Here is a 103213-nt window from a genome sequence, read left to right on the forward strand (position 1 = left end):
GATTTCCACAGACCTTATACTAGGAGGCCAGGCGGTAGAAACTGTGGAGCCTCTCACTCAGACATTTGCGTTCACACATGCACCTCCTCCGAAGAAAATACGGAGGAACTTGTCATTATCAGTTTAGTTTTTTATGGCAAAAATGATGTTATCCATTGTTTATTTGTCATATTTTTTTAATAACATGTTTTTATGTCTAAATATCTTTTTTTACACTCACTTTCTTTTTCCCTGTCAAATCTTGATATTTACATTTGAAACAATGCAACTTCACTGCCAACATCTTATTTTTGTGGATTCAAGTGGGTTATGCCTTTAGTAACTAATGTATTTAGTAATAAATTCAGGAACATGATGTCATAGACTGACACATTTCCACTTTCCCCAGAAATGAAGTTAAAATATCCCAGATTTGAATGTCAGTCTCAGCTGTCAATCATTACATTTCACCCCGTTTTTTCCAGTATAAAATAACTATTTAAAACCAAACTTACTGTAAAAATACAGGCTTGAGCAAACATCAGTGTGATAAGAACTACCTAAAATGACAGAAACCATCTTTGTACTCTAACTTTTTAATTTGGTCCCATCCACTAATATGGAGGAGGCAGGGTTTATTACCGATACTGCAGCCAGCCACCGGGAGGCTTCACTTTTGGGGAGTTGTCATGTCCTCCATTTCTAAGTAAGATCTATGGTCCTTAACAATAAGGTTAACCATTTTCTTTTTTATAATATCTCTTTTGTTTGAATAATATCTAAATATCTTTCTTATTCCTTGTCGAGATTTGACTGCTACATTTGACACGATGCAACTTGACCACCAAGTTTGTTTTGGCTAGTAGCAGCTGATGAAGCCCAGAGCCTTTAGCATCAAACTGCCATTAGGTGGGGGCTTTAGTGGTCTGGAAAGCTTTTGTATTTATTCTTTTTTAATTTGCAGAGTTGTAGCCTTCAGACCCAACCGGCCCTGACTCAAGTGGCTTGAGGGGGTTTATCAGACTTTGTCCAGCTCCCTCTATAGCCAGAGAAGAACATAAACTATTCTTTTTTCCCCACATATGCAGTAGTCCCCAAGACCTGTTTACATTGATGTGTAAATTCAATCACTCTAGAAGGTTAAATTAATTATTTTACCTCCGATAGCTGCACTGTTGTTCCACAAAAATACACTATATCAGTGTATCCAGTGTAATGTTTGGATTCAATATCCATACTGGCACAATAATCATATTTTTGGATGATCTTTTGCTAAAGTGAAAACTGTACTATATACAGAAGGATATGTACTATGTATGCTGAACCTCCTTCTATGTTCTACAGTTATTACTGAACGTGTGGCATAAAGACCTTAAATTACTTTTTAACTACTTTTTAAGGTGTCAGTGTTCTCTATGTTCATGGATGTTTGTTGCACTTTGAGAATGGGAACTGGACATTATGAGGAATGGCCAAACGCATGGACCTCCCTGGTTAAGAATTGACTCTACTGCTTATTGCACATGATAAAAGGAAATTAGAAAAGTAAAACAAGTTTACTGCCTCACTAAGCGCTTTTTTTTTTTTTACAATATGCATTGTATTGTAATCTTCAACTTATCATAGACTTTTTCTTTACCTGGCAAGTGAAATTATAGAAATTTAATTGTCATATGATCTTTAAAAAAAGGGATCATACCCAGGGTAAACAAAAAAATGTATATAATGCTTTCCTAACGGAACTTTTAAGTTCATACAATAGGCAGAGAATTTCCATCCAAAATCTTAAAAATATATTTAAAAAAGACGGCAACGTTAAGGTAATGTTTCAAAACTTTAATTCAATTCAATGTAGACATCAACATCACTAATAAGACCTGCATGAAAAACATTCCACAACAACAGATACTCATGCCTAGTGGTTTGCAAGCTTTCAAATCACATGCACTGAATCCAGATGTGATGGATAGTTAAGACCTGGCGTCAATCGAAAAGGACAGACTGAGATGAGATGAGGGCACCACAGAAAGATTTCATCTAGACTCTAACCTTGTTAGTGAGACAAGAGTACACAACCCAGCATTTTACACCTCTCTAACTTAATCAGTAGCAAACAGCAGAAAGCCACTGAAAGTGTTATAGTGGTTGTCGTCATCACAGAGGGAACAGCCTTTGGGCATGTTGACGGCCACCTCGTCTGTAGCATTCAGTTGCAGGACAACAACAATAGTGGCTCCATCCTCTTGGTCTTCCTTATTTACCTCTTTCAAATTGGCCACCACGTTGTTGTTAAAGAGCAGTTCGGCGCAGGTGGCCAGGAGGGCGCCAGCAACCCCAGCGTCACTGTGGATGGTAAGAGCAAAGGTGTAGACACCAGCATGGAGAGCGGTGAAGATACCCGTCTTCACGTCGTAGCTACCGCCCAGGTTAAGGAAGACATGCTTGTAGATGACGGTGATGTCTCCTGGCTTGGGGCCATAGCACCTAAAACTTGAATATTGAAGAGCGACGGAGAAGGCAGTGCGGCTGGCTGCAGATGCAGAGGGAAGAAAAGGAAATACAAAAAGTAGATCAGTGTTATCTCATTATTACTGAGACACGTCTAAGGTGTTTGTGCAAGGGTTTGTGTCTGTCCTGCTTTGTGTAGTGCACATTACTCACCTTCAAACTTGCTGAGCTGTTGCAGTGTTTGTGTGTACTCCTTGTCCAGCTCATTCAGGGTCGAGTTGATGTGCGAGCTCAGGTTGTTCACTTGCTGCAGGATGAGACAGCAGCTACAAGTATATGGCTCCTCACACACTGAGCACAAACACACATAAATACACTTGCAGAAAAGAACATATTAGGAAACCGTGATTATGTACAAAACAATTCCTCACCGTTTTTTGGTTCGTTCCAGTCGAGGGATTGCCAAAAAGACGGCCACTCAGCAAAAGCAGCATGCAGCAGACACAGCAACACAATAGCTGGGGGAAGAAGCACCAAAAAGACCTTTGCATTAGATTCCTGTTCCTGTATTGTTATATATGCAAACCATTGCTGCCCCTCTAAATGTATTTAGGCTCACCTCTCATGATGACGGCCTCTGAGGGATGGAAGGTGTGATAGACTGGATCAAGAGAGGAAGTACCATGGATATTTATTTATCTTAGAGCTCCTCCCTCATTACCTCTCAGTTTTATCCGTCTTCTTATGACATTGCACCTCCTTGTTTTCTTTATTTTTAAAAATTTGCCCTGTGTCAGTGTATAATGGGGATACACACACATACACACACACACACACACACCCTCTGGGGCTTTGTGTCGATGATGCAGGCCAGGTATCATCTATTATCTGAGAAGAAGTGGCTGTTCATTCTCATTAACCAACAAGGATAGAGTTTGATGCGCTCCATTACAGTTTAAAAGCTTTTACATTCAGTGTTAATAATTTTTCTGGACACATATAGGTCAAAAATAGCTCCATTGGTTGCACCTTGATTTTATGTATGTTATATACATTGGTTGCACGCATCATACATCCTGTTGTTGTGTTAAATAATAGATTATATTCAAAGTGGTTGTAGAAAAATAGGGAAATCATGTAGATGCATAATACGTCACATCTTACTTAACCCTGGCAAGATCTTCTTCACTTCATTTTGCAGATGTGTCCTGAGTACAGACTGTGAGAAGTTTTTCTAAAAGTTCACAGTGTATTCAAAATGATGTGTATTTATATATTGCTTATACATATTGCTCTACTCTTGATGATCACCCAAAGCTCTTTACAGTACAGTTTTGTCATTTACACATTCACACACACGTTCATACAGTGCAGAACTTTCTCTAGCACACTCTGCACATCCATCAGAGGCACTTCAGGGTTCAGTATCTTGTCCAAAGACACTTTGGCATGCTGGACGGGGAGAACAGAGATCAAACTGCTGACCTTCTTAGTGGACGACCCGCTCTCCCTCCCATGATCACATAACACCCTGTCCTTCACAAACCTCACTGGCTTCCAGTCACACAGCGGCTCCATTCAACATCCTTCTTCCCCTCCATAGTTTTTAGTTTAGTTTAGTTTACATAAATACAAAATACATAAATGAAATGTTAAACATGTGTGGGGTTTGGTAAACATCACTAATGGCTGGAAAGCACAACCAAATATAACAAAAAATTAAATAGCAAACATACAAAAACTTCAATGTAAGTTATTCATTTGTTCAAAAGAGACAATTTGACATATGTTGGAGGAGAGCATTTTTTTATTCTCTTTTTGTACATGAACAATGACACAGGGGGATCCAGTCAATGTGCTGACTCCCCCAAGACTGCATCGACCTGCCCACCCATCCATAAGACATTACCCAAAACCCACCTCTTCAGAAATGCTTTAATGGGTGATTAATGATGTGTATTTCCTATTTTTAGTTGTTTGCTTTTCTCTGTTTTAAACCCTTTTTTAAGTGTCGGCCAGTATTTTTATATAAATCAAAAGTTTATTATTATTGTTATTATTATGTGGCTGAAAAAAGATTTAACTCATACAAACCGCAGTTAAAAAATGTGACAAGTATTTGTATGTATTCATTTAATTTCAATTCCGTCACGTTTGTATCTTTGTATTTGTCAGGGATGGACATAATTCACAACACCACCAACTATTTCCTTCAAAAGAATGGTTTATTTTTTATGTTACGATTCATACACAGATTTTTTTAATTCATATTTCTATCACAACTTACATGACACTGTTTCAGCAAATGAAAGATCAACAGCTGTTACAAATGTGACAATGACATGAAAAAGGTTAATCAATTTTTTCTGGTTGAATGCAGATAAAATGGATTAAAAACATGGTGTCTCTCAAAAGATGGTAATGGACGGGACGTGTTCTCTGGACAAAATAAGAATGACAGCATTGCGTTACGATGGATGAGACTACATGAAATCAGACAGAGATTATTGGATACATGACTTTCACCATGAAGGTTTTCACCGAGCAGAAGGCCGGAGCAGCTACACATTGCAGACTTAGCTAGTAGCATAGAGCAGGAAGCCAGTGAAGGTGTTATAGTGCTGGCCTTGGCCTTCATTGCAGACCACACATCCGTTGGGCAGAAGGACAGCCACCTCATTCCCAGCCTCCAGTTTCAAGGCTACAACAATGCTGCTGCTGTCTTGACGGTCGTTGCCCTTTTTCTCGCTGAGTAAAGCCACCACCTCTGTGCCATTAACCTGCAGACGAGCGCAGCTGGCCACGTTTGTGCCAGAAGTAGCATTGGCATGGATGGTGACGGTGAGGCAGTAGACACCAGATTGAGGAACGGTGAAGATACCTGTCAGCACGTTGTAGCTGCCTCTCAGGTTGAGGAGGACATTGCCATAGATGATGAGCTGGTCATTACCGGCGGGGACAGAGCAGGACATATTATTGGTCAGTGAGACGGAGAAGGCGCTGCGACCTGATAGAAACACATAGAAGACGAAATAGTCAGGTTAGAGGTACATGACATGGATCATTTTTGTACTTTAAAGGATTGTCTGTTGGTTTTGTGTGACTCATGTGTGTGCCGCTCACCTCTTGTCAGGTTAAGGGCCGTCTTTGATTCTGTCAGGTACCTGTTCATTTCCACAGCGACATGTTCAAAATGTTTCTTCATTCTGGCCATCTGTTTCTGAATCACGCAGCAGCCACACGATGCCGAAAGACACTCTGCGTGCACGCACGCACACACACACACACACACACACACAAACACACGCACACACACACACACAGTCATACATTAGGTTGCAGACAAAAGTATATATTAACAAAAAAGACAGACTTCCTTTACAATCTCTCACCAGTGCCAATCAAGTGTGGGTCGACAGCATAGTCGGCAGTCGGCCAGATGTAACTTGGTTTGTCACAAAAAGCCTCCAGCAGCAGACAAAAAAATACAATAGCTGGGGGAAAAAGAGCAAAAGCTTTTATCAATGAAGTCCTCTGCATTAGATGTTAGGTGCTTTCTCCTTCTTCTAATTTTGAAGTGAAAACAAGCGTATGCCTCAATAAAGACCATCAGAAATTAAACATGCTATTCCTCCCGTGTTCCATCATTTTTTTTATCTTACTTTTAATTTATTATTGATAATGTTTAATTTCAATATTTATGAAAAATCTTTAACCATGTTATCTGACCACATTATAAAAGTTTTTGACACTATAATCCCTAATAAGCAACTTTCAGTCAGGTTACTTCTATTCTGAACTACTTCTTTGATAGTAGATATTATAAATATTATGCCTCTGTAGGTGCAACTTGTGTCCGTTCTCACCTCTCATGTTGATGCTGGTCAACGATAAAAGCTTCACAAGGATGGAAAGTCCGTAGACTTATCACAAGACATGAACTGTGGTTATATATTTTTCTAGGAGCCCCTCCCTTGAAAACTCTCTGTTTAATTCCTCCTCTTTTGACATCGCTCCTCCCAATTTTAATTTATCGCCTGCCCCATTTGCCTTTCTAACTTTATAGCTGGAAATGTATTCATCACTAGGGGCCCTCATTTTCTAAATTTCACTCTCAAGCAGACACACACCCTCCTGGCTTTGTTGTTGATGCCACCCAGGTATCATCTATCACCTGAGATGAGGCGTGGCGTTCAGTGCTCTCATCAGAAACCAAGTATTACAGTTCACAGAGCTGCATTTTGTTTTGTGTTTAGCCATGCACAGTGTCTGATCCACAGGTGCCACTGATAATACTCTTTCCTTGGAATAAAAAGAAGAAACTACAGTAACTCCTTGTTTCAGGCATCATCTATAAGACCTAACAGCGTGAAATACTAGTTAGTTTCTCATTCATTAGTATTAAATTAATTACATGCTGCACTTTTCAATCACAGATTAACACTGTAATGGAATAACCATCAATTTAGGGTTCAGCGTCTTGGCCCAGGACACTTTGGCATAGATAGATAGATAGATGGATAGATAGATAGATGAGATAGATAGATAGATAGATAGATAGATAGATAGGATGGGATGATTGCTGTGTTTGCGATTCAGGGTTCCCCTCTGCCCTGTTTGAGTCACAGTACAGAATCAGTCAGCCACCCATTGTCGCTGTTAAGTAGTGCCTCATATTGAGCAAGATCAAGTGCCAGACTGCTGCTTTGCCTACACCAGTGTTGTATGGCCACTGGTTTCTGCGTTGGTTTTATACTGTTTGTCGGACGTCTCATGCATCACATTGCTGATGGGCTGTTCGACCTTTAAATGTATTGATTGTTTTTTTTAAATATTTTATTGTGACCCTGAACCAACTGAGTCTCACTCTTTTCCTTGTTTTAGGCAGCTGGACGACCTACGTTATTTACATTTACTTATGATCCTCTATCTTTTTTCCTTTCTCAGGTCCTCCATTCTAGTCCTCCCATTTTAAAATAAAGATTGAATGTGAACTGAATGCACGTCTCTGCTCTTCTTGAACCACCAAAATGTGATTGTGTATGCACACTGAGGTCATTGGGGTTTAGTATGACCCTTAGGCTCTTTTAAAGACAAATTTGTCAGTCTTAACACTGTCCGGTCACAGAAAGATAAATAAAAAGTTTGGGATCACAAAAGAATGGAACAAGGATGACTAACAGCGCTCTGTAGCAGTAGGTGGGGGCGGTGTTTCTAACAGGTTCTCTGTGGGCTGAGTTGAGCATGTCTTCTTCTGTGTCCTCGTACGACCCACAGCATCAGGTGTTTTCACTTCCCTTGATGAAAAATGAGGACGATCAGATGACCTACGGGGACAGCACCTCTCTGCAAATGAAATTCAAACTATAAGTTTGCCATACGAATTTATTCCGCTGGCATAATGTCTGTCTGTGTTACTTTCCCCAAGAAGAACGTACTTGCACTAATGTGTACTGTGCTGCTCCTTCAGGCTTCAGCTCAGGATTCCTGTCTCCCTCCTCTGTGCAGTGGTTGCTGCTTTCAATCAGCCATCACCTCATCAGCTCTCCTGGAGGAAGAGTATAAAAACAGGAGCTGCACTCCAGCCACGCTCTCTGCCACTTGCTGTTGCCTGCTTCTGTGCATGCACATGTATTTTGTAAAAGAGCTGTATGACAACAGTGCATTTACGAAAACTGATTCTCCAGTTGAGGATTCTGCGAACTTAGTCGAGCCACTGAACTTTGAACTAGACAGCTCTTTGTGAAGCAGTTGTGGTTGAGTCCAGCAGCAGGTCTTTACTTTCTGCAGTTCAATTACTGCAGGTCACTTTTACAGTTTCAGAATGAAAACTCCACCAGTATTACCACAGGACAAGTAAACAGGAAGGTTTAGAACAGACACTGCACTATAATAATATCATAATACTATCTTTCGCTTTCAGTTAGCTAAGGAAAACAATATCACTTATCTGTATGCTTGTGGGATTAATCTTTTCTTTCAATCAAAGCATGCTGTATATCCTAAAAGCAAAAATGTTATTAGATTTTTTATTTACTTTTGGTTTCACTACGTTAATCAAACCCCATTTGAACAGCCCCAACTATTTTTCCTTCATCCTGTCCATTGAGGAGGAATGACCAATACATTCATCAGGCGGTGGCTACCACACACTTGACCTTTGTGCAGTGCATGTGCAAAAGTCAAGGGTGGGTGTTGCTCACTGCTCACACATGGTCAGGGTCATGCAAAATACTTGAGACTAAGACTGTTCAGCCATTAATCTGCATGTATGCGTTTACAGATTTGTCTACACATTTACAGATATAAATACACTTTCAGGTCTGATTACATATTTGGTTTTCTTTACACATTTTCAAATAGGATTACACACACACACAGATTCTAAATACATATTTGCAGATTTTTTTATACATAGTTCCAAATCCGATTACACACTGATTTTAAATAAAGACTTGAAGATTTTTTTTTTTTGCAGGACCAACATACAGAGACAAGTATTTTTGCCACCTGTCTGATAAATGGAGTCCTAGCAAGTTGTGGCTTAAGACAATGAGTTTGAAATTGAAACAAAGGAAGTGTTGAGTCCTCATCTGTGTTTAAGTTTTAGCTGACACTATCCTAACCGACAAAAATCTCCAACTAAACTGATTGTGGCTGCATTTGCATCGTGGGTAATGTAGGATTCAGGTTTTGTCAAGGAATAAAAATACCTAAAATACCTAAATAATTTAAAAAAGATTTCTTGTTTTGCTGCATTTATTTTTATCCTCTTTTACAACTTTCCACCGACAACCCGACAGTGCTATAGGAGTGCACTGCTAAATCGATAGTCAACTCATTTAAAGGTCCAGTGTGTAAGATTTAGGTGAAAGGGATCTATTGATCTATTTAATATAAAATATTCCTAGTGATATTTTCACGAGTGTGTTTCATCTATATTATACAAATTGTTGTTTTCTTTACCCTAGAATGGTCCTTTATATTGAAATACGTTATATTTACATCAGGGGGGGTCCTATGGAGGCCCCCATGTTTCTTGTAGTAGCTCAGACTGGACAAATTAAACACCCTTTGAGTTTTTATGAAAACTGAAGGTTACCACAGGTTCTCTGTCATGTTTGGAAGGGGAGGATGAGGTGAGGGGTGTTCAGCTGCAACATGCAACTTCACCACTTTATGTCACTAAATTCTACACACTGCAACTTTAACTCTGAAGTGTGCTATTGTCAAGACTAAAAAAGAAAACATCTCACAATGCTGCCGTTTTGTTCAAAATTCATTTTTATTTATTTTCTTGGAATTTAGCAGATCACACGTTTCAATCACAATTTCCATCACACAACATCAGTCGCTGGAAGATTTAAAGTTTTAAGAACAAAGATACTATATGTGCGATGTTGGTCAGGTGTAAGAAAGGTTGGGACATGAACAACAGAAGGAACACAGGCTAAAAACATTTTTTAATTTGATGTCTGATGTTTGTTTCAAAACATATTTAGTTAATAGATAACATTGACAATGGGAATAGTAGCATATGGTGAAATAAAAAGAATCAAAATGAATGTGAGCGCATTATGCTGTGATGGGTAAGAGTGCAAAAGATCAGATAGATTAGGGAATACATGGCACAGCTGTCCCCTCAGGAAGATTCATTCTAGCAGGTTCAAACCATGTCAGTATGGTGACGGCTGGCACTGAAACCCAGAGCAGCTACATTTCCCTAACTCAGTCAGTAGCATAGAGGAGGAAACCAGTGAAGGTGTTGTAGTGGCTGTTGTCGTCGCAGAGGAAACATCCAATGGGCAAGTTGACAGCCACTATGTCCCCAGAGCTCAGGTGTAGAGCCACAACAATAGTGGCACTGTCCTCTTGGTCCTGCATGTTTTGTTCTCTGGGTCCTGCCACCACCTGACCATTGACCTGCAGACTGGCGCATGCGGCGAGGCTGTTGCCAGGCGACCCTGCGTCACTGTAGACAGTGAGGGCAAGGCTGTACACACCAGAGCGGGGAACTTTGAAGATACCAGTGTCCACGCTGTAGCTGTCTCCGAGGTTGATGAAGACGTGCTTGTAGGCGATGAGCTTCTTGTCACGGAAGGGACCCAAGCAGTTCAAACTGACTTGATTGGTAAGTGCGACAGAGAAGGCGCTTCTGCTGTCTGGATGTGCAGTGGGATACAGAAATAGACTTATTATGAAGCTGCAACTGAAAAGTCCAGTTGCATTATGTTGTGTAACACATGCTCTTGCCTCACCTCTGACATTGTTGAGGACAGTCTTTGTTTTTATGAGTTCCTTTTCAAGCGCGTTGAAAGTCAGGTTGAGGAACGTCCCCAGCCTGTGTATCTGCTGCTGCATCAGACAGCAGCCACATGACGCCTGGTCCGTGAGACACACTGTATACAGACACACACACACACACACACACACACACACACACACACACACACATTTGCACCAGTTTGAAGCTTTGTAAATCACATTATGGGCAGACGTTTTCTAACTTGTTTTCTGAAAAATCTCTCACCATTGTCTTCGGTAGGATTGACATTCTCGCCAGGTCCACCCCAGGTAAAACCGTCCTCTTCGGCCATAGCTGTTCCCAGCAGACACAGCAGTACAATAGCTGGGAGGAGAAAAGCAAAGGAATATATAGCAACAGAGAGAAAACCAACATTGCCTCTCAGGAGAGCAGATCATTTTACTCCTAAGCATCTAGTCTCCATCCGTCTCCTTGTTGCATTTATATTTGCAGCTTGTTAACAGTTTCTTCTGATTTCGAGCAGTCTCACCTCTCATGGTTACGCTGGCAGGTGATGTTGGTGTCAGAGGGGCAGAAGGTGTGATAGACTGATGCAGGGTCAAGAGTCACAGCTATATACTTTCCCCATCAATTCAATTCATCTGGCTCCTCCCTGTTTCTTCAGGAGTCCACTCCCTTTTTTCGGCCATTACACACGTCTATACCTGTATACCCTTACTCATTTCTTTATGACTGGGGGCTTCACATGTCAGATGTACACATACACCCGCCAGGTCTTTGTTCTGTAGATGTAGGTCAGGTATCATTTCTACCCTCTGAGGCAGTTTGTCCAAGTGGTTGTGTTTCCATCGACACACATAGATAGTGTCTTTCCTCTGTGTTTATGACATTGTGTAAAGCTTTATTGTGAATCAAAAATAGAATGATCTGTCATCTGGTTTTGTTCACATAAAATACTTTGAAATTCAAGGCAGCTATTATGCACCTAGAGGTCCAGTGTTCGTTAGGTGACATCTTTCTAAGTTTTCAAACTTTTTCAACCATGCTAGGACACAAGTTGTTGAGTATCTTGTGAGTAGGGTTCTTGAGCTAACTAACACATGAGGTTATGCCTCTGAATGTTTGGAATTAATGATTGAAAAAAAAAACTTTCTAACTTTCTTCCAATAGAGGAGGAGCTGAGAACACATACATATGTGATTGAACACAAATGTGGACTTGCCATTGCAAGTTTTTGGATGACAGCTAATCCGTGTCCAGTGAAAAGACTGGAGGGGAAAAAAAGAACAATGCAGGTCAGATGGTTCTTTGCATATCCATGTGGGAATACTGAAGATACTAGAGGTAACTTAAGAATGGAAGGGGGCTTCAAATGATCCAGGTCACTGAGGTGTGGGGTCAAAGATAAGATCAGCAGGTCTTGTTATTCCCTTAGTAACACAGGAAGAAAGGAGCTACTACAGAATTATTCCTAGTCTTTGTGAGTCCTCCTCAAACAATTCTACAATATACTGTCACTTTTTATTGTTTTTGTACTGAGCGAAGTTAGAAAACGTGTTCATCCTACCTGGTTTTCTGCAACAAAGATTTTGTAGTAAATGTTTTTGTAAAATGAAACTGAATTTGCCTTATTAGTGTTCATGTGTGGTCAATTTATAAATTTAAATGATTATTTAACAGGGTTTTTTTTCATACATTGCATATTGTCTACTTCTGTTAAGAAATCAACACAATCTTTAGACCCAAGTTCATAAAGTTTCAAAATAAAAACTCAATAAATCAGCTCGACATAAAGCAACAAAATTAACTATTTTACTTTGAAGACAAATTGCCGAACAGGAAGTGATTCTATGAATGTTGTTTCCATGATGAATAACAGCACCTGTGTTGTGTGTCTGTGTCCCAGTTCAATATGTTGCAATAAAAATAATCCACTAATCAAAATGATCTGGCAGCGATTCTGACCTGTGGTTTGACACAGTTGTCGACCGTTGCTGTAGTTTATCAGCAGACAGGAAGGACATGTTCAACTCCATCCACAGACTGAAGGCACATCGCCTTACTCCCACTGACCCACTATGCAACCCACTACAGAGCGCTGGTTGCCTGTTCATTCAAAGGATTTTTTATATTGAACGTATCACGTGTCCAAAAACACCAAATTTGACACTGCACTTTCCTGGGCCATTAAAATACACATGCCAAGTGTGAAGCTGATAAGTTGAACAGTTCACAAGATATGTGTTCCACATACAGAAAGAAATTTGTGGAATTACTAGGTACTTTTACACAAGTGTGAATGATGATAATATGTGTATATTCCTCCTTTATTCACTTACAAAGACAGTTTTAGAAACTTTACATCAGGCAATGAAAGGTTGGTTCAAAAAAATATTATGAAAACAATTAGTTTCTTATCTAGAATGAGTTAGTGTCATGATTTCAACCAAGGTTGTATCAAAAAAATAAACAACTCAATCCAGTTGGCAGACCGTCGCCGTGGCCCCTACTCGTGCCCAGAATCTGAATCCTGGGTACAGTGGTCCAGTGAAGTGGGTCTGGTGCTGGTGGATGAGGTCAGCCTGGTTGTTGGTGATGCGGTAAAAGGCCAGAGTCCCTGCATGTTGGTCCAGATACACACCAATCCTTTTGGCCTTAGTTGAGCCGAGGAGTTTTTCCTGACCGTCATGCCAGAAGGAGAAACCAGTGCCGGTCCAGTACAAGCTCCAGGACTGGGGATTGTGGCCCAAACGACTTTTGTCATCAGATCCTTTACGTTCAATCTCCTTGTAGGCCACACCAATGGTGATCTGCATGGTGAGACAGGGAAATATTGAAGTATAATGCTTTGTTAAGAGAGAATCTAGTGCACAAACAACAGCTGATATCCTCACTTTCTCTCAGTGAAAACATTAAGACCTCATTATAACCTACAGTGATCTGTGACTTTTCTGGCTGAGGACATGAAATCCAGTTGAAACAGCCCAAACAAAAGTGGATCCAATGCTGATTTAGGGAGCAAAGAATTCTGATATTGATATAATGACCAGTTTTCTAGCTCTGTTTGTTATGGATTGTTGGTCCATTTGTGATCAAGATAATAGGTCATTTTTGTGAATTTCTCAAATAATCAATCTTTAGTAAAAAAATAAATAATTCAGGCATGTGTAGGGTGCTTATATCTATGAACAGGTAACATTTGGTGTGGATCTGGATAATGATCCAGATTTTTAGGCAGATGATGTTTATTCAATTAGAGTAATGTAACAATTATGTCCTTTAACTAAATCAGAGAATGGATGTTTTTGCCTGTGTTTATTGAGAATAGTAGACATTTTTTGTGTACATGGTATCTGATCTCAATGTGCTATAAAGTGGTAAATCATCCTTTGTTGAGTTTTAATTTGGGCAAATGGGATATGTGATTTCCATTCATATATTGTATATGGCATATGTCTGTATCTGAAACCACCCATTCCACGACTGAAATCGAAAGAATCCACCTTTTGGCCGGTCCACTCCACCTCCCAGTAGTAGGGGCTCCCAGCCAGGGGCTCTCTGCAGAGAACCTGTCTCCAGAAGTGGAAGCGCTCAGGGTGGTCTGGAGGGTTCAGGTTTTCAGCCCGCATCGTGGCCTTATGACCTCCATCCAACAACTGGATGTGGCGATACACCGTGTTAGGGTCCATGGTGGGTTCAAAGCGAACTGAAGGGACAGGACGTATTTAAGTGAGAACTTTGACATTGTGGTCTATGCAATCTGTTTCATATTGTGGAGCATGATGGACTCACATTTCAGCAATTCTCCTCTAGACTTTGGTTCTGGGTTCACAAGCCCTGTTGTTGTTGCAGGAGGTGCTAAGAGTTAAAAAAACAAAAAAGTTTATGAAATCAGGAATAACAACTCATCTGCAACACACCTCCTAAATCTGCAAAGTAAAGTAAATAGATTACTATCTGCAGGCAGTTTACAAAGCTTTTGTATTTACCGTGAGGTTGAGGAGGATGGAAGGGTGGAGGTGGGGCCGAAGCTTCATGTCCACAGAAATGAGGAGAGAGGGAAGAAATAAAACATGTAAAGCAAATATTGAACACCTCAACTCCATTACGTTTAATATCATTTGAAACACTTTTTGACGTTGTAGCAGGCCCTCTTATTCTTACCTTCAGGACATGCAGGATGTAGAGCTGGGTAATTGAATGAAGACTCATGCTCTGGGAGAATAAAGTACAATTACACAGAGCAAATATTATCTTAGGGAATTAATTTGTTATTAGAGTTACACATGTACACAGACTGTATATATTAAGTTTCTAAAGTAACTTACCTTGAGGTCTTGGAGGCGGCAAAGGTGGAGCGTCTGTCATCATTTCATACACTACAGAAACGAGAGGATGAGTTGGGAGCAATACATCAGGTGTCCTTTTCTTTAGTACACATATAATAGTCAATACACTGCATGATTTAAAGTTTCTGTACCTGTGTTTTGTGATTTGTCCTGACCACAGTTATCAGTTACTGTTGCACCTGCTACTGCACCACTGGGTGTTGAAGCCACAGGGACATGATTCACTACAAAGACACGATAAGTTTTGACTGTCCGAAGGAGAGGAGAGGAGAGGAGAGGAGAGGAGAGGAGAGGAGGTGCTGACCTAATGTGTTGATCTTGGCCAGACTGGCTTTGCAGAGGTCCTGTATCGATGTCTGTAAATCTTGCATGACTGAGCGGATGGAGGCTACCACCGCTTCCTCCTGACCCAGCACTGACTCTCCCGTGGCACCCATCTTACCCAGTGGCTCCAGGGTTAGGAAATTCTTGAGAACAAATGATATAACCTTTCAACAGCAATTCTTGTCTCTGTTATCTTATGATTGCATACTGTTATCTTATAATACCGCTATGTTATTTATATAACTTTCCCGCTGCTACCTGTTCATTTGCACTATTGGTATGTATTGATTGATGTGTTGTGTGTATTTTATGTACTTTTATTGCATTTTACAAGAAGCCAAAGATAAATTTCCACTATAAGGTGGACAATAAAGTCAATCTCCTGCATTCATTTATTAATCCTGTGAGACTCTGATTTCCAAGATAACCCTGCTTCACACCTTCAAGAAGCAGATGTGGTCCTGCATGCTGGCCAGCTTGCTCAGCTCTTCACTCTTCCAGCCGAGCTGTGCCACCTCCTGCTCTAGTCTGTGGATCTGCACCTCAACCTGGCTGCCTATGGAGGTCTCGTGGGTGCTGAGGAGCTCGCCAGCCTGGGTGCCTGTTAGACTCAGGTTCTTGGCTAGCTCTGTGAATAAAGCTGTGCTCTCTTGCTGTAGAGCCTGGACCAACGCCTGGGAGTAAGAAGAGAGGAAGACAGGGATCACAGATGAGGCATTATGAAAATACAAAAGCAGTAGACATGTATTGTATGTCTTAAACTGATCTACAGGTATGATAGCGGAAACAGAGACGTAACACAAACATGATCAAATACCTTGTGCTGGCGAGCAAGATGTGGGAGCTCCTTAAGTTTCTTTTCAGTCTCCTGAATTCTCCTCTGGGCCTCTGCTTGCATGTGAACAAGCTCTTTCTATACACACACACACAGACACACACGAGATCCATGGCTTAGTAAAGAAAAGAGACCAGAACACTTAAAATTCACCACATGTGACAGGAGTAAACACTAAAGACAGTTGTTTAACAAGAACTTCAAGTTCAGGTACATTTGGAAAATGCTTCACATTCTTCACACACAGAGCATCATGGCAGAAACAAACTATAAAACAGCACTCATTTAAACCTGGTGGTCCTTTTCCATTACGTACCTGCCTCTCCTTCCTCTCTTCCTGTGGTTTGAGCACTCGATGTCCCTTGTGTCCATGCTGGCAACACAACTCACATACACACTCCTTGTCTTCACGGCAGAACAGTACCAGGGGTCGGTTGTGTTGAGGGCAGGATCTGGGGTCCACCGTGGGAAGCTGGGGGTACACACTGCCCTGTCGCGACCCTAAATGTGGTAGGACCTCCAGGTAGATGGGCATGGATGGTGGGGCGGAGGAGGCAGCGGAGAAGCTTTGCTTGAAGCTGTTGGTTCTCAGTTTTTCCATGGCCTCCACAAGGACAGTGCTCTTGGCCAGCGAGGGCCGAGGGCTGAAGACCTGCCGACACTGGGGGCAGCTGTATTCACCCTTACGGTCTCTCTTGTCCCAGTGGCTCTGGATACAAGCCAGGCAGTACGAGTGTCCACAGGGTAAAGTGGCTGGGTCCTTCAGGGTGTCCAAGCACACTGAGCAGACAAAGGTCTCCTCCTCAGTCCACACAGAGGCCATATGGTCCTGGGTTGAAGAAGGCAGTTCACAGAGATCAGAGCTGAATATATACGGACAACCACTCGATTCCCTCTTCAAGTAAGGTGACAGGAACAGAGATGGCAAGTTTGAAATGCCAGTTGACATGAATCACATGCTGCTTAAAACCTGAAGCAACCTCCAGGTTTCAGGCTGGGCTGGTAAAACAGGTGGGGTGAGGAGTTTCTGTCTTGTGTCATAGGTGATTCCAAGGTGGAGAAATCCTACAGATGAGGCCTCATCGACACATGGCAACGTCACGTCACTTGGAAAACAACCAACAAAAGAATCATATTATAGTGTATTAAGAAATTGATCATATTAAGCACTTTAACAACTAAAACAACTGAAGAGCTGTGGTTTTAAGTGACCCAGTGAAATAGGAAATAACTTATAGTGATTCAAAGAGGTTAGACTGGTTCTTCTCTCTGGGGCGTGAATGGTGATGGAAATGTCCAACAATGGCTGTTTTTTCCCTATGAAGTCATCTGTGTTAAAGTCCCCACTGCGCGCGCGCACACACACACACACACACACACACCATCGGTGGCAGCTGAATGGAGAAGCTGTGAAACACGTGTTTGGCGTCAGCGCAGTGAAGGCAGAAGTGACGCGCATGACGCCGCTCCGCGCCATATTGACTTGGGGCAGAACACCGGTTAGCTGAGGCAGAGAGCGGCTGCTCACTTCACTTTGAAGGTGAGTGTTTTCCACGTCCAGACTCCATCTCTGCATGAGGGTCGGTGCCTGGTGTGTCTCCGACCTCCTGGGGGACAGGACGACTCCTCACCATTAACAGCATCGGAGATTTGACGTTAGTTAGTTTTCCACTTTGCTCGTGTTATGCTAATGTTTACTTTAGCTAGTTAGCATGCGCTTAATGACAGCTTTTACAACCCGAAGAAGACACTGACGGCTCTTAAAACAGACTGGGTTAGCTTCGGTGGTTATCAGAGAGTCCAAAAACGCAGTGTGGTGTTTTTTTTCTGTCTCAGACGTCGCTGTCAGAGCTCAAATAAATAAACTAACAGCTGTAGCTAACAGTCAAAGTTTGACACACAGTCTTGATAGCACCAGTACTCGGCTCCAGGTAAGGTCCAGGGCTTGAATGGACAAAGCTCAAACTGGGTCATGCTAACACTTCACACAAGAGCTAATCATTCCTCCTCATTCTGCTGGTAGGGGTATGCTCATGTTTACCTGAGCTAAGTGGTCTAGTTAGCTGATGGGTACAAACTTGAAATGCTGTTTGAACTTGTCTCTGGATGTGTCTGTTTTCTTCACAGGATGTTCAGGGCCCCTCAAATCCTGACATGGTCCTGTCCAACAAGGTCATTGCTGCTGTTGCGAGTATCTCCCCTGGCGGCTCTCCCTGAGCACACTGCTGCTGTGTGCCAGGGTGCAAGGCATGTGAGCGGAAACCGGTGTGAAGGGATTCCCGGAGGAGGCCGACGCGATGAGGGGTTATCATCATTATCCAAAGAGACTGTATCCAATTCAATCCAGCCACATTTATTCAACTGGGAGTGTGCTAATCATCATCTGAGAGAGGTTTCATTTCATAACTCTGTATCCAAAACAATTTTATCCAGTCGTCATCAGACCTCTCAACTTTCTACCTCTGTAAAAACCAAACCAGTTCCTGATTCATGGAAATCCACTGTAGTGAAAGTTTCAGGTCCGAACCCTCAAGCTGTGAGCCCTCACCAGGACTGTTCGACCAACACAACTTGCCTTCTACCCTGGAGGAGGCCTCGGGACTTTTTCCATGTTTCACTCAGTTACACCAACAAGTCTCAGTGTAACCCACATAGCCATTTATATCACAGGCGGCACATAGCCAGCTTATCAGCTCTTACATCACAGATCTTAAACCACTTTCACAGTAGATCCCAAGCCACCAGCCTCTTTCTTCAGCAAAGCAGAGATATTCATCAGGCTTCCCCTCGTTTGGTGGATGACTGGAGAGACTGTCTATCCCCGGAGAATGAAAACAGGTGTCGACAGAGCCTTAGGGCCAACCTGAAGCTCTATGACACAGCAAGATGGAGCAAAGCAGCAAGTCAGAGCCAAGGAGAGAAGCGGTTGAAATACGCATCTGTCCTGGTCTCGCTCTGCGCTGTTGAGGAGCAGCCGGCATTTCTCTTCACCCTACGCTCCATAAAACTGGGCAGGAACAAGGGAGACGTCAGGTTTGTGGCTGGTTTGAAACTGTTAAAATTGTGTTAGACTGCCAGTAGAGTATTTGTCCTTATTTCCATTTGTGTGTAGCTTTGCAGGAGGAAAGAGTGATCCATCAGATAGAGACGTGGTGGCCACAGCGCTGAGGGAAACCTGGGAGGAGCTGGGTGTTAATGTGGCAGAAGACAGGGTCTGGGGTGTCCTGAAGCCAATCAGGGACAATGTGAGTCGGATAATTTTGTTTTTAAGAATTTTGGTCATGTGGTTAAGTGGAGAGCTGTGATTATTCTTCCCCTTTTTATTTTCTGAACTATGTCATACTGTTCATGAATCTATGTTGAGCATGGTAAAATTGTGGTTATGCAAGTGGTAGATGGTTAATGTTGTGCATTTATATGGTGCTGTTCAAGTCTTGATGACTAATCAAAGCACTTTACAGTACAGTTTTGGAATTCACCCTTTACACACACATTCATACAATGCTTCTATGTGCAGCACATTCTCTGTCATGCGTCACTCACAGCCAGACCTGCTTTACCTCCTGAGCCACAGCCGCCTGGCTTTTATTTGTTTCATCAATCTATCCTGATTGCAAATGTATTCTTTATATTTAGTTATCATTCACATAGCTTTTGGGAAAAAATGGAAGAATTAATCTGTCATTTTATTATTACTCTGTAAATATATGTGATAAATGATAAAATAGTCATGAAAATATCGTTAATTCCAAGCGTTCTAGTCGATATTGTGAAGATGCTGGTTTCTTCTGCCCAGCTGTCCAAAACCCCAAAATGTTGAATTTTTGACCATCTTAGAAGCATGGACTTGAAAACCTTTTATAACTTTGATCAGCAGCTGTAACAATTATTATCATGATTGTGGATTATTAAATATAAAATCAACTCACTGACTTAACAAGAAATGTTTCCAGGACTAGCCATAAATCCAGTATCAGGCCTTCAGAAACTATGTCCACTACTGCACGGACACTGCCTTGTCACAGACAAATCTCTCCTCACAACAGAGAAATGGTATATGGTGTCATGTTACTTAAACATTTCATTGCACTTGTCATAGTGTCTCATTCTTCTTTGGTAATATGTTCATATTGAATAGTAAAAAAGCAATGTGTTGAGTTTACTCCTTTTGTCCCTCTCTCCAGACAGGGATGATGATTGTTCCTGTGCTGGCTAACCTCGGGCCTGTAGAGGAGTTGTCGTTCAAACCAAACCCTGCAGAGGTACGGTCGTCCTGTGTGTAGCACTAACCTACATTTTATATCTGCTTGAAATGGGCAGGGTTCCACATGTGTACACCACCAGAGATTTTGTGTTTGGATGTGGCTCTTTTGTATTTACACACCACAGTCACTGTTTACTCTTTGGACCAAATGCTCTTCAGAAACAAGTTGATTCACAATTTCAAATCTGAAATACACTTCATCCCTCTGCTTTTATTGTTGGTTTCGTCTGTGTTATCTTTTCTAACTTTTTAAACTAGCATTGTAAAAAAACTCATTAATAAACAATTATTAAACATAAACACACATATTTTTCTGATTTGTTTCTGCTTTGGACCAAAGATGTAATGTTGCTCTTTTGTCTGTTTCTGACACAGGTGGAGGAAATCTTCACTTTGCCCCTGTCCCACTTGTGCAACCCCCAGAACTGTGGCTACACACACTTCCGCTCCGGTGACAAGTATGGATACACACTCCCAGTGTTTCACAATGAGAAAAAGCGAGTGTGGGGTTTGACTGCCATTGCTTTAGACCAAACCCTGAAAATGATTGTCCCTCCTTAACAGCTCTTTCACTGTTACTTTACAGTTTAGATGTCTATAGCACAAACTATGTGACTCAAAGATGTGATTATGAGAAACGTGCAATCAAACTTTGTGTAGCAGAACCATGTCAGGAATCAATGTGAATACCACCTGTATTTAATTTGAACTATATCAATTATTCTCTTTAAATGAGTGTCTTCTCTACTGTTCAAAAGACTGCCATAGTTTAGCCACTTCAGAAGATAAATCATTTAGGTGCCTCCATATTTAATAACTATAGGCCAATGTCCAATCTACCATTTTTAAGTAAGCTTAGAGAAGCTTTTTGTGTCAGTTAGATTAGGTTTTCGGACCAATCATAGCACTGAAACGGCAACTTACAATCAATTCCTCAAATGGTGACAGTTGCATTACAGCTCCAACCGTTTCTATGTCCAGACCCTACTTTCTGGTCTGCCTGACAAGAACATGTCTCACCTACAACTTTAATACTCTGCTGCTCATGTGTTAAGCAAGAACAATAAGAGAGCAGACATTGCACCAATTCTTAGGTCCCAGCATTGGCTACTTCGTCTGCTTCCCAATTGATTTTTTTTTATTAAATCACTTCACTGGTTTATACATTTCTCAATGCCTTTTACTCTATGTACCTTAATGGCCTTTTTAATTCTACTCAAAGTCAGAACAGAAAACCCATGGGGAAACAACTTTTTATTACTTCAGCCAAAAGACTCAAAAGCAGCAGAGAATGTGGATACTTTTAAAAGCTAGTCTGGCTTTGAATTAATTGTATTCATGTTATTTATTTAATAATACGTCTCTGACCTTTATTCAGTTTTTATTATTTTGTATTTGTTTTCCTTTGAGTAGTGTACTTTTATTTCTAGTTTAACATGATTGAAAATACTTGTTTTTAATCGTGTGTGTGTGTGTGTGTGTGTGTGTGTGTGTGTGTGTGTGTGTGTGTGTGTGTGTGTGTGTGTGTGTGTGTGTGTGTGTGTGTGTGTGTGTGTGTGTGTGTGTGTGTGTGTGTGTGTGTGTGTGTGTGGTCTTGTTTTTATAGCTTTTCTTCTGTAAAACACTTAGTGTTATTTTATGAAAAGTGCTTTACATATTTAAGCATTATTATTTAATAGTATGAGTACTAAGTATGATATTGGTATAATTTATATAAAATATTTTATTGAATAAAAATTTTCAATGCTCATAAATTCTGAATTTGTTCACCTTTTAGATCCTGGTTTCTTCCAGTTACCAATTATGTGTTTTAACTTGAATAACCTTTCCATACAAGTTTCAAATGAGGTTTGCATTCTCATGTCTGCATCTCTCACCATATCAGGTCTGGACTGTTATGAGCACTGAAATGATTGAGGCACATCAAAATGTGCTGTGTTGAAGAACGATGCAATAAAGGTATTGTGTATTCTGTATTCAATCTTCCTTCATTGGCCTCATATGTTTTACATGATTTACTGTACATCACGTCAACGCAATAAATAGTGCAAAAAGATAGTTTCTAACAGTTAGATTTTTCTATCAGTAAATCAAACAAAGACACGATAGACATATCATCAAGGTACATTAAGGTTTTTTTTTTTATAAAATGGCTACTGTGTCACCTTTTTCTCTATGTACCATAAATGCTTTATAGGCAGGAGTGTGCAGTGAGGTTTGCAGTCATGATGCATCTCATTTTTGCAACACACTTGAATGCTGTGGTACAGCTGATCTGAATCCAGAAGAAAAGTTTCCAGTTGTGTAAAAATGCATTTTGGAACATGCAAATTGGTCCTTACACAATGCGGTGAAAGGTTTTTCAGAAAAACTCTACAAGAGCTGAGATGAGCATCAAGGCAGCGAGCACTCCAAAGGGTCCTGTGAGTCGGGCAGGAGGTGGCAGTTGAAGGGCCAGCTGAAGGAGAAGAGTTCCAGGGCCTGGCTGCACTGCTGCTCAGCTAAGGAGCAAACTGAGCGGCAGGGCTGCAGGACGCCACCCTGGGGGCTGCACTGGGGCAGAAACATCCCACAAACCAGCCTCTGCAGGGGCTCAAAGCAGGCCAGCTCCATAAGCACCTGCATGACAACACATGACACTCAAGGCTTTGAAGATCATTCAGCATTCAAAAAGAAAAGAAAGGTGAATTCGATAAGTCATGGATGTAGCTCTTACCCGGTACTGTCGCAGGACTGTGGCAGCTTCTCTCTGGTCAGCAATAGAAAGCCAGATGTTTGGGAACGAGGTGAGGTTGTAGCTGAGGCCCCGACACATCTCCACCTCTATTACCTCACATGATGAAGCTGAGGACATGGAGACAAAAAATCCAGAGAATCATAAGACACCATCTCCAATACAGAGAAAATTAAGTTCTAATTGAAGGTCAACACCCAAACATTTTAATTTATTTTTTGCAAGTGACAAACCAGCTCTATCCTGCATGCTTCTATGTTGATAGCTTGTTCTTTTATTAACGATTTCAACAGCAGAGCTCTAGAGACAGTAAACAGTGTGACTCTGATCGGGGTCAGAGATAACAGGTATACTTACTGAAGGGAGGGTAGGTGGAGTTTCCACATCCCTGTTCATCTGCTCCGTCAGGGCAGTCGTTCCATCCATCACACAGCCACTGCGGCTGGAGGCACTCCCCTGTACTGCAGGCAAACTGGCTGGGAGCACATGTCCCTACAGATTCAGAGAAAATAAAATACATAAGAGAGGCTGAAGACTGGAGAGGAAAGCAAGAAGAATGGAAAAAAGAAAGTAATGGGGAAGAATTTTGGCCCTTAAACAAAGGGTTAGATATAAATGTTTTTTGCTGAATAAATGCAGGCAATGTAGAAATAATAAAGCTGGGAGAAGAACAGAAAGTGTTTAAAAGATAAGATTTATGTTTTTTGTATAAGATTGGAAGGAAAGGCCAAAGAAAGAGAAAAAAAGAGGAGACAGGAAGTGAAATGAAGGAAGAAAAAGGATCAGTTGCAAAGGAAACTAGAAAAACACTCAGAGGAGCTCATACCTCCAGCAGTACCCGTATGAAAGTACATTTAAATCTATTTAAATGTAATTTAAAACATTGGTTTTTTTCATTAAGATCCATGAATTATTCTCTGAGAAATCAATTGAAATGTTGAAAAACTCACAATGTTAAAGAAAGTGAAAAACTATTTCTGGATCTGCCCCCTGATCCGGATCCACCCCAACATTTAATGGGTTCCTACTTTGGTCATGCCCCACCCCTCCACAAAATATAATGGAAACCGGTTGAGTGGTATTGCCGTAATCCTGCACTGTAAAACTCACTGTCCAGTACAGACACAGACTGGTACGTTGCGTTGAAGCCGCTGTCTGCCACTCCCTCATCAGCCACGAACACCACAGTCATGTGGGGGCCCGAGGAGGTCAGGTCAGCTGGGAAGGTGGTGCCACAAAACCTGAGACAAATGCAGAGCAGACAAAGAGAAGCTTCACAGCATTGTGGCCATGTAACGTCCCAAATTTACCATTAATATACAGGATTTTAACAACGAAGAAGGCTACGGTAACTGCGGCGTTCGCTGATAAAATCATGGGTCAGGGCCCCCCCCACAAAATCCTACATAAGATCTGACTTGCAGAGAATAAAAGATCTAAGCTGTGGTGGGTGTCACCTTCCCAGGACTCTTCCAGCTCCGGTGTCGACGCTATCGTGCACCTCCACGTAGTCAAACTCACACACGTCCTGAGTCTCCAGGCTGAAGTTCCTGAAACTCAGTGTGATGACGTGGCCCTCCTCAGCGGATATATACCAAATACACAACTAATGGAAAACAGAGGAATGTGTGGTCAGGTAACAAAAGAGCCAGAGTCAGAGTGTGTTTAGCGGCCTGGGGCAGTTTTGAGTGTACCTGCTGGTGAGGATAAGGTTTTGGGTGGTTTGGACTTGACAGGTGACCGTGAGGACCTGACTGCTGCCCGCCACATTCTGTAAGAAGAGTCAGTGTCCACTGTTCTTATGGCCTTTTTTATTTACATTTCTGTTTTTTTTATCTCAGTTCTCTCACCCTTGTGTTTATGGCTGCAGTTTTCCTCATCTGTTTGGTCGTGGCAGTTTGGATGACCGTCACACACAGACACGGGCAGCAGACAGCGTCCACTGTCACACATAAACTCTTCTCTGGAGCAGCTCTCTGTGAAAACATGTATAAATACATGCACAGATGCACATTAATGCATATAAGCATGTACATGTAACTTCCATGTGCAGACTACTGACTGTGTCCAGGCTGCAGGGCCCTGTACTGAGCCGTGAAGCCGGCCCCGGTGATGCTGCTGTCGGAGCGGAAGGTGACCCACACTGTGCTGCTGTTTGTGTTGACTGTCGGTGGTGCTACGTTACCACAGAACCTGCACGAGAGAAATACAGACCTTTTATTTTAGAATGATCAGTTTTATTCTTCAAATGACAGCTTTAGGGTTTCCACTGGAGTTTAGACTTTGCACTGTGATTTCCTAAAAACATCTGTGAGCTATGTTAGTTATGCAAGATTTCTGCAGTTTTGGGAATCATGTTACAACACTTTCCGAGAATTCAAATAGCCACACAGGTCAAAGTGTTCACTAGGGTAGAAATCTTTCACAGAAACCCTCAGTACCAGTAAGTGCTTTACAATCGTGCAAAGACCTTTAGCGCCATCTATCAACAAATTAATGTAATGACATAAACCCTTATAAAATTTCTTCGGGCAGAACATGTATAAAATTAAATGAGTTGGCCAAATTGGTTGCCAAAAATTATATCAACCTATGTTCATATCAGTAGGTATTTTTACGATTAATGTCACATTGTTATTAGTTTTAAGTTTAATCACAGATTTTGTTCACCTGAACGAAGGTTGTGGTTTTAAACCTTTCTTAATGGGAACTTTACAAATCTGTGGTACATATTATGTGTTAAACCTCCTCACTGTGCAAAGCAATATATCGATTGAACCTTTTTTTTATAGTTATTGATGAAAATTATATTGCGATAATAATTAATATTGTTTTATTGCCCAGCCATCATTTCCATGATCAGCCAATGAAAACTAACACACAGGCTAATCTGAGTTCAATTTCAGGACTGTATGTAATGTTTTAAAACTCAGATGTGATTCAGAAAATACATTTACATTTTATCTCTCTTTTATTGGTGAAATCCTGCAACACTCAGAAATATAACATTAACAGGTCTTTGTGACATCTCTTCTGAGGTCATCAAAATATTAGGTTCCCCAGATTTAAGTTGTGTCATGAGTAGAAACTGGTAAATATGTCCTTGAAGGGTTTGTGTCGCTTGAGACGGACCAACCTGGTGACCACAGAGCTCTGCTCTGTCTGCTCCTGCACCTCCAGCCAGTCAAACAGACAGGGAGAGGGCCCCTCCACGGCCAAAGAGGAAACGTGGATCTGAACCAGAGAGGGGGGCGGGACTCGGATCACCCACACACACAGGGAGTTGGGCGGGTAGGGGCCGGGGTGGTTTGGGGAACTGAAACTGCCCTCTGAGTCTGTCAGTACACCCCCACAACCTGACAGACAGAAACGAAAAAGCTTTTCTCAGAAACAAGAAACGGGCCTCCAGATTAAGACCTGACAACATTTGTACTCAATGAGGTTGGACATAAAACGGACCCGGCTAACACATGACAAAACTAGATATAAGTTGAACTGCCTACGTGTTTCAGACAAGGGGATCCTTGTAGTTTGTGGTTCTGCTGTACTGTCCCATTGACTTCTGTTGAATGGGCTTGTGGGTAAAGTATGGGAATCACCCTCTGCTGTTCTCAATAGGTCTGAAGGGCTGGTGGACGACAGCTGATCCTCCACTGCTTGACCTTTTATCTCTAAAGCAGGGAGAAAATAAAGTCACAGGATGACAGGAAGTCACCTCTCTCTCACCCAACGTGAAAACCCTAAACTTCTATTACATTTATTGTATTTTACTGCAATGAATGGTTCAAGGTGCAACAGCGACTCACGTGTAAGAATGAGTGCCAGCGCCAGTCCGAGGGCGGTCAACAGGAGCAGAGCAGCAGCAGAGACCACCACCACCCCCCAGCCACAACCTGGAGCACGCAGACGCATTACACACACTCCAAGCAGACCCCAGCCCGGGCCTGAAAGTTAGAGCACAATACATGTCCACATTAATTCGATTCTAACTCTCTCTTTTTGCATGGAATTACCAGCTGTGACCTCAACACAACTGTCTAAGATATTGAAAATTTCAAATTTTTTACAGGTGAAGATGGAAGTATTCAAAATGGTTTCTATTGTTTATTTGGATGTTAATTTTCTTTCCCTACTTTCATTGAAATAAATGGAATCATATGTAATATTACAGGAGACCATTGAGAACAATTTCTCAGTCCGTTTAGTGAAAGTTTTTCAATTGAATCAAAATTAAAGTAAAAAATAATCTACTGGGTTTTTATTGGTGTAGAAGAACAAGAGTCATCGTGTAATTTAATTTATTTTTTGTTAGTCTAGAGTGATTTCTCCTATTGACCCTCCACAATGGACTCTGAAAAACTCTGAAAGCACTTGGTCTTATATGTTCCCAGAATTCATTAGACTGGTTGTTTTCTCACCGAAGCTGCTTTTCTACCAGTAAGTGTTAAACTTGGTTGTCATGGATAACCGTGCCTTGGACTAAACCATCCACCAATTTGAAAAGTTTACTGGTTATGGTTTGTTCGACAGACTCCAAGTGATACAGTGACTGATCCAATGCATATGCACACACTGATTGAATGATTGACTCACTAGCTGCTGGTGGTTTGATTGGTTCAGGGGTGGACGAGGACGTCCTGAAGCCCTCCACCCGCTCCTCTCGCTCCCCCTCCAGCTCAAAGGCAGGGTTGCAGAAAACATTCTGTGGAAAGCAGAGCGGGGGAAAAAAAGAACAACATCTAAATATATTTAAAACATAAACACCTCATATGGTAACTCACAAAACATAGATTTTTGGGTAGAACCAACCTTTGAAAGAGAAAGATAATCCTCTTCCTTCCCCTTCCTCTTTCAAATTCAAATTCAAATCAATAAGCACCAATTTGAATGTGCTCAGGGGTTTGACCGCTTCAACTTTACTTAGTTGTGTTTTCTAATTTCACATAGATATTGCTGTATGACAAATGTTACTGTGTGAGTGTGTAACTCTTCATTCTCTCAGTCAGATCAGCATCTTTTTAATGTATGTGGTAAAGTTTCTTTTTTTAGGACAGACCTACCCCACGATGCAAATTTAATTTGGTATATGCACCATGTAAGAACAATATAATAAAAATATATATATATATAAATAAATAATATAAAATACACAACAAATAAACAAATACAGTAAAACAAATTTGCATGAAAGATAAGATGAGAAGATTAGACTATTATAGTGAAGGAAAGTTAATGTTAAAAACAGTAACATGCTAATTTACATACAAACACGTATGTCGCCTACACACGTACACACATATAACCCACATACTGTTATCAACACTCTGCCCATTGCACAACACATGTGCAGTAGAAGTAGGTGGCCTCACCAGTACACTAGTCATACATTAATTAAGAGCAGCATTACAGAGATTTGGCTCTGGCTGACTCAGTCGTTCTTCAACTTGTTTTGATATAGTTCACTCACTGGCTTTCTCTTGGGATTTCAACCACGTCACATGCTCTTCATCACGGAAAGAAGTTATAAATACTACCATATAAAATCATATCAGTCACAAAAAGATCCATCAACTGGAGCTGTAGACCATGTGGTAATGACTGAAAACTCTGGAAAGTACTGTAAGTGAACTGTTACGACCCGGTTTGCTAGTGAAGAGGAGGTATCATAAAAACCAGATGGTTTTAGTAAATAAAGTTGTTAAGTTTATTTATTTATTTTGAAACAACACAGGTACGTGAATTAACAGAAAACATTTTTTTTTTTAAAGATTATAACTGAATTTTTCAACCGAAATCTGACCCATTTAGAAATGACCAAAGTGCTGCTTTTGGAGCCTCTGGGGTTATGACCCTGTGGTAATCCTGTCTCAACTGTGAGGTCTACACAAGTAACACTGCTGTGGAATGGTCTCAGCTATGTGTGGCTTGAAATGAAACTATTTTATATTTGTGGTATCATTTAGCAACAGTCAAGAGAGGGAACCTTCATCTTCAGGTAAAAATGCTTGTAATATCAGTTAGTTTTTTCTTGACCAATGTAGTCTAAACTTTGATGTAAGTTTCTCTACAACCCTGTCATCCTCACACTCACCTTATAAATATCTGAGGAGTCTGAGTATACAGCAACTTGGCTGAGGTCAGACATCTTAATCTGTTGTCCCCTCACAGGGAAATCTAGTGAGTCGCCCTCGTCTCCAAGAGCCTGATGTTGTGACGAAAGCATCCAGGGTGGCAGTGTGAGAGAGACATTTCTCTGTGAGGGAGCGATGATGATGTTTTCCTGGGTTTTCTCAACATTGTCCACTTTCTGCGCTGATTATATGTCTCCACCGCGGTGTAGAAAGCCCACGGCCTTCAATCCTCCAGCATAGCGTCCAATGTGAAACATCTATCAACCCAATCCAGATCGAAAAAATAAAAATAAAAACTCAACACAATTCACACCCAAGAATTGTCAAACTGCAGTTCTAAAAATAATCCATGTTAGCAGTTACTCCTTTTGTCCATTTTGCCCAGTTCAGCATGAGCAGCATCAACCTGTATTTCTCTTGTTTCCTGATGGTGGGTGAGTGGTTACAAAAGAGTTTCAGAAACTCCTTCACAGTGTCGAACAAAGCCGAGTCAGCTGAGAGGACTGAGCACCGAGGAGGAGGAGGAGGGAGGTGACGTGGAATGGGGGAGAAGGGGTGAGGGTGGAGGTCTGGGTCCTGGTTAAATCTTGATAATCCCAGTAATGATCTTTTAAGCTCCTAAAATGTTTTATTCACACAAATGCTTGCACGCACAAACCTGAGCGAGCAGGAACACAAACACAACTCATATGGGACTCAGTAGAGCACATACATCCACCAAGGCCCAACAGTCCCTGATAAATTCAATCGAGCTGCACCAAATTCCACACTCAGAGATATCAGTTCCTTAGATATGCCCGATTTTAATTATTTTCTGGGAAACAGGCGGAAATGTGGAAAAACGTTAACACAATGTTAGAGAAGTGATACAAAGGTCCTGGATCCACACCAAAACTTAATGGTCTTTTCCATGCCCCATACCACATTCTTACACCAAGTTTCTTGGAAATACATTCAGTTGTTTTTGTGTTGTCTGATCATGGAGAGGAGCTATAGCATCAAGATCCCGCCATTGAACATGATGGACTAATCGCAAGTCAGTCTTAGCTGTCAATCGGATTCACCCCGTTTCACCGGATCCTCTCACCAAGTTTCATAGATATTGCGGAATCTTACTTATAAACAAATTAACATACAAACAAGAGGACATGGGTGAAAACAACCTCCTTGGGGAACGTAAAAATGCTAATATATGTGATGTGAGAATTATATGCAACACAACAGAACTGAAGTCTGTAACCTTTTAATAATTGAACTGTTGTGTTAGTGTTATTGTTTTTGCGTATGTGCGTATTGTGGTGTTTTTACCTGTGCTCTACTGCAAGCTGAATTTACCCCAGCGAGACAGTAAAGTACTGAAATGAACTGCACCATGACAACATTGCTGGGATGAGGTTTGGTTTAAGAACTATGAAGAACAATAGCAAGGTGTACTATTGTGAGATTTTAAATTGTGTCAGCTGATGCCAGGCGTATGCAGCTGAGAGTCCTAGTACATGTTTAGGAGCAGCCTTAAAATATAAAAAAGATCAGACTGCAGAGAAGAGAAAAAGTTAAAAATAGCGCAACCAGAAATGAAAGTAAAAGATCTGTGTTCTTTCCTAAATTTCTCAATCCCTTCTTCTCTGTTTGGTGCTGTTGTGTTAATGGATAATCAGTCATCAAATAAAGCAACTCGCTGCACTTTGATACAGACACTCTAACTGTTGTTTTTGTCACTAATAGACACAAACCCAGCCACAGAGTGTGGTCATGTACGTCAAGTCAACAGTGTGGATCCTGCTCTTCATCTCTGTCCAGGAGGGTGAGCATTTCAATGCTGTGTGCATTTGCAGTACATTTTTGTGAGACTATTGATTTGTGCCATACCAGTCTGTGCATTTTACTGTTGGTGCATCAGTGTCCCTGCAGGAGGAAGAGTATGATTTTGATGGTGAAACATACGAGGATCCACAGCCTCTGAGCTGTTCCACCACAGAGAGAATCAAAGGTGGACACGTCACCTACACCCAGGTGAAAAACATTAACTGGACATTAGAGCGGAAATTGTTGTTTGATTAACTGATTAGTTGATTCATTTCAGAGTTAAATCACCAATAATTTTGATAATTGATTATACTATAGTGCAGTGCGTGTTCTAAAGATGTCTGTTTGGATTGGGCTGTTCTCTCGTTCTGTGTTAATACTCTTCAGAATTATCTTTGTCATTAGTGAGTCCTCCTCAAACCGTTCTACAATATACTTTGTCACTTTGTATTGTTTTGTGCTGGATATTATGGAATAAGTAGGCAAATATTTTTTGAAATAGAAAAAAAATCTTTTGTGGATCTCAACTTTTCCAAAATGAGGATTTCCTGTTTTTCTCCAATCTGTCATTTCAAACTGAATATGCTTGTCGTATTTGGATTGTTGTTTAGACCAAATAAGAACAAAACAAAACATCAACATATATTTATTATGGGTATTTTTCAGTTTCCTCAACTATCAATAATCTATTGATTTTAATGGTTCAAAAAAGGTAATGCGATATATTAGAAACAACAATAAAATCATGAAGTAAGACAAAGTATGCTATGAATCGTGCAAGTAAAAGTGAGGAACAACTTAGGAAGGTCATTTTCTGGTCATGTCAGAAAAGGAACGGAATTCTTAACGTAACTCCAAAAGTGATCATGTGTTTCCAACATTCTCCACAGGGGGGGCTGGAGGGCAGTGTGCTGACCTATCACTGTGGCCCTGGAAAATACCCTTTCCCAGTCAGCAGCAGGCTCTGTGGTGCTATTGGGGAATGGTCACTGATGAGATTAGCCAATGGCAGACGAGTGTCACAGGCCACATGCAAAGGTAATATTGTTACTACTGATGCATCAGTGTCGTTTGTACACAAAAGGACTTTGCTGTCTGTTCATAAACTGATATTTCTCCCTGTGATTTCCTCCTCCTGTCCTCCCCCCTTCCTTTCTTCCTTGCATCCTCTGTTCTCTTTTCCATCCTCACTGCTCTTCACCTCTTTTAGATGTGTTGTGTCCGGCTCAGCTCCAGCTGGATCACGGCGACTTCTGGCCCAGAGATCAGTGGTTCCGTGTTGGGACAGTGCAGAGCTTCTCCTGCATGGAAGGGTTCACCCTGTACGGGTCAGCCCAGAGGAACTGCACCCTCTCTGGAGAGTGGACAGGCACCACACCTGTCTGTGACAACCATGGTATATTGTATAATGTTTTTTTATTTGATACAGACAGGGCTCATTGATCATCAGACCATTATTGCGAATGAGCCAGAGTGAGCTGTTTGAGCAAATTTTCATCTGATGTCCCTCACCAGTTTTTACTGAGATAAAATAAAATGATATTTTTATACAAATAGATAGATAATTCATTTGCATTATACATACAATCCAAACTAAGTGTAAAACGAACCTATGAACACTACACCCAAAAAAACAAGCCGATAACCCATGATTAAACTACATTACAAAAAACAAACAATACAATGCAACCCTAAGATACAATAAAAAGCTGCAGATATAAACTAAAGCACATATGATAAAGTGGTATAATTACACATGATCACAAGTTTGGTTTGGTGAGGAAGGAAAGGCTGCAAACGTTGATAAAGTATGAATCACATTCATCATTTCATTAAGTGTAATATATGTTTAATTTGATCATCTTAAATTCATGCCCTGGAGAATAAATGAGAGAATGTCTACTTCCATGTGGCCCTGAGCCCAGTTGGTCAGATGTATTGGAGCATATATAGTCTTAGAGGGAGCATGCACTGGCTAAGCTCACACTAACCGAGCTTTACAATGTAAAGCAGCTTTTCATGATTACACAAAAGATCTCTATGAACAGATTTTAACATGACACAGTACTTTACTGTGACAGAAAAAACAGGTCACTGACCAAACTTTGCATTTATTCTACTTAACTGTATGTTTCAGTGTTTACAATGTGTTTCTGATGGTGTGCATCATTTCACTCAAACTGTTCTACAATATACTGTCACTTGGCGCTTTATTACTGTTCTTGTGCGGTTTGTTTAACTGCTGAATTTTCTTTTTTACACATTGCATTTTGGATGTTTCAGAGGTCTGAAACACAATGTTCAGTACCAAGTTCACAACTTTTCAAAATAAAACTCTGAAATTCAGCTCGATATGAAGCATTGCAGCAACAAAATGAACGGTGTACTTTTACTATGAAGACAAAATGCAAAAAAGGATGTGATTATATGAATGTTATTGCCATGGTGTAGATCGGCACGTTTGCTGTACTCTTGTGTCTGAGTCTGATGTGGTGACATAAAAATAATCAAATTATAAAGTTGACCCAGTGAACAAGAAGCTGCTGTAGTTTACCAGAGGAGGTAGAAGAAGACATGTTCAACTCGGTCCACAGACTGAAGGCACACGGCCCCGTCCCCACTGACTGCTACAGAGTGCTGTTCAATCATTTACTCAAATCTTACAAGTGACAAGTGTGGAGCTGATAAGTTGCACACTTCACAAGATATGTGCTCCACACACAGACAGACAGACTTTTGGAGAATGAATAGGTAGATTCTGAACATTTCTAGAGCCTGTGGCAAAAACACTAGTCCAATTCCAAAATGTTGTTGTTACCTTAAAAAATAAAAATAAGTTTATTGTTGGCTCTCTGTTTTTAAATGCAGCTGAGGACTGTGATGACCCAGGGATCCCGCCGGGGGCCCAAAGGTCAGGGGGCCTCTTTCACACTGGAGAGAAGGCGCACTACCGGTGTCAGGCCGGTCTGAATCTGCTCGGGTCGGCTCTAAGGGTTTGCCTGGAGAATAGGGAGTGGAGCGGCTCATCACCACGCTGCCAAGGTGTTTTAGAAAAAGAACGTGTTTTGATAAACAAAATGTAGCTAATCTGATTAACGTCCAATTGTTGTTATCACAGCAGTACCGAAACAGTACACAGTGCACTATCAATATAAAACATTAATGTGTGCTATCTTTGTGTTTTGCTGCAGGTCCAAACACCTTTGACTCCCCCAGTGCTGTGGCCCAAGCCATGGCGGGCTCACTTGCTGGAGTCATGGACGTAGTCTCACCAGACTCCAAAAAGAAAAGTATCTTGTATCTGTGTCTTGAACCAGTGTTTCAAATGTTGCTGCACAAATAACATGTCATTTTAAGTGTTTGCACAAAAACTTTGTGAGCAAATACTCAGATGAGTTAAAAAAAAAAAACTTTCTGTGTGTTAGCAGCAACAATGTCCTTTGGCCGAACCATCCGTGTGTCTGAAGGCAGTCGCATGAATGTCTACATTTTATTGGACACATCAGGAAGCATCACACAGCAGGACTTTGACATTTCCAGGGATGCCACCATTGCTCTCATCAGAAAGGTCTGAACCGGATGAGCTCAGTTTGATTTGTATACTGGATATGGGGACCACCATTGTCTGTGAGTTTGCACGTAAGTCATCATGGATTAGAGCCGCAGTATCGAGGTCCCGGCAAAACACATGCTTGACCAATCGCGAGACAGTCTCAGCTGTCAATCATGAAGTTTCGACCCATTCTTATAGCGTCCAAGTAGAATGGCACACAGGGATAGCATACCTCCGCCAAGGCCCCCCAGTCCCCTTATGAAACCACATTCAAATTTACTAGATCTGGATATTTATTTGGAACTGCACCAAATTGCACATGCTCATGAACATCAGTCCCAGAAATATGTCTGATTTTTTTCACCAAGCTCCATGAATTACTCACTGACATATCAACAAGAAACGTTGGAAAATGCCCTATCTCACATTGTTCAACGACGTGAAAAAAAAGTATCTGAATCCTCACCAAAATATAATGTGTTCTTTCATGACCCACACTGCATCATTCCCCAAGTTGTCAGGAAATCCGTCCAGTATTTTGTGCAATCCTGTGACAACTAATTAAAACCAAACTTTTCAGGAACTACACAATATTCTTTAATGTCAAGAACATCCCGAATGACAGGAACTACAAACATGTACTCAATGAGTACTTTGACCAGTTTGGTCCATGTCCCATCTGTTAACATGGAAGAGGCGGGGTTTATGACCCATACTGCAGCCAGCCACCAGGGGTTGACCAAGACGCTTTGGTTTCACTTTTAAGGAGCCGTCATGTCGACCATATTAATATAGTCTACATGTGAAACTAACATGTCTTCTTTATTTCTTTTTTAGCTGGACAGTTACGAGGTACAGTTGAAGTTCCACGTGTTGTCATTTGCCAGCGAGGCTAAAGACATCGTAGACATCACAGAAACGGATATAAGCACTAGCATTGAGGACGTCATATGGAATCTGCAGGAGTTCAAATACGACAGTAGGACTCTGCTACAGTCTTTATTTATTCAAGGCCTGAAGTCGAGAACCACGATGAACCAATATGTTTGATAGTTAATTGAATTTCTGGTCCTTTTAAGTTTCCATCATTCAATCTTTTGTCTTTGTTCTATCTGCAGGCCACGGTCATAAGACGGGCACTAACCTCCACGCCGCGCTGCACCGTGTCAGTGAGGTGATAAACTTCTTCAAGCAGAACAGCGTCAAGAACCATTTTAATGAGACTCAGAACATCATCATCATAGAAACAGATGGTGAAGAACTAAAAAAGCTCTAACTTGTGCTCAGAAGCATATTGCATACACTTGAGAAAGAAATCTGAGATAATGACATTATTTTCTATTTTCATTAGAAAAAAATCTAATCTACCCAAAAATGATTTAGTTAATTCATGAAAAATAATCTTATTAATCCAGAAATTTTTTTCCTGATGAAACAGATTATTATCTAATTAATTCCATCTCTTTAATTCAGAGAAAGAACAGAGCAGATTCTTTTTCTCAAGTGATAAGATCAAATAAGAGCTCTTTTCAAACCCTCCCTATTTCTCTTGGGTTGCTCTGCCGACAGGTTTCTCCAACACAGGCAGCAAGCCTCAGATCGCTCTGGCCCAGATCAGGCAACTGCTGGGCTACAGCACCACGGCTCAGGATCACACACATGAGACCATGCTGGGTATCAAGAAGTCACTCAAAAGCAATTAACGAAAACTGTCGAAGATCACTTTTACAAAGCAAAGTTTAATGTGCTGACGTAGTGTGTTTCGACATGCTTGCCTATGTGTTGTACATAAACATATTGAGTGTCTTTGCGTGTGTTTTTTCAGATGTCTATGTATTTGGTATGGGGAACAAGCTGAACAAAGATGAGTTGAACTCTTTAGCCTCACAGAAACGTGGCGAGCAACACGTCTTCATCCTGAAAGACTTCGAAACACTGGGAGAGGTGTTCAACAGCATCATAAGTAAGAGACTGCTCTCACCCCTCACCCTTCACCAACTGCCAGTGTTTTATAACAGCGGATGAGACTTTTGGAGCACAAAAGACACACAAAAATCTGGCAGTCATTTTTTTTCCAACAATACCATAACATACACATTTTTTCCAGATGTTAATTGCTATTAATAGTCAATTCTAACATCTATGTTTCATGACGCAGGTGACGTGAGTGTGACGATGTGTGGGGTTGCTCAGGAAGACGTCTCCGGGGAATTTCTGATGGGTGGGACACCAGTCTACACCAAGCCCTGGCACGTCACTCTGAAATCAGTAAGGGCTTTGCACACTCACTGAAATCATACAGGAGGTTTTTATTTCAAGCTGATCACCACTCACATGTAACACCATCCTCCCTTACAGCCTGTATGGGGGCCTGATAAGTCGTGTTTTGGATCCATCGTGAGCCAGAACTGGGTGCTGACAGCTGCCCACTGTTTTGTCAAAGCGAGCACAGACATAATCAATTACCAAGTGGACATAGAACACGGTCAGTGTCAATGTGGGACAATATTGTTGGAGACTGGGAGAAATTGTTTTAACCTAGTTGTAGTTACTTAGCAGGATTATGCAAAAACAACATACTAAACTCATTTCTAGAGAATAATTCACTGATCTTGATGGAAAAAAAATTACACACATTCCACACATATCATACCGATATTTATGAGTCTGTTTAATTTGGTGCAGATTCAAATACAAATCCTGATCTATTGAATTTAAATGTGATTCCATGGGAGGACTGTTGGGCTTTGGCTGAGGGATGTGTTCCCTGAGTTCCATTCTAGTTTGTGGGCAGGCTTCAGTGTGTGTTTGTAAGCAAGACTACTACTGATCAGATTTCCCAAAAACTTGGTGGAAGGATGTGGTATGGGTTAGGGAAGAATTCATACAATTTTGGTGTGGATCAGGATCAGGACTTTTTTTTTTCACTTTCTTTATCATTGAGAAATAGAGCGTTTACATTTTTTTAACCGTTTCCCCATTCATGGATCTTGATAAGAAAATAAAGTTTTTAGCATGTTATCCATTAAGGAATCAACATGGAGACAGTGCTAGTTGCATCACAATATTACACTGTTAACCATCGTGTTGAATTCACGCCCTTAGCAACAAGTAGCTTCTTTGGTTCCCAGGTAATGGCACAGTGAAGTCCAGCAGAGTGTTAATTCACCCCAAGTATAACATCAACGCACTCAAACACAGAAATGTGTCCCAGTTCTACGACTACGATGTCGCTCTAGTATACGTGAACAAGAGTATCCCTCTTTCCTGGAAGGCCAGGTAAGAAAAGTCTTGAACTATCAGCCAATCGGGATACACCTATAGGTAAACATATATTTAGGTCATGGAGGATGTGTGAGTTGTGTATTCTTGTATTTCCATCCTTGTGCCACCTACAGGTAGACAAGAGAAAAATGTATACACCTAACAGTGTATGTGCCATATTTCAAACAACAGACCTATCTGCTTGCCGTGCACCGTACCAGCCAGCAGAGCCATGAGAATAATCAACTCTACCTGTCAGCAGCACAGTATGTGGCCTTTATACTCATGAGTCTGTTTAGCAGAAGAATTCATATTATGAATACATGACATCAGATAGATTGTATATGATAAGTTTTAATATATAAATCTGGCCTAAATAGGTTCTCCTGTATGCTCAGTTAAATGCCAGTATGTACTGTATACAGGAAATGAACTACTGTCACATGAGGAGACTGCTGCCTTTTTCATCCATAAGAAGTCGGGACGCAAACAAACACACATACACACAAAGAGACAGGTGAGAGCTGCAATCGTCAGACTGTTGGCTGCTTTCATGCTCATGGTCAGATGTAGATGTGGTGGACATAGATCAGTTAAAAAATGTAAACGCTGCTACACTGTGTTGTTTGTCTGTCTGCAGAGGCCTGGCTGTGTGGAGAAGGCCAGGCAGACCTTAAAACAGCCCACCGATGTCACTTTGGAAGAATATGTCCCTGATTCATTCCTCTGCTCTGGAGGCACCTCCGGGTTTCAGGATGCTGTCACCTGCAAAGGTCTTGACTCTGGACACTCACTGTATAGCTGCTTTCAGACATGCACTGAATCCCGGATTTCCTCTGGCCAATCTCCGTAAGGGCTGTATGTGTGAACACAGATGTCCAACTGAGAGCCCAGTCCCCGAGTATAAAGTCCCCTCCTCCAGAAAGTCCGGAGGAGCCGGTGTGAGAACACAGCAGGAGCTCCTCCGCAGGATTCACCACGACCGAGGGGTCATGTTGATGACGGCTCTAACACGCAGCAGACGCACACAAATGACAAAACACGGAATCATACACTCACAGAGATGTAGTGAGAGATTATAGTGAAAAGAGCTGAAGACTGTGTCAATGTAAACAAATCAGGTGATCTCTGCAGCAGAATCAATTCATCACATCCTGTCTCTGCCTGCGGCACCCCCCCTCACCTGAGCGCTCAGGAGATTTCTGTGATGTTGTGAACGAATCTAAACGGAGAATCTTCTGCTGTGTTGTGCAAGTGTGAAAGGCAAACTCAGGAGAAAGTCCAGGCCCAATTCTCCCACATCCTTAGGAGGTCATGTCTGAAAACAGTTGTATGACCCATGGTTTTTGATATGTTCAATATATTCACATGACAGTTACATTTTGCCTCTTTTTGTAAAGGTGACTCTGGTGGATCCCTGTTTCTGCTAAAAAGAAAGCGCTACTTTCAGGTCAGTGTTCTATTTAATAAGAGCCTGATCGTTCAAAGTGGAATCACTATCACATCGACTGCTTTTATCCCCAGGTGGCAGTAGTGAGCTGGGGCACCATAGACGTTTGTGACCTACACAACCCAGCTGTGAGAGGGTTCAGCAGCGACAGGCCGCCTCCTGACGCTCGAGACTTTCACATCGACCTGTTCCACATCGTGCCGTGGCTGAAACATTATCTGGGCAAGCAGATTCAGTTCCTGCCCGATGTCTTGGACCACTTGGAATAATAACCGAGCAATGCAGAATTCAGCAGAGATCATGGGCATTTATAACTACTTACTACACAATATATGGGAATAATCACAACTAAAAATCCAAATCAAATGGACTAACAATGATTTTCCTGACTGTAAGCTTACATGGAAAGAATATTTTTTCTTTTAACAAATCAAACATACTAAATAAAAGTACCATTTAAAAGTGTTTTTTATCCATTTTATTCTTTCTAAACAACACATGTAAAACGTATGCATAATCAGGTCCTGGGACACATACATGAATATATCATACATTCCAGTACAGTTCCTGATTCTGTGCCACAAGTCTAGACTACATCACCTTTCTTACTGTGCAGTTAGACGCCTTCAGTCATACAAGCTGTGTCTCAATTCAGGGGCTGCATCCTTCAGAGGCTGCATTTGGAGACTGAGACCAAACAAGTAAATCCTCTGTAAACCAGACTGTCTCTTTTCGGTTCAGCCTTCGAGTCCACGCGGCCCCTGAATTGAGACATACAGTATTGCGTATAAGGTGGATAGGTCAGTGGGGATCCCAGACAAGATGCAGGTCGGTTGGCTGGTCTTTTAAAAGCCAACTGTCCATTCAGCCCTCAGAAAACTGTCGGAACAGGGTCTCTGATTGGCTGTCTTTGAATTTTGGGACGAAGTGGATCTGGAGGATCTCGGAGAATCCCTCCAAGAGAGCAGGAGCCACAAAGTGTTTCCTGTCCAGAGGGAGACACAGATTTAGAAAAACATTGCACAGCTGACAATAAAGTCTACACTGTTTAGTTATTACTGCCAGGATTCAAGGCCCAATGAGTCAAGCTTACTTGTAGCTGTGGAAAATCATGTCATTGACCTTGGCATGTTTGTTTTCGGACGGAGCCATTTCACGGAACTGAGGACAACAGTATTAAAAAAACATCAACAAACACACACTTTGTGACCAGATGAACCAAACCAAAGTGCAGAGGACAGTCTTACTCTGTTGTTGTGTTTGGCTTGCTGCAGAGAGGCTGAGAAGTGGAAACAGCGACAGGACACTCCTGCTGCTTTGGCCACGTCCACATAGCTAGAAAATGCAGTATTTGGTTACACAAACAGAAAAAAACATATAACCATACCGTATATACATATCTCAGACAGCATGCAAAAAACTTTTATATCATGAAAAAGTTCAATATTTTGCATCATTTAAGAAAGTGAACATTTTACATATTCTAATCTAGACCCATTACTCACAAACATAAAATGTGTCAAGCATTTTTTAAATCCTAATTTCCATGATTGTGGTCTACAGCTCAAAATATATATTATTAAAAATGTATCTCAAAATACTGTGAGTCAGTGCATCAAGGGCCACCACACACGAAGGAAATGGACTACAACTGTTGCATTCCTAGTATCAAGCCACTCTTTAACCAGAGAGCATCAGAAGCTTCTTATCAGGGTTAGGGAAAAAAAGGTTGTCCAAAGTCCTCTTATCAGATGCCACGCCGCATTAATACATTGACCAAGTATTGACTTCATAAAGGAACAGACTTTTCAGAAGTTGGACATAAATCTTTTTTGATTGAATTTAGGAAAAATTCTAATATTCTGAGATATTGAATTTTGTTTATTTCATAAGCTGTAAGCCGTCATCGAAATTAAAACAAAACAGGCTGGATATTTTCACTTATCATGTCATGAATTTAGACCATGTGAAAGTTTCACTTTTTTAATTATATTACAAAAAAAACTATACTTTTCCACATTATTCAGATTTTTTTTGAGAAGCAACTGTGCAGCAAAAGCAGCACACAGTGAACACACAGATTATTAAATGCACCCATTTAGTACGATTCCCTTAAAAAAGACAGGGAGTGAATTTACAACGTTTCTTGGAAATTCACTGGTGTGTCTCCAGTAGAATCCGTCATCTATTGGACTAAAACCTTTTTCGTTCTTGTAAGTGATTCAAATTTTTTTGTGTCTGTGGGTAATTTCTCAGTTTTTTCTCGATGTGTTGCCAATTATTTTTTCTATTTACTGTGTCCTTCTTGGTACAGTGCTATAATTGCAAATAGCACTGACTTAAATCATAGCTCAGTGTACACAACAATAAAAAAAACTCCACCCTGCCTGTAAATATTCTCCTCTGTTTGTGTATATTTATTCTTCACTTTTGAACGACTGTCTTTTGTTTGTCTAAAGGAGTAGCCAGTGAGGTGGAGCTAGATATGCAAACAGTCGAGGAAACACACAGAGATAAAGCGCCTTCACAGTAATACAGATGAAGCGCTGCTGCATTACCGCTTGCGAGACTCAGGGTCCGGGTTGGTGTTGTCCACGGCAACACTGCGGCCTTCCTTCAGAGAGCGCTCACATGCTGACACACAGCTCTGCCATGAACCGAGTGTGTCCTGACACAGAAATAAAACCCAATGAAAGGATCAATACATTGTTTCTGTCATGAAACATAAACGTATGCATCTAACTCTAAAATCGAGGAATCTGTTTTTGTCTGTATTTCGATTTTCTTGACATCTTATCAACTTGACAAATAACTGTAAATTTTTTTTAATTGTATATATATATGTATTTAATGTTGTTAAAACGTTGAATCGATGTCTCTCCTGATTGAAATAAAATAAAGACACACAGGCAGATGTGGCATCTGGAGTCCTGTTCATAAAATATCCACTCACCCTATTCACGTACAAGTAGCCTTGTGGAATGATGTGGGTGTGGAAGAAAGTAGATTTACCCGCTGCGGAGAAAGAGAACAAAGAACAACATGAGAAGGGTGTTGTCGGGAAGACAGACCAGAAAATCGAAACATGATAAACCATCCAAGTTCACTTACAAGCAGGGAAACCAACAGCAACAATGACTTCTGTCCTGCTGGACGTGAGGGAGGCCGATGGAGGGTCGTACAGCCTGGCAGCCGAGTCACGCTTCCTCTGACGATTCAGACGAAGAAAAACATTTACAAAAATACAGGAACAGACAAAACATTACCAAAAGACTATCAAACATTTCCTCCTCCACAAAAGAAGAAATTTCCTCCACAAAAAGTCTCTGTGGTTCTTTTATTTGCGGTACTGAGAGGTGCAGTCTATTCTTCTTCGGCAGTAAAGACAAAATGTTTGTTTAACTTGTGACACTTTTCAAGAACTTTGCACAAAATGCAACTTTGACCTTCTCCATCATTCTCACAGTGAACTCCCCCCTCTCTCTGAGTTTCTGGCACGATCTTTCTAAGGTCCTGATACTTATGACAATGTGGTGCTGATGTGCCAAAAGATGAAGCATTTAGTAATTTGCTAAATCTATACTCAAGTATAACTAATATCTTCTGATATTCCCCCTCTACAATACCACGTAGTCTACAATTAGTTCTCATAAGATTATGACTTTTTTCCCTCATAAATTTACAACACTTTTTTTTTTAAACATGGAGCTAATACTCTATTGTACCAACACAATTCAATGTATTTAAAAAAAGAAACTATTCATGTCAAATTGGTCATTGGACTTACAGGGTCAAAATCAGGCAGGCTGTAGGGGGCGCTCTTCCAGCCCAAAAAGTACTCCTCTGGGGTGTGGAACTTCAACCCCATGTTTAGAGCAAACTACAAGTACAAGAAATAAGATAACAGTTACACATATTGATTTTAGATGATTTGGGCACCAGTGAGGACTAACTTAATGAGGTTAAAGAAGTGGAACAAAGTGGTCAAACTGAACCAGACTAAGAATCTCATGTCTTACCAGTCGGTCACTGCAGGAAAAATCCTTCTTCTTCTTCCCTGGAGCCCAGTTTTCAGGCCTCCCTGCGGCATCTGAGCACAGAGGTTAATCCATAAGCTCACGATTAGTTAAATAACAGATAAAATAATAATAAAACTTAAATAATAGGCAATTAATAGTTAAAATTAACACATCGCCTACTGTGCACATTGTTAGGTTTAAGAGAAAAGAACTGAATTTTTCCCCCAAAAATATAACTTATGTAGCTTATGTAACACATGTGTTTTTGTGTGAAATCAGATCAGATAACTGAGAACACACACAGTCACGGCCGTGACTCGACTCACCTCCCACATAAAAACTTGCGGTCTTATCAACGGTGACACCATCATTAACCTGAGCAGGTGACAAACATGCAACGATGTTTTTCAGTTAAATCAGACACACACTGTCAAACATGCAGGCACAGCAGTAAATGATGTTGTGAGGAATGACAACAGGGCAGTGTCTATGACTCAGTGTTGTTTATATTTTGTGTTGTCAGCCTCCTCTCAAAGGCATGGAATGAGGTGTGGACCTTTCAAAACATTGGTGTGTGTGTGTTTATCCATGCATCTCAGCTGACAATTACCTTCTCACACAGGTGATTCCACATTCCCAAAACTGGTTTCCTGTAGATACCAGGACCGCTCGCTACAAACACCTGAAACAAAGAAACATGCAGCATCCAAATTTCTGCTTTACGTGATATATCTACTTAAGTATATACAGCCCAGCAAACCTGCACAGGTAGCTGCAGCTTGGCGAGTATGTCCTCCACTTTAGACTTAAAGACTTCTGGTCTCAGTTTGCCTCTAGCGATCCCCATCTGGTTTGTGAAGAGCACCACCTACAAAAGGGAGAGCAATAGCAGACTAAATCTAGTGGTAAATACTGCTACAGAACATAACATTCAATAATATTTCACTCGATCAGAAATCTGCAGCCGGTTCCAAATGCTTGTGCTCAACAACAATCTTAAAGCTGATCGTATCACTCCAGTTCAAAGATCTTTACATTGGCTCCTTGTCTGTCAAAGAATTGATTTCAAAATCCTGCTGTTGGTTTATAAAGCACTGAACGGTTCCTGATCTGCTATGTTATGAACCATCAAGGCTCCTCAGGTCATCTGGAGTCTGCTTTCTGACCCCAGAGTCGAAACCAAACATGAAGAGGCAGTGTTCAGTTTTTATGCCCTGCCGGGCTGCTGCAACTCTTAGTTCTTTAATATCAATGCTGAGGATTTTCCTGTTTGACACGGCCTTTCATAAAATCATATAATTTCTCATTTCATACACTGCACAGTATAGTTTTGCCATCCACCCATTCACACGCACATATTCATACAGTGCATCTATGTGCAGCACTTGTCTATCATACAAGTTGGGGTTCAATTTCTTGCCCAAGGACACTTCAGCAAGCGGAATGCGGGAGATCCAATGGCCAGCCTTCTGGTTAGTGGACGACCCGCTCTACCTCCTGAGCCTTGTTGTTGAAATGTGCTATAAAATAAACTTGCCTTGCCTTTAATCTTGCAAAGTTCCCTAATATTATTAGCAGCTGCTGTGTTTCTCCTTCTCACCTTATATCCTCTTCTAAGCAAAGTGGCCAGTCTGGGCTGAATCTCTGGAAACAGAATCCTGGGATTTAAACACAAGAATGATTACAACAAAGCATGTAGTTGTGAGATATAATCTGTGGTATATAAGCCACTGTCTATGATAGGACAATATATCGGGGGCACGCTGGAATGCAGGAGCAAGCACACAAGTGAGTAAAGAGCGTGATGTGTGTGTACAGTGCGGAGAGAAGACACTTATTAACCAAGGAAGCATCATTGTGAACGTCCCTGAGGTTAAACCACACGTGAACACACTCAACAACAATGTTCTGTATTCATTAAACTTGGTAAAGGAGAGTCTTCACACACATTTTGACAGGCATATCTGGGGCAAAGTTCAAAACCAAACCCTCAGAACTAACCCAACACCAGGTAAGACAGTCCTTTATCCAACCCTCATTAACAGACACTTAATGATCACTATTTTTAGCTATAGCAAACATGTAAACATACCTCCAGTCATCTGGTGCAGTGGGAAAGACTTTCCCAGACTTGGTGGTGATGATGCAGCCATCTATGTCAAACCCGGCAATCTGGAGGCGAGAAGAGGAATATTCAGACATTTTCACCTGCGCTGGTTGATATCCTCAACCGAACAACTTGTAATTCAAACGTCAAAAAGGGGAAGACATCAATGTTTGAAACACATGATCTTCATCTCCAAGAAATTAGAAAAAGGTGATGTCAGTCAAGCTCTACACATCACTGATAGAGGTTAACTAGAAATCAAGAAATGTTATATTACTGATGTTTAGCAGCAGAACATAAGGGTGCTGATTTGAATAATCAATAATGGATATGCTTTGAATATTATTAGAAAATAAAACAAAATGACTTCTACAGTGTTCTAGAGCTCATGTTTTTTGTATTTTACCATCTTGTTTGTCGAATCAACACTCCTAAATCCAAAGATCATCACAACTCAAAAGCTGGAATTCGTCAAACCTGCTTGAAAATAACTTACTCTGGGGTTGATTGTGATTTTTATACAATATTAAAGCCACACAGCTTTTATTTCGCCGATAACAATGCTGTGTCACAGTGATGAAAAAGATGAATACTTGAATAAAGACAAACTTCATCAGCATTGAAACAGTCCCCACCTTGTCACTCCCTTTGACTCCAGCAGCAGTGTAAAGCATCAGGTTGCCTATCTGCTGCCAGCTGCTCTTTAGAGAGGCCTTTGACGATGATGATGATGACGATGAAGACGAAGGGTGGGGGCTGTTACTCATCTCTGTCATAGACTTCTCTGCCAACTCCTGCAGCTGCTTGAGCTTTTCCTCTGCCAGTCTCTCCTCTTCATCCTCTTCTTTTTCTTCCTTCATCCATCCACCGGACACCTCCTCATCTGTCCTTTGGCGCTTCACCTCAGGGTGTCCCCTCTCTGGGCTCAGTTGTCTTTTATAAGACTGAACAGAAAAAAATTAAAATACACACTGCATATCATTTTAATAAATGTTTTGTGTTGTAACATGACTCAGGAAAAAGACATTCAGATAGATTAGATTAGAACTCAATAACCGAACAGTGAAACCTGTGTTACCTTCGTGGGAGAGGTAGGGAAGAAATCCTTTATACTGCGTTTCGATGCCAGACTTGACTGCGTCTCTTTTTCTTTCCCGTTCCTTCCTCCTTTTGTCTTATCGGTGGCTTTCAGCACTTTCTGTGCAGCACTGGAGGTTGTACCGTTGGAGCTCAGGGAGTAGTGCAGTTTAAATGGATGGTTGTGGTTAACCAGGTAGAGAACGCCTCCATGGGTGAGTTTACCAGACTGACCCCGGACAAGCTTCTCATCATCCAGGGAACTGGGATTGGCACCAAGCTGTGAAGCAAACAGGACACGTACCAACACTGAACTGTGGCATTTTATGCTGTTTTGATTGTACAATAACCTGGGTGAGTCTAGGCAGTAAAGACAAGAGAGTGAAATAAAATTATATTTCTGATCCTTTGATTGTGTAGTGCCAAAATCCCAAATATTAAATATTCTATATTCAATTTGTATTTAAATTTATTTTGGAGTGTATTTTAGCAGTGGTGTTTCTAGCCTGAGCATTTCACAGGGAAACTAAATAAATATAAACTGTGAGCCTGTGACAAACATCTGTTTGTTTTTATACCTGAGTAACGACCACATCCTGGTCTGGATAGCAAGCCACCACTTTCACTGGAGGAAACACAAAGGTAAGTGTCACCACGAACATATATTCACACACAGAAACATTTACAGTTTGATATTTATATTCATTGAGAAGTCAAAGTATTGTATGAAAAATAGATTAATTTCCTTTTTTTTATATTTATGCAACAATTTAACTGTTTGTTATTTGCTACATTTCTTGGCAAACTAAAAACATTGAGGCATAGGACCTTTGGTTAAAACATGCAGACTCAATGTGTGAACATGGGTTGTTGCATATCAATCAGGGCAGAAACATCTCTCTGTATTTATAAAACACTGTTTAACAACACAACTAAGTGTGTCCTCAAAAATGACCACACAGGTGAATCAACACATCCATATCAATTTAAACAAAAATCTGAATTTCCAGGATGGATATTTGTGTTATTTGAGGCTTCTCGTCTTGCCAGTTATTGCAGGACTATATTAGACTGTATCTGTTTTATCAAGGTGTACCTAACAAACTGGCCACTTAGTGTATAAACAACTGCTGTGTCCTTCAAAAGGTAATGATGATCAATTTATCACATTACTAAGTTGCAGGAAATGATAGTACCAGTGTCATTTATATGTTTTATTGAAATGTGGCAGTTATTTTCTCAATGGATTGTTTCATCTTCACACATCTTAGGTACCAGCAGTCAAAGATAAAAGTCAAGATGACTGAAAAAAAGCAGTAAGAAGAAAACCATATGCAAATAGTTTGTAATCTTAAAAATGGTCTCAAAACAACTTTTAATTATATATTTTTTAAAAACATTTACATTAATGGTTTAATAAACTAATCTTTTAGGCTCTATGTCTGCCTCCGCCCTGTTTATTAGAAAGCTGGGGTGACATTTCATCCTAGTCACCCTGTGAATTCAGATTAATGTTTTTGTAAAAGACACAAGGGCTTAATGAGACCGTCAACTCGGAGTCTAACGGGATGATGGTTTTCTAATCTCAGTGAGCTGGAGTGGGAGGAATCCGTTGTTATAATGTGTCAGAAGAACAGACACATTCCTAACTTTTATGAATTAAAGCTATTCTTCCCAACCATTAGAGCACTTTGCATTCAGAGGACGAACAGCAGCGTCAGTTTGCATTATGATGGGATCCTCCTCACCCTGGTGCCTGGAGCATTTCTTGTCGGTGACTCCGGTGTGCGGGCCCCGGCCCAGAAGCACAGCCCGGCCATCCAGCAGCGGGACCCGAGCCCCGGAGGCGCCGACCAGCGTGCACGACATCCGAGCGACCGCAGCGGCTCCGCGTTCAGCCTGACAGGGGCTCGCACTCACACTGTTAATCACTTTAATCACTGACTGTGTTATAAATCTCAATATAATCAGAGTTACTACTTTTGATCACAACTTCTTCCGTTAAAGCGGGGAGTCGTTTGAGCGCTGTACCCGCGGTCCATTTGAAAAATACACTCGACCTGAAACCGGCCCAGCTCGATAGTTCCGCTCTGACTTTTCCGGTATTCCTTGTATAATTTACTGTCCAGCACAGTCTGACAGCGGCTGACGTCTCTGTGCGACGAATGTAAAAGATACCTGCTTGGTAAAGTAGTTTAATTTATTTAGTTTTTGGAAATAAATGTTATTACTTGTACATGTTGAGGAGTTCCGGGTTTGACGTAGCATCGAACAGAAACGCTGTAAAGAGGAAAAATCCAATGTGAGGAAAAAAGGACAAGATGATTAACTTCCGGACTAAATGTTTCTTTGTGTAACAGCCTCCTCGAATATGTATAATCACCTGATCCTCCTCTTTTCGTGTTATTGTGATGTGTGTAATGTTTCTTTTTTCTGTCTTCCTCATAACATGCCTGTTTGAGAGATTCCTTTTATTTACATGTGTACTTAGTTTTGTTTATAGATGTATAGTAGAGGCAGGTGTTTCGAATATGTTCTAGTAGACCATAATCTGAATGTTGCATTTACATTTTTTTATAACTTTTATTCCCCTTCAACCCTAAACCTAATTCTAAACCTAACCCTTAAATCAAGTTTTAACCCTCAAACAGACCATTGAAAGAGTGAGGACTGGTCAAAATGTCCTCACTTTCCAAAATGTCCTCACTCTGTAGGGTCTATGCTTAAAATTGTCCTCACAGAAGTTTAAGTACACACACACACGCTAAATGCAAACACACATTCTCTACAAATATATATAACCATCATTTGTTTAAGGGATAAAAACACAGATGCCTGGAGTGACTCATCTCACAGCTAAATTAAAATGTTGTGTCAACATCCACTTCCTCATCATGCCAACAGGAAAAAAAGGTTTCCTATGTACTGTCATTCAGTCCAGTAATTATTGCAAACTCTTTGGCCTCTGTGAAACCAAGTCAAAAGTACCTAATATCCTTTAGTCTCCAGTTGTAAGTTGAAATTGATATTGTAATGGATCATATTTATTTTTCCCCACGGTACAGACGAACTAATGTAATATGTTATCAAAGTCAGTATTGTGTCTGAGTCTCCCTCTGTCGGTTTTCAGAGCATCAAACTTTCTCACCATGTCCAACCAGCCCATGCAAAACCAACATGAAGGGACCTACATGTCTCTGATGAGAGGCTTGAAAGAGCTGGACCTCCGTGGCCAATGTGTTCCCAGCGACCTGGTTCTGACTGGAGACCATGCCTTTCCTTTGGCAATGAACAGAAGGCCAGGTCCTGATTGCTGCGTCTCTGTACGGCAGTGGAAGGGTTGTAGTTCTGGGTCATGAGAGTTACCTGTCGACCCTCCCAGCTCTTGTAGAGAATGCTCTGACCTGGCTGAGAGGAGATGGATCCGACAACCTGTCTGTAGGGGTCCATAAAAATGTCATGTCAGTCGCTGATAACCTCAGCAAATCCAGCTTCCAAGCCAAAGTGGTGGGGGCCTTTAGTGATAATCTGGGGGTTGGTGTGTATGTGACAGATGCCTACAGTGTGGGTGCAGACAAGAAGGATATAGTGGCATTCATGAAAGCTGGAGGAGGAGTGTTAATAGCAGGTCAGGCGTGGAGCTGGGCTGCAAGTCATCCAAAAGAAAACACACTGCTTCTGTTTGAAGGGAACAAGGTTTCTGGTGTGGCAGGGGTCTACTTCTCTGATCATCAGGGTGAGGCAGAGTACCTGCCTGTCTATCCTAAAATCCCATCCTCCTGGATGGCTGTAGTGTGAGTGTATACACTTATCGATTATTGCACATTTAGAAAGATTTCACTTTGTAAAGAGACTACTCTTATTTGAAAACTGTCTGCACATTTATGACATTATTAACAATAATGAAGCTAACACTGAAGCTATCACTGAATTGTTTTCATTATATTATAATACCAATTTATGTTAATATATATTATTCATAGTAAATGAATATTAATATTATTCATCCATTAACATTTTTGGTTAAGAAAAACAATAAGATTTAAAACAGTTACTGGTTCTTTCCTGAAATTCTATAACTCACTGTAACTGTCATATATATATCTGGTTTACTTCTACCCTTTCAAATACAGAAACGGAAAGGATTTGAGGATGACTTGGAGTTCTTACTCAAGGGGGTTTCAGAGTTCGACATCCAAGAGGGAGCAGTACTTTCTGAGGTTCTGGTCCATGGCCCTCTGGCCTTTCCCATTGGGACCACAGAGCATGGAGACGCGTTCCTGGCAGGAGCCTACTATGGACAGGGACGGGTCATTGTGATTTCACATGAAGGAATTCTTTCACGAGAGGTAAAGTCTACATTAATGATCTGACTTAGAATTTCTGCCTTCTTAAGTCAAAATGAGCATATTATGAGAATTTTCTCAATTAGGCAGGTATACAATTATCATGTGTAGATAGTATGATCTCTTTTGAGACAGTAGATATAATTATTTTCCATTTATATCTTGTTAAATGTTTCTGGTCACCAGCAGTTTAATGTCTAGAATATTTATCAATGTTGATTAACTACTGTTTCTGTTTTGAAATAATTCTTTTCATTACAGCCAATGACTCAATTTTGGAGTAATGCCATTCACTGGTTGGATGAAGGCAGATGGGGTCATTGGGGTATCGCACAATCAAGCCTTAGGAATCCTCAGCAAGTCAGGGTTAAAGTGTGAGAAGACAAACTTCAGGAAAGACCTGAGTGTGATAGTGTGCACAGCATACAGCGGTGATCACATGGAGGATATCCAGAACTTTGTGGCAGAGGGAGGAGGCCTTCTGATTGGTGGACATGCCTGGTACTGGGCACAGACACACTGTGGACAAAACCCATTAACAGATTTCGTAGGTACGATAATGCGCCACCTGCAAAGTTCATGATATCATAACATAATGCATCCTAACTAATATAGGTACTGCTGTACAAATTGTTACATTTCATTAAGCTGACGCTTTTATCCAAAGCGACTTACAATAACATATCCACATGGTAATGTAGATTAACTCATATCAGGCATAACGTTAAATATCCCCACACATTGAATTCTCATATAGCGAGACGGAATTGCAGTCCTAAACACATAACATAAAACACACACACACACACACACACACACTCAGGGATGTTCTGGAAACTGAGGATTTGCCGGGGGCTGGACTGGTTTATATAAACGGGAAAGTGCTTCAAAGAAATCAAGGAACCTGATCCCTGCTCACACTGAAGCTAGAACTTACAGGGGTAAAAAAAGAGAAGCCTGCTGGGTTGGCAACTGATTTGCTGATTCAATGACTGATAAAGGTGCAAACTGCAGGGCAGCATGAATGGGTTGATAACTTCAACCAAAAGTGGCAGTTGTAGACTGGATGGTGCTGGCCATGGTGATATGACTTTCTTGTGTCCAGAGCATACGGTTTATGGTCCAGAGGTTTCTTGTTTATGTAAACTCTGAAGATAACAAGTCAATTGCCTGCTGCAACAGGTACACCAAGTAACTGGTGTAATAATTGTTCATGAAGGCTGCTGAACTTGAGAAAATGGTGGGCTCAGACAAAACATGGGTGGATGGAAATGAAAGTGCGTGGGTCCATACAACAATGTAGGGGACTGAATTGCTGCAGACTAGAGACAGCAGAAAGTTCCATAGTGTTGGTTTAACATAATTTAGAGGACTACCAAACAAAACAACAGGTAACTTTGCAGCACTTGGAAACACACTAAAGAAAATATCAAAACAAATTTATTTTTAATTGGGTACTACTTGATATTTGGGCCCAAATATCCATATCACGTCAGAATATCAACTCATGGTTGTTCCAATGTATTTCAGGGAACAAGATCCTGACTAAAATGGGCTTGAGCCTGTTGGGAGCAATAATCAGAGGTGGTGTATACAAGGCCCCTGTACCCAGCCAGGCCATCAAAGACACCTACCACTTCCGCCACCTTCTACACCGCTTTGCTGGACATGTCAACGAAGGAAGTGATCTTACGAAGCATGAAGAGGAATGTCTGAAAAAGCTGGGCACGGACTGTTCCACCTACTTGACCATGAAGGCTCATGACTGCTCCTTCTATGCACAGGTCCTGTCTGCCCTCACTGATATCATATTGAGGGTGGGCATGCCACAGGTGAGTAGACAAAATGCGAAACTTAACATTTTCCAATAGAGCAGCACAAAGCTATTTTGTTTGATGTTTTTGTGATCCTGACCTTTGCCAAAGCACTAGATCTTATATGATGTATGTGACGATTAATCATAATTTATTAATCAGCATGATGTGTCTTGTCTTTTATTCATCTTCTTTCAAGGTGTCTGAGACCTGTCCTACGAAGAGTGCCAAAGACCACCTGCTCCTCAACGTGGGCACAGAGTTATATAAGGTTTGCCCAAATCCAGATGCAATCCTGCCTTTTCTCATTAAGGATAATCCTTTGATGCCAGTTGTCTATAACCACAGGATCCAGATCAGTGTTAACACAACAGGTGAGACCAAATATATGAAGATGTTATGAGCTCAACTTGTATACAGTATATGCGCTATTGTACAGACCTTGCTGTTAGTTAATATGACACCTTCTGAACCTGGAATGTTCTGATGAGATTTAAAATCTTAGACCAGGCCCAGACAGGCCAAGAAATAGAATTAGGCATAGCACACTTTTCAATATTTCAGCCTCGTAACCAGGGAAGTTAAAATAAACCCACTAACATCTTAAGGAGTCTACTTCTTCCTTCATTTGTTTTTTTAAAGCATTTAATGGTGTGTGTGTGTGTGTGTGTGTGTGTGTGTGTGTGTGTGTGTGTGTGTGTGTGTGTGTGTGTGTGTGTGTGTGTGTGTGTGTGTGTGTGTGTGTGTTAGACTTGGAGTGGATCAGTACAGGTCTCTACCTCTCTCCTGGTATGAAGACCTACATTGCCATACCAGCAGACATGGTCAACAAAGGATGGAAGGTACAGCCCACAAATCCATTAAAGGGGACATAGCATGCCCATTTTACCACAAGTTGATATGGTCCTTGGGATCTTAATGAAATGTCTGTGACATACTTTGGTCAAAATACCACAAGGATCATATAAAACAGCACCCTTTTACCCTGTATAAAACAGCCCTCCACAGAGTGACCTGTTTTGAGTGCCTGTTCCTTTAAATGCTAATGAGCCAGCTCCCCCTCCCCTCTCCCCCATGATTTTAAACAATATAAATTACATATTTTATATGATATAAATTTATCAAATATGCATCCCATACTTTGTATTCCCTTCTGTTGTCCTGGAGTTTTAATTTTCCCAATCACATAATTAAATGTCCCCTCTGCCCATCCACTACAAGCACACAAGCAGACAGACAGAGAGAGGGGTGGGGGCTATGAAGACCATCATTTACCCCGAACCCCGACATTCAACGGGTACAACAACAAGCGGAGAAAGCAGAATCGCGGGCTGACCTTATATATACAGTCTATGGGGCTGACCAGCGGAGAAATGCTCGTCCCGTGAACAGCCAGGCGGCTGCGCGCGAGAACGGCGCTGCGCTGCCTCGCTGCGGCGCTTCCGCCCGGTGTTAACCCGGCGTAACGAGTGGGGGGCTCTTTGTGTTTGTGCCAGTGTTACAGTAGTGCTGAACACCCGGAAGTCTTTCACACTGCTGGCTGTGTGGCGTTGACACAAATTCCAGCTCACGCATGGGAGAGCGAGCGGTCGCGCCCGAGCAACTGCTGCAGCCTCCCAGTCCCAACGATCCAGACAAATGCCACATGTGAGTGAATCGCGGGCTGACCAGCGGAGAAATGCTCGTCCGTGTGAACAGCCAGGCGGCTGCGTGCTTGGGAACGGCGCTGCGCTGCCTCGCAGCCTCGCTGGGCCCGTGTAAACCCGTGTAACGAGTGTGGGGGACGGGGGCGATGAGGTGGGGGTGGGCCAAGGCCATGTAGGGAGACTTCCAGTTCCTTGTTACGACACAAAACCCAGGAAGCTCAATCGAGTCACTCAAGCATGACGTTTCTGACTTAGAGGAACCATAACAAAACGCGCAAGTGTTTTTTTCCCAGAGTTTTTGGGTTGGTAGACATGCCAGATACCCACATTAACGTGAAGAAGCACTAACAAAGTGGAATTTGCATGCTATGTCCCTTTAAGACATTAAGGGTTATTGAGTTTGCTAATACAAGTAAAGCACCTTTTTGCTTCCTACTGTTAGCAGTCATGCATCAAAGAATATAGTTACTGCTCTATAGTCCACGTCTTCAAAGCAGTAAAACATATTCCTTGTCTTCCTCAGATCCAGATAGGCTGTCAAACAGACAGACTGAATCATGCAGAGTTGAAGAGAGCACCAAGTGTTCATGAACAATTTCCCATAACCACAGAGATGATGCAGGTGTGGAACCTCTGGGGTGGACTCCTCTACCTGGTGGCCCCTGCCAAAGCACAATTGCAGTGTCAGATCATAGTGCAGATGGCTGTAGCTGCGCCATATTACAAATTTGGTGAGTGCTTAGGAGGTTGAAAGGTGCATTATGTTTACCGATGTGTGCATCTATGTGTTCATGGGGTTAATGGAAGATGTTTCGTCTCCTATATTATGGGATTAGTATGGTTGCTTTGAGATTCAAGGGACATAGAGTAAGAGAATGTAGTTATGTTGAATATGAAGTATAATGTTTTTTAGGTATTTTCAGATTCTTAAGGTGGAATCCATACAAGAGATGCAAGTTTATACGTATGTTTGATAATTCAATTTCTTAAGTTGACTGTACAAATATAGTAGTGCTGACTCTAACAAAGGTTTCACTGGCAAAGCAGTCGGGTTCAAAGGGTTCCTTTGCAGGTGATCCTGAGCAGAGGAAGTAAGGTAGGGTTAGGGGTTTTGGGGCGACTGGAGGCTTTGATCTGGGAGAACTGGCAAAAGAGGGGATTGGGATTTGGGACCTGGTGCAGATGAAGCTTTAGCTCTCTGAATGATGGCCTATATTTCCTGCCAGACTGACTTCATATCATGAACATCAGTTTTTGAGGACCTGTTTGTGTAATCTCTTTTTGACAAAACAGGTTTATACTTTTCCTAGCATGGGAAATTTTACATACCCACCTTTTGTTTTCTTCAGGTGTAACAACAGCAGCAGAATGGTCCTTGCTGCGCACTGCTCCCTCACCCTGGGCAGAGTTGGAGTTTGAAAACATCATCCTTACTGTGCCATCAAATGTGGTTCGGGACCTGGATCGCCCTGACGAGTTGGCGGCGCTCTGGAATGAAATGATGAGGGCCATTGCTGACCTGGCTGCAAAACAACACAAATTTCCCCGCAAAGAACGCTTTGTAGCAGATGTGCAGATTTCCCATGGTAAGTGTATTTGAATTTGTAAAGGACTCCTGAGAAATTGAGCCAGTAACAACTCATGCTGGATAAAAGCAGGGTACATCGTGGACAGGTCACTAGTCTATCATGGAGCAAAAACTGTCCTTTTAAAAATTGTAAAGATTCAAATAGGGTTAGGGTTAGAGTGAGTGTTAATTGTGTTAATTTGAGTTTTGTAACAGAACATGCTACAATGAGGCGTGTAGTTTGTGCTTTGGAGTGACTGCATGCACAGCAAGTTGTACAGTGTTTATCTACCATACCTATGAAACCCATATTAGCATTAATACAAAACTCTGTGCTTTTTTTGATTTTCTTCTGCTCAGGTTGGATGCATGCAGGTTACCCTATAATGATACACAGCAGTGTTGCAGCTGAATTAGTCAGTGTTGACCATATCAGGAATGTAGGAATATGGGGGCCCATCCATGAACTGGGACACAACCAGCAGAGAGGCTGCTGGGAGTTCCCACCCAACACCACTGAGTGTACATGCAACCTCTGGTCAGTGTATGTGCATGAAGAGATGCTGGGGATTAACAGAGCAAAGGTGGAGTAGATCTGCTTTGTTTTAGTGTATTTATGACATTTAGAGAAGTATTAAGGTGTTCATGGAGATTATATTGTTTCTAAATCATCTTCTTCAATGCAGGCTCATCCTTGTATGACTGTAGAAAATCGAAACAGTCGAGCAGCGGAGTATGCTAAGGGGGGCAGGAAACTCAGCAGCTGGGACATGTGGGTGGCCCTGGAGACATATATGCAGGTAAGAGAGAATTATTTTTGTATTACCCCTTATAAATACCATTTGAACAAAACCACACACACACACACACACACACACAGGCCAAAGGCCAAAAATGTAAATAGTACTGAAAGTCTCGAAGCCAAGTCAGCACAGTGAGGCGTCAACACTGCAATTTTCTTACTTTTCCCTCTACACTTTTCTCTGTGCATGTAGCTCCAGGGTAAGTTTGGCTGGGATGCCTTTAAGAAGGTGTTTGCTGCCTACCACACGATGAGCGACTTTCCCAAAGACAACGAAGGAAAGATGAACCTGTACGCTGAGACTTTCTCCCGGACTGTGGAGATGAACCTGACTGGATTCTTCAAGGGCTGGGGTTGGCCCATCGCACCAGCCACAGAAGAGAAACTCTCCAACCTGCCCTCTTGGAGTGACCACCCCATGGTCCAGTATGACTGAGCTGCAGTATGATGCTGATTGAAGTGCAGAGAGATGGGTTCTAAGAGAATGAATCTTTGGGTATTTAGGAGGAAATATCATTAACTAACTTTTGTTTTCTTTTTTGTTTTTGATGTATTTGACCATGTCTCTTATACTATTTTAAAAGAGAAAGAAGTTTTATAGCTGATGATATATTTACAGCTTCTTTATTTAGTAGTTAATGTGTGAATTAGTTTGGTTCATCTGAACCTCTTACTGAGTAACAATAAGTCAGTCTGACTAAATGAGATGGTCCTTCTGTCACACTGGATTTAATGTAAAAAATAAACTTTTCAAGTTTATACAACTGTGTCTATTGATGGCTGGGTCATTGTTATTGATCAATTAGACAAATGCATAATAAGTTGACCCTTCTAAAGCAGCTTCATTAAGACAAATCTGTGTAAATCCAATAATTGCCCTTTTACCACCTATTATGTAACCAACATTTTATAATGCGGTTAATTATTTGCTTCACATGTTGCTATTAGTGAAACGGCTACGCCAGTTGATTATCGATTAGACAATTGGTATTTGCTGGACATGTGATTTTATTATGACACATGTATTAATTTGTGTACTAAATAATTTAATTTTGATATATTTAAAAACTAACCTTGATTAAAGGTTGTGAATTTGTGATTACATATTAGGCTGATGCATTGGTTTGGTTGTTCTCTATTGTTTAACTAAAGTTAAAATGCTATGCAAACTGAGGGTGTGAGATGTAAATAAAGATGATTTGAAAGGTGTTTACTGACCGTAATGTGTATTACTGGTGTTAATAAAAGGCAAATGAGGCTAAGCTTCTCCAAAATGATGATGGAACTGTTGCTTGTAAGCTAATCTTTTAATTTGCCTTCTTGCTGATTATTCTTATGATGTAAACGTTAACAGGCTATAGTAGTCGTATTTTTTGTACTATCACTCATCCAACTCAGTAGGGTTTTCTGGGCCAAAACAAAATCTATAAAACATATAAATAAAAGGATAAATTATTAGATAAATACGTAATTATATAATTAAATGCCTAAATAAATGACTAAATGTGTATTTAGACATTTATTTGTCGACAGCTGTCTTCGATCGAGCTATTATTAATTTATCCTTTTATGTATGTATTTATATAATTATTTATGTATTTATATGTATTGTTTTGGCCCAGAAAACCCTCCATAATTATGAATCCATTCACACATCTGAAAAATGTGTGTTAATACACGTGAATCTGACCAGACCCACAAACGGCAAGTTCTCTCTCTCCCACACAAAGGGGCTGTATGATACTATATTGTCTTTTTAGCCTGTCTATACTTCTATACTTTTATCAATTCTTGACATTCAGGGCCTAACTATTCACTTATGCACCAGAGGGTTCAGGATATAAGTGGACCTGCACCCTCCACTGTGCACAGAGCAAGACAGAAGCTGAAAGGTGGACTGTAATCACCATCTTTCTTAAAGTTATTTTATATTTTAAGTTACAGTATACAACTGTGTCCCATCTGTCACCTCTAGGAATAGATTTGGAAATGGATAGTAGGAATATATCCTTACCAATGTCTAGGCCAGATCACATCTGTGTGGAGATGAGGAGACTATAGCCAAGTAGTTTCCACATGTTGCATAGTATGACTGGTACTCTTTCAGTTGTACCCTCTTATTTGTGAAATGTTAAGTTTATATCAAGATTGACCTACATTGTATAGTCACATACTTTGCATAATACATTAAAGTTTCTCTAAAATGTGGGTAACTTTTGCAAATCCTTTGGACAGAAACCTAGCTAGTTAATTGTCTCTCTGTAAGCTGATGATATTGTAGCGTCCCCGCCTCACAGACGAGACGGAACTTCTTCTCTTATTTGTAAATTTATTAAAGTCAACCCGAACATGTCACACTTCTTGTTCTTAACCCCGACACTCCTAACCACAACTTCGTCTTCTTCACTCCCCTTCCTCCTTCACCCCTGACCCGCTAACAAACCAGCCAATGAGAGCCTGTCATCCCGCAAAACCCCACAGCCATTGGTCTAGAACTGTCACATGCCCCACCCCGACCTGTTCACTGACCCTCAGGACATCTCAGAACTTATTTAACAGTGTACTTAGCTGAACATAAGTCATAACGACCACATAGCAGTCAAACAGAACATAATCCTAACTACCAGTCCGTTACACTACCTCCCCCCATCAAAGTCCCTCGTCCCCGAGGGAACAACAAAGACTCCCAGGCGGTCAGGAGGTCTGCGGTTCCTCTGCAGCCGCGGCGGCCCTGCAGCAGAGGGGGGTCCAGCCAACGTGGAATCCGGGGCAGGGACCGGAAAAAGGGGAAAGGATCCTGACTGTGGGGAACTTGATAAGGAACACGGCACATCAGAGGGGTATTGGGGAGAAGATCGAACAGTGTCCCTGACACCCTGTGTTCCAGTCTCCAATCGCAGTGGGGTCACCGTGCCCCGATAGGGAGCCAGTCTATCTCTGTGGAGGGCAACCTTCCTTCCTCTCAGCAGCAGCTGGACCCTGTACACAACTTCACTCAGCCTCTCCAGGACCCTGCAGGGCCCCATCCATTTGCTGTCCAGCTTTGGGCACCTGCCTTTCTTCCTCTGCGGGTTGTACACCCAGACCAACTCGCCGGCTTCGAAATGCCGTCCTCTGGTATGTACGTCGTAGTTCCTCTTCTGCCTTGCCCCTGCACTCTGCAGCTGGCCCCTGGCAAACTTGTGAGCGGACTCCAGGCGGTCCTGTAATTTCCTGGCATATTCAGGCCCAGGAGGATCCACCGGGGTGTCCGGAGGTTTGCCCATCATCATTTCAGCCGGAGTCCGGATTTCCCTGCCTAGCATGAGTAGGGCGGGGGAGCAGGATGTGGAGTCTTGGGCAGCAGACCTGTATGCCATCAGCACGAGGGGAACATGGGTGTCCCAGTCTCTTTGGTGTTTAGCCGTCACTATGGCAAGTTGTTGCGCCAGTGTGCGGTTGAACCGCTCGACCAAGCCGTCACTCTGCGGGTGGAGAGGTGTGGTGCGTGTCTTATGGGAGCCCAGCTTTTCGCACATGGTTGCAAACACACGGGACTCAAAGTTCCTGCCCTGGTCGGTGTGGATGACCTCGGGTGCCCCGAACCGGCTGAACATTCCTTCCACCAAAGCATCTACAATGGTCTCCGCTTCCTGGTCAGGCAGGCTGTATGCCTCTGGCCACTTGGTGAAGTAGTCCATGACGGTGAGGACGTAGCGGTTACCCCTTTCCGAGCGGGGGAATGGCCCTAGAACATCGACCCCGACTCTCTCCATGGGACCCCCTGTTGGAAACTGTTGGAGTTGTGCATGGGATCTGTCTGTGGGGCCTTTGCGTGCGGTGCAGCTGTCGCAGCGGCGACAATAATCTTCCACATCTCGCCTGTGTTGGCCCCAGTAGAATCCCTGTCGGAGGCGACGGAGAGTCTTAGAGATCCCAAAGTGACCAGATCCAGGAGCTCCATGTACAGCCCGGAGCACAGTCTCCTTCAGAGCCCCTGGGACCACCACCTGCCACCATGTCTCTCCTGTAGCTGGTTCCTTCCACCCCCTTTGTAGAACCCCATTACACAGGCGCAGGGTTTCAAACACTGACCATAGTCCCTTTGTGGCCCGAGAAAACACAGATACTTCCTCCCACCGCGGTTTGTGTTGTGCTGCCACCCACATGCATACTGGCCTGATGTCACCATCCTCCTCTTGATTTTTCCTCCACTCCACTGTATCCACAGCCACTAGTCCCTGATCGGCAGACGGACCCCCGGGTCCCTTTTTTCAGTAGTGGCAGCCGCCGCTGTCGCAGGGCCGACGGGAGAGTGCATCTGCGTTGCCATGCTGCATACCTGGTCTGTGTACCACTGTGAAGTCATATGCCTGTAGTTCCTCGATCCAGCGTGCCAGCTGGCCTTCCGGCTCCTTGAAGGACATTAACCACTGTAAAGCGGAATGATCAGTCCGGACAGTGAAGTGGAGGCCCCCCAGGTAATATTTGAAGTGCCGGATGGCACTGACCACAGCGAGCAGTTCCCGCCTGGTGACACAGTAGCGACGTTCAGCCTTGTTGAATGTCCTGCTGTAGTACGCCACCACTCTTTCTCCCCCAGGTGTCACCTGGGCCAATACAGCACCTGAGCCGACGTTGCTGGCATCCGTGTCAAGAACGAAAGGGAGAGTGAGGTCAGGCGGGGAGAGGATCGGTGCCTCCAGCAGGGCTTCCTGCAGCGAAGTGAACGCTGTCTGACACTTTTCTGTCCATAAGAACGCCTCCCCTTTCTTCAGCAGGCAGAACAAGGGCGCAGCTATGCAGGAGAACCCCTTCACGAACCTCCTGTAGTAGGAGGACAGGCCGAGGAAGCTCTTTAGGTCCTGTACAGAACTGGGGGTGGGCCAGTTCTTCACTGCTTGTACTTTCTCTTCCATGGTGCCAACACCACCCTCGCCAACCGTGTGACCAAGGAAAGTCACTTCCCGTCTCATGAAGCAGCACTTCTGGGGATGCAGTTTCAGTCCTGCTGCTGCCACCCTCTCCAGCACCCGTTTGAGGGACCTGAGGGCAGACTCAAAGGATTCTCCGTGTACCAGGATATCGTCCAGATATACAACACACTCTCGGCGGGGAATATCAGCCAGCACCTTGTCCATCAGCCTCTCGAACGTGGCGGGGGCATTGCAGAGGCCAAATGGGAGGACCTTAAACTGCCACAAACCTCTGTTGGTGATGAAGGCAGCTTTGGGTCTTGCCTCAGGGGCGAGAGGGACCTGCCAATATCCGCTGCGCAGATCCAGCGAGGAGAACCAGGAAGACCCCGCCACTGAATCAAGGGCCTCATCAATGCGCGGAAGGGGATAGGAGTCCTTTTTGGTCACTTTGTTGATCCACGCAGAATCGGAAGTCGTCCTTCTGCTTTTTGGGGACCATGACTACTGGGGAGGCCCATGAGCTAGAGGAGGGCTCAATGAGTCCAGCCTGTTGCATCTCCCGCAGAGTTTTGTCAGCAGCTATTTGTCTGGCCAGGGGAAGGTGTCGTGGTCTCATCCTAATGGGCTGTGCCTCTCCAGTTTCGATGTTGTGTTCGCTGAGATCAGTCCGACCAACATCGTTCTCTGACAAAGAAAAACAGTCCTTGAACTCCAGCAGAAGCTGTAGTAGCAGACTCTGTTCATTGGGGGTTAGTCCATCACAGTTGTTCTGCCAGACCCCCCTCACCGCCAGTGCTCTCTCTTCTTCCTCAGGCTGTGTAGCAGGGGCTGGTCGTAGGTGCAGGCCAGTGGTTGGCGGGGTGGAAGATGGCGTAGGCAGCGCCTCTGAGGAACTGTAGCACCCAGGCATGCCTGTCCCGGTCTCAGTTGTCCCTGTTGTAATGTTGTGAGTCACAAGACAGCCTGGCTGGGGTGGTCACCGATACATCTGGATAGTGTGTCCATCTGGAAAAGTGAGGGTCCCCCTCCTTGTATTAATGACACAGTCCAATGCCCCAAGAACATCCAGCCCCAGTATGCAATCTTCGAGGTTCGCGACCCACACTGGACAGCGGGAAAACCTCTTCCCCACCCCCAGAGTCACTAATGTTTCCCCCTCCATAGGTGTTCGCTCCCCGGTGACTGTCTGAATTCTTTACCATCTCGGGTTTCACCAGCGTCGCTGAAGAGCCTGTGTCCACCAGCGCAAAACACTCTGTCCCCTCGATAGTCAATGGTGCATACCAGCAGTCTCCAATCCACGTTTGGCCCAGCATGATGAGCCGATCCAGCTGGCTGTCAACCTCATCTGCTGATGGTAGCACTCCCACCTGATTAGTGCAGCTTAATGTCTCTTCATTTGAAGGGGGTCGGGAAACAAAAGCAGGGGTCCACATCGTCCCGATTATGCGGTCCCTGGCTCGTTTCCTGATTAGCGGGTTGCGAGGCATTGTCGAACCAGGTGGCCAGGCTGTCCACATCCCCAGCAAACCCTTGAATGAGGTCTTGGAGACCGCTCCTCTCGCAGTGTGGTGGCATGCACGAGCTGCGTTAGTTTTTCCACCCAGGCAGGTTCTGCTGTACTTAACTCGGCTCCACGCGCAGCTCTCACTTGTGCAGTAATATCCACTACCGCAGCATCCCGTGTCCCAGCGCTCAGCATCTCTTCTGTGGCTAATTCCAAGCCTCTGGAGGACCTGGGATGGGCCAGTAATGTCTGGATACGCAGGTCAGCTGGTAATAAGGCCTGCAGGAAATGATCACGGGCTAGCTCACTCTGGATGACAGGGGCATGTGAGTATAGGTGCGGTGGACCTGCCCTCAATGTCGTCGGCGAGATCCCTCAGCAGCTCCGCGAGCCGACGCTGTCTACTGCACAGTTCAGAGCGAAGCAGGCTGGCTGTTGAGCACAATCCGAACCGTCTCTTTAAAGCCCCCACTAACGCATCATAGTCGCTCCTATCAGCGGGCTTAGCAGCAACAGGCTAGTCAGAGCATCCCCAGAAAGGCACATAGCGAGCTGGAGGGCTTTCTCCTCCGTGCACCACTTTCCAGCGTGGGCTAACAGTTCAAATTGTGCATGGAATGCTTCCAGTTAGCGTTCCCGTCATATCTGGGGTTTTCATTGCGGGCGGAGGGCTTCTCTGCGCGGCTCCACCCGCGAGCTGTCGCCCGTCATTCTTCCCTCCAACTGCCCCCGATTGAAGCCAGCCCCTCCGGCCATTCTCCGGGTCATTTCTCTCACCCGCTCTCTGTGTTCGGCCGCACCCTGGCCCTCGTCAGCGCTGATGTATTGCCGACAGTCGGCTTCCTCCTCCCGCTTAATTTTCTTTAAGCTCATCTTGCTAACAGGGCAAAAGTCACTGTAGCCCGCTGTGAGTATGCAGCGGGATCCAGACGAACTTTTACTTCTGACACCAATGTAGCGTCCCGCCTCACAGACGACACGGAACTTCTTCTCTTATTTGTAAATTTATTAAAGTCAACCCGAACATGTCACACTTCTTGTTCTTAACCCTGACACTCCTAACCACAACTTCGTCTTCTTCACTCCCCTTCCTCCTTCACCCCTGACCCGCTAACAAACCAGCCAATGAGAGCCTGTCATCCCGCACAACCCCACAGCCATTGGTCTAGAACTGTCACATGCCCCACCCCGACCTGTTCACTGACCCTCAGGACATCTCAGAACTTATTTAACAGTGTACTTAGCTGAACATAAGTCATAAAAACCACATAGCAGTCAAACAGAACATAATCCTAACTACCAGTCCGTTACAATATGATGAAAAAACCTATTTGCTAAGGCTATCGCACAGACAAGTCAGATGCATAGGATGCAATTGAAGAGCATAGACAAAAAGAAATCGGATGGAAGAGACCTGTGGGGGATGGAGTCAATCAGATCAGCTTACTGCGTAGACAGAGCAACGACTGATGGCCTTCCTTCACCCAAAAACCTCCAGCAGTGGTTGAATGAAGATCTATCCTACCCACTATGCTTAACTCGAGCTACCCTCAGACACATCCTCAATGGTTGTATAGTAAGTCTCTCCCAACTTAGGTACACATGGAGACACAACCAATTTCTGAAAATTGTCCAAGAAGGGGAACAGGGAAAGAGAGGGCCTCCTCCTTTGACTAGGAGTGGTCAGTTGGAGCAAGCCCATGACTGAGAAATGCTGGTGGATGTAGTCCAGCGGCTTACAGTCCTATCACAAACTGTCACTACCACCCTAAGACCAGGCCGGATACTCTGGTTCAACACCTTGCGTGTTATTTACTTTGTAGAATTGACAGTACCCTGGGAGGATGCTGTTGATGAAGTGAATGAGAGGAAGAGGCTGTGGTATACAGACATGGCATTTGAGGCAGAGCAACGTGGCTGGAAAGCAATAGTCCACCCAGTGGAGGTTGGCTGCAGGGTTTTTATTGCAACATCCACCATCGGGTTGCTCAAAGGACTAGGTGATGATGCTAAGGTACACAACTGATGATATGTCACTAATATCCACTGATGGTCACTAATATCTGCTAGTGGTTGGCAACTTATCATCAAACTGATGCGGAAGACCTTCAAACGTTCAAGGGATATTCCCCATTTTATCCTATGTTCTAAAACAAATTGTGCACTTATGTACACAAAGGAGACAATGCTTGTACTGTATACACAACAGAGCATGCTATCATGACCAAGAATACATACAACCATTGAAAATATATTATGCAAACATATAATATATACAGTAGACATGAATATATATACAAAAATACTTAACATATATAGTAATTGTATAACTGCAAATATCCTCTGGCATATTTACTGCTACAAATTTACAATTGAAGACTGAGATAAGATTTTGGACAGATTCCATACATTTCTCTGACTGGAGCCTGCAGAGCCACCATAAGGCTAGTACAGGAGATTAAAAAAGTATACTGTCGAAATCTCAAATATATTCAGATGACAATGATAAAAAATACTTTACAATTAATTGATTATCAAACTGCTCCCGGTAATTCTCACTAACTTAATGAGGTTAAAGAAGTGGAACAAAGTGGTCAAACTGAACCAGACTAAGAATCTCATGTCTTACCAGTCGGTCACTGCAGAAAAAATCCTTCTTCTTCTTCCCTGGAGCCCAGTTTTCAGGCCTCCCTGCGGCATCTGAGCACAGAGGTTAAGCCATAAACTCACAATTAGTTAAATAACAGATAAAATAATAATAAAAGTTAAATTATAGGCGATTAATAGTTAAAATTAACAAATCGCCTACCGAGCACATTTTTAGGTTGAAGAGAAAATAACTGAATTTTTCCCCAAAAAATATAGCTTATATAGCATATACACATGTGTTTTTGTGTGAAATCAGATCAGATAACTGAGAACACACACAGTCACGACCATGACTCTACTCACCTCCCACATAAAAACTTGCTGTCTTATCAACGGTGACACCATCATTAACCTGAGCAGGTGACAAACATGCTCAGGTTAATGATTAACAGACACTTAATGATCACTATTTTTAGCTATAGCAAACATGTAAACATACCTCCAGTCATCTTGTGCAGTGGGAAAGACTTTCCCAGACTTGGTGGTGATGATGCAGCCATCTATAACCCTAACTCAAAAGCTGGAATTCATCAAACCTGCTTGAAAATAACTTACTCTGGGGTTGATTGTGATTTTTATACAATATTAAAGCCACACAGCTTTTATTTCGCCTATAACAATGCTGTGTCACAGTGACGAAAAAGATGAATACTTGAATAAAGACATTTTATGGTGTTTTGATTGTACAATAACCTGGGTGAGTCTAGGCAGTAAAGACAAGAGAGTGAAATAAAATTATATTTCTGATCCTTTGATTGTGTAGTTCCGAAATCCCAAATATTAAATATTCTATATTCAATTTGTATTTAAATTTATTTTGGAGTGTATTTTAGCAGTGATGTTTCTAGCCTGAGCATTTCACGGGGAAACTAAATAAATATAAACTGTGAGCCTGTGACAAACATCTGTTTGTTTTTATACCTGAGTAACAAACACATCCTGGTCTGGATAGCAAGCCACCACTTTCACTGGAGGAAACACAAAGGTAAGTGTCACCACAAACATATATTCACACACAGAAACATTTACAGTTTGATATTTATATTCATTGAGAAGTCAAAGAATTGTATGAAAAATAGATTAATTTCCTTTTTTTTATATTTATGCAACAATTTAACTGTTTGTTATTTGCTACATTTCTTGGCAAACTAAAAACATTGAGGCATAGGACCTTTGGTTAAAACATGCAGACTCAATGTGTGAACATGGGTTGTTGCATATCAATCAGGGCAGAAACATCTCTCTGTATTTATAAAACACTGTTTAACAACACAACTAAGTGTGTCCTCAAAAATGACCACACAGGTGAATCAACACATCCATATCAATTTAAACAAAAATCTGAATTTCCAGGATGGATATTTGTGTTATTTGAGGCTTCTCGTCTTGCCAGTTATTGCAGGACTATATTAGACTGTATCTGTTTTATCAAGGTGTACCTAACAAACTGGCCACTTAGTGTATAAACAACTGCTGTGTCCTTCAAAGGTAATGATGATCAATTTCTCACATTACTAAGTTGCAGGAAATGATAGTACCAGTGTCATTTATATGTTTTATTGAAATGTGGCAGTTATTTTCTCAATGGATTGTTTCATCTTCACACATCTTAGGTACCAGCAGTCAAAGATAAAAGTCAAGATGACTGAAAAAAAGCAGTAAGAAGAAAACCATATGCAAATAGTTTGTAATCTTAAAAATGGTCTCAAAACAACTTTTAATTATATATTTTTTAAAAACATTTACATTAATGGTTTAATAAACTAATCTTTTAGGCTCTATGTCTGCCTCCGCCCTGTTTATTAGAAAGCTGGGGTGACATTTCTTGTCGGTGACTCGGGTGTGCGGGCCCCGGCCCAGAAGCACAGCCCGGCCATCCAGCAGCAGGACCCGAGCCCCGGAGGCGCCGACCAGCGTGCACGACATCCGAGCGACCGCAGCGGCTCCGCGTTCAGCCTGACAGGGGCTCGGACTCACACTGTTAATCACTTTAATCACTGACTGTGTTATAAATCTCAATATAATCAGAGTTACTACTTTTGATCACAACTTCTTCCGTTAAAGCGGGGATACATACACTCGACCTGAAACCGGCCCAGCTCGATAGTTCCGCTCTGACTTTTCCGGTATTCCTTGTATAATTTACTGTCCAGCACAGTCTGACAGCGGCTGACATCTCTGTGCGACGAATGTAAAAGATACCTGCTTGGTTAAATAGTTTTATTTATTTAGTTTTTGGAAATAAATGTTATTACTTGTACATGTTGAGGAGTTCCGGGTTTGACGTAGCATCGAACAGAAACGCTGTAAAGAGGAAAAATCCAATGTGAGGAAAAAAGGACAAGATGATTAACTTCCGGACTAAATGTTTCTTTGTGTAACAGCCTCCTCGAATATGTATAATCACCTGATCCTCCTCTTTTCGTGTTATTGTGATGTGTGTAATGTTTCTTTTTTCTGTCTTCCTCATAACATGCCTGTTTGAGAGATTCCTTTTATTTACATGTGTACTTAGTTTTGTTTATAGATGTATAGTAGAGGCAGGTGTTTCGAATATGTTCTAGTAGACCATAATCTGAATGTTGCATTTACATTTTTTAGAACTTTTATTCCCCTTCAACCCTAAACCTAATTCTAAACCTAACCCTAAAATCAAGTTTTAACCCTCAAACAGACCATTGAAAAAGTGAGGACTGGTCAAAATGTCCTCACTCTGTAGGGTCTATGCTTAAAATTGTCCTCACAGAAGTTTAAGTACACACACACACGCTAAATGCAAACACACATTCTCTACAAATATATATAACCATCATTTGTTTAAGAGATAAAAACACAGATGCCTGGAGTGACTCATCTCACAGCTAAATTAAAATGTTGTGTCCACATCCACTTCCTCATCATGCCAACAGGAAAAACAGGTTTCCTATGTACTGTCATTCAGGGCGTATCTCCAGCAGTGTATTATTCATATACTGAGAATGTTAGCAGAGAGGTGCATTAATAGCGTGTCACTGAAGTACTCCTCTTTTTGTTTTGTCTCTTAAATACCCACTCCCATACTGCTTCTCTCATTTATATTGTCTCAACTGTTCAGTCAGATATATGCTGCATGAGAGTGGCTGTCTTGAAAACCGTCTGTCTGCAGCAGTCTGATTATACAAGCAGAAACCTTTTTACAGGTAACATTTTTTTTATTATTTTCTTTCTTTCTTTCCTTCTTTCTTTCCAGTAATTATTGCAAACTCTTTGGCCTCTGTGAAACCAAGTCAAAAGTACCTAATATCCTTTAGTCTCCAGTTGTAAGTTGAAATTGATATTGTAATGGATCATATTTATTTTTCCCCACGGTACAGACTAACTAATGTAATATGTTATCAAAGTCAGTATTGTGTCTGAGTCTCCCTCTGTCGGTTTTCAGAGCATCAAACTTTCTCACCATGTCCAACCAGCCCATGCAAAACCAACATGAAGGGACCTACATGTCTCTGATGAGAGGCTTGAAAGAGCTGGACCTCCGTGGCCAATGTGTTCCCAGCGACCTGGTTCTGACTGGAGACCATGCCTTTCCTTTGGCAATGAACAGCAAAGGCCAGGTCCTGATTGCTGCGTCTCTGTACGGCAGTGGAAGGGTTGTAGTTCTGGGTCATGAGAGTTACCTGTCGACCCTCCCAGCTCTTGTAGAGAATGCTCTGACCTGGCTGAGAGGAGATGGATCCGACAACCTGTCTGTAGGGGTCCATAAAAATGTCATGTCAGTCGCTGATAACCTCAGCAAATCCAGCTTCCAAGCCAAAGTGGTGGGGGCCTTTAGTGATAATCTGGGGGTTGGTGTGTATGTGACAGATGCCTACAGTGTGGGTGCAGACAAGAAGGATATAGTGGCATTCATGAAAGCTGGAGGAGGAGTGTTAATAGCAGGTCAGGCGTGGAGCTGGGCTGCAAGTCATCCAAAAGAAAACACACTGCTTCTGTTTGAAGGGAACAAGGTTTCTGGTGTGGCAGGGATCTACTTCTCTGATCATCAGGGTGAGGCAGAGTACCTGCCTGTCTATCCTAAAATCCCATCCTCCTGGATGGCTGTAGTGTGAGTGTATACACTTATCGATTATTGCACATTTAGAAAGATTTCACTTTGTAAAGAGACTACTCTTATTTGAAAACTGTCTGCACATTTATGACATTATTAACAATAATGAAGCTAACACTGAAGCTATCACTGAATTGTTTTCATTATATTATTATACCAATTTATGTTAATATATATTATTCATAGTAAATGAATATTAATATTATTCATCCTTTAACATTTTTGGTTAAGAAAAACAATAAGATTTAAAACAGTTACTGGTACTTTCCTGAAATTCTATAACTCACTGTAACTGTCATATATATCTGGTTTACTTCTCCCCCTTTCAAATACAGAAACGGAAAGGATTTTGAGGATGACTTGGAGTTCTTACTCAAGGGGGTTTCAGAGTTCGACATCCAAGAGGGAGCAGTACTTTCTGAGGTTCTGGTCCATGGCCCTCTGGCCTTTCCCATTGGGACCACAGAGCATGGAGACGCGTTCCTGGCAGGAGCCTACTATGGACAGGGACGGGTCATTGTGATTTCACATGAAGGAATTCTTTCACGAGAGGTAAAGTCTACATTAATGATTTGACTTAGAATTTCTGCCTTCTTAAGTCAAAATGAGCATATTATGAGAATTTTCTCAATTAGGCAGGTATACAATTATCATGTGTAGATAGTATGATCTTTTTGAGACAGTAGATATAATTATTTTCCATTTATATCTTGTTAAATGTTTCTGGTCACCAGCAGTTTAATGTCTAGAATACTTATCAATGTTGATTAACTACTGTTTCTGTTTTGAAATAATTCTTCTCATTACAGCCAATGACTCAATTTTGGAGTAATGCCATTCACTGGTTGGATGAAGGCCGGAATGGGGTCATTGGGGTATCGCACGATCAAGCCTTAGGAATCCTCAGCAAGTCAGGGTTAAAGTGTGAGAAGACAAACTTCAGGAAAGACCTGAGTGTATTCGTGTGCACAGCATACAGCGGTGATCACATGGAGGATATCCAGAACTTTGTGGCAGAGGGAGGAGGCCTTCTGATTGGTGGACATGCCTGGTACTGGGCACAGACACACTGTGGACAAAACCCATTAACAGATTTCGTAGGTACGATAATGCGCCACCTGCAAAGTTCATGATATCATAACATAATGCATCCTAACTAATATAGGTACTGCTGTACAAATTGTTACATTTCATTTAGCTGACGCTTTTATCCAAAGCGACTTACAATAACAAATCCACGTGGTAATGTAGATTAACTCATATCAGGCGTAACGTTAAATATCCCCACACATTGAATTCCTCATATAGCGAGACGGAATTGCAGTCCTAAACACATAACGTAAAACATACACACGCACATACACAAACACACACACACACACACACACACTCAGGGATGTTCTTCAGGTTTCTTGTTTATGTAAACTCTGAAAATAACAAGTCAATTGCCTGCTGCAACAGGTACACCAAGTAACTGGTGTAATAGTTGTTCATGAAGGCTGCTGAACTTGAGAAAATGGTGGGCTCAGACAAAACATGGGTGGATGGAAATGAAAGTGCGTGGGTCCATACAACAATGTAGGGGACTGAATTGCTGCAGACTAGAGACAGCAGAAAGTTCCATAGTGTTGGTTTAACATAATTACAAAGAGGACTACCAAACAAAACAACAGGTAACTTTGCAGCACTTGGAAACACACTAAAGAAAATATCAAAACAAATTTATTTTTAATAGGCTACTACTTGATATTTGGGCTTCAAATATCCATATCACGTCAGAATATCAACTCATGGTTGTTCCAATGTATTTCAGGGAACAAGATCCTGACTAAAATGGGCTTGAGCCTGTTGGGAGCAATAATCGGAGGTGGTGTATACAAGGCCCCTGTACCCAGCCAGGCCATCAAAGACACCTACCACTTCCGCCACCTTCTACATCGCTTTGCTGGACATGTCAACGAAGGAAGTGAACTTACGAAGCATGAAGAGGAATGTCTGAAAAAGCTGGGCACGGACTGTTCCACCTACTTGACCATGAAGGCTCATGACTGCTCCTTCTATGCACAGGTCCTGTCCGCCCTCACTGATATCATATTGAGGGTGGGCATGCCACAGGTGAGTCAACAAAATGCGAAACTTAACATTTTCCAATAGAGCAGCACAAAGCTATTTTGTTTGATGTTTTTGTGATCCTGACCTTTGCCAAAGCACTAGATCTTATATGATGTATATGACGATTAATCATCATTTATTAATCAGCATGATGTGTCTTGTCTTTTATTCATCTTCTTTCAAGGTGTCTGAGACCTGTCCTACGAAGAGTGCCAAAGACCACCTGCTCCTCAACGTGGGCACAGAGGTATATAAGGTTTGCCCAAATCCAGATGCAATCCTGCCTTTTCTCATTAAGGATAATCCTTTGATGCCAGTTGTCTATAACCACAGGATCCAGATCAGTGTTAACACAACAGGTGAGACCAAATATATGAAGATGTTATGAGCTCAACTTGTATACAGTATATGCGCTATTGTACAGACCTTGCTGTTAGTTAATATGACACCTTCTGAACCTGGAATGTTCTGATGAGATTTAAAATCTTAGACCAGGCCCAGACAGGCCAAGAAATAGAATTAGGCATAGCACACTTTTCAATATTTCAGCCTCGTAACCAGGGAAGTTAAAATAAACCCACTAACATCTTAAGGAGTCTACTTCTTCCTTCATTTGTTTTTTTAAAGCATTTAATGGTGTGTGTGTGTGTGTGTGTGTGTGTGTGTGTGTGTGTGTGTTAGACTTGGAGTGGATCAGTACAGGTCTCTACCTCTCTCCTGGTATGAAGACCTACATTGCCATACCAGCAGACATGGTCAACAAAGGATGGAAGGTACAGCCCACAAATCCATTAAGACATTAAGGGTTATTGAGTTTGCTAATACAAGTAAAGCACCTTTTTGCTTCCTACTGTTAGCAGTCATGCATCAAAGAATATAGTTACTGCTCTATAGTCCACGTCTTCAAAGCAGTAAAACATATTCCTTGTCTTCCTCAGATCCAGATAGGCTGTCAAACAGACAGACTGAATCATGCAGAGTTGAAGAGAGCACCAAGTGTTCATGAACAATTTCCCATAACCACAGAGATGATGCAGGTGTGGAACCTCTGGGGTGGACTCCTCTACCTGGTGGCCCCTGCCAAAGCACAATTGCAGTGTCAGATCATAGTGCAGATGGCTGTAGCTGCGCCATATTACAAATTTGGTGAGTGCTTAGGAGGTTGAAAGGTGCATTATGTTTACCGATGTGTGCATCTATGTGTTCATGGGGTTAATGGAAGATGTTTCGTCTCCTATATTATGGGATTAGTATGGTTGCTTTGAGATTCAAGGGGACATAGAGTAAGAGAATGTAGTTATGTTGAATATGAAGTATAATGTTTTTTAGGTATTTTCAGATTCTTAAGGTGGAATCCATACAAGAGATGCAAGTTTATACGTATGTTTGATAATTCAATTTCTTAAGTTGACTGTACAAATATAGTAGTGCTGACTCTAACAAAGGTTTCACTGGCAAAGCAGTCGGGTTCAAAGGGTTCCTTTGCAGGTGATCCTGAGCAGAGGAAGTAAGGTAGGGTTAGGGGTTTTGGGGCGACTGGAGGCTTTGATCTGGGAGAACTGGCAAAAGAGGGGATTGGGATTTGGGACCTGGTGCAGATGAAGCTTTAGCTCTCTGAATGATGGCCTATATTTCCTGCCAGACTGACTTCATATCATGAACATCAGTTTTTGAGGACCTGTTTGTGTAATCTCTTTTTGACAAAACAGGTTTATACTTTTCCTAGCATGGGAAATTTTACATACCCACCTTTTGTTTTCTTCAGGTGTAACAACAGCAGCAGAATGGTCCTTGCTGCGCACTGCTCCCTCACCCTGGGCAGAGTTGGAGTTTGAAAACATCATCCTTACTGTGTCATCAAATGTGGTTCGGGATCTGGATCGCCCTGACGAGTTGGCGGCGCTCTGGAATGAAATGATGAGGGCCATTGCTGACCTGGCTGCAAAACAACACAAATTTCCCCGCAAAGAACGCTTTGTAGCAGATGTGCAGATTTCCCATGGTAAGTGTATTTGAATTTGTAAAGGACTCCCTGAGAAATTGAGCCAGTAACAACTCATGCTGGATAAAAAGCAGGGTACATCGTGAACAGGTCACTAGTCTATCATGGAGCAAAAACTGTCCTTTTAAAAAATTGTAAAGATTCAAATAGGGTTAGGGTTAGAGTGAGTGTTAATTGTGTTAATTTGAGTTTTGTAACAGAACATGCTACAATGAGGCGTGTAGTTTGTGCTTTGGAGTGACTGCATGCACAGCAAGTTGTACAGTGTTTATCTACCATACCTATGAAACCCATATTAGCATTAATACAAAACTCTGTGCTTTTTTTGATTTTCTTCTGCTCAGGTTGGATGCATGCAGGTTACCCTATAATGATACACAGCAGTGTTGCAGCTGAATTAGTCAGTGTTGACCATATCAGGAATGTAGGAATATGGGGGCCCATCCATGAACTGGGACACAACCAGCAGAGAGGCTGCTGGGAGTTCCCACCCAACACCACTGAGTGTACATGCAACCTCTGGTCAGTGTATGTGCATGAAGAGATGCTGGGGATTAACAGAGCAAAGGTGGAGTAGATCTGCTTTGTTTTAGTGTATTTATGATATATTTTATATTCATAGAAATAACAAAAAGCAGCTCTTTTTATCTTCCATTTAGAGAAGTATTAAGGTGTTCATGGAGATTATATTGTTTCTAAATCATCTTCTTCAATGCAGGCTCATCCTTGTATGACTGTAGAAAATCGAAACAGTCGAGCAGCGGAGTATGCTAAGGGGGGCAGGAAACTCAGCAGCTGGGACATGTGGGTGGCCCTGGAGACATATATGCAGGTAAGAGAGAATTATTTTTGTATTACCCCTTATAAATACCATTTGAACAAAACCACACACACACAGGCCAAAGGCCAAAAATGTAAATAGTACTGAAAGTCTCGAAGCCAAGTCAGCACAGTGAGGCGTCAACACTGCAATTTTCTTACTTTTCCCTCTACACTTTTCTCCGTGCATGTAGCTCCAGGGTAAGTTTGGCTGGGATACCTTTAAGAAGGTGTTTGCTGCCTACCACACGATGAGCGACTTTCCCAAAGACAACGAAGGAAAGATGAACCTGTACGCTGAGACTTTCTCCCGGACTGTGGAGATGAACCTGACTGGATTCTTCAAGGGCTGGGGTTGGCCCATCGCACCAGCCACAGAAGAGAAACTCTCCAACCTGCCCTCTTGGAGTGACCACCCCATGGTCCAGTATGACTGAGCTGCAGTATGATGCTGATTGAAGTGCAGAGAGATGGGTTCTAAGAGAATGAATCTTTGGGTATTTAGGAGGAAATATCATTAACTGACTTTTGTTTTCTTTTTTGTTTTTGATGTATTTGACCATGTCTCTTATACTATTTTAAAAGAGAAAGAAGTTTTATAGCTGATGATATATTTACAGCTTCTTTATTTAGTAGTTAATGTGTGAATTAGTTTTGTTCATCTGAACCTCTTACTGAGTAACAATAAGTCAGTCTGACTAAATGAGATGGTCCTTCTGTCACACTGGATTTAATGTAAAAAATTAACTTTTCAAGTTTATACAACTGTGTCTATTGATGGCTGGGTCATTGTTATTGATCAATTAGACAAATGCATAATAAGCCGACCCTTCTAAAGCAGCTTCATTAAGACAAATCTGTGTAAATCCAATAATTGCCCTTAACCACCTATTATGTAACCAACATTTTATAATGCAGTTAATTATTTGCTTCACATGTTGCTATTAGTGAAATGGCTACGCCAGTTGATTATTGATTAGACAATTGGTATTTGCTGGACATGTGATTTGATTATGACACATGTATTAATTTGTGTACTAAATAATTTAATTTTGATTTATTTAAAAAATAACCTTAATTAAAGGTTGTGAATTTGTGATTACATATTAGGCTGATGTATTGGTTTGGTTGTTCTCTATTGTTTAACTAAAGTTAAAATGCTATGCAAACTGAGGGTGTGAGATGTAAATAAAGATGATTTGAAAGTTGTTTACTGACTGTAATATGTATTACTGGTGTTAATAAAAGGCTTAACTCGAGCTACCCTCAGACACATCCTCAATGGTTGTATAGTAAGTCTCTCCCAACTTAGGTACACATGGAGACACAACCAATTACTGAAAATTGTCCAAGAAGGGGAACAGGGAAAGAGAGGGCCTCCTCCTTTGACTAGGAGTGGTCAGTTGGAGCAAGCCCATGACTGAGAAATGCTGGTGGATGTAGTCCAGCGGCTTACAGTCCTATCTGAAACTGTCACTACCACCCTAAGACCAGGCCGGATACTCTGGTTCAACACCTTGCGTGTTATTTACTTTGTAGAATTGACAGTACCCTGGGAGGATGCTGTTGATGAAGTGAATGAGAGGAAGAGGCTGTGGTATACAGACATGGCATTTGAGGCAGAGCAACGTGGCTGGAAAGCAATAGTCCACCCAGTGGAGGTTGGCTGCAGGGTTTTTATTGCAACATCCACCATCGGGTTGCTCAAAGGACTAGGTGATGATGCTAAGGTACACAACTGATGATATGTCACTAATATCCACTGATGGTCACTAATATCTGCTAGTGGTTGGCAACTTATCATCAAACTGATGCGGAAGACCGTCAAACGTTCAAGGGATATTCCCCATTTTATCCTATGTTCTAAAACAAATTGTGCACTTATGTACACAAAGGAGACAATGCTTGTACTGTATACACAACAGAGCATGCTATCATGACAAGAATACATACAACCATTGAAAATATATTATGCAAACATATAATATATACAGTAGACATGAATATATATACAAAAATACTTAACATATATAGTAATTGTATAACTGCAAATATCCTCTGGCATATTTACTGCTACAAATTTACAATTGAAGACTGAGATAAGATTTTGGACAGATTCCATACATTTCTCTGACTGGAGCCTGCAGAGCCACCATAAGGCTAGTACAGGAGATTAAAAAAGTATACTGTCGAAATCTCAAATATATTCAGATGACAATGATAAAAAATACTTTACAATTAACTGATTATCAAAATGCTCCCGGTAATTCTCACATTTAAGTCAGACTACTACTTATAATATAGGTTTCTGTGAGACAGATCAAATGATATATGTTGTTTCAACATGCTCATCTTGTCACACCTTTGTGTAATCATCATAGGGTTTTTTAAGAAACAAAAACACAAAGGCCTCGGGTGGTTCTTTACACAATATTATTGTGTCAACATCCACATATATTGACTCTTACCAAACAGGAAAGCCATACATTCTCAGCGAGGATGCATGTCTATGTAGTAGACAGGTATTGACATGCTGAGAATGTTGAGAGATGGGTAAAAAATATTGATTGACGACAACCTGTCAGTGAGTTATGTCACTGAAGTCCCTCCTCTTTTTGTTATATCCCTGAAATACTCCTGTTTTTCTTGCTCTAACTCATATCGGTGTGTCCGGTCAAATTTAACTATTACTGCCTGTCTTGGCTCCAGTCTGATAATACAAGCAGAACAATACCTTCACTTCAGGTAAGCACAACTTTATATGTTAATGAGAATATCTGATAATCTTTTCTTTTTTTCTTTCTATTAGTTGTACATTTATATTTGACTGTGACTAACTTGATTGTAATGAAAATGATATGCATATATGCCAAGTCATCAGTGCCTTCTTTTTCCTTCTGTGTATTCCCACCAGACAGCCTGATGGGACATATAGTACATCTAGGTGTAATTAACCTGAACAACTTATATCTGAGTCAACTCTTTTCCTGTTTTTCTGCCCTCCACCCTCTGTCGGTTTTCAGAGCATCAAACTTTCTCACCATGTCCAACCAGCCCATGCAAAACCACCATGAAGGGACCTACATGTCTCTGATGAGAGGCTTGAAAGAGCTGGACCTCCGTGGCCAATGTGTTCCCAGCGACCTGGTTCTGACTGGAGACCATGCCTTTCCTTTGGCAATGAACAGCAAAGGCCAGGTCCTGATTGCTGCGTCTCTGTACGGCAGTGGAAGGGTTGTAGTTCTGGGTCATGAGAGTTACCTGTCGACCCTCCCAGCTCTTGTAGAGAATGCTCTGACCTGGCTGAGAGGAGATGGATCCGACAACCTGTCTGTAGGGGTCCATAAAAATGTCATGTCAGTCGCTGATAACCTCAGCAAATCCAGCTTCCAAGCCAAAGTGGTGGGGGCCTTTAGTGATAATCTGGGGGTTGGTGTGTATGTGACAGATGCCTACAGTGTGGGTGCAGACAAGAAGGATATAGTGGCATTCATGAAAGCTGGAGGAGGAGTGTTAATAGCAGGTCAGGCGTGGAGATGGGCTGCAAGTCACCCAAAAGAAAACACACTGCTTCTGTTTGAAGGGAACAAGGTTTCTGGTGTGGCAGGGATCTACTTCTCTGATCATCAGGGTGAGGCAGAGTACCTGCCTGTCTATCCTGAAATCCCATCCTCCTGGATGGCTGTAGTGTGAGTGTATACACTTATCGATTATTGCACATTTAGAAAGATTTCACTTTGTAAAGAGACTACTCTTATTTGAAAACTTTCTGCACATTTATGACATTATTAACAATAATGAAGCTAACACCGAAGCTATCACTGAATTGTTTTCATTGTATTATTATACCAATTTATGTTAATATATATTATTCATAGTAAATGAATATTAATATTATTCATCCTTTAACATTTTTGGATAAGAAAAACAATAAGATTTAAAACAGTTACTGGTTCTTTCCTGAAATTCTATAACTCACTGTAACTGTCATATATATCTGGTTTACTTCTCCCCCTTTCAAATACAGAAACGGAAAGGATTTTGAGGATGACTTGGAGTTCTTACTCAAGGGGGTTTCAGAGTTCGACATCCAAGAGGGAGCAGTACTTTCTGAGGTTCTGGTCCATGGCCCTCTGGCCTTTCCCATTGGGACCACAGAGCATGGAGACGCGTTCCTGGCAGGAGCCTACTATGGACAGGGACGGGTCATTGTGATTTCACATGAAGGAATTCTTTCACGAGAGGTAAAGTCTACGTTAATGATTTGACTTAGAATTTCTGCCTTCTTAAGTCAAAATGAGCATATTATGAGAATTTTCTCAATTAGGCAGGTATACAATTATCATGTGTAGATAGTATGATCTTTTTGAGACAGTAGATATAATTATTTTCCATTTATATCTTGTTAAATGTTTCTGGTCACCAGCAGTTTAATGTCTAGAATACTTATCAATGTTGATTAACTACTGTTTCTGTTTTGAAATAATTCTTCTCATTACAGCCAATGACTCAATTTTGGAGTAATGCCATTCACTGGTTGGATGAAGGCCGGAATGGGGTCATTGGGGTATCGCACGATCAAGCCTTAGGAATCCTCAGCAAGTCAGGGTTAAAGTGTGAGAAGACAAACTTCAGGAAAGACCTGAGTGTATTCGTGTGCACAGCATACAGCGGTGATCACATGGAGGATATCCAGAACTTTGTGGCAGAGGGAGGAGGCCTTCTGATTGGTGGACATGCCTGGTACTGGGCACAGACACACTGTGGACAAAACCCATTAACAGATTTCGTAGGTACGATAATGCGCCACCTGCAAAGTTCATGATATCATAACATAATGCATCCTAAGTATTAAAGGTACTGCTGTACAAATTGTTACATTTCATTTAGCTGACGCTTTTATCCAAAGCGACTTACAATAACATATCCACATGGTAATGTAGATTAACTCATATCAGGCATAACGTTAAATATCCCCACACATTGAATTCCTCATATAGCGAGACGGAATTGCAGTCCTAAACACATAACAACATAAAACATACACACGCACACACACACACACGCACACACACAAACGCACACGCGCGCACACACACACACACACACACACACTCAGGGATGTTCTGGAAACTGAGGATTTGCTGGGCGCTGGACTGGTTTATATAAACGGGAAAGTGCTTCAAAGAAATCAAGGAACCTGATCCCTGCTCACACTGAAGCTAGAACTTACAGGGGTAAAAAAAGAGAAGCCTGCTGGGTTGGCAACTGATTTACTTATTCAATGACTGATAAAGGTGCAAACTGCAGGGCAGCATGAATGGGTTGATAACTTCAACCAAAAGTGGCAGTTGTACACTTTAAAAAAACTGGATGGTGCTGGCCATGATGATATGACTTTCTTGTGTCCAGAGCATACGGTTTATGGTCCAGAGGTTTCTTGTTTATGTAAACTCTGAAGATAACAAGTCAATTGCCTGCTGCAACAGGTACACCAAGTAACTGGTGTAATAATTGTTCATGAAGGCTGCTGAACTTGAGAAAATGGTGGGCTCAGACAAAACCTGTGTAGGGGGGAAATGAAAGTGCGTGGGTCCATACAACAATGTAGGGGACTGAATTGCTGCAGACTAGAGACAGCAGAAAGTTCCATAGTGTTGGTTTAACATAATTACAAAGAGGACTACCAAACAAAACAACAGGTAACTTTGCAGTACTTGGAAACACACTAAAGAAAATATCAAAACAAATTTATTTTTAATTGGGTACTACTTGATATTTGGGCTTCGAATATCCATATCACGTCAGAATATCAACTCATGGTTGTTCCAATGTATTTCAGGGAACAAGATCCTGACTAAAATGGGCTTGAGCCTGTTGGGAGCAATGATCGGAGGTGGTGTATACAAGGCCCCTGTACCCAGCCAGGCCATCAAAGACACCTACCACTTCCGCCACCTTCTACACCGCTTTGCTGGACATGTCAACAAAGGAGAACAACTTATGAAGCATGAAGAGGAATGTCTGAAAAAGCTGGGCACGGACTGTTTGTCCTACTTGAACATGAAAGCATATGACAGCTACTCCTATGCACAGGTCCTGTCCACCCTCACTGATATCATATTGAGGTCGGGCATGCCACAGGTGAGTAGACAAAACAGTGCTTATTTATAGAATTTTCCAATAGAGTAGCACAAATCTTTTTTGGCTTTTTGGGATATTGAGCTTTGCCAAAGCATTATACTAGTAATCATATATGATGTATGTGATGGTTAAGGTACAGCTATCAAGCAGCCAGTTGATTAAGAACCACATTGTGTACATTATTGTTATTGTCTTTCGAGGTGTGTGACGGATTTCCTGTGAAGAGCCCCAAAGACCACCTGCTCCTCAGTGTGGGGGCAGAGGTGTACAAAATTTGCCGGGATCCCGATGCTCTCCTGCCCTACCTCATTAAGGATAATCCTGTGATGCCAGTTATCTATAACCACAGGATCAAGCTTAATGTTAACACAGCAGGTCAGACTTTTATACAACGTGCGCTCACTTGTACAGATCTCACTGTTATTATATTTTTTTAATATCATATTTAACTTTAACTAAACCAAGAAAGCCTCATTAAAAACAGAAAACACAAATGGAGAATAAATTAAAAGAGCTTACTCTCAAGCATAGGGAACCCACATTTCAAGATTTCAGGTTCGTAACCAGAAATCTTGAAATGTGGAAAGTGGAATATGTCTCCACTTTCAGGTGATATAGGGTATTTTGGACAAGTATTCAATGACCTGTACAAGAGCACAGTACTTTGTAACAGTGTCACTAGCATTAAATCAAAATGAGCCTCAGGCACATTTTGACCCAGAAATTGATTTAAACATTGAATAAAAGTAAACATTTGGAGCTGTTTGTACACCCTTTCTCCTAATAACAAGAATGCTGAAATGTGTCTTGTATATTTTTTACATGCAAATACCACAGAATGTGACCTTTGGATCTCTCTCTCTCTCTCTCTCTCTCTCTCTCTCTCTCTCTCTCTCTCTCTCTCTCTCTCTCTGTGTGTGTGTGTGTGTCTCAGAATTGGAGGAGTGGATCAGTACAGGTCTCTACCTCTCTCCTGGAATGAAGACCTACATGACCATACCAGCAGAAATAGTCAACAATGGATGGAAGGTAAAGTCTACAAAATCTAGTACAAAGTAGATATTAAAATGACGATTTTTAGAATCAAAACGAAACCCGATAAAGCAAAACAAATCCTGAATAGATATCACATAAAGCAGCTGTGTCTTGTACGCAGTAGGACTGGTAACGACTGTTAGCAGTCATGCATCAAACAATATAGTTACTGCTCTACAGTCCTGTTTTCAAAGCAGTAAAACATAGCCCTTGTCTTCCTCAGATCCAGATAGGCTGTCAAACAGACAGACTGAATCATGCAGAGTTGAAGAGAGCACCAAGTGTTCATGAACAATTTCCCATAACCACAGAAATTATGCATGTGTGGAACCTCTGGGGTGGACTCCTCTACCTGGTCGCCCCACCCAAAGCACAAGTGGAGGGGGTACATGTCACAGTGCAGATGGGTGTACCTGTGCCATATTATAAATATGGTGAGTGCATGTTGTTTGGAGCTATGCTATATGTTTGCTGATGTGTGTGTCCTATCGTATGGGATAATATGGTTGTTCTGGGATTCAGGGCAACATAGAGTAAGATAATTTAATTTAAAATCTTGTCCTTATTATGTCCTTATAGTTCTCATTAAACATCTCTTGTTTGCTGGGACAATTCAAGTGTTGTGACTTTGATTGAGCAAGTGTCCATTTAAATCATACCTCACCCTGCTTTGTGCTACGTTAACTCTTACAGGGGACATGGACTTGGGTCAAATGAACAATAAATACACTCTTAAAATATCCATAAGGATCTCAACACAGCTCCTCCATTGTCCTCTCGTCATGTTGCTATTTACTTAATAGATGCTCAAACTGACGGAGGAAATTTATATCATTAGCCTCAGCTTTTCATGGACCTTTTTGCATTGTTTCATCATTGTTTTACTGGAGATTTACAGTTGTATGGACCATTACTGACAATGCCTTGAAGTTTTCAAGCAGTCTAGAAAATCATGAACGGTCACTTTATAGATGTTACATAATGTTAATAATCCAAAACCAACGTTCGAATAGCCCTACTTCTTTGTTTTCTTCAGGTGTGACAACAGCAGCAGAATGGTCCTTGCTGCGCACGGCTCCCTCACCCTGGGCAGAGTTGGAGTTTGACAACATCATCCTTACTGTGCCATCAAATGTGGTTCGGGACCTGGATCGCCCTGACGAGTTGGCGGCGCTCTGGAATGAAATGATGAGGGCCATTGCTGACCTGGCTGCAAAACAACACAAATTTCCCCGCAAAGAACGCTTTGTAGCAGATGTGCAGATTTCCCATGGTAAGTGTATTTGACTTGGATGCAGTAAATGACTCCCTGAGAAATTGAGCCTGTCACAATCAATGCTGGGTAAGAGGCAACTGTTTGTTTTCTTTATCTGCTCAGGTTGGATGCATGCAGGTTATCCTATCATGATGCACATCCCTACAGACGCTGAACTGGTCAGCGTTGATCATATCAGGAATTATGGCCTGTGGGGGCCCATCCATGAACTGGGACACAACCAGCAGAGAGGCTGCTGGGAGTTCCCACCCAACACCACTGAGTGTACATGCAACCTCTGGTCAGTGTATGTGCATGAAGAGGTGCTGGGGATTAACAGAGCAAAGGTGGAGTAGATCTGCTTTGTTTTTGAGTCTAAAGGTGTATTATGATACATTTAACATCCGTAGACATAAAAAGAGAAAAAAGTTGTTCATGGAGATCATATTGTTTTCAAAATCATCTTTTTCAATGCAGGCTCACCCAAATATGACTTTAGAAAACCGAAATAGTCGAGCAGAGGAGTATGCTAAGGGTGGCAGGAAACTCAGCAGCTGGAGCATGTGGGTGGCCCTGGAGACATATATGCAGGTAAGAGGGAATAACTCTATATATGCTCCCTATAGACTAAGAACTTGGGTATCACTGGAGTCACCTTGTAAACTAAATCACACCCATCTATTGCCCAAAACAATAAAGATAAGACTAAAAGTGTCGAATGCCATTTAACACAAAGAGGCTACAATGCTCTATAAAGCTGCTTTCAGACAAAAACAAATGTGAAAAACATTTGTGAAAAAAAAATCTATCCTAGTGAAAAAACTGTGTCATACACATAGAAGACACCAACGAAGATGTGAAGAGAGTTTCTGGTGATAAGAGCTGACGAAGGTGTTGGGGTGCTTTAAACATGATTTAAACAGATCACATGATCTACGCAGCAGAATTTTTACGTTACTTCCTGCCTCTGCCTCTGCTGCATCCAGATGCTCCACCTCTTTTGCCGAAATAATGCGGAGGATTTGTTGGTGTTGTGAATGTGTCTGTGCAGAGAACCTCCCGCTGTGTTGTGCACGTGTGAAAGGCAAATTCTCCAGACTTTACCCGCAGGTCATGTCTGAAAATGGCTTAGGACAACAGAAACAATGAAAAACATTGAGACAACACTGCAATTTTCTTACTTTTCCCTCTACACTTTTCTCTGTGCATGTAGCTCCAGGGTAAGTTTGGATGGGATACCTTTAAGAAGGTGTTTGCTGCCTACCACACGATGAGCGACTTTCCCAAAGACAACGAAGGAAAGATGAACCTGTACGCTGAGACTTTCTCCCGGACTGTGGAGATGAACCTGACTGGATTCTTCAAGGGCTGGGGTTGGCCCATCGCACCAGCCACAGAAGAGAAACTCTCCAACCTGCCCTCTTGGAGTGACCACCCCATGGTCCAGTATGACTGAGCTGCAGTATGATGCTGATTGAAGTGCAGAGAGATGGGTTCTAAGAGAATGAATCTTTGGGTATTTAGGAGGAAATATCATTAACTGACTTTTGTTTTCTTTTTTGTTTTTGATGTATTTGACCATGTCTCTTATACTATTTTAAAAGAGAGGAAGTTTTATAGCTGATGATATATTTACAGCTTCTTTATATAGTAGTTAATGTGTGAATTAGTTTTGTTCATCTGAACCTCTTACTGAGTAACAATAAGTCAGTCTGACTAAATGAGATGGTCCTTCTGTCACACTGGATTTAATGTAAAAAATTAACTTTTCAAGTTTATACAACTGTGTCTATTGATGGCTGGGTCATTGTTATTGATCAATTAGACAAATGCATAATAAGCCGACCCTTCTAAAGCAGCTTCATTAAGACAAATCTGTGTAAATCCAATAATTGCCCTTAACCACCTATTATGTAACCAACATTTTATAATGCAATTAATTATTTGCTTCACATGTTGCTATTAGTGAAATGGCTACGCCAGTTAATTATTGATTAGACAATTGGTATTTGCTGGACATGTGATTTGATTATGACACATGTATTAATTTGTGTACTAAATAATTTTATATTGTAAAAGGGCTAACCCTAACCCTTAATTAAAGGTTGTGAATTTGTGATTACATATTAGGCTGATGCTGAGGGTGTGAGATGTAAATAAAGATGATTTAAAAGGTGTTTACTGACCGTAATATGTATTACTGGTGTTAATAAGAGGCTAAATGAGGCTAAGCTTCTCCAAAATGATGATGGAACTGTTGCGTGTAAGCTAATCTTTTAATTTGCCTTCTTCCTTATTGTTCTTATGATGTAAACGTTAACAGGCTGTAGTAGTCGTATTTTTTGTACTATCACCCACCCAACTCGTGACTTGTGGCAATATCACACTTGAGTTTTGTAAAGATGTTAGCTTTGTGGGAGGGTTTTGATGAGGCAGTTATAATTTCATACACCATATTTGTTTTCTCTAGTGCTACAACAAATCTTCATAGGTTTCTTCAAAAAATAAATGTAACTCAAATGACACTTTTTACAATCAGAATTGTTATAAATGAAGTTGCAGAATCCACAAATATTGACTTTCGCCAACTTGATAGACAGGTTCCTTCGGTACAGTTGGGGTGTGCATACAACCTGTGAGCAATTTAAACCAGACAGTGTTGACAGAAAGATTTTGGTGTCTATTCTGTCAAGACACATTCCTCTTAATCTCATAATAGCTGTAGGGATTGACTTGTTTTGACAAGAGTCACTCCTCCTGAAGTCCCCTCCAGCTCTTGCTCTTAATTATATTCTGCAAAAATCCAAATAATCTCACTGCAACTTAGTCTTTAGCCATTTGCTATTTCTTTTGAGAGGCAAAACCAGCCTCTTGAAAAGTTAAACAACAGTTTAGTTTCTAATCTCTTTTTCTACCCTCCACCCACATATACTGTATCCCGCTTCCCCCGGAGCAGAGTCTGTAACGATTTTGAGGATGACTTTGTGTTCTTACTTCAGGAGATTTCAGAATTTGACCTCCAGGGTGTTATTTTATATTTCATTTTAATATTATTCTATTTTAGTTTTTATAATCTAGTTCTATTCATATTTTGTATTTGCATACACACACACACACACACACACACACACACACACACACACACACACACACACACACACACACACACACACACACACATACTTCTTCCGTGGATTTAGTGGATTTACTTATCAAAGGTGCCGTGGTCCTCGGTCACGCAGCGAGACTGAGGCGGAGACGGAGAGGAAAGCGCGCTGGGGCCCTGGTGCGCTTCAGGGAGAGAGGATTACGCTCGCCTCTCCCGAGTATACTCCTCTCCAATGTCCGCTCACTGTGCAATAAGATGGACGAACTGCGCCTTCTCATCAGGACAAATAGAGACTTTTCCCTCTCTTCTGTTTTGTGTTTTACGGAATCGTGGCTGACGGAATCTACACCGGACTCTGCCGCACAGCTGACCGGCTTTCAGCTGTTACGCGCGGACCGCGACCCGATCCTCTCACGCAAAGCAAAAGGCGGAGGGATTTGTTTCTATATAAACCATGGCTGGTGCAGCGACGTGAAAGTGATTTTACAATCCTGTTCTCCTGACCTGGAATCTTTTTTCATCACCTGCAGACCGTTTTACTCTCCCCGTGAATTCACTTCTTTTATCCTGGCCGGAGTTTACATCCCACCGCAAGCTGACGTGCGCGAGGCCCAGCGTCAACTCCTGATCAGATACTAGGAGTGGAGAGAAAGGAGAGAACACTATTCCCTGTTATTGTCATTGGGGACTTTAATAAGGGCAACTTAACTCACGAACTCCCCAAATACAAACAGTTAGTTAAATGCCCGACCAGAGGGGAGAATACTCTGGACCATTGCTACAGTACCATCAGCAGGGCTTATCATGCAGTTTCCCGCGCTGCTCTGGGTCTATCCGACCACGCTCTTATTCATCTGATCCCGGCCTACAGACAGAAACTCAAACTTTCTAAACCTGCTGTGCTGAGATCGAAGAACTGGAGCAGCAGTGAAGCTGTGGAGGAGCTGCGTGATTGCCTGGACAACACAGACTGGGACATTTTTAGAACTTCTTCCAACAGCCTGGACGAATTTACAGATGCTGTGACGTCATACATCAGCTTCTGTGAGGACAGATGTATTCCAACACGCACCAGGGTGAGTTACAACAACGACAAGCCCTGGTTCACAGCAAAACTCAAACAGCTTCGTTTGGAGAAAGAGGTGGCCTTCAAGACTGGGGACAAGGATAGGTTCAGACTGGCTAAATACTCGTTTGGCAAGGAGATTAAGGAGGCCAAACGACAGTATTCAAGAAGCTGGAACAACAATTTGCAGCCAACGACTCCTCGTCAGTCTGGAAAGGCCTCCGGGTGATCACCGGCTGCAAAACCAAATCCCCCCACTCTGTGGAAGACCTTCAACTTGCAAACGACCTGAATGAGTTCTACTGCAGATTCGACAGACAATGGACCAGTTCTAACCCTACCCCACATTCTGAACCCCCCCCCACAGCTATCACACCTCTTCTTCCCAGCCTGGACAAAGACACTTCCCCCACAAAATGGTCCCAGACTGCCCCCTCCCCCCCATCACACCTCTCTCCATTCAGGAGAGAGATGTCAACAAACTACTGAAGAGACTGAACCCCGCAAGGCAGCTGGACCAGACGCTGTCTCCCCCTCCACACTCAGGTACTGTGCGGACCAGCTGTCTCCAGTGTTCACGGACATCTTCAACACCTCACTGGCTGAATGCGTGGTACCTGCCTGCCTCAAAACATCCACCATCATCCCCGTTCCCAAAAGCAGAGGATCACAGACCTTAATGACTACAGACCAGTCGCCCTGACCTCTGTAGTAATGAAGACCTTTGGCGCCTCGTGCTGACCCACCTCAAGGCCATAACCAACCACCTCCTCGACCCACTGCAGTTTGCCTACAGAGCCAACAGGTCTGTAGACGACGCAGTCAACATGGGACTCCACTTCATCCTCCAGCACCTTGACTCCCGGCACCTACGCCAGGATCCTGTTTGTGGACTTCAGCTCCGCATTCAACACTATCGCCCCAGCTCTTCTCGAGACAAGTTGACACAGCTGAGCGTGCCTGAGCCCACCTGCAGGTGGATCACTGACTTCCTGACAGACAGGAAGCAGCGCGTGAGGCTGGGCAAGCTTGTCTCTGAGCCCGGACCATCAGCACTGGAGCCCCACAAGGTTGTGTGCTCTCCCCTACTCTTCTCCTCTACACCAACAACTGCATCTCCAGCCACCCTCTGTCAAACTCCTGAAGTTTGCAGACGACACAACCCTAATTGGATTAATCTCCAATGGGGACGAGGCCGCCTACAGAGAGGAAGTTGACAGCCTGGCTTCCTGGTGCAGCCAGAACTTCCTGGAGCTGAGCGCTTCAAAAACTGTAGAGATGATAGCAGACTTCAGGAGGAGCCCAGCCCAAACCGCCCCCCTCACCATGTGCGACTCCCCAGTTAAAACAGTGGAGTCTTTCAGATTCCTGGGGACCATAATTGCACAGGACCTGAGGTGGGCTGAGAACATCACCACCATCACCAAGAAGGCCCAGCAGAGGATGTTCTTCCTGCAGCAACTGAAGAAATTCAACATGCCGCAGAAAGTGATGGTCGAGTTCTACACGGCCATCATTGAGTCCATCCTCACTGCATCAATCACCGTCTGGTTCGCTGCCTCCACTGCCAAGGACAAGGGCAGACTGCAGCGGATCATTCGGTCAGCTGAGAAGGTCATCGGCTGTGACCTGCCGGCTCTCCTACACCTGTTCCACTCCAGGACCAGGAAGAGAGCAGGCAAGATCATTGCTGATCCTTCCCATCCCGGCCACCACCTATTCCAGAGACTCCCATCTGGAAAAAGGTTCCGGGCCATCAAGACCAAAACCTCGCGCCACCTGAACAGTTTTTTCCCCATGGCAGTGGGGCTCACAAACAAGCCCCCTGCATCACACTGACTCTGCCCCCGCACATAACTTATAACTTATATATTGTTGGCACTATCCGGAACCAATCACTGCACCTTAGCACCGCACGTGCCTATTGTTTTTTCTGTATATATTGTTGTTTTATGTCCGATTTGTTGTTATGTCCAAAGGCACCAACCACACCAAGGCAATTTCCTGTATATGTAAATATACTTGGCAATAAAAAGAATTCTGATTCTGATTCTGATTCTGATACTCACTCACTTAAGAGACAAAGAGTGGAGTGGCACAGAAAAAGAGAGATCCACTTGGCTCTGAGAGACTGATTTTACTGTAAAATAAGATATTTTGGCAAGTCTGTGGTAACATTGCAACTCTTTTTATGTTAAACAGAAGAGTGGATCAGTTGTAACAGGTTTCAGGAAACAAAATCCTGAACAAACTGAACCTGTTGAGGGCAATTAGTGAGAGTTGCTAGGCCATGAAAGACACCTTCCATTTCCTCCCTACCTATACTGCTTTGCTTTACGGAGGAACCCATTAAACAGGCCATGGATTGAGCCAGCTCTTCAGACATAGAGGTTAATGGCTGCTTCTCCTGCATACAGGGCTGCCCATCCTCACCGACATGCTGAAGAGGTGGGCTCATCTACCCCTGACTAAAAGGTGGAGGGGTCAGAGGTCTTGGTTCAGATAGCTTTGCATGCTCAGTACATGAGCAGAAGCTAGTCATGAATTTCTTTATCTGCTTGGTTTCTCTGCATTGTTTTTACATATTCACAGTTGTGTAAACTGATGGTGAGATTAACCTGATAGGGCTGATAAAAAATCCATTTGGGCCCCATTTGACCTTTTAAGTGACAACAAAACAAAAACACACAGATATTACCACACTATTAATTTAGTTCATAAAACCACAGGGGTCCCTTCACTAGAGAGGGCCAATACTAAAACAAACAACATGTTTGTTGTTGTGTACAGTTCACACTGTCAACAATATTTGGCCTCACATCAAGTATGTAGACCCAACTGACATGCAGTGCGTCTGGGGCTGGAGGAGCCTTAAGAGTCTTTACCATAATTACATTCATAAGCACTATGTATTCATGAAGTCCATTTGATAAAAAAAACATTGTTTTCTATGAGGCCCTGTAAGGAGCAGAAAATTATATTTTAAGATGAAGAGAGACATGTTTCTCTGATTTAGCTTTTAGTATGTCCTTACTATGTTGTTAACATTTAGGTAACTACTTCTGTTTGCTTCTGCATAACTACTTAGGTGCTTCTACATCACAAGTAAAAACCTTTCACATTACAACACTCTCAGGGATGTAAAGGAGCAGGTTCTTTGTGGCTAACACCTGGTCTATTTAAAAATAAAAATAAAACATAGCAAAATGTAACACCGCTTGAAAGATCATGATGGAAAGACACTTGTATCTCAAAACCCTACATACGGAAAACTTTATGCAACGTGCTTTTGCATTACACATTTGATATTGTCAATGTTAAATTGCTGGTTAGTTTTAAATGTCTTCCATCAACCATAACACAGGGGAAAGTAGTCATGAACTAAAGTGACATTGCATTTGAATGTAGGCATATGTGGTTGAGCAGAGATTAGGTTTATCCTACAGGTAAATTAGAGGCAAATGAGGGTTGATGTTCACTATCTTGTGGCTGTGGGGAAGATAATCCACCTTGCTCTCTTCTTTAAAAGAAGTACTTACCTCTGCCAACGACAAACAAATGAGGACACCAGTATTTGGTAATAAAATTTCATAGGGACAAGAGGCAGTCAGCGCAACTTGGCATCATACCACAAGCTTTGGGCAGTTGTATTGTTGTTTTACCACATTCTGGGAACTTGGCATTGTAGACTATCCCGTTTGAGCCAAGCAAAGCTATAAACAGCACTTTGTCACAAATCTATTGAGCCCTTGACCTTAAAATATTGAATAATTCTAAAGTAAGCAGTGAAGAATTTGCACTCGTCTGTAACATTATTTATTATTGTTTCGGTCATATTTAATTTTTTACTTTATATTGTATTTTTCTTTCTTTCTTTCTCTCTTTTTTCTTTCGTTTACTTCACTTCTCTTGATAAATGATTGATTGACACTTAAAGTGTTTTTCATTTGCTTTTATCTATATATCTTGTGAAAGCACTTTGAAACTTTTGTTTTGAAAATAATTTTTTGATTATAATTATTTAGAAAACACTTCAGGGTCTTTTAATAAAACAGACACTTGATTTTTTTTTTCACTTGCTTATATTGATATTTTCCTTTACTAATAATAAAAACACAACAATAAACAGTCACTTCATCCCTCTGCAACTCATTTTCATTTATTGATTGTGGATGCATTAGTGTTGCTGTTAAATGATAAGATACACCATGTTGACACCAGTGTCAAAGTACATTTTTTTCTTACCGTGTTACCACAATAAGATCGATACCAAAAACAGCATTGGGCAGTTGTACAAATCTAATGTAGAGATTAATGGGAAATGGCACCTTTAGTTCTCTTCTCATCATCCCTTCTTTCAAGCCCTGCAATTATTGTAAAACAGCTCCCCTACTGGCTGATTGGAGGACTGCTGGAGGAATTCTCCCAGCTCATCCAGAGAGAGATTCTCCACCCAGTTGTCCTCTGTGTTCCTCGCTGTGGCAGCACCGCTCTGCAGGGGCCTCCCATTGTTGTCAACACAGCAGTAGGCATTCCACAGGTAGTCTGGGATGTTCACACGCTTTATGTTGTTTTTCACAATCCAGTTGTCTGCTGAGGGAACAGCACCTACCAGCACATAGGCCTGAGAGCAGTTGCTGCGGAAAAGGTCGTTGAGCTTGGACTCGTGGATCCTCCAGGCATTCTGGTTCAGCTTGGGGTTCTGGGGAACCACATTGGTCAGGGTGAAAGTGGCGTTGCGGCCAGGGACTGTAAAAGAGAGGGATGAGAGTTCCAGTTGATTATGCAAGAAGAAGTGATGCATAAGGGATAAAGAGTGAAAGATGTGTCTCATTCCTCAAGGATAAATATTAAATGAATGCTGATTGGGAAATAATTTGATGTTGAAAAATATTCATTTTGAGATAAAAACAACCTTACACAATAATTATTTATAATTTCACTGCGAAAAACACACAGTAATTCATCCAGCGTGCTCCCACCCATGATTCAACAATAATCAAAGGCCAGCCTGTGGAGTATGTTGAAAATTATAAATATCTTGGGACAGTCATTGATTCTAAACTAACCTTTAGTAACAACTGCGAGGCAGTTTGAAAAAAGGTGCCTTAGAAAATTGTCCCGTTTTAACATTGACGTAACCATGCTGAGCCTCTTTTATCGAGCTTTTATGGAATCTGTGTTGTCTTTTTCCCTTGTGTCTTGGTTTGGTAGCCTGTCTCTGCAGGACAAAATCGCCCTCAACCAAATAATAAAGTGGGCTAGTAGGCTTATAGGCGAGTCTCAACTCCACCTCTTGGTGCTTAACTCCACTCAGATTAAATGCAAGGCCAACTCCGTTCTTTGGGATTGTTTTCACCCTTTAAATAGCGAGTTCCAGCTCCTCCGCTCTGGCCGTCGTTATGTGGCTCCTAAGGATCGAACCAAGTGCTGCAGACAGAGCTTTGTACCTGCAGCGATTGTGCTTCTTAACAAATAGGTACGAGGGATGCACCTCATTTGTAGCACGTTTAGCACTCCAGGCTCCTGTAGGAGCATTGGGTGCCTATGGGGAGGGGGTGGTTAAGCACTTGTCGTGACTCATGGCTGTACTATGTTCGGTGCTGTCTGCTGTATTGTGTTGATGTCTGTTGTGAGTGTTTTATTTTTATGAATTGATAAGGTTGTGATGTCCTCTTTTTAACTAATGTTGTATTGTGGTCTGTTTCCAAGGATTTCTGTTCCCTGTCTGCACAACAAATTTATCCTTGGGTACTAATAAAGAAACCTAACCTAACCTAACAGTTCTTACCTTGCAGAGGATATAAAACAGCAGTAGTTATGAGTAAGTATCTGCAAATGTCTTCTGGCATAGTATCTGCTCTATATTTATTCTTTTGTGTAACATGAGCTAAATTAAACTGTGAAGATTAAGTTAAGATACATTGGAATGATATGACACATTTGTCATTGCCAGTGGAATCAGAGTAAAACACAGTGTTGTGGATATTTTCCAGCAACTATTCATAGCATGATCTTACTTTGGGCATGTTTAGGGTCACATATGTCATTACGGACATGGCTTTGTATCATGCAAGATGATTTAAGTATAGAGGTCAAGGTCACTGCGGACATGCAGCTGTGCTAAGATAATTTATTGCCTCTTTAGTGATGTATCTCCTTCTAAGAAACCATTCAAACCTTTTATGTTAAAAGTTATAAGTGTGGCAGATCCATGGCATGGAATAAATACTTCATGTGTGTTGCTCTTTCTCTGTTGACCATTCTCGCAGCATGTGGAGACATTAAACGTCTCACTGGCTAAATTCAACATAACCATCTCACAGTAAACAATATTACTTATGAATGAATATCTACACTAAGAGGGTATTAGCTGCAGGCCATGCTAACGTTGGGAGGATTACTGAAAATGTTTCTTTATTTGACATCACTGAACAAATCACATCGTGATTTAAGTGATAAGCACGATGGATTTAAAGCAATAAAGAAACACATGTATCCGAGTTCTCCATCAACACTGTTGAACTTGACATTTTTGGTGCTCCAAACAAACCCCTCCTACCTGCATGGTGTCCGTTGGGGTTAAGGTGACCCCGGTCGAAGCCAGAGTGTGTGTAGTCTTCATTCAGAGCCTGTCTCTCTCCCAGGTAGACCCCAGGGTGGTCCTTCCCCAGCCAGTAGCCATCCTTCATCTCAGCTTGCCAGGACAAGTTAACCAGCTGAAAGGCAAAAACTAACCTTTAAACACACCAATTGCCAAATGCAAGCACAGCTTATGTATGATATCCTTGTACAAAAAAATATAGATTCTTTATTTATGCATTATGTATATGCATGTGCTCCCTACTTAATATGTATAACAAATTGTGGTGAGGATGAATTTTTAACACATTAGTAGATTCACACAAAGTATGAACACACCAACCTGAGGCTCTACAAACCACCTCTTCTCCCTGCCTCCTCCATTGCTGGGCTGGAACTGATAGGCAGCGTAGACAGCAATGCGATGGTTGGTGTCATAGAGTGTGGCAAAGTGGTACCTGATAGAGAGAGATGAAGTGGATAATTAAGACATCAGATGCATTGCTCTAGAAAATTAGAGCCAAAGAAACATTTACACTAAAAATATCAACTGACAAGATTTTAGCAAATGTCCAAGATTCAAATGATCAGTTGAAAGTGAATGAAAAGATGAATTAGACAAGAAACCAAGCATATGCACATCTTCCTGAGCAAAGTCAAGTTGTGTATGGTGCTGTGTTTTACTGTAGTGTCATTTCTTAGTTCCACTTTCCAACCCTTATTTACCTGTGTTTTACCCTTATTTACCCAGGGTTCCTGGGTTAGATGGGATTGGATTGAAATACCCATATTGGTATGTACCCTCTCTGTGAACTCTTTCATATGTCATTGTCCAGTTGTGAAATACCTGTCATGTGGAAATGTTCACGCGTCAGTCCCTTGCATAAAGGTCAGGATGCACTGGAACTCAATAACTATAGATCAATTTCAATCCAAACACTTTTGAGAAGCTAATTTATAATTAACTATCATACTGTCTAATTCATAATAACATTTTATCACCTTTTCAATCTGGTTTTCGAACAAATCACTCCACAACTACAGCTTTACTAAAACTTACAAATTATATTTTTTCTCCAACTAATGATAATAAATTAACAGGAGCACTCTACTCTGTTGGTCTGTCTCATAATGTTATACTATGTTTCAACTCTTATCATCATAGCAGGAAACAATGTTTTGTTATACAGGGAAACAGATCTGATAAATAAATAAACATAAATAGATGTATTTATTATCTGGGGATAGCTTGTTATCCTAAACTCCAAACGTATTGTTTAAAGATGTAAGTTTGACTTAAACCTATCATGTAACTTAAGTTTATTTACCTGTTGACAAAGCGATGACAGAGACGGGCCGCCCCAGGAGTAGAAGCCCCCCACTCTGGCACCTTCTCTTTATAGAAGTACTTCATACATTCTGGTTCATCCTGGGTCAGAATGACAAAATGAGACAAGCCCCTGATTGAATCACCATCACAACACACACAAATGGACACAAATGTGTGTCCAATAAATAAACTGAGGTCACCAACCTCAAAACGTCCCACAACATCAGCACGGACAGAGAAGAGGAAGAGGAGGAGAGCACACAAAGGTACCAAGCTCTGCATTGTGGACTAAACTTTAGGTATCAGGGATTCTCGACTGCCCCCTTGAGTCAAATGAAACAAAACAGGACAAATTCATTTTACAGTGCGTTGGTCCACGGTAGAAGCCTGTAGGCCCTCACATGGAAGGGGGGTCAGCTTGTTTGCAGTGTGTGTTTGCATGTGTGTATTTCCACTCACCTGCCGGTGCACCAGTCTGCTGCCACACGCTGCCCTGAGCAGGAAGGGGCTTTTATATGTGACTTCTCCTCACCTTTCACCTTATTTGTCCGCTGTTTTTATTTGCACGCCTGTATGTCGACACGTGACATTTGTGCGGGATGACCCTGAATCAGGTGTGGTGCTTTGAATGTGCAAGAGCGAGCGGAATATGGGATTGATGTGAGACAATATCCTGTATATATATATATATATATATACACTGTTCTTAAGTACAAATTGAGATACTTTTAGTTGTGTGTTTCCATTTTCAGCTACTTTATACATCTTCTCCACGACGAATCAGAGGCAAACTCCACAACAGTTATTTGATTACTGTAGTTACTCTTTACTTTCCATATTCAGATTAATAATATAATATAATATAATGTAATATAATTTAATATATTCTTTATATTCTTATTTCTTATTATTTAGTTTAGTTTATTATTATTCATAATAATAATGATCATTGTTATTATTATTGTTATGATTATTATAAATATTACATATAATAATATATAAACTATACATTTAAAAGGGATAAGAAATAAACTATAAGAAACTAAGATATGCCTCAATTGATCTGCTAATCGAGTTAGCTTTTGAGTAGTATATAATATATTGAAAATCCACACATTAATTTATTATAACTATAATCCAAAAATAAAATATGCATTATTCTGTAAATAAAACATTCAGAATAAGTAGTACACACACAGTAATTTGATGAAAATGTTCTTCTTTTCTAAAATTTTGATCACATGATAATAATAATAATATTTCTACACTGTGGCATTGATACTTATAAGATTTGATATTTCTTCCACCACTAGTTTACAATCCTGCTGTAAATTCATGTTTGACTCACACTGTATAACGAGGAACTGTTTATTTTATGTCTGCTTCCTTTTGCACAGTCACTGTAACTCAGACCTGGAGCAACAGCTTCATAATAATTGTGAGGTAAATATGTTTTAATGCATTTAAACCGTATTTGCATCAGTGACTTTTAATGCGGCAAAACTCTCTGATGTTCATTCCTTTTATTCGATATCAACATCTTCTGCTGGCGTGTTTAAAACATGTGCAACAGGCAAACTGAGTCACAGCACCTTTTTGCTCGGGTTACACTGAGATATGGGTTCATGTGTTGTTTTTCCCACGATCAAGGTACACACTGTGTGCAAACCTAACATATGGGCTTCTCCCACTTTCTAAGTTACACTCCCATAACCTGCTCCCTCACCTCTCCTCTCTCCCCCGTTTCTCACCTCTCACCCCAACCGGTCGAGGCAGATGGCCGCCCACACAAAGTCTGGTTCACGAAGCTTCCTTCTGTTATGGGGGAGTTTTTTCTCTCCAATGTCGAAAAGTGTTTGCTTAAACTCTATAATACTGTCTGGTTTCGGCCTTACTATGTGAAGTGCCTTGAGATTATGTATGTCTTAATATGACGTTATACAAATAAAATTGAATTGAATTGAATTGAATTGAATTGAATTGGATTGAATTGAATTGAATTGAATTGAATTGAATTGAATTGAATTGAATTGAATTGAATTGAATTGAATTGAATTTTTGATGTTCTTATCTACAGTCAAAACAATTGGACAGACAATTTTACAAATGTTTTTAAATGGTTTTAGAAATTGCAATATTAACTCTGGGATGATACAGAAATTTACCAGCGAAATATAAATGACTATGATTACAAATCCTGAAATGTCTCATAACCAACATTTTTATATTTTCACATAAAACCATCCATCTCAAAATGTTGAAGTTTCAATAGCCTACAAAGCAGGGGATTCTATTGTTACTACTATTTCTAAGGTCAAAGTGTCCAATTTGTAAATCAAGAACTCCTTTTCTTTGACAGAGATTATTTAATTCTAGAGAAATTCAAGGGTGAAGTACAGGTACAATGAAAATTAACCGAACAGAATGGGTCATTATTTTTCTGTATAAAAGCATTGAAGTTTTACAAGCAAAATGTTCTCTAAGTATTAAAATTAAAAGTATCTTTACTGCAGAACAATAGCTTCTTTGAATATAATATAATGTCATTGTTATATTTTAGATGATTAGAATGTTTGATCGTGCATTAATGTGTTCGTAGTATGTCCCCACTGTAGCTGGTAAAGCTAAAGCAATGACTTTAACTACTATTAACAGGGCAGAAAATAGAAAAGACAAAGTTGAGCTTTGCATCTTTGAACCTGAACAGTCATTACAATGAAACCAACTGATATTTCTTACAGAAAATAAATCATTTAAAAAAGTAGTCCAATCGGATGAAGTGGCACAAATTTAAATACAAGTACAAGTACCTAAAAAAATTGTGCAGTACAATACAAACAAATACAATACTTGAGTAAATGTACTCAGTTATTTCGATTACTCAATCTCTTGGGAGTCGACAGGGAAAACATAACATTATACTTTGAAAAAGTGCTTTTGAAGAATGTTTTTGGTCATTTCTGAGATGTTTGTGCATTTGATAAAATTAAAATGGTTCATCCTTAATATTTGATCAATGATTGTGATTATTAATGATATTTAGTTGGTTCGTTGTGAGACAAAATTCCAGCAACACTTGACTTTAACATTTAGTTGAGTTGTGTCAGCTCTGTTGCCCTGACACTTAAGTAAGTAAACTCTGGAAATAAAAAGTGACTACTGTCATAACCTTGCAATAAATCGATTCAGTGTTTAAATCAGTCTGAGAAGGTAAGTTCTTGTAAATTCAATTAAATCACTGCCACAAGCTGGAGCTGGCTCCTAAAAAGCCAACTCAAGTAAAAATCTGATTATAGGTTCACTCATCAATTAAGTTAAAAAAAATCATTAAAGTCAAATAGAGGAAACTAAAGGTTGACTAAAACTGAATTGGAAAAATGCCAAGACGGCTGGTGGATGCCAGAGAACACATTGAAAACATCAGGAATAAGATAAAGACTCAGGCTTTATTTAATCAGCCTTGTGTTTTCCCATTACTCTGCCAGCATTCATTTTTCACATTAACCAAACATGTAAATCTCACAGCAGTACATGAACTGGAAGACACTACACAGTGTTATAATTGTGTTTGCCCAGTGTAATTGCTTTATTGTTAGGGGAAATAAACAAATGCAGCTGTTAATGAGCCGTACTGTTTGGCTTTCTATCTAATTTAAGATGTAAATAGTGTAAACACATAGAGAGGGAAAAAAGGACAAAGTATGGAGTCAGATGATCATTATTAAATGGGCTGAAGTTTTTGATAGACAAGTTAGTAAAATTTATCACTGAAAGTGTGCAAATTCAAACTAATATATATATATATATAAAATCAGAGTCTAGATTAAATTTTTAGGAAATGAACTCCTCTCCTTTACTCTATTTTGCATTTGATTGATTTTTGCAGCAAAAAGCAGCAGATGTTGTTGCAGTAGTCTGCCTCTAGGTTGCAGTGTTGATTTATGATTTCAAGTTCACCTGTTTCTTTTGAATACTGTTGCACTGCAGAACCACCTGGAAAATATCCGTCCTGCAAACTGACGATCATTGATAGGCTGTGTCCTCAAAACTAAAAAAACAAGTAAATTACGCTTTCGGCTTCAAAGCCGTAGAACACAAAAGTGCAAATTGTGGCAGATAATCATTAAAGATGACAGTAAATGACACAGAAATGTGATGGATTTTAACCAATGACTTTGGTGTGTTTTTGAATTTGGCCCAGAAGTTAATGTGAGTGGACATCTTTAATTGACTTGAATGGAGCTTTGTGGAGTCGGGTTCCCCAGACACAGATTTAGCCTAATCCCTGCCTCCAAAGCATCTTCACTCCCTGTCTGTCAGCGAGAGAGAACTGAGTGTGGTTCAGCAGGAAAACTGTCGAGCACAAAACTAAAATCACTGCTTACATGTTGAATTAGACATGTGAGCAATATTCTCAATTCGCCTATTGTACACAAACCTCTTCTGACTCCACATGCTTTGATTAACATTGGTCCTGGTCACTTGATTAACTGGCTAATTGATTCATTTGATTTGATTGTTAATTGCCTTTGGGCTCTCAGGTTATACAGATCCAACATGGATAATGAAGGTTATGGTGTGATTATGTGAAGTAGTCAGCTTTTGAATTAGTCCGTGTAAGGTTTGAGGACGTTTGTATTCCACCAAGGAGGTTTTCGTCTGCATTGTTACCCTGCAGATGGTTAGCAGGGTTACAAAAAAACCACTGGAGTGATTATCACTAATCTTGGTGGAAGCACATGGTATGGGTGAAGGAAGAACTCATCAAATATTGGTGCGGATCCAGGATTTATTTTTCATTATTTTCACTGATTTCTCTGAGAATAATTCATGGATCATCACGAAAAAAATCGTTCATGTTTACGGGAGGGATATTTATTATTTGGTGCTATTTGGTGCAGATCAAATAAAAATCCAGATCTAGTGAATATAGATGTGTTTTCATAAGGAGACTGTCGGGCCTTGGCGGAGTGGTCTCTCAGTGGCCTTCTAGTTTTGTTATTTGGATTAACACTAGGCATCTTGAAGCGATCGCTTTATCAACTCAAAAAAACACTTAACTTGCTTTATTAATATTAATACTTAATGTAGAAATTTAGCTAATTCTTCGGAATTGCATATGAACATGATTTTGAACTGACAAAATATATCAGGATAGTGTTTCTCATGTTTGGGTTCTCAGTGACCCTGCAAAACATGTTTAAATAGATTTTCACATGCACTGTGACATTGACAACATTTGATACAACACTTTCCTCCAGAACCCTAAATAAGTTTATTTTCCGTAGTTGAAGATTTTTTCATTTTGACCTCTCTGTGGTCTAATCCTAGAGTTCCAATCTGGGGTTTGATGAGGTGAACATTGAGGTTTAATTTCTGTTTCAGATATTGACCATGAAAACAAAGGTACGCAAACAATGTCGAGGTCCAAGGTCCACTTGGTGGCTGGAGCTTTTGATCATATCAGGTGATCTTCCTCATTACATTGAGTTGATCATTTGTGATTATTTTGTAGTTTGAGTTTGTCTTGGGTCATTAAAGAACTTTTTGTTCTCATTGACTGAGAAGTAAACATCATATCTGCTAAGGAAGATCATGTAAAAGATTGAAAACCTACTAAATGTACCCTGAAGGGAGAACAACACCATTGTATTCTTATTTCTGTCTTTTTCTTTTTGTATTTTTCTTGAGGATTACTGGGCAATTTTATAATAATGCAAATGAAACAGATGAACATGTGACAACCAGTGAAAATTACACACAAATGTCCTTCATTTTAAGGGGTAACAAGCAAAAAACAGTTGTCTAATTGACCTCAAACATAAGTTATGGCAACATACTGTAAGTATTTGTATGTGAAGACTCATTTGGCAGATAAATGTATCACCCATATATAACAAACATTAAACAATTCATATTTATGCCTTTTGGTCAATTCCACCTTTTGTCACCTTTATGAAAGGATCAGTTTGTTGCAAAGGGGAGAGTTACTACTTCATCGCCTCGCTAAATTTTGAGTCAAATGAGGTTAGAAGAAAAGAGAAACTTAATGTCCCCCAGCAGAGCACATACCTCCACCAAGGCCCATTAGCCCGCTTAAATTCAATCAAGCTGCACCAAATTTCACACTTACAGATATCAGTCCCCTAAGCATGCCTGATTCATTCATCAAGATCCATCAATTATTACCTGGGGAATCAGTGAAAACGTCAAAAAACAGCCCTATCTCACAATATTAAAGAAAGTGCTATTCCACATTCCTTGTTTCATGGTAATCCGTCCAGTGTTTGTTTTTTTCTCAATGCAGCCAACTGAAAGACAAGCAAACGTACAGTGGTGACAACACAATGTCTATGTCGGATGTAAAAAGGGTTTGGATCAATGCAGGAAAGCTAATGTCAACACAATATTAGGATTAATAATTAAACTGTTCACTTTTCAGTTTTTTTTCTATTTGTACAAAAAGGAATCGGTCATCCTACGCTGAAATGATACACGTAGTCTCCTTCTAATTGGGTTTAACCCTGCTCACGGCTAACTTATCAAGTTGTCAAAACATGCACAGCTGTAAGATTCCATGGGACTTATTGCCGTGCATTATCTCAGCCCTCACAGGACAGTTTGAGTTGGAGCAGCTTTCTGAGACTGGGTGGAAACACTGAGGTGGTTCTGGTACAGACTGACTGCAGTGCTGCTGAGGATGCACAAAGGTGAGACTGCAACTTTCCACACACTTACCTCTCCATCTTCTCCAAGGACAGATGGCCAGACGCCCATCTCAGCCCCGACAGACGAAGGAAAGAGAGGACTTCAATTCGCCAACCCCCATTTACAGCGAGCCCCCCCCCTCTCTTCCCCCACTTCCCCTTTATCATTTCTCTCCTTCTTTTTTTCCATCTTTTTAAGTCGCTTCATTTCAGATGCATTCATACATTTTCAATATCTTTATGTATGAGTCTCTCTCCCCCTTCCATCCTCCTCCACACCTCCCCTGGTCGCCTCCCTTCCCCCCTCCCCTAATTTTCTCTTTCTCTCTCGCTGTTCCTTTCTTCCTCCCATTGTCACCACCTCCTATACCTTCCTCAGTCCTCCCTCTTTCCCTCTTTCCTTCTTCCCTTTCTTCCTCCTTCCTTACCTCCCTCCATCCTATTACTGTAATCCATCACTCTTCCATCAGCCACCATACAAACAGGCCTCCTGGTTTCCATAGCAACCGCCTCCGGCCCGGCAGTGCGCAGCCCCTCTCTGATTGGCTGGCAGGGCCCAGGCAGTCTCAGTGTGTCTGGTAGATGTGGTAATTGGCTGGGAAGTCATACACACACATGGACACGCACGCACGCACACACACACACACACACACACACACACACACACACACGCACACACACACACACACACACACACACACACACACACACACACACACACACACACACACACACACACACAAACATACAGTACAGTATTCAAACACTGACATACAGTATACACGTCCATGCCCATGCACACAAATGCACAAACATAAACACACACACAAATATACATACATATATTTTAATGGGTATTGAAACACACACACACACATACACAGATGTAAGGGAGACTGGGGTCAGAGTAATGAAGCCCATAAGAAGATGGGGGCTGCAGGCTGTGTATGTGTGTGTGTGCATGCAGCCTACAGTATGTGTGTAAACGTGCCTGTAGTGTATGTTGTGTGCATGCGTGTGTGTGTGTGTGTGTGTGTGTGTGTGTGTGTGTGTGTGTGTGTGTGTGTGTGTGTGTGTGTGTGTGTGTGTGTGTGGATTTTGGATAAGGTTGGAGTTCTGCCAAAGGATGG

The 103213-nt window shown here is 41.5% G+C and overlaps 10 protein-coding genes and 1 pseudogene across 16 annotated transcripts; 5 read left to right on the top strand and 6 right to left on the bottom strand.

Annotated features, from left to right (window-relative positions):
- Nucleotides 1-4633: 4633 nt before the first annotated feature.
- LOC118106379 (complement C1q tumor necrosis factor-related protein 3) lies at nucleotides 4634-6360 on the bottom strand. Its single transcript, XM_035154877.2, has 4 exons — nucleotides 6294-6360; nucleotides 5820-5921; nucleotides 5551-5685; nucleotides 4634-5434 (listed from the first exon to the last, which is right to left on the bottom strand). The coding sequence occupies exons 1-4, from the start codon at nucleotides 6298-6300 to the stop codon at nucleotides 5004-5006; spliced, it is 675 nt and encodes a 224-aa protein (XP_035010768.1). The 5' UTR covers nucleotides 6301-6360; the 3' UTR covers nucleotides 4634-5003.
- Nucleotides 6361-10155: 3795 nt separating this feature from the next.
- On the bottom strand, nucleotides 10156-11229 carry LOC118105742 (C1q-related factor-like). The gene is made up of 4 exons (XM_035153543.1): nucleotides 11223-11229; nucleotides 10958-11110; nucleotides 10686-10826; nucleotides 10156-10589 (listed from the first exon to the last, which is right to left on the bottom strand). Exons 1-4 carry the CDS (start codon nucleotides 11227-11229, stop codon nucleotides 10156-10158), a joined length of 735 nt encoding a protein of 244 aa, XP_035009434.1.
- A 1773-nt stretch (nucleotides 11230-13002) lies between these two features.
- On the bottom strand, nucleotides 13003-17656 carry ftr86 (finTRIM family, member 86). 3 transcript variants are annotated; one of them, XM_047339672.1, is made up of 12 exons: nucleotides 17584-17656; nucleotides 16518-17307; nucleotides 16184-16279; nucleotides 15807-16040; nucleotides 15347-15509; nucleotides 15174-15266; nucleotides 15022-15072; nucleotides 14858-14908; nucleotides 14683-14724; nucleotides 14486-14551; nucleotides 14197-14399; nucleotides 13003-13503 (listed from the first exon to the last, which is right to left on the bottom strand). In XM_047339672.1, exons 2-12 carry the CDS (start codon nucleotides 17148-17150, stop codon nucleotides 13168-13170), a joined length of 1968 nt encoding a protein of 655 aa, XP_047195628.1. In that variant the 5' UTR covers nucleotides 17151-17307; nucleotides 17584-17656; the 3' UTR covers nucleotides 13003-13167. The 3 variants fall into 3 exon arrangements, with proteins under 3 accessions (XP_047195628.1, XP_047195630.1, XP_047195629.1); XM_047339674.1 differs by lacking the exon at nucleotides 15174-15266 and having other exon boundaries at nucleotides 17584-17655; XM_047339673.1 differs by lacking the exon at nucleotides 17584-17656 and having other exon boundaries at nucleotides 16518-17516.
- Nucleotides 17598-22441, top strand: nudt8 (nudix (nucleoside diphosphate linked moiety X)-type motif 8). 2 transcript variants are annotated; one of them, XM_035155137.2, is made up of 5 exons: nucleotides 17598-17741; nucleotides 18329-19234; nucleotides 19314-19446; nucleotides 20386-20463; nucleotides 20841-22441. In XM_035155137.2, exons 2-5 carry the CDS (start codon nucleotides 18330-18332, stop codon nucleotides 21024-21026), a joined length of 1302 nt encoding a protein of 433 aa, XP_035011028.2. In that variant the 5' UTR covers nucleotides 17598-17741; nucleotide 18329; the 3' UTR covers nucleotides 21027-22441. The 2 variants fall into 2 exon arrangements, with proteins under 2 accessions (XP_035011028.2, XP_047195631.1); XM_047339675.1 differs by having other exon boundaries at nucleotides 17702-17856.
- On the bottom strand, nucleotides 22426-29803 carry LOC118106520 (membrane frizzled-related protein). Its single transcript, XM_035155136.2, has 13 exons — nucleotides 29291-29803; nucleotides 27793-27901; nucleotides 27006-27143; nucleotides 26703-26870; nucleotides 26336-26555; nucleotides 25262-25392; nucleotides 25050-25175; nucleotides 24894-24970; nucleotides 24657-24805; nucleotides 24310-24440; nucleotides 23557-23691; nucleotides 23182-23309; nucleotides 22426-23084 (listed from the first exon to the last, which is right to left on the bottom strand). Exons 1-13 carry the CDS (start codon nucleotides 29420-29422, stop codon nucleotides 22860-22862), a joined length of 1869 nt encoding a protein of 622 aa, XP_035011027.1. The 5' UTR covers nucleotides 29423-29803; the 3' UTR covers nucleotides 22426-22859.
- Nucleotides 29804-30973: 1170 nt separating this feature from the next.
- On the top strand, nucleotides 30974-39868 carry si:ch1073-280e3.1 (complement C2). The gene is made up of 19 exons (XM_035154201.1): nucleotides 30974-31134; nucleotides 31231-31343; nucleotides 32027-32174; nucleotides 32347-32532; nucleotides 34005-34178; nucleotides 34328-34426; nucleotides 34562-34704; nucleotides 35527-35668; nucleotides 35808-35942; nucleotides 36259-36363; nucleotides 36515-36652; nucleotides 36848-36957; nucleotides 37048-37174; nucleotides 37821-37968; nucleotides 38146-38219; nucleotides 38379-38470; nucleotides 38594-38726; nucleotides 39354-39403; nucleotides 39478-39868. Exons 1-19 carry the CDS (start codon nucleotides 31083-31085, stop codon nucleotides 39670-39672), a joined length of 2364 nt encoding a protein of 787 aa, XP_035010092.1. The 5' UTR covers nucleotides 30974-31082; the 3' UTR covers nucleotides 39673-39868.
- Nucleotides 39867-48847, bottom strand: LOC118106052 (polynucleotide kinase 3'-phosphatase). The gene is made up of 17 exons (XM_035154202.2): nucleotides 48355-48847; nucleotides 47185-47231; nucleotides 46608-46886; nucleotides 46165-46473; nucleotides 45515-45594; nucleotides 45023-45080; nucleotides 44183-44290; nucleotides 44033-44104; nucleotides 43749-43797; nucleotides 43423-43493; nucleotides 43191-43283; nucleotides 42515-42611; nucleotides 42357-42418; nucleotides 41962-42071; nucleotides 40651-40738; nucleotides 40497-40564; nucleotides 39867-40388 (listed from the first exon to the last, which is right to left on the bottom strand). The coding sequence occupies exons 1-17, from the start codon at nucleotides 48473-48475 to the stop codon at nucleotides 40268-40270; spliced, it is 1833 nt and encodes a 610-aa protein (XP_035010093.2). The 5' UTR covers nucleotides 48476-48847; the 3' UTR covers nucleotides 39867-40267.
- Nucleotides 48716-58058, top strand: LOC124851628 (annotated as a pseudogene).
- Nucleotides 58059-66786: 8728 nt separating this feature from the next.
- On the top strand, nucleotides 66787-76064 carry LOC118106049 (TRPM8 channel-associated factor homolog). Of its 4 annotated transcripts, none has more exons than XM_035154199.2 (12): nucleotides 66787-66820; nucleotides 69254-69919; nucleotides 70258-70474; nucleotides 70732-71023; nucleotides 71736-72037; nucleotides 72219-72393; nucleotides 72716-72807; nucleotides 72973-73180; nucleotides 73800-74036; nucleotides 74381-74604; nucleotides 74755-74868; nucleotides 75050-76064. In XM_035154199.2, exons 2-12 carry the CDS (start codon nucleotides 69273-69275, stop codon nucleotides 75290-75292), a joined length of 2751 nt encoding a protein of 916 aa, XP_035010090.2. In that variant the 5' UTR covers nucleotides 66787-66820; nucleotides 69254-69272; the 3' UTR covers nucleotides 75293-76064. The 4 variants fall into 4 exon arrangements, with proteins under 4 accessions (XP_035010090.2, XP_035010089.2, XP_035010087.2 ...); XM_035154198.2 differs by lacking the exon at nucleotides 66787-66820 and adding an exon at nucleotides 67936-68044; XM_035154196.2 differs by lacking the exon at nucleotides 66787-66820 and adding an exon at nucleotides 68064-68161.
- Nucleotides 76065-77882: 1818 nt separating this feature from the next.
- On the top strand, nucleotides 77883-84893 carry LOC118106050 (TRPM8 channel-associated factor homolog). Its single transcript, XM_035154200.2, has 11 exons — nucleotides 77883-78544; nucleotides 78883-79099; nucleotides 79357-79648; nucleotides 80698-80999; nucleotides 81200-81374; nucleotides 81934-82028; nucleotides 82258-82468; nucleotides 83071-83307; nucleotides 83413-83636; nucleotides 83767-83880; nucleotides 84503-84893. The coding sequence occupies exons 1-11, from the start codon at nucleotides 77898-77900 to the stop codon at nucleotides 84743-84745; spliced, it is 2757 nt and encodes a 918-aa protein (XP_035010091.2). The 5' UTR covers nucleotides 77883-77897; the 3' UTR covers nucleotides 84746-84893.
- Nucleotides 84894-91603: 6710 nt separating this feature from the next.
- si:dkey-243k1.3 (endonuclease domain-containing 1 protein-like) lies at nucleotides 91604-95695 on the bottom strand. Its single transcript, XM_035154885.2, has 5 exons — nucleotides 95581-95695; nucleotides 95375-95475; nucleotides 94390-94504; nucleotides 94027-94183; nucleotides 91604-92213 (listed from the first exon to the last, which is right to left on the bottom strand). Exons 1-5 carry the CDS (start codon nucleotides 95656-95658, stop codon nucleotides 91822-91824), a joined length of 843 nt encoding a protein of 280 aa, XP_035010776.1. The 5' UTR covers nucleotides 95659-95695; the 3' UTR covers nucleotides 91604-91821.
- Between the last annotated feature and the right edge of the window lie 7518 nt (nucleotides 95696-103213).

This window comes from Hippoglossus stenolepis, chromosome 4, assembly GCF_022539355.2.
Source record: "Hippoglossus stenolepis isolate QCI-W04-F060 chromosome 4, HSTE1.2, whole genome shotgun sequence".
Taxonomy (NCBI): domain Eukaryota; kingdom Metazoa; phylum Chordata; class Actinopteri; order Pleuronectiformes; family Pleuronectidae; genus Hippoglossus; species Hippoglossus stenolepis.

Coding starts and splice junctions, on each gene's coding strand:
- LOC118106379 (XM_035154877.2), bottom strand. Junction 5,686..5,819: donor CCCACACTTGATTGGCACTG/GTGAGAGATTGT, acceptor GCGTGCACGCAG/AGTGTCTTTCGGCATCGTGT. Junction 5,435..5,550: donor GGCCCTTAACCTGACAAGAG/GTGAGCGGCACA, acceptor TGTTTCTATCAG/GTCGCAGCGCCTTCTCCGTC.
- LOC118105742 (XM_035153543.1), bottom strand. Junction 10,827..10,957: donor CAATCCTACCGAAGACAATG/GTGAGAGATTTT, acceptor GTCTGTATACAG/TGTGTCTCACGGACCAGGCG. Junction 10,590..10,685: donor TGTCCTCAACAATGTCAGAG/GTGAGGCAAGAG, acceptor CTGCACATCCAG/ACAGCAGAAGCGCCTTCTCT.
- ftr86 (XM_047339672.1), bottom strand. CDS start 17,150: ATGTCAACTGGCATTTCAAACTTGCCATCTCTGTTCCTGTCACCTTAC. Junction 15,267..15,346: donor GGCCAAGATCAACACATTAG/GTCAGCACCTCC, acceptor GTGTCTTTGTAG/TGAATCATGTCCCTGTGGCT. Junction 13,504..14,196: donor TGGAGTGGACCGGCCAAAAG/GTGGATTCTTTC, acceptor CTCACCATGCAG/ATCACCATTGGTGTGGCCTA.
- nudt8 (XM_035155137.2), top strand. CDS start 18,330: ATGTTCAGGGCCCCTCAAATCCTGACATGGTCCTGTCCAACAAGGTCA. Junction 19,447..20,385: donor TGAAGCCAATCAGGGACAAT/GTGAGTCGGATA, acceptor CCCTCTCTCCAG/ACAGGGATGATGATTGTTCC. Junction 20,464..20,840: donor TCAAACCAAACCCTGCAGAG/GTACGGTCGTCC, acceptor TTTCTGACACAG/GTGGAGGAAATCTTCACTTT.
- LOC118106520 (XM_035155136.2), bottom strand. CDS start 29,422: ATGCTTTCGTCACAACATCAGGCTCTTGGAGACGAGGGCGACTCACTA. Junction 27,144..27,792: donor AATCAAACCACCAGCAGCTA/GTGAGTCAATCA, acceptor TCTAACTTTCAG/GCCCGGGCTGGGGTCTGCTT. Junction 23,085..23,181: donor CAGTCCTGCGACAGTACCGG/GTAAGAGCTACA, acceptor GTTGTCATGCAG/GTGCTTATGGAGCTGGCCTG.
- si:ch1073-280e3.1 (XM_035154201.1), top strand. CDS start 31,083: ATGTACGTCAAGTCAACAGTGTGGATCCTGCTCTTCATCTCTGTCCAG. Junction 31,135..31,230: donor CTTCATCTCTGTCCAGGAGG/GTGAGCATTTCA, acceptor TTGGTGCATCAG/TGTCCCTGCAGGAGGAAGAG. Junction 36,364..36,514: donor CACACATGAGACCATGCTGG/GTATCAAGAAGT, acceptor GTGTTTTTTCAG/ATGTCTATGTATTTGGTATG.
- LOC118106052 (XM_035154202.2), bottom strand. CDS start 48,475: ATGTCGTGCACGCTGGTCGGCGCCTCCGGGGCTCGGGTCCCGCTGCTG. Junction 42,072..42,356: donor GCTACTTGTACGTGAATAGG/GTGAGTGGATAT, acceptor TTTCTGTGTCAG/GACACACTCGGTTCATGGCA. Junction 40,389..40,496: donor ATGATTTTCCACAGCTACAA/GTAAGCTTGACT, acceptor CCCTCTGGACAG/GAAACACTTTGTGGCTCCTG.
- LOC118106049 (XM_035154196.2), top strand. CDS start 68,097: ATGTTGAGGAGTTCCGGGTTTGACGTAGCATCGAACAGAAACGCTGTA. Junction 68,162..69,253: donor GTAAAGAGGAAAAATCCAAT/GTGAGGAAAAAA, acceptor GTCGGTTTTCAG/AGCATCAAACTTTCTCACCA. Junction 72,808..72,972: donor TGGTCAACAAAGGATGGAAG/GTACAGCCCACA, acceptor TGTCTTCCTCAG/ATCCAGATAGGCTGTCAAAC.
- LOC118106050 (XM_035154200.2), top strand. CDS start 77,898: ATGTCCAACCAGCCCATGCAAAACCACCATGAAGGGACCTACATGTCT. Junction 81,375..81,933: donor GCTTAATGTTAACACAGCAG/GTCAGACTTTTA, acceptor TGTGTGTCTCAG/AATTGGAGGAGTGGATCAGT. Junction 83,881..84,502: donor CCCTGGAGACATATATGCAG/GTAAGAGGGAAT, acceptor CTGTGCATGTAG/CTCCAGGGTAAGTTTGGATG.
- si:dkey-243k1.3 (XM_035154885.2), bottom strand. CDS start 95,658: ATGCAGAGCTTGGTACCTTTGTGTGCTCTCCTCCTCTTCCTCTTCTCT. Junction 95,476..95,580: donor ATGTTGTGGGACGTTTTGAG/GTTGGTGACCTC, acceptor ATTCTGACCCAG/GATGAACCAGAATGTATGAA. Junction 94,505..95,374: donor TGTCATCGCTTTGTCAACAG/GTAAATAAACTT, acceptor TCTCTCTATCAG/GTACCACTTTGCCACACTCT.